Source organism: Salvia miltiorrhiza, chromosome 5, assembly GCF_028751815.1.
Source record: "Salvia miltiorrhiza cultivar Shanhuang (shh) chromosome 5, IMPLAD_Smil_shh, whole genome shotgun sequence".
Classification (NCBI taxonomy): domain Eukaryota; kingdom Viridiplantae; phylum Streptophyta; class Magnoliopsida; order Lamiales; family Lamiaceae; genus Salvia; species Salvia miltiorrhiza.
Window position 1 is genome coordinate 15,830,401 of NC_080391.1, and position 141,404 is coordinate 15,971,804.

At 36.6% G+C, this 141,404-nt stretch overlaps 14 protein-coding genes and 1 long non-coding RNA gene across 32 annotated transcripts; 5 read left to right on the top strand and 10 right to left on the bottom strand.

Annotated features, from left to right (window-relative positions):
• Positions 1 to 6,087: 6,087 nt before the first annotated feature.
• LOC130986342 (transcription factor HBP-1b(c38)-like) lies at positions 6,088 to 10,314 on the top strand. 3 transcript variants are annotated; one of them, XM_057909734.1, is made up of 12 exons: positions 6,088 to 6,337; positions 6,827 to 7,033; positions 7,166 to 7,272; positions 7,349 to 7,425; positions 7,531 to 7,746; positions 8,218 to 8,295; positions 8,387 to 8,446; positions 8,867 to 8,944; positions 9,053 to 9,104; positions 9,242 to 9,513; positions 9,619 to 9,864; positions 9,945 to 10,314. In XM_057909734.1, exons 2-12 carry the CDS (start codon positions 6,945 to 6,947, stop codon positions 10,089 to 10,091), a joined length of 1,422 nt encoding a protein of 473 aa, XP_057765717.1. In that variant the 5' UTR covers positions 6,088 to 6,337; positions 6,827 to 6,944; the 3' UTR covers positions 10,092 to 10,314. The 3 variants fall into 3 exon arrangements, with proteins under 3 accessions (XP_057765717.1, XP_057765719.1, XP_057765718.1); XM_057909736.1 differs by having other exon boundaries at positions 6,896 to 7,033; XM_057909735.1 differs by having other exon boundaries at positions 6,088 to 7,033.
• Positions 10,315 to 10,397: 83 nt separating this feature from the next.
• On the bottom strand, positions 10,398 to 11,268 carry LOC130986379 (uncharacterized). Its single transcript, XM_057909786.1, has 2 exons — positions 10,664 to 11,268; positions 10,398 to 10,569 (listed from the first exon to the last, which is right to left on the bottom strand). The coding sequence occupies exons 1-2, from the start codon at positions 10,986 to 10,988 to the stop codon at positions 10,517 to 10,519; spliced, it is 378 nt and encodes a 125-aa protein (XP_057765769.1). The 5' UTR covers positions 10,989 to 11,268; the 3' UTR covers positions 10,398 to 10,516.
• Positions 11,269 to 12,393: 1,125 nt separating this feature from the next.
• On the bottom strand, positions 12,394 to 13,265 carry LOC131025567 (uncharacterized). Its single transcript, XM_057955366.1, has 2 exons — positions 12,934 to 13,265; positions 12,394 to 12,850 (listed from the first exon to the last, which is right to left on the bottom strand). Exons 1-2 carry the CDS (start codon positions 13,263 to 13,265, stop codon positions 12,394 to 12,396), a joined length of 789 nt encoding a protein of 262 aa, XP_057811349.1.
• Positions 13,266 to 15,817: 2,552 nt separating this feature from the next.
• Positions 15,818 to 18,477, top strand: LOC130986369 (protein PLANT CADMIUM RESISTANCE 11-like). The gene is made up of 4 exons (XM_057909766.1): positions 15,818 to 17,237; positions 17,777 to 17,848; positions 17,930 to 18,142; positions 18,250 to 18,477. Exons 1-4 carry the CDS (start codon positions 17,075 to 17,077, stop codon positions 18,363 to 18,365), a joined length of 564 nt encoding a protein of 187 aa, XP_057765749.1. The 5' UTR covers positions 15,818 to 17,074; the 3' UTR covers positions 18,366 to 18,477.
• A 5,252-nt stretch (positions 18,478 to 23,729) lies between these two features.
• LOC130986354 (probable carboxylesterase 6) lies at positions 23,730 to 25,145 on the top strand. Its single transcript, XM_057909747.1, has one exon. The coding sequence runs from the start codon at positions 23,974 to 23,976 to the stop codon at positions 24,967 to 24,969; it is 996 nt and encodes a 331-aa protein (XP_057765730.1). The 5' UTR covers positions 23,730 to 23,973; the 3' UTR covers positions 24,970 to 25,145.
• Positions 25,146 to 30,141: 4,996 nt separating this feature from the next.
• Positions 30,142 to 35,084, bottom strand: LOC130986335 (serine/threonine-protein phosphatase 2A 65 kDa regulatory subunit A beta isoform). Of its 3 annotated transcripts, none has more exons than XM_057909726.1 (13): positions 34,767 to 35,084; positions 33,679 to 34,104; positions 33,293 to 33,539; positions 32,889 to 33,001; positions 32,375 to 32,454; positions 32,080 to 32,221; positions 31,908 to 31,988; positions 31,487 to 31,591; positions 31,221 to 31,403; positions 31,004 to 31,096; positions 30,748 to 30,887; positions 30,600 to 30,666; positions 30,142 to 30,519 (listed from the first exon to the last, which is right to left on the bottom strand). In XM_057909726.1, exons 2-13 carry the CDS (start codon positions 34,069 to 34,071, stop codon positions 30,400 to 30,402), a joined length of 1,764 nt encoding a protein of 587 aa, XP_057765709.1. In that variant the 5' UTR covers positions 34,072 to 34,104; positions 34,767 to 35,084; the 3' UTR covers positions 30,142 to 30,399. The 3 variants fall into 3 exon arrangements, with proteins under 3 accessions (XP_057765709.1, XP_057765710.1, XP_057765711.1); XM_057909727.1 differs by having other exon boundaries at positions 33,679 to 34,098; positions 34,767 to 35,060; XM_057909728.1 differs by having other exon boundaries at positions 33,679 to 34,098; positions 34,561 to 34,768.
• A 650-nt stretch (positions 35,085 to 35,734) lies between these two features.
• LOC130986337 (aluminum-activated malate transporter 9-like) lies at positions 35,735 to 38,632 on the bottom strand. The gene is made up of 5 exons (XM_057909730.1): positions 37,590 to 38,632; positions 37,391 to 37,528; positions 37,017 to 37,286; positions 36,809 to 36,942; positions 35,735 to 36,734 (listed from the first exon to the last, which is right to left on the bottom strand). The coding sequence occupies exons 1-5, from the start codon at positions 37,894 to 37,896 to the stop codon at positions 35,940 to 35,942; spliced, it is 1,644 nt and encodes a 547-aa protein (XP_057765713.1). The 5' UTR covers positions 37,897 to 38,632; the 3' UTR covers positions 35,735 to 35,939.
• An 11,912-nt stretch (positions 38,633 to 50,544) lies between these two features.
• Positions 50,545 to 51,539, top strand: LOC130986378 (30S ribosomal protein 3, chloroplastic). The gene is made up of 2 exons (XM_057909785.1): positions 50,545 to 51,054; positions 51,165 to 51,539. Exons 1-2 carry the CDS (start codon positions 50,821 to 50,823, stop codon positions 51,426 to 51,428), a joined length of 498 nt encoding a protein of 165 aa, XP_057765768.1. The 5' UTR covers positions 50,545 to 50,820; the 3' UTR covers positions 51,429 to 51,539.
• On the bottom strand, positions 51,513 to 54,328 carry LOC130986348 (uncharacterized). Its single transcript, XM_057909740.1, has 5 exons — positions 53,869 to 54,328; positions 52,712 to 52,805; positions 52,571 to 52,608; positions 52,337 to 52,472; positions 51,513 to 52,074 (listed from the first exon to the last, which is right to left on the bottom strand). Exons 1-5 carry the CDS (start codon positions 54,202 to 54,204, stop codon positions 51,659 to 51,661), a joined length of 1,020 nt encoding a protein of 339 aa, XP_057765723.1. The 5' UTR covers positions 54,205 to 54,328; the 3' UTR covers positions 51,513 to 51,658.
• Positions 54,329 to 54,439: 111 nt separating this feature from the next.
• Positions 54,440 to 56,510, top strand: LOC130986366 (homologous-pairing protein 2 homolog). Its single transcript, XM_057909763.1, has 6 exons — positions 54,440 to 54,607; positions 54,706 to 54,731; positions 55,158 to 55,425; positions 55,681 to 55,751; positions 55,819 to 56,007; positions 56,089 to 56,510. Exons 1-6 carry the CDS (start codon positions 54,580 to 54,582, stop codon positions 56,185 to 56,187), a joined length of 681 nt encoding a protein of 226 aa, XP_057765746.1. The 5' UTR covers positions 54,440 to 54,579; the 3' UTR covers positions 56,188 to 56,510.
• Positions 56,511 to 58,543: 2,033 nt separating this feature from the next.
• On the bottom strand, positions 58,544 to 66,862 carry LOC130986327 (uncharacterized). Of its 7 annotated transcripts, none has more exons than XM_057909710.1 (16): positions 66,132 to 66,856; positions 64,512 to 65,563; positions 64,257 to 64,420; positions 63,664 to 63,863; positions 63,383 to 63,451; positions 63,143 to 63,215; positions 62,613 to 62,769; positions 62,221 to 62,512; positions 62,002 to 62,116; positions 61,751 to 61,914; positions 61,569 to 61,643; positions 61,040 to 61,458; positions 60,548 to 60,611; positions 60,065 to 60,119; positions 59,880 to 59,904; positions 58,544 to 58,830 (listed from the first exon to the last, which is right to left on the bottom strand). In XM_057909710.1, the coding sequence occupies exons 1-12, from the start codon at positions 66,570 to 66,572 to the stop codon at positions 61,270 to 61,272; spliced, it is 2,991 nt and encodes a 996-aa protein (XP_057765693.1). In that variant the 5' UTR covers positions 66,573 to 66,856; the 3' UTR covers positions 58,544 to 58,830; positions 59,880 to 59,904; positions 60,065 to 60,119; positions 60,548 to 60,611; positions 61,040 to 61,269. The 7 variants fall into 7 exon arrangements, with proteins under 7 accessions (XP_057765693.1, XP_057765694.1, XP_057765696.1 ...); XM_057909711.1 differs by having other exon boundaries at positions 58,544 to 59,163; XM_057909712.1 differs by lacking the exon at positions 58,544 to 58,830 and adding an exon at positions 59,227 to 59,256.
• A 23,263-nt stretch (positions 66,863 to 90,125) lies between these two features.
• On the bottom strand, positions 90,126 to 93,353 carry LOC130986386 (uncharacterized). Of its 6 annotated transcripts, none has more exons than XR_009089247.1 (8): positions 92,896 to 93,336; positions 92,238 to 92,475; positions 91,903 to 91,991; positions 91,726 to 91,821; positions 91,192 to 91,313; positions 90,850 to 91,042; positions 90,676 to 90,766; positions 90,126 to 90,592 (listed from the first exon to the last, which is right to left on the bottom strand). It is a non-coding gene; the product is annotated as an uncharacterized LOC130986386 (long non-coding RNA). The 6 variants fall into 6 exon arrangements; XR_009089245.1 differs by having other exon boundaries at positions 91,913 to 91,991; positions 92,896 to 93,335; XR_009089244.1 differs by lacking the exon at positions 92,238 to 92,475 and having other exon boundaries at positions 91,913 to 91,991; positions 92,896 to 93,353.
• Positions 93,354 to 111,852: 18,499 nt separating this feature from the next.
• LOC130986383 (heavy metal-associated isoprenylated plant protein 6) lies at positions 111,853 to 112,555 on the bottom strand. The gene is made up of 3 exons (XM_057909791.1): positions 112,425 to 112,555; positions 112,239 to 112,320; positions 111,853 to 112,150 (listed from the first exon to the last, which is right to left on the bottom strand). Exons 1-3 carry the CDS (start codon positions 112,434 to 112,436, stop codon positions 111,954 to 111,956), a joined length of 291 nt encoding a protein of 96 aa, XP_057765774.1. The 5' UTR covers positions 112,437 to 112,555; the 3' UTR covers positions 111,853 to 111,953.
• Positions 112,556 to 123,648: 11,093 nt separating this feature from the next.
• On the bottom strand, positions 123,649 to 125,487 carry LOC130986382 (uncharacterized). The gene is made up of 3 exons (XM_057909789.1): positions 124,710 to 125,487; positions 124,553 to 124,634; positions 123,649 to 123,971 (listed from the first exon to the last, which is right to left on the bottom strand). The coding sequence occupies exons 1-3, from the start codon at positions 124,806 to 124,808 to the stop codon at positions 123,811 to 123,813; spliced, it is 342 nt and encodes a 113-aa protein (XP_057765772.1). The 5' UTR covers positions 124,809 to 125,487; the 3' UTR covers positions 123,649 to 123,810.
• Positions 125,488 to 130,595: 5,108 nt separating this feature from the next.
• On the bottom strand, positions 130,596 to 135,023 carry LOC130986331 (uncharacterized). 3 transcript variants are annotated; one of them, XM_057909720.1, is made up of 7 exons: positions 134,606 to 134,675; positions 133,365 to 133,427; positions 133,016 to 133,086; positions 132,794 to 132,916; positions 131,902 to 132,678; positions 131,598 to 131,814; positions 130,596 to 131,424 (listed from the first exon to the last, which is right to left on the bottom strand). In XM_057909720.1, exons 3-7 carry the CDS (start codon positions 133,046 to 133,048, stop codon positions 130,907 to 130,909), a joined length of 1,668 nt encoding a protein of 555 aa, XP_057765703.1. In that variant the 5' UTR covers positions 133,049 to 133,086; positions 133,365 to 133,427; positions 134,606 to 134,675; the 3' UTR covers positions 130,596 to 130,906. The 3 variants fall into 3 exon arrangements, with proteins under 3 accessions (XP_057765703.1, XP_057765701.1, XP_057765702.1); XM_057909718.1 differs by lacking the exon at positions 133,365 to 133,427 and having other exon boundaries at positions 134,606 to 135,023; XM_057909719.1 differs by lacking the exon at positions 134,606 to 134,675 and having other exon boundaries at positions 133,365 to 133,446.
• Between the last annotated feature and the right edge of the window lie 6,381 nt (positions 135,024 to 141,404).

Here is a 141,404-nt window from a genome sequence, read left to right on the forward strand (position 1 = left end):
AATAATAATAATAATAATAATAATAATAATAAGAATAATAATAATAAGGATACTAATAATAATAATAATAATAATAATAATAATAATAATAATAATAATAATAATAATAATAATAATAATAATAATAATAATAACAATAATAACAATAACAACAATAATAACAATAATAACAACAATAATAACAATAATAATAACAACAACAATAATAATAAGAATAATAAATTATCAGTAATGTGTCATATTTTTGTTATATGATTAACAAATATGAAATCAACTAAATAATATGATTTTTTTCTTATAATAAAAAAATATGTGTGCATAAAGAATATTTATATACCTTTTCCAATAACACACACGACATAAATATAGAATGAAAAAGTCGAATAATGGTTTTTCATTGAAATTTGTACGTATGCAACCAAATTTATTATTCTCTATATAAGATTTATAATTATTCCTCAAAAAATATAATTATTTTTCATGAAAATTAAATTATCATAAAAGATATATTGTAAATGTGACTAAATACAAATTATAAATATTAAGTTATAATAAAAATTAAATTATTTTTAAATTTATATATAAAAAATACTTCATTCGTCCCAATTTAATAGGTCACAAAGATTGAGCACGGATGCTAAGAAACTAATAGTTTATAGTAAAATATGAGTGAGAAAATATGTTTTTTTGAAGGTATTTTTGTCGAAAAAGTTGTAGAGAAAATAAAAATATTTTTTTAAGTGAAAAGAAAGATAATTATTTGTTGGGCCATAATAACATTTAATATGAATGATAAGTTGAGTAAGGATGTTTGTTATGTGATAATTTTTCATTTTTCAATTTTTTTTTATTAAAACAGAAGAAATAATATGTATGATTGGAAGAAATAATACAAATACTCATGTGTAATCGGTTGCACCGTACAACTGATTTTCAAAATGACACTACTTCATTCGAAAAATGATACCATTTTCGAATGACACTACTTTAACATACAAATGACACTTGAAGATCTCCAAGTGACATTTCTATGTTGAAATAGTGTCATTCAGAAATCAATTGCACGGTGCAACCGATTACACGAGAGAGTGCTTTAAGAAATAATATGTATGATTCCGCGCATAGTGCGGGGGCACAACTAGTTGTCCCATTATAAGTGACTCAAAATTTAAGAAAATTGTATAAATTGGCTAAAAGTGGTAGGGCCTACACTTTTTAAGGGTTAAATTTTTTCATTTATAAAAACAAACCACTTATAATAGATGATCCAAAATGAAATACATGTCATTTTTAATGGGACAGTGAAAGCATTATTCTAACAAACACTCGAACTGCTTATTAGATTAAAATGAGTATAATTCCAATTAGCATTTTAATTTTCATTAATAGGGAATTAAAACAGATATCTAAAAAAAACTTAATTTTCACTATTGTATCCTTTTTTGTGGTCCAGATAATTTATTGATGATTGTAGAAGAGTATCTAAAGCACAACAGTATTTATATTTCCATTTTGCAACTTTCAAATATTCCACGTATCATTGACTAAATCTGGTCAAAATATACAAATCCTTAAAGACTCCCACCATCTTTTCTATCTACTTTTGTTGCATGAAGTTACTGAATAAACTTCAAGATACAATATTTACAATATTTCTGTATAATAACCAATTTGTCAGCTGCACCCATAATAAAGTTTAGGGTTAGTTTTAAACATAAACATAAATTTAAACAAAAATACATTAACTTTTATTTTATTTTATTTTATTTTTACATATGAAATAAAATTATCCTAAAATCGAAATTAGTTTGATAAAATAAAAAATAGTGCAACAACAAATTAGTTTCACTCCCCTACCCCGGAACCGAGCTTTTTGTTCTCATCGACGTTGGAAGAGACGACTGTTAGGTGAAGAAATTAAGGCGGAGGAACTGTAATTGGCAGTTGTGTCGAAATCCTTGTACCTGCCGCCATTTTTATGCTGTAGAGGCAATGCAATGTATATATGGTAAATAACAATTAGGGGTGTAAATTCGGGTTGCGGGTATCGGGTATACTCTCACCCGCCCTGATACCCGCACGGATATCAGGTACTCGATACCCGCAAAATTAAGGAAAAGGGTCGGGTGCGGGTATTGCTTTTCCAAAAATTGCGAGTATCGGGTACCCTCGGGGTATCCGCAGGTACCCGCATACCCGCACGTAATTAATAATTAATTTATTATCTCTTCATCATAGGTTTTATGGATAATCGATGAAATAAAAAGGATTTTCTAAAATGGGGGACAAAATATCCGCGGGTAAAGAGGGTATTCGCCATTGCGGGATAAAATATCCTCCGGTGGGACAAAATACCCTTCAGCGGGACAAACAAAACCCGCAAAATTAAAAATAATCAAGAATTTGCGGAAAATGAGGGTGCCCTCATACCCGCAGCGGGTATCCGTTGCAGGTATTCGGATGATTTTGTCCCGCGGAGTACCCGAATTTACACTCTTAAACAACATTGTTAATAGCTTTATTAATTCAGTGTGGACTTGGGGATAGTTTTACAACATTGTTAATAACTTTACACTCAAAGTTAATTTTTTTTTGTCAATTCAGTGTGGACTTGGGGATAGTTTTATTTTATGTGTAAAACTAAATAAATTGAAAGTTAATGTAGTACTCTCCTAATTCAAATTTTTAAATTTATTTTAAAAATTAGAATTTGATATAACAATTAATCCTAAACTTTAACTTACTTTAATAGAGAGAAAGGACACATTGAAAATGCTATCTTTTAGTTAAAAAAAAATTACATGAGAAATACGAATAAATTTGGATGGTTAGATATTTAAATCTTATGAATCATATTTATTCGAATTAATAACGTGGAATGAGAATGATGAATAAATTTTTATCTTTATATATATAAAAAGCAAAGTAAATGTAAATAAGTTTAATTGCAGGGATATAATTGGAATTGGAGTGAAAAATTATAAACAACTGTTTTTTTAGGAAATTATAAAGCAACCGTGACTTGATTCCATTCTCCAAAAATTTCGCTGATTCCGTTTTCCAAAAATTTCGCATCATTACTTTATTTTGTCTTTCTTAATGGTATAACTTATTGTTTTTCTTTTTTATTGTTCTTGATGATATAACTTAATTAAAATATATAAGTTTTTTTAATTAAATTTTGTCTTCAAGGCAGCCATTTTTTTAAGTTTTAATTACAAAATTTATTATTATATCTCTAAACATACTCAACAAATTTAATATTAACAATATTAATATAATTGACTCTTTTTAAAAATAATGTTAAATAATTGAACTTTTATTTATGTATAAAAATTTAATTGACTCTTTTATTTCTGCAAAAAAAAATTATTGATAGAATAAAATAATATTTACTAGAAATTAGGTTTCATAATGACGATGGTTAGTTATTAATTTTTTTTTTTTTTGACTTGGGGAGTTGGAGAGGGGGAGCAGTGGGGTTTGAACCCGAGATCTCACTGTTCACAGACAAGAGGTCGCACCGCTTGGTGTCCCCTTGGGGACATGGTTAGTTATTAATTATTAAACTATTAGCTTATCACAATATATTAGAATATGAAGTTCAAAGCAAAATAGAAAAGATCATGTATGAATCCTATGAAAACTTCTAAAATTATACTTATTGAATAATATTTGTTAAAATTAATAATATTAATGTGTACTTTATTCTCAATATTTTTTATTTTTATATTACATTTTATAGTAATAAAACTAAAATTTAATATTTTGTTGCTAATTTTGTTATTATATTAAAATATTAGATAAGTTTGAAAATAATAAATTTGATATTAAATTTTAATTTTTTTAGGTTATATTAATAATTACTCCCTCCGCCCACAAAAACAGTCTATTTTTGTAATTTAAGGACGTCCACAAAAATTAGTCTCATTATATTTTTGAAAACTTTACACATGATGGAACTTTTTCTTCATTCACAATATAATTAATTATCATTATTTATATTACTACTTTTTAAGTGTGATCATTTCTTTACTCACAATACACTAACCACTTTTATTAAAATTTGTATCGTCTCTTTTTAGGACTATTTTTTATGGACGAAAAAATATAAAATACATACTTAATTTATAAGAGTCTAAAATCACAATCACCGTGCATAGCGCGGGAGATATACTAGTATATATAAAAAGCAAAGTAAATGTAAATAAGTTCAATTGCAAGGATATAATTGGAATTGGAAAAAAAAATATCCACTATTAAATTAAACTGCCAAAATCAGTTACTTTATTTAATTTCTTTAAAACTGCCGAAAATTTTGCATGTTTATTGTATCTATTTAGTTTTCTTTTAATTACATAATCAAGCTGTTGTTCTATTTGAAATTATAAATTGTATTTTTAAACTTTAATAATTTTCTACTTTCTTTTAATTCTATAGTATTAAAATTTATTAATTGGACAATATGTAATTATTATGAAATGATAATTCAATAATCTCATCCAACTAATAATTGGATATTAATTATTTTTAATTAGTTTCCCAAACTCTTATTTCAATTTTGTGTTGGAAAGCCCCAGTTGTATATATTTCAAAAAATTGGTATTTATTAGGAAATATTAAAATTGAGAGAGAAATTGCCAAATAATTATATAAATACATGAGTTGAAAATAAAGGTCACTCGATTCATAATTTATTTTGCAACTAATCCTTCTGATTAACCATTAAATTTCTTTAGCGTTATTGCTGGGTTTTAAATTAAACATTTTTACTTTTAAGGCGTGCTTTTTAATAAAAACCATCACAATCATTTTGATGGATATTAAAATAAATTTATATATCTTTTGATTATTAATATTTAAAAATTATCTAGATTTCACTAATTTTTTTGTCAGAGATCGATATGTTTAATACCAACTATTTTCATCTTTGTCAAGATCTTTCGTGAATCATAGCTTTTGCTGAATGAGTTTTTGGTCCAAGGTTAGAATCTCATAGGTTGCAATTTTTTTTAAGTTGTAATGTTACATCGTGAATTCAAAGTCAACTTATTTTATATTATAAATCTTATTTGAATAATTATAGCAACTCCCTATATAATTAATATATATATATATATATATATATATATATATATGGAAACATGTTATATTTTTATATAAATTACATTGGTTATATTAAAAGATTACATCACTTTGCAAATAATAAATTTTGTATCAAATTTAAATTTATAAATTTATATTAATAATTATAAGGAATATGGATAACTTAAGTGAGTCTAAAATCTCAATCGCCGCGCATCGCGCAGGAGGTACACTAGTAAATATAATGCACAAATAATTATTCTCACCTAAATTCGAATTTGAAGATGAATAAATTTTATTATATTAACTGCATACTATTATTTATGTCTTACATTAATTTATTTGTTATTCCTATTTATCACAAAGCATAGCATTCTCACGGGATTTCAGTCCCTTTAGTCTAATCTTTTTTTTTTAATTAAGAATTATAAGAGGTATCTGAAGGATTTCAGTCTCTCTAGTCTAATTTTTTTTTCTTTTTTTTTTTTATGAATTACAAGAGATATCTGAATATAAGCAATTATGCAACCAGCACGCAGGCGGGAACCTCAACACCACACAACTGTGAGACGCAGGCGAGAATACAACACCCACCTCAACACCAATCAATTATGCAACCCGCACGCAGGCGAGACCTCAACACCACACAACTGTGAGACGCATGCGAGAATACAACACCCACCTCAACACCAATCAATTATGCAACCTGCACGCAGACGAGACTTCAACACCACACAACTGTGAAAAAACTACACCGCACACAAATGAAAATACAATGCCTCCTAAAGTGAAAAAACTTGACCACACACAGGCAGAATTGAACTCAAGACCTTTCATACAAAGAATCTACGAGTTTAGTAGAGGAAATCTAATGGTATATTGCTTTGTTGAGTTGAGTTGATTGCACATCTTACTTAATTTTGTAACAGTACAACTTAAAATTAATTTTAGTTAATGAGTTTTGACTTTCTATCTCCATTAAAATTAATCTCAAAGCAATTTAATTTTAAAAATGATTTAATTCTGAGTAATCATCTGAAAAGGTGGATTAATTATAGGATTGCGATTATTATGAAGTTCCCGCACAAAAGCAGCTGAGTTTGACGGAGTAGGAGGGAATCCTAGGGCTGCTCCGCCAGCAGAGGCGGTGGCGCGGCCGTATGAAAAGCAGCGACACATACGGGCTGCGGTGGCAGAAACTGGGGCCCGTACAATATATCCAGCACCTGCAGACGTCCCTGCACCACTGCAGGTTGTTACTTCCAAGCAAAGCCCTCCATAATTAATTCTCATTTATTTCTTCTCCTAACAAAATTTAATTTTATTCCTACTTTGATCTGCTTTTTTTCAATGGTCTTATCCTCTATCTCATCACCATCCCATCATCTTAATTTCATTCACTTCCCCATGTAAAATTGTAATTGACTCTAGTTACGGCAAATCCGATGTTATTCTCGCAAATTTTGATTATGATATTAATACGTGAATCTGAATATCTCCTCTGTAAAATTTTGTAATGAAAAAAGTTGAAAAGTCTTGTATAAAGGGTAGATATGCTATTTAGAGTGAAGTTTGCATGGGTAGAGAGCTCAAAGAGAGGGAAAAAAGGGGTCAGAATGCAAATAATGGAAAAAGATAGTACTTGTACCCATGTTTTCTATTGAATAAAAAAACAACCTTATTTCTGCCAAAGATATGCTCAAGATTTTCTTTCTTTAACTTTTTCCTCTTGTTTCGGCAGCCGTTTCTCTTCTGCTCCTACCTTTCTGATTCTTGCACTCTTTTCATTGTGCATCTTGTTGTGCTTGAGAGTTGAGAGCGTAGAAGCATACTCCGTGAGTGCGTGAGGTGGAGTTGAAATGCATAGCTTCAAGTCTGCTGTAACACAGGCTATTGCTCTCACCAGCTCTGACGTGTATTGCCATTCTCAGTCACCCTTTTACCTCAGGTTCTCATAGAAGCTTGCTTTTTTAGTGTTTGCATGTATGATTTTATTCAATGTAGCTTCTTTATATTTTATTTGGTAAAGCTACTGCATGTGTGGTTTGGTGAAAGCTTTTGGATGGCTTTGCGTGTGTAGGGGTGAAGAAGGTGGTAGAAATGGGGCACGCTTTTCGGATCTTGGGGAGCTTGAGCAGTCTGCTGGAAATGGGTTTCATCATGATGATGCGGTTAACTTAAGCAGAAGTAAGCCGCTGTGTGCGTGTGTGTGTGTGTGTGACAACTTGTTGTAACTAACGTTAACCTTGTGTTTTTATAATAGGTTCCATGTACAATGATTTGAAGGCAAGCAATGTTTCTGTTGTGTCTAGTAACTTGCAGTTTGGTGGGCTCAACAACGTACGTCTTCTTCCAAAACTCCAACACTCAAGCTCCATACACGAATTCTGTGTGTGTGTGTGTGTGAGTGTGCGCAGATGAGTTGAATGCATTGTGTTTTTACAGAGTTTGGGTTCAGCAGAGATGGTTTCATCAGCAACCGGTGTTGACTCAGGCCAGTTCATGTCACACAAGGGGACAATTGTGGGGCTCTGCGGTGGTGGCGGAGGCGGTGGTGGTGCTATGGGAAATGGTCAGTTTGAAAACTGGGGTGATTCAGGGGTAGTGGCGGATCACAGCCAGCAGACTGACACTTCTACAGACACGGATGACAAAAACCAGGTCCCTCTTTCCTCTTCTCCTCACTACCTGTTTCTTGATTCCACAAAGTGTGAGAAAGTTTATTCTTTTCTAGTTAGTTTTAGATTTTTTTCCCATGTTTGGTCAATTATTTGAAGCCAAGTAAAACCGCAGATGGCTTAAACTTTGTCTTGTTTCTCGATATTTTTGAGTTTTAGTAGTAATGTAGCTCACACTGAAACAATAGCATTTTGTTGGAACTTGAGATTATTCTTTTGCAGTAAAGATCTGGAAAAACCATCCATTTTCCCAATTCTATGTTTTGTTATTATCTTTTCCAATGATATAGTTATGCTTTGCTACTTGTTTTGGAAAATAAATGTTTCATGAGTCACTAGCCCCAAGAATTAATTTTGAGGAAAATTGTTAAAATTTGGGACACTTTGTAGAAATTTGTAGGAACTGACCTTAATTTCAGCTGGCTGACTTCATGATTTGGTTGTATACTTTCAGTATCCTGGAGTGCACAATGAAAGATTGATGGGTGTGGACTCAATGGACCAATTGAATGGGAAAATCGGAGACCAAAAGGTCGTTCCTTTGCTATTTTTGCCTTGTTTTATACAGCAGGTATAATGTTTTTAGAAGTGACATTATTTGGTTTATGTTGCCTTTGATCCAGGCATTGCGTAGGCTAGCTCAGAATCGTGAAGCGGCGAGGAAGAGCCGAATGAGAAAAAAAGTAATTGCAAATTGTTTGAACCTTTGTTGATTGATATTTATGAAGAAATTTGCATGCTTATCCCCTTCCATGCTTATGAAATGGCTACACAAATAGCTTTAACAGTTAAGGTGTCTAATTATCCAGGTTGATGCCTTAGCTGTAAAACTTCTATGGAAACAATTGCTGCTTGCTTTACCTCAAGAATTCTCCAAAAAAATGACTTTGATTTTTGTCTGGAGATATCTTATTGCTTTGATTATTTGGCTTTGTTTTGTTTCTCTTTATTGACACTGTTCAAGGAGCTTAGAATCTCCTAAGCGTTTTATGAAATTTCATCTGTTCATTTGACAAAAAATGGTATTAGATGCATTAATTTGTTTCGTGGTTACAATACAAAGTTAGTATGCTTAAATAAGATGTAGTTTTGGTGTTGGTTAGGCCTACGTTCAACAGCTTGAGAATAGTCGGTTAAAGCTCACACAACTAGAGCAGGAGCTGAAAAAAGTACGGCAGCAGGTACTTTTCCTCCGTAGTATTTGAGCTAATTTTGTGTTATCTTAAACCTAAATAAAATGTGTAGTTTCACTACGTACAAATATGTTGAGCTAATACAAAATAATGCAGGGGATGTTTGCTGCATCTGGCTTTCATGCAGATAATTCTCTAGGTGGAAATGGTAAGTGAAGAAGAAACTGTCCTTCATTTCAACATCATTTTATCGAGTAAAATTCAGAGACATGCTTGACTACCTTAAATATGAAATCTGTTTCTGATCAAATGGCAATTCCTTTTGATAAAACTATGAATATATAGGGGCTTTGGCATTTGACATAGATTATGCGAGATGGCTTGATGAACATCATCGACTGATTAATGATCTCAGAACCGCTGTAAATTCTCATGTGGGTGACAGTGAACTCCGTCTTCTTGTTGAAGGCGTGATGTCTCATTATGATGAGATATTCCGGCTCAAGAGTGTTGGTGCAAAATCGGATGTCTTTCACATGCTCTCTGGCATGTGGAAGACTCCTGCTGAGAGGTGCTTCATGTGGTTGGGCGGTTTTCGCTGCTCCGAGGTTCTCAAGGTGATTTAATGTTTACTACAATCATATTTTTTCGTACTTGTGTAGTAATAATAGATTTGTCGGGGTCTCACTCTATTCCCATCATTGTTTCTTGAAAATTTTCAGATACTCGGAAATCAAATCGAGCCTTTAACAGATCAGCAGTTGGTGGCGATGTGCAACTTGCAGCAATCTTCCCAACAGGCTGAGGATGCCTTGTCTCAAGGGATGGAAGCTCTGCAACAATCGCTCGTCGAGACACTTTCCTCAAACACCCTCGCCCCTCGTAACTCTGCCAACGTGGCCGACTACATGGGGCAGATGGCCATTGCCATGAGCAAGCTTGCCACACTTGAGAATTTCCTTCATCAGGTAAGTCCTTTCCAAATATAGAAACTTTTGGTGTTCCAACTCATCATACAGTTTTAACAGCAGTGAATTTACACTGACAGGCCGACCTCCTGAGACAGCAGACATTGCAACAACTGCAACGAATACTAACAACCCGTCAAGCTGCTCGTGCTCTTCTTGCCATCAGTGATTACAGATCAAGGCTCCGGGCTCTGAGCTCTTTGTGGCTAGCACGCCCTAAGGAATGATCTCGTTTCTCATGTTTGTCGTGGCTAGCAACGCCCTAACATGCTCGAGCCCTTTGCCTACTCGTGGCTAGCAACGCCCTAACATGCTCAACCCCTTTGCCTACTCACCATGTAAGTAAAGCTTTTCCTAGTGAGACTAGCTTGTTGTTGATCAGCAGCTTAGTGAAAACCTTATTTCTGTATCTAAGAATCGTTTCCACTGCAATTTAATGATTTTTCTTAATGATCATTGTCAGAATCTGTTTACTACTCTAGAAATCGTTCTATTTTTCAGTAATTATATATTGATATAGCTTTACAAGCGCATGATCTCAAACTAGCATTTATTTTGAAGAAAATATGGGTATGTATTTCCCAATATCAGCAGACTTTGATTTTATTTACACATCCTTAAATAAAAGAATCATTTAACTGTGTTCTAATCATCAGTTTTGCTCCACGCGTTTGTATGTTCTTCCTCTTTCGTTCCTCTTCCTTCCTGCAGCCACACAAAACAGCAAATTTGGTTATTACAAGACATAAAATATGTAACGAAGTAATATTTCTCTCAAAATTCAGAGAAGGAAACATACTTGGTCTGTTCTTTTTCTTTGACTGCACAATTTGTGGGATGAAAACGCCAGTCCCGTTTCCGGTTCTCCACAAATTCATGACCCACGCAGGTGCAGCGACCTCCTCTTTATTTGGAGGCCAGTCGTAATAGCCCCCGTCGCGTGAAATGTGACGGTGGCCGTCGTCGAGGCCCTCTCTCTGTGCTGCCACCTTGTTCGAATTCTTGTTTCTGTACACTTGTTCTTCAACATCATCGTCCTCTGCTGTGAGTTGCAGGACTTGTTTCCTTAGCTCACTGTAGAAAACATCATCCTCGTATTCGTACTCCTCAAACTGAAAATCCATGGAGGAATTTTGCTACTGATTTGCTCTTTGTTTTCTTGTGGTTTCACTTGCAAATATTTTGTGATATATATATAAGTGTGTATGTGGGAAAGTTGGTTTGTTAGGGTCAATGTTGAATGGCAGCGGCGTAGGATAGTCTTTGCTGGTCGTCTCCAACTAGTTGGATGCAAATTTGCTACGAAAATTCCGAATTTTGTAATTTAGTGTTAATGATTTGATAGTTTTGATTTAAATTAAATGTTATTGCTGAATTTTGTGTTGAGTTTTCGTAGTGCCGAATTTTCACCACCGAGTCTATTTTGGGTCTGAAACGCGTTGAACTGTTTCAGTCCCACTTGGAAAATTCCATCTATACATAATTTACTGAATTCTAGAAACAAAATCATGGTAATAATGATATGATTTTTCTATATACGTCGTGTGGTGCGGGTCATGAAATTTTTGGACGATTCCTTGCATCGTATTGCTTTGCATATATTTAGGTTCGTCTATTTTGAAATGTACAAATATCCCAAAAAAATATACTCCCTTCGTCCTTGAAATAAGTTCATCTTTTTTCTTTTTGTGACGTCCCTCAAATAAGTTCCTCTTTATTTTATTTTTTTTTCATTTTTGGACAAATACCACACCACTAATAATACTTTATTTGTTCTTACTTTTCACTTTTTCACCATTCTCAATACTAATTATACTCCCTCCGTCCGTCAAGATTATGTCACAATTACTATATCGGGCGTCCACCAAAATTATGTCACTTTCCTTTTAAGGCAATGGTCCCACCATCCTCTTTAATATTTTATCCTTACTAACACTTTTTATTTACAAAAAACCACTCAAAATTCAATCTCAACCACTCATCTCATAAAGTGGTGGGACCCTTTCTCCACAACATCAAAATCATCACTAATTTTATTAAATCCCGTGTCCAAGCAAATTGCCATAATCTTGGCAGACGGAGGGAGTAACAATTTTCACCTTTTCACCACTCTCAATACTAATTATAACATTTTTTTCTCTACTATCAATACACTTTACCACTTTTCCTTAAAATCCGTGTCGTCCCCAAAGAGGAACTTATTTTGGGGACGGAGGGAGTATAACAGTAGTAAAATAAATACAACATTCAACACGAAATGAAAAATAATAAAGGAATAGTAGCCATCGTTATAAGATCTTAAGTTGGTGTTATAATGGTGATTCCCACCTTAAGCACCTTTCCCCCTCCAATGCATAGTTCTTTTTTTGGTGTTAAAATTTTCATTTCCACCAAAATTTCAATTTCAACACTTTTATGCTAAATATTTAATTTTCATTGAAAATAAATTAAACATTACAATAATAAAAATAAAAATTACAATAATTTTCCAGGGCTCAATCGAACCAAAGCGAGATCAAATATGGTCCTTCAAATCCCAAGTGAGACATGCATCTTCGCATCTCGCATAGACGCTTGTCGTGCCACATATGCACGAAACTCAACCGAAGCACCAGTGCGAGGACGAGCTGCGACAGAGCTACTCGAAGCTTCGTCATTGCCCTCTTCTGCCCATTTTGTAGCCTGCTCGCCTTCGTCTTGGACGATCATATTGTGCAAAATGATGCATGTGAACATGATATCGCTCAACTCCGCCTTGCTCCAAAGACGCGCTGGTCCTTTGATGATTGCCCACTGAGCTTGAAGAACGCCGAAAGCTCGTTCGATATCCTTGCGAGCAGCTTCTTGCATCACGTTGAATCTCTTGCTCTTCTCGTTTGTCGGATGTGTGGGACTCTTCCCGAAAACAGGCCAATTGGGGTAGATGTCGTCGATCAAGTAGTACCTCTTATAATAGTGACTTGAAACATGACCGGTGGAGCCCTTCCTTCGAGTTGATCGTTAAACAACGTCAAAGAGTTGAGCACGTTATTGTTGTTGTTTGCACCAGGAGTCCCAAAGAAAGCGTGCCAGATCCATAGATCCTGTAATGCGACGGCTTCGAGGATTATTGTCGGCTCCCCCTGATCACCTCGAGTATATGCTCCTTGCCATGCCGTTGGACAATTCTTCCATGCCCAGTGCATGCAATCAAAACTTCCTAGTATTCCCGGGAAGCCGTGTTTCTCCTCGTGCATTGCTATGAGCCTTTGGCAGTTGGCAGGGGTCGGTCTCCTCAAGTATGTTGTGCCAAAGAGTTGGATGACCACTCGACAGAATCGGCGCAAGCACTCCAACGAAGTAGACTCCGCAATCCCTTGATACTCGTTGTGCTGGTCAGCTGCCCCATCATTTGCTAGCATACGAATGACAATCGTGCATTTCTGCAACGGTGTGAAGCCGGGTCTCCTAAGTGCATTCGCACGTTGTTGGAAGTACGGATCGGACTGCACCACATTGACGATGCGTAAAAATAATGGACGCCGCAAAGTGAATCGGCGTCTGAAAATAGAGTCGGTGTAGACCGGATTTTCTGCAAAATAATCCTCGTACAACCGTTGTGCTCCGACTTCACGATCCCGACGAATGTATGCCTTTTTTGTCAGCCTTCTTCGATGGCGGAGTTGCTCCGACTCCGGTTCACCAATAGTATCAAATTGTTGAAGGAGTTGGTCGAATTGTTGAACACGTTCCTCGTCACCGCCACTTGATGGAGATGATGATTATGAAAAAGACATTTTGTGTAGAGTGAATTTGATGGAGAAGGTTTTGATAGAGATAATTTTTGAAGTGATTTGAGAGTGAATGAAAGGAAGTATATATAGATAATAGGGAAAAAAAACCTATCTATCCGTTGCAAAGGCAACGGTCATGTGCCACAAAATTTAAAATTGGCAACGGCCAAATCCATTTAAAACCAGCAATTTTCAATTTTTTTTAAGTATCGCGCGTGTGTTCGCGCGTGTAACACACGCGCAACACATATCCTTCCATCACCCCGAGACGCTCCTTCAACATGGTCGCACCGCCACGGGTCTCCAGCGCACGGTGCGACGTCTTCCCCGCGTCGACCCCCCTATCAACCGGCCACTGGAGGTGCTCGTAAAGTACAAATACTTTGTGACAGAATAGAGTATTTCTAGATTGTTTTTTAATTCATTAATTATTTCCTCATTTTTTGGGGACTGAAATTAAAATTTTTGATTAGGTGCTCATCTATGCTATTTAGGGAATGAGATAAGAATAACAGGACGTCCAGTAAAGAAAAATGAGACAAGAAAAATGAGACGAAAATACTAGCTATTTTTACTAATAAGATAATAATAAGAAAAATATATCATACTCCCTCCATCCACCAACTCAAGACCTATCTATTTTTAGTAAGTTTGTATTCATATTTTAATTGGTGGGTCTCAATAAACAATACATTTTTTCTCCACTCAATTAATAAACAATACACTTTGTGGGTCTCTTTCTCCACTCAACCAATAAACAATATATTTTGTGGGTCTCTTTTTTCACTCAACTAATAAAAATACATTTTTTTTTAAAATCCATGTTTTGCCTATTAGGTCTTGAATTATTGGACGAAGAGAGTAATATTTTAGAAAATGACCACTAATTTTACACGCTGTCTGACCGGATCTGTTGCTCGCGCCCCCGATGGCTGTAGGCCTCCGCCCACAGTACCATTTCGATGTAACATAGGATTTTAGATACCATGATTTAAAGATTTCGATTCAAACCTTGAATAGTATAATTTTCACACTAAAAATAAGTTATCATTCTTAATATTAATTGTATTTTCTTTCAAAATGTCTCACAACCGTAGCAAATAAGTTGTGAAGGTAAACTAATTTTTTAATTTCCCATAATGGTCTAGTGTCAAGCAGTCTAGGTCAACTCAACGTTTTGTGATTGAAGAATTATTTGCTACGTTGCGATTTCGTAATTAATTGTCTTGTTTGACTGTTCTTCCTTGCATGACTGATTCTCCGATTGCTCTCTCTCTCTCTCTCTCTCAATTTATAGTTGAAGATAAGAGTGACTGCCGAAATTTTTGGACGTTTACTAATGAAGAGCCACAACAATATTCAAACATGATTATTTTAATAGAATCAAGCCAAATTATTTGTTATTTTTAATATTGTAATACTTCATCCGTCTACAAAAGAACTTCCTATCTTTTCTTATTGGGACGTTCATAAAAAAATTTCCTACCTATTTTTGGACTATGCCCCACCACTTATAATTACTCTTACTTTCACTTTTTCTCAACTCTCAATATTAATTATAATACATTTTCACCACTCTCAATACATTCAACAACTTGTTCTCCACTTTCAATACACTCAATAATATTTTTCTTAAAATGTGTGTCACTTCCTCCTAAAAAGTTCTTTCGTTGACGGAGGGATTAATAAGTTGAACATAAGAATCAGGCGAAAAAGGTTTAAAAATTAGCAATATAATTTGGCTTGGTTAGAACACTCTTCTACCCAGAGCAAAAGACTAAAGAAAGCATAACATCAACAACTTATTTCTAGTTTTCCCTTTTCTTTTTTCTCCATTCTTTTAAGATACTACTCCCTTCGTCCTTATAAAAAATATCCATTTTTAAATGATACGAATTTTAATAAAATAATAATTGAATGTGTTATAAGTGGAGTAAGGGTCTCACTTTATTGTGAGTAAAAAACTTACCAAAAATAGACTGGATACATTTTATGAGAACGGAGTGAGTATTTAACTACTATTTTTTGAAATTACAAGAGGTATCTGAACACCAAACAATACAATACCGCACGCAAGCGGGAATACAATACCACCTAAAGTGGGAAAACATCACCGCACGCAGGCGGGATAGAACCCATGAGTCCACGACCTTTCACAAAGGAGAGTCTTTGGGTGCCTCAACTTTGCCACTAGAGCAAAGCCTCAGTGGCTATTTAACTACTACTTTCTTTTTTACATTTCAAATAATTCGACCAAATAGAGTATTATGATATTCGAATTATGATCTCTTGATGAGATTATCAATTACATTTATTGAATCATCAAAAACAACTTATTTATAAATTTCATAGTAAGAAATTCAAATTCAAATACTACTTGATTCTAAGGTTTCACCCCTAGTTTCAGATTAACCAAATACGAGTATAATTTTTTTTTTCTATATATCTCAAGATCCTATGAAGGCACTAAATGCAACATGAACGTTACAGAAACATTACATAGTTACGTTCACCAATTCGTGTACATCATTTGAATCCAGAGACACACATACAATTAATATTATATCAAATTCAATGTATCTCTTTTCCAAAATTCATCCCATCTATTCCACCTGTAATAAATAAGATTAAACACAACTATTCACATTCTTAATCTGCAGATTAATTTCATCGCTATTTAAACATTTTCCAACTACAAACACTCGTATTCCTACAATTTTGCACAACCACTGCAATTTAAAAAATCTAAGAAAACGAAAAAGTAGAAGAAAAAATGGAAGCCAAAGCCGACAGCAGCAGAGGTAAGTACGAGGATTATGAAGACGACACATTTTACCTAGAACTGGAACGGCAGATTGTTCGATTAATCGACGACGTCAACTCCGACGAACTCAAGCCGTGCAAATCTAATGCAGCAGCATCCAAGGATTCGAATGTGACAACTGATGAGACTAGATTATTGCACGGCAAAAGCTACTACGATTGGTCGGTGTGCCGGAACGCCGTCAAAACGCAGGCGCCGGCGTATACTCCGGCTGCCAACGTCGGAACTGGAGTTTTCATACCACAACATCACGGCGCCAAGTTTGAATTCCGCGGTTGCAAGAAATAATAATCTTTTTTCGGTTTTCTTCTTCATTTGTTATTGATGGCACCGATTTATTTATTGTAATTAATAAATATCCAAAATTATTTCATGCTTATACTCCATTTTTCATATAATCAATGTTTTTTAGACCTTTTTTTGTAGAGATGTTTTGTTAGACCTTAAAAAGAGAGGGATTTTTATCTAAAAAAAAAAAGAGGGTTAATTGAAAGAAGCGGTTAGTTAACGAACCGCCAACTGCCAATATTACGAACGGTTGCCTTTTGAAACTTCAAATCCTCTCCGATATATAGCGCCGTAATCCTTTTCCTTACCTAAGTAGAAATTGAAGATGAGTGCGTCGTATAGGCCGCCGTCAGCCCCGCCGGAGCCTTCGAGAGAGGCGGAGCCAGCCACCGGCGCTCCACCACCTCGCAGCGCTTCGAGTTTGAGCCATCACGCTCCTGTCCCGTGGTCGACTGGTCTCTGTGATTGTTGCGACGATGTTAGCATTTGTAAGCGCCCCAACAAATTCATACATAAATTCTCGCAAAAAATCCATATTTGTGTTTGAGAACTGATCTCAAAGATTTCGGCTTTCGAGTTATAATTAACTGCTCAAAAAAAATATTTGAGCATATTCATAGAGGTCATGAATTCATAATGAAATTTATCATCGCATGTAATACTATTTGTGTGTGAATGCGTGTCTGTGTTGTTCTAGGAAATTTATGATTTCCATTTATAAATTTTCTTTTGATTCTTTTTACATTCCATTTCTAACTTATAAATTCAAAAAAAATTGCTTTTGTACTCATTCTATAGTTTAGTGCTCTTAATTAGAGGCCCTTACTTTGAGTTAAGATGGATATATGGCAAAATATAAATTTATTTTGATGTATTGATAAATTTTGAACCCCTTCTTCAAATACTGATCAATTTTATATTTTAGTATCAATTTATCCTATCACTGAAAGCTTGAAAGCATAGTTATAATTAGATAAATTTTAGGTAATCGATCCTAACTTAAAATTTTGGCTTCGTGACTTTACAGGTTGTCTAACATGCTGTTGCCCGTGCGTGACATTCGGTCGGATTGCAGAAATTGTGGACAGAGGGTCAACATGTGAGCCACAAAATTGATGTACGAATTATAAACAATTAGATCAAAGTAGCTAATTATAATGTTTTGTTTTAAAATTTACAGCGTGTGGAATGAGTGGAGCATTATACTGGATGATATGTTGCGTGAGTGGTTGCTCTTGTTTACACTCGTGTTTCTATCGATCAAAATTGAGGGGCCAATATTTTCTAGAAGAGCAACCTTGTACCGATTGCTGCGTGCATTGCTGTTGTGAAACATGTTCCTTGTGCCAAGAATATAGAGAACTCCAAAATCGAGGACTCGACTTATCTATAGGTACAAATTTCGTTTCATTTCAGATATTAATTTTTTTTTAACCAATCATTTGAGATATTAATTATTATTATTTTGAAATGTTAATTTGAATAAGTGAGAGTTTACAGGATGGCATGGAAATTTGGAGAGGCAGAAACGAAAGGCGGCGGCGGCGGATATTGCTCCACCACTTCAACAAGGCATGAATAAGCCTTGGACAAGCGATCGCATCTCTACACTCTAGATTATTACAAGTATTTTTTAATTATCATTATCTTGACTATACTATATATGTGCGTGTGATCAAATTGTAAGTGTAAGACTTTGATTTTATTCCAACTTTAATTTAAATTCAATTTTTATCTCGTATTCGAATAAAATCGATCGTGATTCTTTTCGTCGGCGAACGAAAATCTTCTGGGGTTAGGAAATTTCGGTGCCGACCTCTGCTTGCTTTTATAATGTGGATAATATCACGTTGGAAAATTCAAGTCTTCGTCGAGATTCACCCGGTTTATATAATCAAAAGTAGAATAAAATAATTTAAACCCCACGTCACATAATATTCGGGTTGTCATAAGTGACGAACATATTGTGCTACATATTCTTCTCTATGATCAATTTGTCATTCATATATAGCAAGCAAAATTATGTACATAAACAATTACTCACATATAAATTAGTTGACCTACGTAATAAATATTTATAATAAATTAACATGGGGAACCCGATAAAAGGAGAGAAAAAAAGGTGGTCGGAAAGATTCCAGACTTTTCGAGAATGGGAGAGAGGAGAGGAAGAACTCACATGTCCATTTGTTGTGGCTCTTATCCTACTTTCGGAAACAATGATGGTCAAAATTCAAAAGAGAATGAAGAATAAAAATATATACTTGCCCATTTGCTTGTGTACTTGTAAGATTTTGTTCTCAATTTCATATCTATATTTTCACTTCCTTTATTCCTTTTGATTCTCTACACCACAAAATATACCAATCGTATATTACTATATATCATATGTATATATACGGTTATTATTTAGTGTAAATCACCAAGAAAAACTCTCCTATATTATTTCGTCCGACTTTAAATAACGTTATATTTTTAGAATAATTAGAAATAAAATAAAATTATCTACTTTTTAATGTACAGATTTTTATGACTGAATATAATTATATGGCAACTGTGGAAGTTTATCTACACTAGTAGAAAAAGTGTATTGGACATAAAATATAAATTACTATTATATCCCTATTGAATCTATTATATCCTTATTGCATATTTACTTTTAGGTAAATACATGAACTTTACTCAATTTTTGGTATTTAACATGAACTTTAATCCTAATTATAAATACGTGAACTTTATTTTATTTTGGTATTTAACATGAACTTTAAAATATAGTTATAAATACATGAACTTTAAACTTATTAAATTTTTGACTAGTTTTTTTTTCAAATTAAAGCTGATTTGGAATGCCCGAATTTTGACAAGGACAATTTCTCGCTATAAAAAATAATATTCACCGTTCAATTTTTGATCCATTTTTTATATTTCGAAATTCTGAATTTGGCTTTTTGAATGATAAAATTGGCTTTTTGAAATCCCCAAATCTTAAAGACGAAATTTGCTTATGAGTTTGTGAAATTTGTAGACAAATTTTTATCGTTCACTTTCATATTTTAGTTTTGAGTTATTTTCCTCTAACAAAAAACAACGACGTCATATCTCAGAGCCGAATTATCCACATTAAGATTCAAGCTTTCCAAGTTAACTTTAATTTGAGAAAAATGAAAAACGTGTAAACAATTTAATAAGTTTAAATTTCATGTATTTATTGCTATGTTTTAAAGTTTATGTTAGATATTAAAAATGAGTAAAGTTCATGTATTTATAACTAGGATTTAAAGTTCATGTTAAATACCAAAAAGTGAGTAAAGTTCATGTATTTATACACCAATTACCCTTACTTTTAAGGATAATTGTGTAAATGAGTATATTATACTACTCCCTCAGTCCACTAATTCTTGTCCTAATTTCTATTTTGGTTCATCCACTAATTCGTGTTCCACTCATTTTTAGTAACTATTTCATTAACAAATAAATCATTTTTTCTTAAAAGTCGTGCCCTTTTTCTACTCAACAAATAAACAATACTCCCTACGTCCATGAAATAAACTCCCATTTGATGGTCGACACGGAAACTAAAAAAATTGATAAAGGTGTTGTGAGTGAAATATAAGGATAGTTGACTAAAGTGATAAATGTATTGTGAGGTGGGCCCATGGGTGATAAGTGATAAAGGTATTGTGGAGTAGTAAATATAGAATATAAAAATGATAAATGTATTGTGGGGTGGGCCCATGAATGGTAAAAGATAATAAATGTGAATATAAAAATGATAAAGATGTTGTGAGGTGGGTCCATGAGTGGTAAATGATAAATATAGGAAATAAAGGAGGACATAATTGTCCAAAAAGCAGAATAAGAGTTTATTTGGTGGACAAAAATTTAAGGACAAATGAGAGTTTATTTCGTGGACGGAGGGAGTACATTTTTTCTTAAAACTCGTGCCTCCCCCTAGGACACAAATTGGTGGACGGAGGGAGTATTATTTAAAAGAATATATTAATTCATTAGATATTAAAATATACACTATAAAAATAAATTAATTAATTACATTACCTTATCCAAAATCTATTTGATATATATTTGAAGCTCTTTTCTTTAGAATCTTAAAAAGATATATATCCTATAAAATCTAACTACTTAACTAGATAAATGAAAATAAATAGGTACATATCATGTATACACTAAGTTGTATATAAATGTTATCATACATTGATATGTAAGTGTTAGAAAATTTAGTATGACTGCTAGATTTTAAAAAAAAATTTAATAAAACCACTACAAATTAATAATTTTGGGACATAAAATTTTTATAGATAAATTAATAATTTATTAATATATCGATAAATTAATTATTTATTAATTTATCAATAATTAGTAACTTTTTAATTTATCGAGTATTTTCTTAATTTAAAAAATTATCAAGTTATAATTTTTATAAAGAGAGATAATATTTAAATTAAATAAATGCATGTATCTATCAATTCATTGTTATTGATATTACTGGAGATCTTAATGCTAATCAAGCTCAAAATGATTCAACATTAGGTTCATATTTTAACAAGTTACCATGCATAGTATTCATAATTGTAATATCTTAACAATTATTAACTTATAATATTAATGAGACCTATATATTTATAAAGGGGTCCTCTAAAAGTTGACTATTTTATTAAAATTGATGATTTTTTGAATTGACCCAAGTTGGGATATATGAAATTTATTAGTTTATAAAGTTTATTAATTTACTAGTTTATTTTAAAGAGGTTTTACCATAGTTGTATAATTAATTAAGCCAAATTGTAAATTAATAAGTATAATATCTATAATTTTTTGTTTTTATCAAATAAAACAATCTCTCTTTTTGCTAGCTCCCTAAAATATTTCTTTCTATTTTTGGCACATTGGAATAGAATATTGTCAAATTAAATGACAAAACTAAGGATCTTCTTGAAAACTTTTAGGGAAATGCAAATGTCAGCTATTGGCGATGGACCATGAAAGTTCTAGCTATAACACAATTTTGACTGAAAAATATTTAGTGGCATACAATTTATTTTGTGGGAGACAACCTGAAGTTAGGTCGGCTCTTTTTTGACTTGGGATTGCACATACAGTACATATTTCTTAGAATAATGTTGGCCTATCTACATTTGTCATGGCACAACCAATAAACAGTTTTGGCCCCCCACCCTATATCGCATATAATGTCTACATACATCCGGCCAATTATATTCTTAATATAATTGTCATTAATTTGATAATTGCACACATACAGACGTCTTTGACCTCGTCTTACCCACCTCTGTGCCCACCTATTTGGGTTCATTTTTACGAAAAAAATAATGTGGCACGAATATCATGGAATTAAAAAAATTATTTTTAATTTTTTTAGCTCGCATGATCCAATATATATATACTCCATTTGTCTCATAAAAGTTTGCATGATTGTTGATTGCACGAGTTTTAATAAATACTCATTTTGTCCCGCCGAGCTTGAGGCGTTTCTTTTGGGCACGGGAATTAAGAAGTTGTAGATTAATGTTTTAAGTGTATAGTATAAAAGTGATAAAATAGGAGAGAGAATGTAATAAAGTGATAAAGTAGTGATAAAGTAGGAGAGAGAATGTACTAAGGGGTGCAATTAGTTTTGTAAATTAGTGCTTTAAATTGCCTAATTTTTGTCAAAAAATGAAATGACTCAAGCTCGGTGGAACAGCGAAAAGGAATACGACTCAAACTCAGTAGGACTGAGGGAGTATGTTTTTTGAAACGGAAGAAGCGAAATTATATTACTTCAAATCATCAGCAACATTGTCCCTCAACCATCTAGGGAAATCACTAGTCCAACATTCGAACTCCACACAATCTCTCGAATACTTATGTAAGTGTATTCACAGTGAAGAAAGATGTCCACTTTATTGTAAAGTAAAAGTATAAAATAAGAGTTGGTTTAAAAAAAAGTATAAAATAAGAGTTGGTGGTGAAGTAGTGTCCAAAAATAGTAAATACATATTCTTGTGGAAAGTCCAAAATAGAAAATTATACTCACTTATGAGCGCGGAGGAATAATTAATTTTGAGAATTCAACTGAGCTAGATTTGATAAGTAATTTGTGATGAATACGTCTTGCATCTTTTCTCTTTTTAGGTAGTGCACATTGAAGTTGGTATTCCAAAATAAGAAAGAAGTTAAACCATTAATAAACTACGATTGGTGGTTTTATCTAATTGACTTTGTTATCCTTATGGTAGTTACATAAGTGCACAACATTAAACAAAAATTAAGAAATATTAATGTAAATTAGTTAAATTTTAACGTTTTTAGTTTAAATATTTTGTACGATCGAGTCGAATAGCAGCATATATAAGAAATTAAATAATATTATAACGTGTCGATCTTAGTTGTTTGAATAATTAAATATTATAAGTGCATGGAAAACAGAAGGACAATAGTAAAACATAAGTAAATAAGTAATAAACCCCACGTTGTCAAAAGGAGGAAGGCTAACTTCTTCAAATTTGAATAAAGTTTCAACCTTGTTCACACGAAGCTAGGCCGGCCACTTCCACACTTATATATGTACCTTATCTTTCACGTAATATCATACTATCATTTATATACGATTCATATTATTTATCTACATTAAATGACGATTTGATAATACTTTCAATTTTGATGTCAAGTCTCATTTTATTAATATATGCCTCCCCATATAATAATAATAATAAAATAATGGGTTAATAGCCAGAAAATACACGAACTTTCATCGAAATTGCATATTGCACACGACCTTCAAAAATAGCCCCATAATACACCACCTTTTAATTTAGTCGCAAATTGCACCTTTGAAGTACCCAATCGTGATGCAATTTGCGACTAAATTAAAAGGTGGTGTATTATGGGGCTATTTTCGAAGGTCGTGTGCAATATGCAATTCCGATGAAAGTTCGTGTATTTTCTGACTATTAACCGTAAAATAATATAGAACACCATAAGAGAGAGAGAGATGAAGATCAATAATTCTTTCACATGTATGTCCCACTTCCAATCTTATCTTTTCCTCCATCTCCATTGACTTGCCCTCTCTATAGACTATAAATACAACCTACTCGAACCCCAATTTTACCCCCAACAAACAACGCTCTAATTCCACACCTGTTTCTCGCTCTTTAATTTTGATCTTTTTATGTAAAACACACGCATAGATATATATCTATTTGAATGGCTGCGATGACAATGGACCCAAATCTGAGCCTCCAAATGAGAAGAAAAGCTTCGCAACACCAACTTCAAGTAGTCGACGAAATTGAGGGGCTCATTAAGGTATACAACGACGGCCACGTGGAGAGGCCCGACATCGTGCCAAATGTCGGCTGCTCATTGGCCCCAGACCTCGGGGTCACGTGCCGCGACACGATCGTCGACAAGTACACCAACATCTGGGCACGTATCTACGTCCCAACCGCTGCCAACAAACTGCCCTTGCTCCTCTACTTCCACGGCGGCGGATTCTGCGTCGGCGCCGCATCCTGGAGCTGCTACCACGACTACCTCGCCAAGCTCGCCGCCATAGCCGGCTGCGCCGTCGTCTCGGTCAACTACAGGCTTGCGCCGGAGCACCCCCTCCCCGCGGCCTACGACGATGGCGTCAAGGCCGCCGTCTGGGCCAAGCAGCAGGAGTTCACCGGCGCCAGCGAGTGGTGGGCCGGGAAATGCGACTTCTCCAGAATCTTCCTCGCCGGCGACAGCGCCGGCGCGAACATCGCGTATAATGTGGGGTTGAGAGTGAAATCACTGGGCGTCGGCATCAAGGGTTTGGTATTAATACAGCCGTTTTTCGGCGGCGAGGCGCGGACGCGGTCGGAGATGTGCATGGCGCAGCCACCACGGTCGGCGCTGACGCTGGCGGCGTCTGACGCGTACTGGAGGATGGCGCTGCCGGTGGGGGCCGGGCGCGACCACCCGTGGTGCAACGCGGGATCTGCGGCGGAGCTGCGGCGGGCGGGGGCGGCGGTGATGGTGTGCGTGGCGGAGGCGGACATATTGAGGGATCGGAATTTGGAGTTTTGCGGCGGTTTGGCGAGGGAAGGGGTGAGGGTGGAGCAAGTGGTGAGTAAAGGCGTTGGCCATGCATTTCAGATTCTGAATAAGTCGCAGTTGGCGCAAACGCGACTTCAAGAGTTGTTGTGTCATGTCAAGAATTTTGTGGGTAGATGATAGTGGCCACGTCACCCTTCCTCGTTTGTAATCGGTATTCAAGAAGATATGATGAAGTACTTAGAATTTATGCCTAACTTTTAGTGTTCGAGAAGCTTTGTGTTTATGCACATTCAATTTGGGGTATAGTGGAAGAAGCCTTTACAAAATGACAAATAACACTCAACTTTCTTTCACTGTGTTGATCATGTAATTCACGTGGCCCACAATCATACTTCTTTATTCTTTTCTTCTCACTACTAGGATTATATTTGGACTTCCCTATTAGATTTATAATCATTTTTCTTTTTGTACATATTTTTCTATCATTATATATGAAATTAACAACATCTCAAACGAGGTATATGTAATTATACATTCTTAATAATGTAGATAATATTAATAGTAGTACTCTCTTTATTGGATTTGGCCAGAAGGACCAAGATCAAATATCACGAGGATTTCACTAACTTATACTACAGATACATTGCTAAAGCTGATAATTAGCGAAGCTGATACTCCCTCCGTCCATGAAAGAACTTCCTAGGAGGGAGTGACACACGTTTTAAGAAAAATATTATTGAGTGTATTAAAAATGGAGAAAAAGTTGTTGAGTGTATTGGGAGTGGTGAAAATGTAGTATAATTAATATTGGAGTTGTGAAAAAATGAAAGTAAGAGTAATTATAAGTGATGGGGTATAGTCCAAAAATAGGTAGGAAGTTTTTTTGTGAACGTCCCAAAAAGAAAAGATATGAAGTTCTTTCGTAGACGAATGAAGTATTAATTAAACAATGCTAACAAGTGGTCTTGAGGGTAGGGATGTCAATCCAGCCCGAAACCCGTGGGCCGACCCGAATAACCCGCTAAAATTACAGGGTTAGGGCTGAAAAATTGTAGCCCGATAACGAATCGGGCTAATCGGGCTAGCCCGTTCGGGTTGGCGGGTTAAGGTGGGCTAGCCCGTCATAAAAAATTAAAAATTTAGGGTTTGAATTAAAGTTTCACTCTCCACTCCAGCATTGCGCCTGCGCCTGCGCCTCCATCTCCACTCCAGCCTTTTCAGTTTTCACCCCATTCTTCACTGCACCACCGTCGAGGTGCCGACGGAGAGCCCATCTGCCACCACCGCCGGTTGCCTCGCCTCCACTCGCATCAGCCATCAGGCCGATCACCATCGACGGTCTGCTCAGCGAGTCAGCGGCCGCCTGGAACAGACGAAGCTCGAGTCGCCGCCTGGAACTCCGGCGGCCGTCGCCGCCGCTTCTCCAGCCGGCCACCACCTCTCCTTCCTACCCTGACTCTCCACGCCTAAAATCCCTAAAATTCCCTTCTTCCTAAATCCCTAATTTTCTCCTCTTCCTCTTTTCTCACCCACGACAACAGCTCCGCGGCCGTTGCCGTCGGCTCTCGTCAATCCACGGCGAGAATCGCCGCCCACTCACGCCCGACAACAACAGCATTAGCCCCCCAGGCCTACTGTCGCCGCTGCCCTGCACCGCCACCATTTCCCTCGTTCTCTTATCAGAACGGGCAGTAGCAGCCGCCGCCGCCGCCCCTCCCCTGGCTTCAATCAACTCACGCCACACACACACAACAAGATCAAGCACGACAATATTGAATTATCATCCCGATTTGAAGGTTCTGTCATTCTCATTGAATTACAAACTCCATCATGAGTCTACAGTTTAAAGAGTGTTATGTCTCAGGTTCAATTTGTATTGATTCAAGGTCTCATCCACTATTATTATAAAATTATTGTATGTGCCTGATTTTATATACAAAATCTGGTCTTGGTTTTCTGTTTTGTTTATGATAACAGATTGTGGTATGTTGATGTGATCGTATAATTGAGCATAAGGTCTAAAGAGTAGGTGTTGAGTAATTTGGTTATGGAAAGGTATAAAATGGTATCTGTATATTTTATACACTATACATTATACATTAGATCATTAAGAATAATAATAAAATACAAATGATAATTTTATTTTTACACTTTTAAAACCTCCAACCCGATGGGCTAGCCCGAAACCCGAACGTTTAGGGTTAGGGTTGAAGATTTACAACCCGAAAAAACCTCCAACCCGATTAGCCCGCACCCGATTAACCCGGAACCCGATAGGGCTAGCCCGAAAACCCGATGGGCTGGCCCGATTGACATCCCTACTTGAGGGTTAAAGGCGCAGGATCAACCTTGAGTTGACTTGGAAAGAGGATGACTCTCAACGCTATAGCTACTTAATCTTCAACCTCTCCACATATATATGTTTGTGTGTTTGCTCAACATTGAAATGGAGTGACATGAAGGATAAATAATTGGGTAAAAATGGTGTCTTATCCCTTGTATCATATCTATGGTATGCTTCATAGCCTACAACGTGGAACTTAAAGGTTTGAGCCAGGGCTAAGTATTCGAATTTTCAGTTAATTCGATCCTATTCAAAAATTTAAAATTTCTCTAATTAAATCAAATTCAAAAATCCAAAAAAAAAAAACTTAGATAGAATCATATCCGAACCAAAAATCCGAAAGGTGATTTTTTTTTTTACAGATTCAAAAAATTCGAAAAAATCTAAAATGCCAACCTTACAAGTAAATAATTATGATCGGATTAAATTCTAATTTAACATATCATTCATTACAATTTAGAAATATTTAAGAATTATTAATCAAATTTAGAATGTATCGTCACAATATAGAATTATTATAATTCAAATTTTGATTTTTTTTTCAAATTTAAAAAGTACAAAATTTGCTTAATATTCAATCAAATCGATCGATTTGTTTAAAACATTCGAAAAAATTCGATCAAATTTTAAATTTCGAGTGTATTCAAATCGAATATTTGAATTTTAAATATTTGTTGGTCACCCCTAATTTAAGCTACAAATATATTGCTTTACATGCAGGGCTACTTTAAGCATTTGAAAACGACGTGAGCGATAGATATTGCAAGAGGCTGTTAAATTAGTCAAAATATATCATGATTGGCCGCAAATTGTCATCATTGATATTGAATGTTTGATAAGTAATTAATGTCTTCTTTGTCATGTTAATTTGTATGCACACAGAAAAACTAGATTCTAATGAACATGATAATATACATCACATGAATGCCCCCAACTTCCGTTCCATTATTATTAAATTAGATTATTAACATGCATGGCAATATTATAAATATATTTAGCTCTTAGTTACTACCTTCTCATAATAATATTGTCCTTAGCATTTTCTTACCAATGCTTCAGAGAGTGTATTGTTGATTTAGAGCGTTCATATTGATTGAGTCAATACTTAATTCAATCATATTTTAAGTATATTTATGTGTCAAAAATTGTATTGAATTAGCTCATTATATTGACTCATTATAGATTAACTGGATGAGTCACTCGTATGTAGCTTAATCGATTTATTGGCCAAGTTAATTATGAGTCGCGCCTCAGGTCACCCCACCCTGCATCAGCTGACTCATTGCTAAGGCTGACTCGAAACAGTGGATGAATCACCCGAAGTGGATGCTCTTCTAACTATAATGCTTCAAATAGTATATTATAATTATTTTTTGCTTCTAGTTACTACTTTCTCATAATAATATTGTCCTTAGCAATTTGTCAATGGTGCTTCAAATCGTGTATCATTGATTTATAGTTATGATGCATGCATATTATTATTAGATTATCCACATCTGTTGAGTCGGTTGAAGGCTCAGTCACGGATGAATCGGTTATGAGTCAATGCCTTGCATTGGGGAGGCTTATCCAACTGACTCATATCCATTAGAGCATCCGCATTGGGGGTTCCTTGATAGCCTACTTGATAGTGTTTGTGTTATTGAGTAGGTAGTGCTGCATTGGGGTTCCTTGATAGCCTACTTGATTTTTTTAGTTTTTAAAGATGAGAGAAATTTTTAAAGAGGAGAAGAGAATTAAAAAAAAGAAAAAAAAATTATCGAGCATACTCGATAACTCGAGTAGCACTCACTTGCAACGCCTACTCGAGTGGCTACTCGAGTTCGAGTAAGGCATCGAGGATGTCCGTTGCCAATGCTCTTAGGATTTTATTATTTTTTTTAAAAAAAAAAGTGGTGCGTGCATTGCACGCGTGTGTACAAAATAACGAATGAGCCTGACTCATTCATATGAGTCGAACTCGAGTCGCCCCCACCCTGCATTGGTCGACTCATTCGCCAAATCGACTCGAGTCGGACTGATGAGTCTACCAATGTGGGTGCTCTTACAATGAAACGTGTTTTCTTAATATAAGAAACTCAAAAACTTATTACACCTACCTTTCTTTTTTTTTTTCTTTTTTTATGAATATACCTAAGCTATTAAAATAGTATCTTACAAAGTTGATTATATTAGGATTAATTGAGTATAAAATATTGAATTTTCATCAAATTTTGATTTGACATATAAACTTTAAAAGATAGCGTGGTAATTATTGAACTTTCGTCACATTTTGATTTTGTATACAAACTTTAAAATGTAGCATAATACTTATCGAATTATTGATTTAATCTTATTTGCTACCAATTGAGATTTAGGCCAAATTTAATATTGACATGGCTAGTTATATAATTGGGATGGCATAATCTACGAGGAAATAAAATAACGTATGTGATGGCACATCGTAACTATTATTCGAAATTATGCAAAATCAAATTATTTAGCTAGTCATATCAGTAGTAAATTTGGTCGGAATCTCGTTTGATAGCAAAATCAAAATAAATTAATAGTTCGATAATTATCACGCTACTTTTTAAAATTTGTATATAAAGTTAGAATTTGATGAAAGTTCAACAATTACCACATTACCTTTTAAAGTTTTTATGTTACTTTTTAAAATTTGCGTGCAAAACAAAATTTAATGAAAGTTTAGTAATTACAATGCTACCTTTTAAAATTTATATACAAAACCAGAATTTAATAAAAAAATCCAATATTTTACAAGCATTTAATCCATTATATTATTATTACTATTATATTGTTTTTAGCTCGGTTGATCAATATTATTAAGCTTCTACATTATAACTATTTTTAAGAAGTTATATAGTATTTTCAGTTATTAGTCTTTATATTCTATTTAATATATTAACTGAGCTCATGAGTGAAAAGTAACTAGTAAGAAGCAGACACCTTCAAAATCGAACTAGCCAGAGACGATCATAATCATAAGTTGCATTAGCGGGAAATTGATAAAACAACTTACGACATACAATTGGACACAATAGGCCAAAAAATAAGACATGAGAGTTGAGTATCTAGTTTACGACTGTTTAAGCTTAGCTTACAGACAAAGAAAATCACTATCCTATAAAACACTATGAACTGCATATCTCAATTAAAGGAAAAAACAAAATCATGAAACAAAATACAAATGATTTGTATGTTATTAGGTCCAGAAACAACAATGGCTATCAAATACGACTAGAAACGATCACCGCCGCTTTCTAGCTAGACATCATCACATGATCGATCGACTGGAGTGCTTGATTCGCGAAAAAACGAACATCGACGTCGGGGTCCTCCGAGAGCTCGACCAAACTGGGACGAATCGTCTTCTCCACCACCTAAGAAGCAAGAAAATGCTTCAGACAATTGAAGAAAACTAAAGCATAAATCCAAGTCTTGAAGGAGGGGTTTCACTCACTGATTGATCAACGATGGGGATCATCGACTGCAACACCTTGGCCACATTGAATTTGATGTTGGGCACCCTGCAAAATGATGGGAGTTTTATATTATTGAAACGAGAACCCGTCGATGATGATGGTGATGAAGATGAATGAGGGAATTACCTGTCCTTGGTCGCGTTAACAATGACGGGCAATAATTTAGAGCATGTTATGTCGGAACCCATGACTGGAGCAAGTAGTGAGATTGCCTGAAGCACGGTCATACGGTACAAATAGTGTGGGTTGGTCACCATATCCAACACCTGCATGGGAAACGACCTCGAATGTCAATACATACAAAAAAGAAAAGGTAAAAAGGGAATATGTTGAAATCCAAGAAGCATCAGCAGGAAAGAAGCAATGATAGCCATCCACAAACCTGAGGAACTATATGCTGCATTGCCCATTCTGGACCGAATTCCTCTGCCAAACGCTTCAAATTATTAGCAGCAGCATCTCGAATTGAGTAAACCTGCAGACAGTACCCAAACTCGGAATATGATTTACTTTTGAGGGAGAATTGTGTAAGAGAGCAGTTGAGGCACTGTAATCGGTGAAGGGAGAACCAAAAAAAACATTTCAAGGGAATCACAAACCTTGTCCTGCAGCCACTGCATGCAAAGGGCACCGAGCTTGTCGTCGAAAAATCCAACACCCAACTGACTAGCCAACAGAGGTATATATTCTATGATGGCAAGCCTGACTCTCCAATGTCTATCTTCTGCCAGCTCGACAATAGCTGGTAGTAAAGATTGGGAGAGTAGATCGATTCCTATAACCTGCATGGGCAGAAAGAAAAATATTTCAGTATGGCATGAATAAAGTGGAACAAGAAGAGCAACCAAATGGAGGAAGCACAGACCTGATTGACTTGATCCAACTTGCTAATGATATTGAGGCGAACATCAGGGAATTCGTCTTTCAAGAGGGAGAGAAATATGGGAAGAAGTTGTTCGATTGTTGCATCCTGCATCAACCCGAACGCCCAATGATCACAATTCGTGAAGAACTTAAATTAAAAATGGCTTATAGTACTAGACGAGATTAATCATGCTTCAGTAAGTTTATCGTGAGCAATTATAAGCAGCTGACACTGAAGTTCTAACATCAAGAATATAGTAGTTTGACTCAGCATATGTGCCAAAATCTTAACATTAACACATAAATGCTCTTCGATTAAGTGCAACAGCTCTCGATATACTAAAAAAAAGTATGCATCCATGAATCAAGATGTTAGAGCTAAATCTAATACAGTATTTGCAACTCAAGCTTGCAGATTTTACCTTTCCTAATACAGGAGCCATTCCCATAATGACAGATGCCAAAGCAGACCTTACGTGTTGCGAAGAATCTGATGACAATTCCTGCAAACAATGATATGAGAAACAATCAAATAACATGGATTAATTCTGTAACCAGTGAATAATAGAGCTAAACTTCACATCTAAAGGTTACCTTTACGCAGGGAAGAATATGCTGGATAGCAAGTTCCGGATCAAGAATCCTACAGAACTTTGTAACTTTTCCAGCAGCTGCAATTCGCACTTCTGCTTCATTATCTCGAAGCAGGCGCACATATGCAGGAACTAAATCCGTCCTTGAAACATATAAAAATGACATTTTATCATGAAAACAACCCATTCTAATAAGAAAGAAAGATATCAACCTAGCAGTGGATCAGAATCTACAGAACAGTATAAATTGCCAGGTGCAATAACATCAGAATTTAGAAGAAGATATAAACACTTACCTAGTAGGTTCAGGCCCCACGGCCTCACAAAGCTCATACAATTGATTGGCAACCATGTAACGAACACGCCAAGACTTATCCTGATGAGAAACAAACAGATGTCAAAAGGGTTTCACAGAAGGAAAAAAAAAAAAAGGAAGCAACATAATCAACTTGGACAAGAACAAGCATTTCCAGTTAAAAACTTATCATCAGATGAGCCAATATAGCAGCCTTGCATACTCGAAAGCATAAAAAGTAGTAGATTCAAGCTCACCCCAAATTCATAAGGTACAACAATATACAGTTTATCGATACAAGGAATGACGATCAGAGCAACTACATAATTAGAACTCAAGGGCAAACATCATCATCAAGGTTATATATAAATTTAAATAACTTAATAGTTAATACCAACAATACCAAGGAAATTCTTCAAGCAAGTAACTATAACAGATTTTTCTAAAAAATGGATAAAATGCAGTATAGCAGGTTCTGCGATCATAATTAAAAATAGCAATTGTTTTGACTGTACCTGTGAGAAGTTGACAATCACAGGGAGAATATGGGCAACACAATCCTGAGGCTCCAACAACTTGCCAAGAGCAGCGCAGCCCTCAACAGCTAGTAAGCGAACGGAATCTTGATCTGGAAAGAACAATTGAGATGAGTCACTTTCAGTATACCAACAGTACCATCTACAATCTTAAGTTCCCATCTTGTGTAGCTACCATCATTTAAGACACCAGTTGGCAATCTTATTTAGAAACAACGGGACACATGTTTCAATAATTAACTAACAAATTCACCAGAAGTAATTATTCAATAAGAACTTTGAGCTTTTCTTGCTTATGGAATATACCAATGGTATCTCAACAAATTCAAGTGATTTCTAAACACAGCCTCAACGAGTGCAGAAGACTCATAAATTTGATTTACCATCCTGTGTAAGGTCCTCAAACATAGACATTATATCAGTCTTGAGATGAGCAGCTTCCACCGTGGCAGCAAACTTTCCCAAATTTGTTGCAGCCGCTCTTCTCACCATAGGCATATCATCTTGACACAATTGGCTGTACATGGACCTTAATTCTGTCTTTAGCATATCTGGGGCACTTGGATATGCAATATGAAATAAGCCACAAGCAGAGACACGGGCTGTGAACCACTCGCCTGCTGCCAGTCTCTGTAATTTGAAAAAAAAAAAAAAAGTCCAGTCAAGATAAACACATAACTGACATCTTTGGTGTCTGCTAACTATCTTATAAAGATAATGTTCTTCAATAGCATAAGAAACGAAAAAACAAGAGCAAGTTAAATCCAACCTTCACAAGAGGAATAAACGAGTCAACCAAATCACTCTCCCTCATTTGTGATCCAATCCTACACAAGGACTCTACAGCTTTGTCCCTCACACAGGTCTCCTCCACAGTACAAAGTGTTTCTAGAGGAGGGAGCAGCACGTGAGCATGTTCCTCTCCTCCAACATATGGAATGAAGACACCCAATTCTTCAGCCATAGCAAGCAGCACCTCATCATCATCATCATTGTTCTCACTCAAAAATGGAATCAACTCCTTTCTAGTCCTCTCCTCCCCAAGCGCGCGTGCAATGGTGGATAGTCTACGTATGGAGTTCAACCGTAACTGAATGTCTTCATTCTTTAACTCATCTATCAGGACTGCTATTGGATACAGTGGCTCATCCACCATCGACATTGTGGCACAAAATAATGGTATGACAATCTACCACTTGACAAAAAAAAAAATAGGAACAATATTAGCACACCAAATTCACAGAGAAATTGAATCTTGATACACACAACCAAAAAGAAAGATGAAAATCAGTTCATTCGAAAATCATTCTTCAAACAAAATCAAAACCACAGGATTAAACTGCTCAAAACTCCATTTCCCAATCACCCCTATGTAACTTGACCCGAAAGAATTAGAAAACTAAGGAGCTGCAAAACAGATCAGAATTTTATAAGAACAAAGAATGTATGAGACTATAACCTAATCACGAGATCCCATAACTACGGATGCTAAAATTACGAACTGAAAGGAAAAAGGTTAAGCTCAGGTCATTAATAAGAAAGAAATGCAATTTACTCAGGCCAAAAACTAATGAAAACAATATCCTCTCCCAGTTCAGAAAGGAGAAGCGAAATAATCTGAATTAACTCAGAAAAATACAGCATGACCCACAATTTGAATTTGGCAAGCCCTAATTGCTCCTTAATTTGGGAAGTTGGCATAAAGAAAAAGCAGATCAAAATCCATGGGGTGAAATCCAAGATCTGGGCTTTTAGTCTCTAACCGAAAAGGGTAAAGAGAGAAAATCTCAGCTCGATAGATGCATACAACTATAGTGTATAAAAACACGAAAATGGAAATAAGGAGACAAGATTTACCTGGGGCAATAAGTTCCGCCGGCTCCCTCAGATTCAAAGGCGTTTTGGGGGAGAGAAACAGAGGGGGTAGAGAGAGAGGGAGATATTTATGAATTTTCTATTGGAGATTTCAGACCGATGTTTTTCATGTAAAAATACAACAAGAACAAATGCTGCCCAAATACAGAGCCCATCAAAAAGAGGGAGCGATAAAAAATGCTTCTTTTTTACTTTAATGAACAAGGAGGCAGTGAAGCGGGGTTGAATTTTTTCTCCCTAAGATAAAATAACCTCTCCTTTTGTTTATTCAATAAAAAGTCGTTAATCAGAAATTTTTATCTCTACACTCAGGGACGGATCTAAAGGCCAGGCACCCCAGGCCGTCGCCCGGTCAAATTTTTTTTTTGTTACCTATAAATGTATGATTTTAATTTTTTTTTTATCTATGTATGTTAATCTCGCCCGGTCATAATTATGTCATTTCAAATAATTATTCAAGATTCAACTCGTTTTCTTTATTAAAACTTTATTAGAATCATCCGGTGAAATCTCGCCCGGTCATTATTAAATTTCTAGATCCGTCCCTGTCTACACTATATATTCTCATTTTTAGAGAAAATTTCAAGATTGGTCTTTTTTTTTCTTTCTCGATGATGCCAAATAGTCTAAAGTTCTAAACATAGATCTTGCAGGTATGTTCCCATAAAATCGACTCATTCTCTTTTTCGCAAAAATTAAGAAACAAATATTTAATGTACTTTTTTCAGGAGGGACACATATTTAATGTACTTTTTTTTATTGGCATATTTAATGTACTTGAAAAAAAGAAATATGCACCTAAATTTTCTAATATTTCCTTGTCCTTTTTTTAGATCATTAAGTAGGTATACTAAGAAAAAAATTAATACACATTTAGTCATTAATTAGGACAGACCAAATAATATATTAAATTATATTTCTAAAAGTAAAAAATGAGATAATCACAATTCTAATATCCCAAAAGGCGTTATTATATGTTTATATTACAAGAAGTGACAAAATATACATTTTATGGCAATCCACAAACAATGAGGACAGGCAATTCTTGATACTTATTGATTCAAAAATCAAACTCCAACACAACAAGTGAGTTGACTGAAGATCAAAGTCTTGAAGCAAAAAAGTTTTGCAGCCAAAAGTATAGAATGGAATGAATCACTTCTTGAACCTCAAACTCCTGACTAGCCTTGTCCAAAGGTCTCCTCCACATTCTGTTAGAACAATGATATCAGGATCTCTGAAATCTGCCTCCTCACTCAGCTCCTCAAAGCAGTCCACCACCATCTGCAGCCTCGCCACAAACTCAATCAGAAGCGACGCAAACGTGGCAAGTGACAAGGCGCTCGCGCTCTCATAAGTCTTCACCTCATCGTCTCCGATCATCAATCCATCACCACCTTCCAAACAAAATGAGGAAGGCCATGGCACAAGCCTCCTCACATTCTGCTTAGGCTGCAAGTCCTTGTCTGCAGGCAGCCGCATTCGAGGCTTTTGTATGTAAATTGCAGTCTCACTCAAAGATTTTAGGCCAAGATGTTGTTGTGGAACATCATCAAGATCTTCTAGATCCTTCCTGAGGCTGCCAACCTCCCAGCTCTCAGAGTTCACAAGGAGGAATGATCTCTGGTCTATCTTCTTCTGCAGCTGCTCAGCTGCCTCGTGCACTTGTTCTAGAATGTTCTTGAATGCTCCTAGCTTCTCCATCTTCTCTATCTTGCTTCCCAACTCACGTAGAACCCTTGCTCCCTCTGCGCTCACCTGCTGGAGCTGGCCTCGGAACACCCTCCGTTTCTCTGGTGGCGCCTGAATTTCAGACATAATGCATCCATGGAGTGCCATCACGGTGTAAGCACAGTGCCTAACCGCGTTGCTTGCCTTCACATACGTCCTCCACGGATACTCAAACTTCCTGTAGCGCCCGTGAGGCGGCTCCCATATAGCAAAGCCTAACTGCATAGAGTGTTATGTTATCAATAGAGTAGCATCTTGATGCAGTAATTCATGAAGAAAATTTATCTTTTTACCAAGGTTTTCTCTCTGCTTTCAGATTCTATGACTGATTTGTAGCCAAGGTAGATCTGATCACTCGACGCTGGAGCCATGAACCGACTGCTTGTTCTTTCATAGTTAACACTCTTCAAGTAGCCATTCACACAACCTGTTGAAGAAAAAAAAAAGTCAAGTCTTGGGGAAAGAATGTGTGTTGTGTGTTGTTTTTAGTATGGATTAGACCTTCCAAAGATGTAGCAAGCTCTCTGAAATTATTCACCACGAGGCGGTGCAGATCGTCTCCGGACCAGATAGGGTAGACACAGATGTTGATGATGAAGCAAGTGGCAGCACCAAGAGCAATCAGCACCAATCTAGTCAGAATTGCCACTACATATCCCCCATTTCTGTTCCCTGCCACCATTAGGATGCAGAACGTCAGCACAAAAACGCGGTATCCATAGTCGTATGGCGCCATTGTTGGGTAAAGCCTCAAGTACGATGCACAATAGCCTGCAAACCACCACCACACAGAGTAGAACTAGTCTTAGAGAATCTCTTCAACTTCATTTAGCAGAAAATATGAAATCTTGATACTCTATTTCTTGGGACCAGACCAGTGATGAAGAAACTTATAACAATCACAATTTTTTCCCATGGTCCAGCTAAGATTGATAGCCCTGCAAAGAGGAAGGCAAGCATTCCAGCAAAAAACGTGCCTAATCCGCGGTTGAATCCTTTGATGAACGTCGCCCCTGCACACAAAGATTGTGTTGAGTATCAAAGCAAGAAACGGGGCGTGGTCAATGGCCGTACCTATACTGAACTCGAACATCACAATCACAGTTAGGATAGCCCAGATCGAATACTGGGACACATCTTCAATAGGCATTTCCCAGAATATCAGCAATGAAACAAGGGCCAATGCAAAGCCCATCTTGAGAGCATACACCACTTTTCTTGGATCTTTCCGCCCCATCTCCAACGCCTTGTTGGCGAAATCACAAGAATCGCGCAAGTGCTGCATCAATCTGTAGCGCGCTGAGGTGAAACACGAGCAGCTGCTGCTCTCCTCATCAATGCTTTCTGTGCTGCCTAAAAACAACAATCTGTCTTTGCTCATCTTTTTCAGCTGTGGAGATTGAATGAATGCAGATTTTTCAGTTGCTTAACTGAAACTGTGCCGCACCATTGAGATCAAACAACAATAAATAAGTAGTTAAGTGACATCACATATAACTGACTAGTTCGCTAGAGAGACTAAAACCAGAAGGCGTCGGCTATTTTAACAAATCTTAATTGTGCGTGGGATAACATGTGCTGCTTTATCATCACTGTTAGTTTCTTGCACAGTTACACAATGTAGATAAAATAATAATTGAGTCGAGATCAAACACAAATGCTGACAATTTTGCTTAGATTATCTGTGTCCATTGGTTGAACTTCACAACTTTAGCTATCATATCCTAATTTTTTTTAATACTACGCGGGAACGTGTCCAAATACTTTGATGACGATCTGTGCATTGATTTTTTTAATTACAATGGATCTCAAACATGTTTGTGATATCACAATTTGATTTCGAAAAAGCAAGAGGTGTAAACGATCTAAAACGAAACGACAAAACCCATCAATAATGATTGTAGTGAACATCATCTGATATAAATATTATTAGGAGCTTGTCGGGAAGAATCAACTTTAACCACTACAACAAAAACGCAGAGAGACCATACTTAAAGATAGTGTTTTCAATTAAAACAGACGTGTAAGAAATTCGTTGGTCTGGAAAATTTCAAAAAATCAACGCGAATCGTTTCGCTGTCTTGTAAATCTATTTTTATATATTTTTTCCCCGCCCAATTAGGAGCTTTCACGTTTGCTATTATTGAATAAATCATGCAAATGAATTATTCCCACATGGCCTTTCACATCGACAAATGAAAACGGAAAATATATACAAATGGTCGCCTGTTGCTCGTGGCTTTTCATGGATCTGGAAAGGTCAGTGCTATAATTTTCAGCACTTTTGGTGGTATCCCATGACTATGAGTGTAGATATTTCTAGTCTAGTTCTAACAATAACTAACTAGCCACGGATCATGGAATTACCGATAGTGGCTGAACTTGTTGAAGTGTAGAAATTGAAGGTATTTATCCTTGAATTAAATTTTTTTTAGACAGTTCCTACAATAATTTCTTTGGGCCTAGGTGGAATCCTAATAGATTTAGGATTAGTGCTCAGTCACTTGTTACATTAAAAGTATAAGGAGAATTGACTCAATCTCAGCATTGAAATTTAACTAATAGAGATAAACGTAACAAAACTAATAACAACAACATAAACTAATACTTTAACAATCAGTTCGAAAAGTTAATCAATTAGCGTGGATGCTAAGAATTCATAAAATGAGGGCACAAATTATCTATACCAAGAGCACTCCCAGCAGAAATCCGGTTATTATGCTCCTATATTCTTCCCTAAAGCTTCCCTATTTAATTTTAGAATCTCGATTTTATAAATACATACACCAGATCTCCTATTTTCTACATAAAGTGGGCCCTACTAATTATAAGCTTAAAATAAATTTAGGGTGAGTGTAAATTTAAGATTGAATTTAGGTAGGTGTAAAAAATTTTGTGGGCCCCATCCAATTTAGGGGATCTGCTGGATGCATTTTTTATCTCATTTTCAATTGTTTTAGCCTACATTTAGAGTTGGTGATGCATTTAGGTGATCTGCTGGGAGTGCTCTAATAGAATAAAAGCCTAAGACATCCTAAGGCACAACTTGTGGATTGCCTATTTTACCCCTATTATACATTTTATATTATATACTCCCTCCGTCCCGGCCAAGACGCTACATTTGCTTTTCGGCACGAGATTTAAGGAGTTGTAGATTAATGTTTTAAGTGTGTAATAATAAAGTGATAAAGTAAGATAGAGAAAGTAATAAAGTGATAAAGTAAGAAAGAGAAGGTAATAAAGTGATAAAGTAGGAGAGAGAAAGTAATAAAGAAATACTTAATTAGTGTTAATTAAGTGTTTAATATTCCTTATTTTTGCCAAATATAAAAATGTAGCATCTTCGTTGGGACGGCTCAAAAAGGAATATGTAGCATCTTGGGCGGGACGGAGGGAGTATTTATAATATATAAATTTATTATATATTTATACTAATATAAAAAAAGCCTTAGGCATAACATGTGAATTGCCTATTTTACCCCTATTATATATTTTATTTTAAGGTTATTTTACATATTATATATTTATAAGAATATATTAATTCATTAGATATTACACTAAATCTATGTGATAATATCTATAGCTATTGATAAGTCTTATAGATAAATCTATCCATTCAATAAATTATCTACTAAAAGTAATCAATTGATAGATTTTCTAAAATAATAGATTATCAAATAAAATAACATTAATTACACGTACAATGTACGTTCTTTCGGCTAGTTCTATAAAATAAATGCTTGTATATTAAAAAGTAGGAACTGACTTTCTTGTTAATTTCAATTATTAAAATAATGTGGTATGTTCTCCTGATTATCTTATTTCTTTTATAAAAAAATATGAGAAGGTATTGTGGTAGATTTTAATCACAATAAAATAAATATGAAAATTAGAACGGGAATCGTAAAAACCTGTTGAAAATGAAAGATTTTGCCGAAGGATAATGAGGATTCCGAGAGAATCTCTTATGCTCAAGCTTTCCACTCGAATTCATAATTAAGTATGAGAATCACCGGCAAAAACAACAACGACAATAACATAACCAAATAATGTTTAAGAGTGGATTCACAATGAGATAGAGAATAGTGAAGAACAAACGGAAGAATTATATTGTTGAAGATTGTGAGTACAAAAGTGAGTCAACTTAATAATATGTGCACAAACAATGAGAACTCCCTCAGCGGCGGTGGTGGAGAACTCCCTTGCCGGCAGCTGATGGTGCGCTCCGGCTTCCATGGAAGAATATATGCATACATACATAGAGAGAGAAAGAGTATTAGAGAGAGAGAGAGAGAGAACTATATACTCCCACCGTCTACGAAAAAGAGTCATACTTTACCTTTTTTTTGTCCACCAAAAATTGTCTCATTTAGCTTTTTCAACTATCACATCATACATTTTCTCCTATATTTTATTCTATTTTTAATTAATAATGTACTTTTATTCTACTTTTTTGTTCCAACATTATCCCTAGAAATCGTACATTTATTCTACTTACAACAAGTTTAACAATTTTATTAAAACCCATGTCCGCCCTCAAACGGGACTCTATCTCGTGGACGAGGGGAGTATAATTTAAAATGTTAAATAAAGATATAAGAAAGTTAAAGAGTGTAAATATCTCTTAATGTGACGTTAGGGGCAGAAGTAAGGAGTGATCGCCGGTGCACAAGGCACGGACAAAGAGCAACTACTATAAGTGCTTTGAAGCGGAGGGGTACATGAACGAACCAAAACACACTAGAAAGAGGATTCCAAGAATATTCATATATGAGACTGCATATTCAATGAGAGCTTAAATGATTTGATTGGTGCTACTCATACTAACAAGATTCATCTTCTTTTCTGGTGACCACGCGGAAGAAACTCCAAGGTTAAGCGTGCTTAGCTTGGAGCAATTTCAGGATGGGTGACCCCTTGAAAAGTTTCTCGGGGAGCGTGCGACTGAGGACAAAACACGCTAGAAAGACTTGTGTTGGTCTGTGGACAAAACACGTTAGAAAAGACTTGGCTTGGGCTTGGAGCAATTTCAAGATGGGTGATCCACTGGAAAGTTTCTCGGGAAGCGTGCGAGTGAGGACAAAACACACTATAAAAGACTTGTGTTGGTCCTTGGGGACAGGCGTCAAGTCTAGAGTCGGGCTGTTACAGGTGGTATCAGAGCCGAACCTCTCGCAGTACGGTGTGATTGGGGGACAAACCAAGCGGAAGTTGTTGGACATGTGATGCCCCATGCAGAAGTAAGGAGTGATTGCCAGTGCATAAGGCACGGACAAAGAGCAGCTCCTATGAGTGTTTCGAAGCAGAGGGGTACATGAACGAACCGAAACACACCAGAAATAGAGGGATTCCAAGAATATTCAAGTATGAGACTGCATATTCGATGAGAGCTTAAATGATTTGATTGGTGCTACTCATACTAACAAGATGCATTTTCTTTAAGGTTACGCATGCTTGGCTCGGAGCAATTCCAGGATGGGTGACTCATTGGAAAGTTTTTCGAGTAGCGTGCAAGTGAGGACAAAAAAAAAAGAAAGTACAAAATTACCCCTAACAAAAAAAATAAAAAATTGACCAATCTCTTCTCTCCCTCACAGCATCATCTACTTCATTCTCTCTCTCTCTTTCTTTGTGTGTGTGTGTGTACTAGCACACACATTTAATTGAGCCATGGAAATCATCCAATTTGCGTCGAGTAACAGAAGCAAAATGCTAGTGGCGACTCTATTAATTTTCTGTTTTTGGTCTGATCAAGCTGGAATTTTCTGAACTCTCTTAGTGTGTGTATTTAATCGACAAGTGGATATAGATAGTGTTTGTTGATCACGAAAAAAGTGCGAATTGAATAGTTATGCTAAACAGTTCAAAGAAAAGAGCCATTTTCCAGTTTTATTGAAAATTATCGAAATAGAATAAAATTAAGCGGCATCAGTTCAGTTCGGTGAACAAGACTCTTTCTTGTCCTTTAAAAAAGTTCTCTAGTCTTGATTTCTTATGGTCTCCATTTTTGCTTTAATTCGGGGACAAAGAATTCTACTCACTTGACTACTTCATTGAATTAACTCTTCAATTATCAGTGAAATAGATTCTATTCTTCAAAGTCAGATTCGAGCGTTTCGATTTATTTTAGCTTTTTTAGCTCAAAATTCTAAGTAGAATTTGAATTGCATTGTTTTGACTGGATGGTATTTTTTTGGCGGCGGTCGCCGGAGCTTTGGTGAGTTTTTAAATTGAGGTGAGTTTGTTTGCTAATGTTCTTGAATTCACAACCAGGTCTATGAATTCACAACTTAATGTTCTTGAATTCACAATTAAAACTAAAATACACAACCAGCTCAATGAATTCAGTTAGTGTTAGTTGTGAATTCGAGTTTTAAAATTAGAATTCGCTATCAGTTTGATGAATTCACAATTGAATTACTAGTATTAGTTGAATTCGAGTTTTAAAACTCGAATTCACAACTAGAAATAATGTTAGTCATGAATTTGAGTTTTAAACCTTGAATTCACGACTAACAATATTTCTAGTTGTGAATTCAAGTTTTAAAATTTGAATTCACGACTAACACTAATTCTAATTATGAATTCAAACTTTAAAACTTGAATTTACAATCAAGTTGGTTGTGAATTCGTCGATAATTTTTAAGTTTTTCATGTGAATGTAAGTGTGGCTAATTTTTAAATTTTTAAATTTAATGGATAATTTTTATTTTTACTATTTCAAAGTGTTTATTTTTAAAATTCACTCTATAATATATATATATATATATATATATATATCTGTGTGTGTGTGTGTGTGTTAAGTATCAAATACGCCCCTAACATAGATGCCCTTATCACGTTTAGCACTCTATGGTCGAGGTCGGGCCAACTAAACCCCCGAAGTACTTAATTTCCTCCAATTAACCCCTCTACCCTAACGTCTACTTAACACCGTCCATTTTTTTTTTAATTTGAATCAGTGGGCCCCATCCTTCCACCATTTCCCTTCGTTACCAAATTCCCATTCAGCTTTGCAACAATGTCTGAGAAAGATGACAAATCGGGCTCAATTGATGCAGCCCGCCCCAAAGAAGAAACCCTCCACCTCAAAACCCTAGCAGAGGAGAAGTACAATTCCAGCGACCTCACCTCCATTGTCGCATACGCGGAGCGCGCCCGCGACCTCTATCCCTTCATCTCCGGCCTGCGTCAGATGCTCAAGTCACCGCCTTCCAAATCCTCGCCGCCGTCGCCGCGTACCCTTTTTCTGACAGCGGTGTAGAGACGCAGAAGCCTACTCCGGACTACTATAGAATTCTTGAGCGAGGAATCTATGGGCGAATGAATCGAGGCTGAATTCGGGGGTTTGAGAATTATGTGAATTGGGTCGGTTGAAGATACCCAATCAATTGTCCATTTCTGAGGAGTAGTAGAAAAGGCATTCTTGAGCTCGCAATGGATCATGTTCCATGAGCGGGTGGAATTGGGGATTAGGGTTTCGCTGGGTGATTTGGATGAGGAGGATGGGATGGTGTAAAGGCCGATATTTTGGGGGTGGTTGACGGTGGCTGCCACTGCGTGAAGAGGGGAAGTTGTCAAAAGTCAGTTTAAAGACTGCGGCTTTCGGATTTTGTAGTATGGCGAGCTATCGACGAGTTTTCCGGCGAGCTTAGTGAAGAAGAAGGCGTGGGTCCCACCACCAACGAAATAAAAAAAATAAAAAAAAAATAAAATAGTTAACAGTGTTAAATGGCCGTTAAGTCGGAGTGTTAATTGGAGGAAATTAAGTACTTCGGGGGTTTAGTTGACCCGACCTCGACCATAAGGTGCTAGACATGATAAGGGCTTCTATGTTAGGAGCGTATTTGACACCCTATAGGGTCGCGTTCAATGGAGAACACGCACACGCCCATGTTCATCAAATTATATTGAACATATCAGACATTTCGTTGAAAGTTCATATGTTCAACATAAAAATTCGTTGAACATGGAGTGAACATATACTCAATTTTTGGGGTTCTGAGGTTCGACCCTCTATATGTTCAACATAAAAATTCATTGAACATGACGTGAATAAATGCTGACCGTTAGATTAGATAAGATCAACAGCTGATATTTACTCTATGTTCTTTGAATATTTAGTGTTCTTCATTGAACTCTCCCATATATATATATATATATATATATATATATATATGATTAAGTTCCATAGAGAATTGCAAATAAGTAAAGAATAGAGAACTATTGAACATATCAGTAATGCGGGTTGAGCAGACCAATAATTTTATTGAACGTTTGGTATTTTTTGGGTTCGAACCTTTGATACGTTCAACACAAATTATCGTTAAATGTTAAACGTTTGGTATTTTTTGGGTTCGAACCTTTGATACGTTCAACACAAATTATCGTTAAACGAACGAACGCTGACCGTTAGATTAAATAAGATCAACGCATGAGATTTGATCTCTGTTCTTTGAATATATATGGTTCTCCATTAAACTTTCTCCTATATATATATATATATATATATATATATATATATTTAGAATAAAATTTATGTTTTGATGGCTGTATAATACTACATGTCTTTCGAGGTTGTTAGAGTCATTCGTCGGTTGAGAACGCGGCTAGAATGTACGTGAAATCGGCTTCTGCTATTTATGTAGAGCTAAAGAACTATTCATATTATTGAAGTGGGCAAGATAATAAACGAATCATTTTTTTTGTTTGTTTTTCATCTATGAAGTCGTTTGATAGCTATGATTTAATTTAGTGGCGTCGTTTGATAGCTTACATATTATTATTTAATTTATAGGAGTTGTTCGCAAATTTATGATTGTGTATAATTTTTTTTCTGACTTGTTTCATACTCTATATTCGATAAAATCCAATTAGTTTATTAAGTTGTTGGCCTAACATTTGATTAGTCAATGTTTGAAATCCTTTTTATTTGGTAAAAATGTTCGAAATTTTGATAATGTTAAATAGATTGTTTACCGTGAGAACTATATATTTGTTGACATATTGTGGGAATATTTCATTAAAAATAGATCTTCTCTCTCTATATATAGAAGAGATTAATAGATAATGTTAAATGTAGAGAATATGGAGAATGAAATATCGGTTTCGAATAAGTCAATAACTTTTTCGAATACGCCAATAATTTTACTGAACAAGAATTTTCAAGCGAATTCAAATTCTGGAGGTGGCGTGTTTTAAATAAATTTATAATTTAGTAGTCAGTGGTATCAATTCTGGACCACACATTTTGTCTATGTGGTGCACCAAGAACGTGACACGTGACAGATGTCTTCCAATGCAAAATACACGTAGAGGTAAAATTGAAATAAAATTTTTGGATATTAAAAAAAATCAATTTTTTTAAAGGTGATATATTTTACATGCATAACTTTGCATACAAAAATGAATTGCATCATGTGATCGATCAAGTGCCTCACGCCGCGCCCCTCACTCCCTCGATTTTTGTTAAAGCTTAATGTTTATAAGTCGAATTTATAATTAGTCTAGTCGTGCCCTTAATTAATAAAAATTAATCCTTAAAAAATAGAGCCTATATATATATATATATTCTAATAGCTAGTTTAAAATAATTTAAGTTAAAATTTCATATTATAGATATTTAGTATATAAATATACATATATATAAGCATACGAACAAAATATACATAAAAATATAATTATCAACTTTTAAGAAATATTAAATATGTATGTATTTAAATACAGTATTTTGCATGGGAAATGTTACGTGCATACCTCCTATCATGACACTAATCATACAATGGTGGTTACGTGTAGAATTTTTAGAATTAGTAAGTAACCCTATGAAACCTAATCCTAAAGTCTATAATACGACGACTCTCCAACCTACAACAACTAAACTAACTAGTATAAATAGGTAACTTAACAGTTAACACACATCACATATACACACAGTTTCTCGCACACACTGCACACATATACAAATATATATATAGGGTTAGCTTCCATGGCAACCACCTACTTAGTATGTTCATTCATTTTTCTACGAACATAGCAACGAACATTAGTATGTTCATTAGTATTTTCTATGTGAACATTAGTATGTTCGTTTATTTTTTTACGAACATATCAACGAACATTAGTATGTTCATTAGTATTTTCTACGAATGTGTGGGAGAGAGAGAGCGTGAGTTTGGAGAGAGGGACGGATCAGTGAGGGAGAGATTTTTTATTAGTTGTAATTAGGGAAATAAATAAATATGGAAAAATTACAATAATTAATGGACGAATGATCACCGTTAGATTAAGCAAGATCGACGCACAAGATTTGGTCTTCATTCTCTATATAAGAAGTGGTCTCCATAGAACTCCATCCTATATATATATATATATATATATATATATAATATAATATAATATAATTATAAGGTTTCTTTATTTTTTTTTATAAATTATTATCCTATGTTATGTAATTAGGTGCGGCGCGACTAGAATGTGGACTTTAAATTATCACAATTAAATTTCAAGTTTAAGTTTCAGGTGTAGGATTTATTTAAATACATGATGTGGTTAATTGTTGTCCATTTTTATATTATGTGTTTACTATATATGAGTTAAATTATATTGCTAGGGGCCAGCATAATTGGTCCACGACGTCACAGTCTTTGGTATGCCACAAAGCGATTTACATGTTAAAGTTATGGTTGCATGCAACCATAGTCGCTAGGGGCCAGCATAATTGGTCCAGGACTGAATGGTCCTTGGTATGTGTTAGGAAATTATTGAAAGATCCTAATCCTTGTTTTGATGATACCAAAATTCATAGGCCTTACTGTTCGAACTCAAGTGTTAGAGTTATTTTCTAGTTTAGTTTGTTGTTCTGAAGACTGAAGACTGAAGGACGAAGGACTGAAGACTGAAGACTGGAGTTACCAACTGAAGTATCAGTTGAAGAATCAGTTCGGAACTGATTACTTAATGCGTGTCACGTGGATTCAGTGGACTGATACTAAAGTCAAGTATCAGTTAAACATTCTTCCTCGGACTGAACCTCCAACGTTCAAAGGAAGCCACGTACTCCAAAAGTACAGTCGCATTAAATGCAGAGATCTCAGGATCATCCATCTCTGCAGAGGTCATTCCTATTTGGTGGCTACTTTATCAGAGATGTCAAATCTCCTGCTCTTCAATAAAGCCGTTCTCACCAAACAAGGAACCTCGAAGATTGAAGTCTCAGCCCAAATTCGAAAGCTCTCCAACGGAAGAAATCTTGAAGACGTTCTCCGCCAACGGATCTATTCAAGACTTCTCCTATAAAAAGCGCTCGAGGATCACTTTAATCTTCACCGATTCAACGACAAAAGCTGAAACTCTGCCAAAATTGTTTCTCAGCCAAAGCTTAATCTCTCCAAAGCTTGAATCGAAGAAGAGAATACCAAAGGCAAAAATCAGTCACTGCTGATTACACACATTCTCTTAGACCTTAGGCAAACCTCTGTTTACCCAAAGCCTAGGTCAAAACTAACTCCAAAGAACTTGTTCTTTGAAGTTTAGTTGGCAAGATTTCAAACCTCCCTTCAAGTTACAGAATCGAGTGTTTAAGTTGAAAAAGAGTTCAGGAAGGTACTCTGACTCCGTGAGATCCTAGTGCAGGTTCGTGCTAGAAGTGGAAAATCCAACATGAGTGAAGTGTTGGTACTGAAGATTGGATCTTCAGTTGATTCGATTGTGTGCACCCGGTTAAGCATACGGATAGGTTTGCAGTGCACCAGTTAAGCACTTGCGGAGTAAAGTTGTTGGTCTGATCAACCGATCGTGGATGTAGGAAGTGTTTTCCAAACCACGTAAAAATCTCTGTGTTATTTATAGCTTTCAGTTTTACATTCTTACTTGTGCTCTTTCCATTGATAAACTGAACACCGACTAAATGCAAAGAGAAACCTAAGACTAACAACGTGCTCAACAAAGGCTATTACGAAACAAAGTTATTTCAGTTGCGTATGTTATCAGTCTGACTGATCTATCCTCTGATAGTCAGGAAGACTTGTAACATCTCTGTTTTAGCAAACTCGACTGAAGCCTTAACGTGCATCAGTTAAGTTCCAGTGACTTAACTGATAACTCTTTACTGAAGAGTATTTCAGTATCAGTCGTCAACCCTGTTTGGTCAAAACTCCTTAACAGGCGTCTAAGTTTGCGTGTAAAGTTTCGTCTTGATCTCTATCTTGAGATCCCTCTATTTTTGAGGAAAAATAGCCTATAGGTGTATTTCCCCCCCCCCCCCATACACCTATTCGAGACCCTCCGGACCTAACAGTATGCACGGTGCGACTTTTCAGTTATGTATGTTACAGTACATAACATATGCGTTACCATTTTATTAACGTGGACAATGATTGCATGATATCCTACACTAAGTGTACTCTGTATGCTCATCCTACATTTAACATTTTCAGGTTTCTAAGGTCGGAGGCGCGTGAAGGGTCGAATGGCGAAACAAATATTTTGAATTTAAATTTTACTTGAAGATATTATGTCGAGTAAAGTATTTTAAATAAAGATTTCTTTTACGATGTTCACATTAAATATTTATCTATATTCATGATTTTTCTGCCCAAATATTCATTTAAATTCTAATTAGATTTGGGTGTCACAGTTCGTGTAAAGAATGGAGAAAATTAAATAAAAAAACCGAACTTTGTATAAATCATTGTTGCATGGTATGATATTTGTAGTTGTACTAAAGTTGTGAAATCTATATTGTTGCATGATATGATATTTTGTAGTTGCATAAAAAACACACCAAGATATTGAAAGATACTCTTAACCGCAGGATTTGAAAAATAAGTGGCCAAAATTAGTTCTCATTCCTCACATTAAAATAGGTTTTTATTAGAACCTCTCCCTATCATATTAGAACCTCTCCCTTAACCGCGTGTATATTAAATCTTGGCTGTTTAATATTCTCTCTGTCCCCCAAATAACTTCTTATCTTTCTTTTTTGGGTCATCCCCCAAATAACTTACTATCCATTTTAAGACACTACCCCACCACTAATAATATTTAATTTATTCTTATTTTTCACTTTTTCATCACTCCTAATACTAATTATAACATATTTCCATCACTTTCAATATTAATTACTCCATATGTTCCTCAAACATCTTCCTCTCTTCCTAACTTATTTTTGGAAAATAATTTCACTAACTATTACACTTACAATCTTCACTTTTTGTAGAATCCATCCTCCACTCATCAAATACACAACTAATTTTCATTAAAATCTGTGTCACTCTTCCTTATGAAGATGTTTGAGGGACGAAGGGAGTATAACATTTTTTCACCATTTTCAACACACTCAATAACTTTGTCTTAAAACTAGTGCCCCTCCCTCCTAGGAAGTTATTTGGGAACGGAGGCGGTATAATACTAGCATTTGCACCGCGTGCAATATACGAGAGATATTTTTGTATTTCAATTTTTATAGAAATTGATACCAATTCAATTATCATATTTATAAATATAAATATAAATAATAATTTTAACTGTTTAAACTAAATATTGAAAAAATAAAAAATTAATGAAGAAATCAAAATAATAAAAGTTGATTTTATGAAAAGGCAAAATAAAATTAAAAAATAGAAAAACAAATTTATACAAAAAGATGAGAGACGAGAGATTTTTTTAAAAAAATTTCATGTTCAAATAAATATAACTTTTATGTTTTAAATAAAATATTTACATATAATATATAACAAATTAAAACTCTAAGGACTATGGTAGGATGGTGTGCACAAATAGAAATGTTCATGTTTTGTGAGATGACCCAAAATAACAAAAAAATCATATTTTTGTGAGACAGAGAAAGTATAATTTACAAATAAATATTTAATTTTGTTATAATTAAAAAATTATCATTTAATTTTAAAATTAATTTGAAATATTGAATTTTTAATAGCGTAGATATATATCATCAAAAAATCGAAGAAAGAGTGCCTTAATATTATATTCGGGTTTTGTAGATTAACAGCGCGGGGTAAAATTGTCTATTAACAATGGTGTCATTTTCTATGAACAAAGAAACAAAGTCCAGTTTTTTAAGTACTATGGGCTTATATTATCAAACCAAAAAAAAAAAGTATTATGGGCTTATATCGATGCCAAATCTAATTTGAAGCCCAATAGAAATAAACAATGGATATCTCATTTTGTAGAGGCCCATGGCCCTCCCTTCTCTTCTAGATTTGTTACCTTATCCCATCAAGACTCAGGTATTCGACTCTCTCTCTCTCTCTCTCTCTCTCGATTCAGAGAATAGCAGAAGATGTTATCCATGTCAGTTCAACCAAGCATAACAAGCAGGCCTTCCTCTGTTTTCAAGAACATCTCCTCCGCACCCTCAAAAACCTCATTTTCTGTGAACCCAAGAGCTTCCCACTTGCGCTCTTCTTACCTGAAATCCAAGTCCACTAGTTTTGTCGCCGCCGCCGCCGCTGCCGCCACAGAAGTAGCTCCGGCAGAAACACCCGCCGACGCCGAACTCGTTCCACAACCGCAGGTTCAATTAGTTTTCAGTATCTCAATTATTTCTGGCATCCACAAATGGGTGCATTTATAATTATAGATTACCAAGAATGAAATGCACATAGTTTTGGATATATATTACAGACAGGTGCAGTGGGTGCGCGTCTGGTGTTGAAGTTCATATGGATGGAGAAGAACATCGGTCTGGGACTGGATCAGAGCATACCGGGGCACGGCACAGTGCCCCTCAGCCCTTACTTCTTCTGGCCCAGGAAAGATGCATGGGAAGAGCTCAAGGCAACTCTAGAGAACAAGCCATGGATCTCTCAGAAGAAGATGATCATTCTCCTCAATCAGGCCACAGACATCATCAATCTCTGGCAACAGAGCGGTGGCAATCTCTCTTGAATTCCACACTCCTCTAGGATCATCCTTCTTTGCCTTTATCTTGTACTATTTTGACTCTATGCTCTATTTTTTGCTGCTTCACTCTCAATACAAATGCCCCTTTTCATTACACACCTTCAAGAATGAAGTTTCACAATCTGTTCAATAATTGAAGCATTAGTAACAAATGCAGTATGGCCAAGAAAAAATAAAAGAGAGTCCACTACACTACATTATATAGTAGCTATAGGCTATGTCTCTTTGCCGCTGTCTAAACAGAGACAGTACGCGACTAGGCCAACCACTGGGACGAATCTGAGAAGATTAACTGAATCAATTTTGTCTTGTCGTATGTTTTGGAGGTTGTCACCTATCAACCATGGCTGGAAAACTAGGTACAAGCAGATATCCCAGATGAAGGCATAGGCGAGTCTTTCGGATCCAAGATAACTTAGTAGAAACTCCCATCTTTCTCCCAAATCACCAAAATTACCATCTCCTCGACCATAAAAGGCCCAAACTATCGACAGCAAACTTACAAGCCCACCAATGAGTCCAACGATGGATGCTCCATTTGTCATGAGTGAACCAAGTTGAGAGGTCTCTCTTGGAGTGTATTCTTCCTCAGCCTCATTCAGACGTAGAGCCATATAAGGAATTAAGAACGCTGCAGCCAATAGAAAGTAGCAATTGAAGACCAATCCCAATCATTAAAACTATAGAATTTGCAATAAGATGAGCACATAAAGGGTAAATAGCATGTAAGTATAGTTGGCAAAGCAATATTAAATGACTGCATCTTGCAATGCCTAGGTTTAAGTAAGCATTCTCCCTTGCTCAAAATCGAGGGCAGGAAGAATAGGAGCTGAAATGAGCATTTCCAGAATTGAGATGCTATATGGCAAGCACAAACAAGTTGAGAAGCATACTGTTTGTGAGAAACATCTGAAAGCCCCATAATACATCAATTGATCCCTTGAATCTGTCTCTCAGCTTATCAGTGTACAGCAGAGGAGCAAACATCAACGTCCACGCAACAACAAAGTTGAATAATCCTTCAGACATCTAAGTAAACCAGGATAAGAGTATATGGAATCAGTCTAAAACAGAAGTTTGATACAGAAGGAAGTCCTAAAAGTAAGCTATAGGCCAGTAAAACTTACTGGATGGAGAACTGGTGCCTCCATGAGATGAATACCGACTGTTCTGCCAAAGTACAATCTCACACATGATCAAGATACTTGCAATAAGACATAAAATAGCAACAAATTGATATCATGTAGCATCAACTGAAAAAATAATACCAAAGTTTGTCAAAGGCAGAATGAAGAAGAAGTTAAGAGAAAGTCCTATCACAGAATTGATTGTGTCTGAACTGATGGCCCAAACAGGATCCCCCTACATGGTGTGCAAGATAGTAAGAAACAAATAAGTGAGCAGTAAATTTCCAATTCATTTCGAAGTGGCATTATGCCCGAAGAGCAACAGCAGCAATCACATTCTTTTTAGGGTAAATATCAATCAAAGGCCTAGGTCACAAAAATGTCCTCAATATTGATAATATCAATCAAAGACTCAAACTATAAAGGTTGTAACAAAAATATATGAACTATCGGTAATATCAATTAAAGGCTCAAACTATAAAGGTTGTAACAAAAATCATCATTAATGATTTTCATCGACAAAATGTATCTTCCGTATTTTATAATAAATAATGACTTGACAAAAAGATGACATTGTATTGCACTAGATTTAAAAAACTTGATGCAAGCTAATTTCTTTTAATTTATAAACTTTATTGCCAATTTCATTCAAGAAGTTGTTGTTGATTCATCTAGGGTAGTGGATGGCTTGAAGTTGTTGTAAATTTATGGAGATTCCGTCGTTTTTTATTTGGAATTCTTTCGTTCTTGATTAGGGTTCTCCACTCATTCCCATTTCTGATTTTCTTGGACTTATATTTATCAAATTCTCATTTTTAATTTACGACTTTAGCTTTCTGTCAGCATAAATCATTATCCATGACATTTTTGTTACATCTTCAATAGTTTGGATATTTTATTGATATTATCAATAGTTTATGACCTTTTTGCTACAACCTATATTACTATATAGTTCGGCTTTATTGATATCATCAATAGTTGAAGGCATTTTTTAGACTAAAGTATATAGTTTGGGTCTTCGACTGATATTTAGCCTTCTTTATAAACCTTAATGCAATTTTACAAATACAATCAAACTGAAGTCTGTGAAATAATTGATCCATAAGCAGAGGCACAGAGCAGCAGTGGAATTAGTGGTGCAGTCAATCAAATGTAGATGAATAAAAAAGTACCTAAAAATTGCCATAGCATATACTCCATAATTCCAACAACTATAATGCATTATCGTAAACGGTAATGATACAAAGAGAAATAGAAATTAAACTAAATTATTGATTAAGAAAAAGAGCTATACTTACAGGAGCATAGGGAAGTAAGAAGAGCCACACGATGTAAACAGCCTCAGCTATCCACAGAATAACCTGCAGTAGTTTCCTGACGTCGCCGTTCAACTCTGACACTGAACCGCCGCCGCCGCCGCCAGCGGCGGCAGTTGTACTAGAAATGAAATTTTGATGCAAATGCAATCGCCGCGACCATCTTCTAGAAATAGACAGACTGCGTCGTTTCTTCTGGTTATCGCCGTTAAAAGCGACACGAGTTCTAAAATTGACAATCCTCAACGATCTGAGTAAAGCGCAATTTATTGCCGGCGGAGAAACGGGGGTGCATATTGTCGGCACGGTGGATTGCATCTGCGAAGGTCTTCACTCCGCCGCCCGCCAGCGGTGGTTTCGGGTTTCCTATTCGCCGCCGGGAATTATCGAGTCACGAGTTAAAAGTGGGCAGGAGCAGGTGGTGAGCCAGTGAGACTGTTTCAGAATAATGCCGACGTGGCACGCTACTAGTCATTTAATGTTTGTCTGCCTCCAGTCACTGTACCTCCAGTTCGTCCAATTTTAACTAAAATCGCTATCACAGATTCCGCTCTATGAGCTTATGTGCACAGGTTACCAATACGGCGTCGTTTGGAGCTGGCGGTAAAGGCATAAAAAAGTTCAATATTCTCTCGTGCGAAGCAAGTTTTTTCTCCCAGAGAAGGTTTTCCCGCTCTTCGAGCTATCAGATCCATGGCTCCCAAATCGGATAGTGCTGAAGGTAATCATATGCATACAGTTTCTATAGAAATTCCATCAAATCATATCTATTTTATGTAATAATTATTCGATTAATTTGTATCATTTTGCCAATACCAGGAATCGTCCTCAACTTCGTGAATGAGGTGAGTTTCCTTCACTTCCTCTGTATTTTCTGCCGTCATTTCGTTTTTTGCTGATTTTATACTTCTGCTTCTCTGTGTTCCGCTAAATTGCTTGTTGTTCTAGGTTTGGAGCAAGTTATTAGTTGATTTAGCTCAACTGATTTTTGGTTTGTTTGATTTACTCGGAGAATTCTGCGTGTTGTTTGCCCGGTTTATGCTTATAAAAGTTAATTTGTGCATTGGAATTTCCGAGTAAATAGTCTTTGAAGATTAAATTGTTTTGTGCCTTAAACGTGCATGAGCTAGTTGTTTCCCCTGAAGCATCACTCGCATTTTCTTCATTTTTAGTTGCTTTTCTTATAATTCCTGCTGTGTTGTGTTACCAGACATTGAGTTATTGGCTGAGTATGAAAGTCGTATGTCACGGCAATTCTGTCTTCTATGCAGCAAAATAGGCCTTTGAATTCACAAAATGTGGCCGATTCTTTGCAAAAGTTTAATCTAAAAAAGGCTGCCATACAAAAAGCGTTGGATTGTCTTGCAGACGGTGGGAAAATATCGTTCAAAGAGTATGGCAAGCAGAAAATATACCTGGCTAGGCAAGATCAGTTCAACATCCCAAACAGCGAAGAGCTCAATCAGATGAAAGAACAAAATTCGAAACTCCAAGAACAGCTTGCTGAAAGAAAGAAAGCCATCTCTGAGGTTGAGGCGGGTATGTATGACTTCCCTTTCGACAGTTCTGTTGAACTGAGGTATCTTGAGTTGGTTATATACTGCAGTAATGTAGCATGCACGCATGGCAGAATCTTGTAGGAAATCATGTAGAATCAAGGTTTACTTGCCAGAGGGAGTTCAGGATGAATTTGATTTGAAATTGTTTAATGTTGTTCCATGGAATCCCACATTTAAATTATTAACTTGAACCCAAGAACACTCTAATCTGGTCTGCATATACTAATAATGGCAGAAATCAAGGCGCTGCAATCAAATTTGACACTAGACCAGATTCAAGCCAGGAAAATCCAATTGGGAAACGAGGTAAGTCAGATGCGTTATCAAGAACATGGCACGAATGTATTGTTTATGAAACTGTTGAAATGTGCAGGTTAAGCAGATGGAGAATAAGTTGACTAAGCTGAGGCAAGGGGTTACTCTGGTGAGTCCAGAACAGAGGCAGGCTGTGGAAAAGATGTATATGGACATGATGAATCAGTGGAGACGACGCAAGAGGATGTTCAGGGATGTATGGAGTGCCATCACAGAGAACTCACCCAAGAACCTTAACGAATTCAAGGTATTTTCTTAGTTTGATTCATTTATGTTTCTGGTCGCAGCTGTGTGGACTCCTTCATCACATTTGTTCTTATTCCAAAAGGAGGAACTTGGTCTGGAATACGATGAGGATTGTGGTGTCAGCTTGCAGTCCTTCGATGACCTAATGCACGGTGTGAACAAGCGTGCGAGACGCCAATGAGCAATCTAGAAGGGAATTCAACAGCATGATTAAGAGCCATTCTTTGCAAGTCCTATGTGATGCACATGTAACAAGCAGTGGAAGATTTAGAAATATGAGAGCTGCTGTTCCCTTCTATTCACGCTGCATAGTGCTTGCTGTCTGTGGCTTGTTTTTATTATGTATACCCCTTTTCTGCTGTTTATAAACGATGAACTTTATCCATAAGAGACCCCGTTGTAACCATCTGTATATTCACATCGCGTACGTTTAAATGCTTGCAGAAAACATAGAACCAGTTGGCCTATATTTTCTTTATTGAATTGACCTTTAAGTATTTAATACTCCATCTGTCCTATAAAAATACGCATAGTATAAGATATCACGGGTTTTAAGAAATCTTGTAAAGTGTAGTTTGAGTGAAAAAAAGGGTCCCACATTAATTGTGATGTTTAGTGTGAAAATTATTACTTATTATAAATTGACTATGCATATTTTCATGGTACGGACGAAAAAGAAAAATTATGCAGCAGGGACTGATAGTGTAAAAGAAACATACACATATACATAATTCTTAATTCTATGATTTAGCATTTGCCCAGTTACTTTGTTTTGTATATTACTGCAACTTGCAGACATTTACAGTTTTTTCCGCAACAGATTTTCACGAGCTACTCACAATTGCACTTCGATCCCTTTTTTAATACAATCTATATATAATACTCCCTTCATCCCATTGATAATAACTCATTACTTTTGGACACGGCTATTAAAAAGAAAAATGAATTGATAATGGCTCATTATTTTGGCCACGATTATTAAGAAAAAGAATGATTTAAGAGTAAAAGTGATAGAAAGTGGTGAAACTTACCACTTTTTGTGAGAAGTGGCTTCCTTCTATAAAATACTTCTTCCGTCCACCAAAGATATGTCACTTTACTTTCGGCACGGGTTTTAATAAAATGTGAGTGAAGTTGGTAGTGGAGTAAGGGTCCCACTTTAAATGTGAGTGGAATGGTGTGGACCCTACTATTAAAAATGGATGTGGCATATTTTTTTGTGGACGGACGAAAAAGGAAAGTTAGTAATTATCAATTGGATGAAGAGAGTATAAAAGAGGAGTTACTTCCAATTTCTCTCCTCATAATTTTTTCCTCCAAATTTTTATATCCTATTTTCTCTTTTTATTATTTTAATTCTTTTTAAAAAATTATTAATTTTGATTCATGAAAAACATATTCAATATGGATGTTAAATAAAATATTATGAAAAGATCTTCAATTTGATAAAAAAAATATAAAAAATAAATTTAAAATAAAAAACTAATGATCGTTTGAAGTATCAACATCAAAATTAATTTTTATTCGCTCTTATTTATCTTTAATGTTGAATATCACTCTTTTTTCATTTTGTTTCTCTTCACTGGTGAAAAAAGTAAGTAGATGTCATTTTTTTCCTTTAAAAAGGTTTATATAATTTTTTAATTATAGTTATTTTAAGTTTAAATATTTTTCAATCACATTAATTTTTAATGCAATCAATCATTTTAATATGAAAGTAGAATTTAAAATATTATATAGATTTATTAACTATGTGTACAAATTATTATTTTATGTTTTTTTATATGAACATATTTGTTGCTATATTTTATTTTTTATATTATTCGTATTTTTCCTGATTTCTTAATTAATTTTGAGTTATTTGAATATAAATTTTAATAATAATACATTTTGAACTTCTAAAAGCCTAAAATTATTATAATAAATGACAACTATTAATTTTATTATATTCATGGTTTACTGTTATTTACTAATCAATAAAATCGACTTAAATTATTTGCGTTACAATTTATAAAATCTAACAATTATTATTATATGTATTTAATATGCAATACTAATGGTATAATTTAAATTTATACTCATTAAGTTGATAACATTGTTATTACACATTATTTTCATCCAAATACTAATATTTAAATTAACATAATTTTTTTACTACCAATTAATCTAATTCATAATTTATGATATTTTGACATTAATAAATAATTTAAAATTTTAAAAATAAACAGTGCATCGCACGATAAGGCTTACCAATTTTTTCATTACCGCGCTGTCATATCATATGCTTACAAACTTTACCCACAATTCTTTTTATATGACGGCACATTGCGTAAGATATTGAGAGACATCCACCTTATTTAATTGAGATTAGGAAATGAAATCCAAATAATTTGAGACCGATTGCAAGATTTCTCAAGCGTAATGATCAGCAGATACACAAAACTGAGAATTGAGAAAACAACGTTGAGAATAAAAAAAAATCAAGAAAATATCAGAAGTAGTTCTAGTTCACAACTAGTTCGAGTACAAAACAAGAAGAAAAAAAATGCTTCTTGGATTTGAAACATGGAAGACCTATACAAAGAGCGGCAGACTCATCAACTTTTCTCAAAATCAACATTCCCTTACATTTGCAGTGTGCAAACAGTATAAGATCACCACGAAAACAATCTCACCCCAAGAGAATGTTCACACAGCCAAAACCTAGAACCTATCAAATCCTAACATCTTCAAGCATCCTATAACAATCGAGTGATAGGCCAACTTCTAATTTCAGGGTTACGGCAGAAATTATGTTGCATCACCCATCACAAGTAATCGACAACTGGAAACCAATAAAACGGCCAGGAATCAAAATGAACAAAATGTAAATTGTACTTGACAACTCTGTACCAAATACCATTATTCCTCTATGACACAGCTTGCATTACTCAACAATTGCAGAACATTACCCAATAATATTAAAATGAACAGTTATAGAAAGAGAAGTTACATAGAAGGAAGAAATCTAAAAAGGTAGCACATGTTATTCGTCAAGTCAAATAAGTAACATGGAATCACTGCTTCAACAACAGATTTAGCCTCTCTCCATTAGTTGATCCACCAATGAAACAAGAGAATGCAGCCTCACCGCTTGTGAGCTCCCAGCAGGAGAATTCTGTCATCTTTGTTCTTTCATTTTTATTTTTTAATTTTTTTTTTTTTTGGGGGGGGGGGAAGGGGGGGGAGAGAGAGAAATCACATGTTTCACCTAATCTCCAGAAAATGGCGATCGAAATTGAATTTTGGGGATTAGGCGGTTTATTCAAGCACACAGCAACTTCGCAGTATTTAAGATTTACACACCCACCTTAGCATCATTGCACTTCACATGATAGACATGCAACTAATATTTTCATTGAAAACAAAACATTAAAATTTAAAAAGAATCCCCAATAAAATACCAATGATAGACGATGGTTTGCATACACTTGCAAAATGATTATAAGCTGATTCAGATTATCTTTTTCAATTGTGGAGCTGGGGGAGATAAAAGAGTTTCTAAGAAGCTGTCTATCCCATCAAATTTCCTAATGACTGTCATCAAGGTAATCTAGTCAAAATTGAGATATTATGCCAAGAGTACAAGTTTCTTACCTATCAAAAATCAAGAACTCCTGGGAAATGTATTAGTGCCCAAAACAAGAATACTATCCAAAGTTCAATGAAAGTGAAATCACAAGGATTGTCAATCAAAAAAGTCAAAACCAACTGGGCAGTCATTTGAAAGAAATCGAATAAATAGATGGGCATGATGCCAGGGACATCACAAAACTGATTATCAGCAAAAAAAAGTAGAGACCGAAAACAATAGGCAACACAGAGGTCACTCACCAGTGTCAAGGGGAGATGCTCAACCCTACAAACACAAAAGATGCAGGTCATAATTGAGTTTCAGAATCACTTAACGAATGGTACATCACCACCCTCCACCCAACCCACCACCCCCACCAACAGAAAGAAAGGTGTTGATTAAAAAGAAAAATAATAGAATAGATATATCAAACTGGATAACTTACTTGAGTTATTTCATACTTCAGAGCAGCATCCAAACATATCTCCAGGCATACAGTCCTCCAGAACAACCAAACCATGGATCAGATATATGACAACCTCAAGGTGCATAATTTTAAAATTCTAAAGCAAAAGCAACCAAAAAGCACTCCGTAATGTCAACTCAAGGAACATATGGTGCAACAAAAAAGCACAGTGGACCAAAAAATAATTTAATAGCGAGCATTCATCAGAACTTTGAGACACTAATAGACGTGTCACAGAGATGGGCATATATGGTTTTCTTGTATGCAATACCTTACGGTTCTGAGACATTTTGAACGTACAAGACCACAAGGCAGTCAAATTTACCACTCATGAACTCTACATATCTTAAACGGGGACTATCCAAACCAATGCAAATAATAAAAATCATTAAGGTAATTCATATTCAAATGGGTTAGTTCTCAAAGGCACCACATAAACTCCTAAGAGACAAACCAAGGTACCTTCTCCAGAGTGCCTTTAATCATCTAAACCACTGAACAGTTTCCTCATAGCATATGAAGGGTCCTGAATGAAAGATTAGATTAGACTCTCCAGAACCAAAAGGTCTACAGTAGAGTACAGGAATAAAATAATACAAAGAATAATCTAGAACAATAAGCAAACCACCTGTGACTATTATTTAAAAAAGTAGAAAACATATGGCATCAGGACATGATCATGAAAAGTCTATACCAACTCTCGAGATAAAATCCCGAAAAGAACCACATTTGGAAAAGCGAAAAGCACATCATATATATACATATGTATAGGTGGAGGCAATGGTATCCCAATCACTATACTGAAGAAACTAATGCCTCCAAATGTAACTGATAGTACCAGATCCACAGTAAATGTAAACCCGAATCACTGAAAAACAATGATTTGTAAAGTTTCTTAATTGTTTCATTAAGAATTAGTACAAACAAAGGAAACGCCTTCAGTGAGTTTCTTACAATAGAAACAGAAAACAATCCATGGAAAGAACTCCACGATAACTGCCTTCCCCAAGATCATCTCTAAGAACTTCAACCATGCCCCATTCACCGTCTCCTGAATTCTTGCTCCCAGACAGAAGACAAAGACAGATAAATGTCCAATTAGATAATTCAGTATTGAGACGAGACCAAAATGCATAAGTATCTAATGCAACAGCAGTTCTGTAGTCAGAAATCAGCATCATGGTTCACTTGCCCGTGATGAAAGGATGGCCCAAGGCCTGTGATACATTCAACCTCTTATCTGGATCCAAGACAAATATCTTTTCCATAAGATCTCTAAAATTAGCGACCATTTTCGGATCCTCACCAGGAGATCCTGAAATTAATGTGCCAAAGTCTTTTGGCTTGATATTCACAATCAGTCTCCTTATTGGCTGCGAAAACAGAGTAAAAGTTCAACAAAAGCACAGATCCATTATAACCAACATGTAAGTGGAGTACCATATATAAAGATAGCAAAGCTATTCAAAAGTAGCATTCCAACCTTTTTCGAGACTGGGTCCTCATCTGTTGCAAGAAAATTTAAATCCTGGTCAAAGTGCTGATCAGTAAATGCTCCCTGCAACGAAGTAGCAAGTAAGGACACATGACCATCAAATGACAACACAAAAAATATTAAAGGGCATCAGACTTGCCTCAGTACAAACAATAAAACTTCATACTTACCTTACGGAGCATCTTCTTTGGGAAAGGACCTTTCAATTCCATGTGAAGACGAAGCATGTCATTGTTAGTAGGACCAGGAAATAGGACCTTCCCAGTGTAAAGCTCAAACAGACAGCAGCCAACTGACCAAATATCCATAGGATGGTCATATGATAGTCCTAGAACTGAAGACAGAGAAATAAACAAGTTTAATGATGAAAACAATTAATCAAAAGAAAGCAATATTACATTGCAACTAGCATCACACTTACTTATCTCAGGGGCACGATAAAAACGGCTAACAAGATAGGGCGTAATTTCATTTTTACCAGCAAACATGGCATTACCGAAGTCACAAAGCTTCAACACGTTTTTTGCTTCATTCACCTAGAGAAAGAAATGTGCACTGATCACTGAAGAGATTCAAAATAGTATACAATAAAAGCTAAAACATAATTAGAAAACAAAAGAAGAGGATGCTGCCTGCATACCAGCATATTATCTGGTTTGATATCACAATGAAGAACACCACAATTTTTCAAATGTTTCAATGCAATGAATAGTTGCTTAGCATATGCCCTCACAGCTGTAAGCTTCAGACCAATATTACGACCAAATTTCTTCAGAACTTCTCGTAAATTCATATGAAGTGATTCAAAAACTAAGCATAGATGATTCCGGTACTTGAAGGTAGAAAGAAAACGAACACAATGGCGCTTGCTCTCAGGGTCCGCACCAACTAACTTCTTTAGAATGACCAACTCTTCCATACCTGCCTTGTACCTATATTTGAAGACAACAAGAATACTAAGATGGTTAGCAAAAGGCTTCCAATGATCACAACCATTTAAAGCTGAATAAAAAGAAAAAGAAAGATACTCACATTGTTTCATTATTACGTATAATTTTGATTGCTACTTCTTCAGTATCACCAGGCTTAGCCTTTAGATCCTTTGCTCGAACAACAGTTGAAAATACACCTTTTCCATGGGCAGCTATTATCTCATAACGGCCATCAAGTACTTCCCCAAAACGGTAGCCTGGTCGTCACAAATATAATGAGATTATTATTAGATAAAGTCCAACTGAAAAGTTACACTTTCATGAGCAGTGTTGATACAAATACAAATACAAATACGCATATACCCCATGGGGTTTGGCACTACTCTAAATCATTTCCAAAATGAGACATCACCAAACTTAGCTCCACCGAAAAGTCAAATTTTCCCGACATTTTTAACCTCTTTTACCAGGCAATAGGTATGTAACCAAGCCAAAAGCACCACAAACCTCTTTTACCCAGCAATAGATATGTAACCAAGCCAAAAGCACCACAAAGATGATATCATGGATCATTATAAATACATTGAAACAGACATAATGCAGTAGAGATATTAGTGGTCAGGCACATACCATAGTAACCTTCGGCATCATCCCAATTGTCATTTAGTCCACTCTTTTCAACAGCTATACCATCCCCTTTACCCTGAAGAAGTGTCTGATTCAAATAAGAGAAGCAACAAATGGCTCCTAACAGAGAAGCACTACAACATAGGAAAGATTCAACGGACTCCAGGGGCTAAATAATCAATATAACTTCAACGAAAAAATTAAAGCGTGTACGGTGTACCAACAAAAGAACCCAAGACTAACCATTTTACGAACTCCAGCAGGTGATTCTCCAAATATATCATCACGAAACATATCATTGGATCTCTCACTCTGCAACAATCACATAAAGGAACAACTCATCATTCTTTGGTGTGATATTACAATATAAAGACTACATACAACCAACAAAAAGTGCCATTCATGATACTAAGAAAATATGAACCACTTCGATGACCTTTTCTATAAGAAACAAAGCAGCAAGTACAACTTACATAATTGCTGATAGAAAACATAAAATGTATAACCAAGGGCAGCAGAAATACCTTAGGCGTACCCTCTCCTAGCCCTCCAGTTCCAGTGGGCATCTCAACAGTGGAAAGACCATTTTGCGAAGGTGATTTCCCCACAGCAAAGGACGGTTCAGGAACATAATCATCTACTCCTTCAGTCTGATTGTCAGAGTTTTCAGGTAGAACTTCAGCAGATGCCACTTGTGATGGAGACTCTCCAACTGCATCCACTACTGGCACATAAGATGCAAGAATTAGCCAAACATAACATTACCAGAAGAAAAGAGGCAAACATATAGGAGAAGTGACTATGCTGTCATAAAATGCCAAACCTGAAAGTTCAAGAATATGAAGTTAAACTTCAACATGTAACAAAAAAGGGCTTTAAGATAGTTTGATTATAATCCAGCATATCCATAATATGCTAGCAAATACTTTTATTTCAAAAATTCACCTTTAACTTGAATTTATACATACGGTGAACTAGTAAATACCAGAAGACTTATGATGATAATGCCAGGAAAGAGCACATAAAAGTGTGATAATATTGAAGAGTTGTTCCAGCGAAGCTCAAGTTCAACTTCAACTATTTGCTGAGGGTAAGCGTATAAAATCTTTGCCCATACCTTGTAAATGGGTTTCAGGTTTTTGCTGCTTGTTTTTGTACTTTTCGAGGATAGCTTGCCTTCGCCTCCTACTTTCCTCCTTGATTCTCTCAAGATCATCCTCCTCCTGCTCAGCAAGTTGCACTGCGATCTTTTCTTGATAGTCCTCTTGCCGGTCATCTTCTCTGTGACAATCCAAAGCACAAAATGAACAAGTTTAGAAGGCGATAAAAAAAAATGCTCAAATCAACTAATTTCTTTTAAAGAAGTATATACCTCTCCAACTTCTCGTTGCCCTGTTTATTGTTAGATCTCTCATTTTCAAAATCACTTCTCCTCATATTCTCTGTATGGTAATCTTCATAGTTTCTTCTGTGCCTGGTTTCATTAACCCTATCTCTATGAGCATCTTCATCCTTGTCATATTTCTGGCGTCTGCTTAATCGATCAACATCATTATCCCTATTTTTATCTCTACTTCTAGCCCTTCTGCCATCTCTAACCCCTTGTCTATCTCTCTCCCGATCCCTGATCTGGTCTTCTCTAACGCGATCTCTGTCTCTCTCCCTCTCCCTCCCACTCCCCCGATCTCTTCCCCTCTCCCTTTCCCAGTCTCTATCATTCTCCCGCATATCTTGTTCTTTCTCTCCTCGATATCTGTCTCGAAGCCTGTTTCTTTCTCTTTCCCTTCCCATCTCTTCATCCTTCCTTTCTTTGTCTCTATTTCTATCTCTATCCCAATCCCTCTCCCTGCTGCCCTCCCTGTATGTGTCCCGAGTACTGTAATGCCTTTCTACTCTCTCCGTATATCTGCTGCTAGAACTACGCTCCCGTTCTTTGTCCCTGATGTCCCTACTGCTGTGTCTGTACCCTTTGGAATCTCTCGCAGCCTGTTCATCATCAGACACACTGCGGTGTTTCCTCTCCCTAAAATAGGGGACCTCCAGGGAAGCTTCACGTACAATACTTCGGGACCGAGACCTTCCCCTAGACAAATCAGGTGACTTCAACAGGTTATTATATGATCTCTCTTTCAGGTGATTTTCATGAGAGTGAGATCCGCCCCCAGGCACTTTCTCAGAAGATGAAGATTTCCTCAAGCTTGTTCGATCAACTTCATCAACAAAGTTGCAATTCGGCTTATCAACTTTAGAGAGGTGCGTACTATTCACTTCCTGATATTTATTTTCATAACCCCCATTCGCAAGACCCACAGAATTAGATAATCTCTCCTGATCTATCTCACCACTTTCTTTGCTATCTGTTTTGTCCCTCCCCAAATTCTGTAATTTTTTATCAACTGTTTCCAGACTATCTTCATTGACTCCCTGAAAAGAAAAATAGGAAGGGATCATTACTCAACAAGCCAAAATCATACATAACTAACAACGCTTGCAAAATAAGTTTTGTACATGTAACCAAGTCTTACAATCAATTCAAAGCCATCATTTCAGTCTTCTGGAAAGTGGAAACGCCTAAGGGGAACTTTGCCTGACACCAAAATGTAATTATGGGGTGCAAGGCTCCCTTTTCATAAAATTTGCTGGGTCCATGTAATGCAGCAAGAATATTTGCATGAAAGCAGAACATCTTCCTATCACTACAAATTTGATCAGAAACTCAAACACATAAAGAAGTCACGGGAGCTCATGATATCCGGGTTCCAAAGAACTAGAAAACTTTCTTTGGGGACACTTGGCCATGTGGAAAATGTCATATACGAATTGGGAGACAACGTTATAAGAAAACACAAAAACCATGTTCATGATAGAAGTCCAGTGAAAAAAAGAATGCAACAGAAATTCAAAGAACCTATAAGACCCCATGAAGCAATGAATACCAGAATGGAGGAAAAAACAAATAGGTAGAGATAGAGCAAGGGGGATCTGAACACACCATGTTAAAATCATCACATCCGTTCGTCTTAATTTCCCCAAACTCAACATCCGATTGCGAATTCTTCTTGAACTTGTCAGAATCCTCATTAACAAAATCGACCAAACCATCATCCTCCACTATCTCGCCTTCCTCCATCTCATAATCCAAACCGGCGAAATCAGATTTATGCTTCACTGGAACTTCGCCCGAAGAACCTCCACCATCCTCGGTGGTACTTTCTAATTTCTTTTCTTCAACCTCAGCATCATCGATTCTATCACCTTCCAATTCTTCCCTCTCGGTTATTTCTTCCTTCTCTTTGCTGCTCCGGTGGCGGTGGTGATGGCGATGCCGGTGGTGATGGCGATGTTTGCGGCGTTTCGATCGCTCCTCCGCGTCGTCGGTGGAGGAGGATCGGTGGTGCTTACGACGCGTTGGTTCAATCGAATCACCGGTCATAGTCGTTGGAATTAGGGTTAACGACCGAATTAGGGTTGAGGTAAAACGATGAAATCTTGATTGCGGAAGAGATGCAGATTTAGGGTTAGGGTAGAGTTCGCCAAATCTATTGATACAATATTTCGCAAACAAATAGCCAAAGAATTTGTGATTTGAGAGAGATCTTACGATAATATAATGAGGGAGAATGTGAGATTTTCAGTTTGCCCCTCAAGTTTCAATAATTTAGTGACGAACCCAATATTTTGCACCCTCGAGAAACAACCTTCCTTTTATTTTGCATCCTTTTTTCTTGGCGTGTGTTTGGTAGGTCATATTATTAATAGTTTTGAATATCAAAATAATTTGAGTTTATATAAGGGTTAAATATATGTAAATTTACGAATTTTAGTCAAAATCTATTTTTAAAATTCATTTTTATACATTAATTTTAGAATCCTATTCAATTTTAACAATGAATTCATCTTCAACAATTTAAAAAAACACATAGCACTGACGTCTGGGCTTACTATCATTTATCTTCTAACCTATCGGTATTTTCGTGCGTTTTTGGGAGCGTAGTGAGCCTACCCAAAGTATCACGAGTGTTTTTAATCGAAAATGAATTCGTTGTTAAAATTGAACAAATCTCAAAGTTGGTGTATAAAATTGAATTTTTGAAAATTTGTGTTAAAAATGGATTTTTACTCAAATTCGTGATTTTAGATGCATTTAACCGTTTATATAATTGTTGTACCTGTTAGGTCCTGAGGGTCTCGAATAGGTGTATGGGGGGAATACACCTATGGGCTATTTTTTAAACAATCCTCAATCAGAGGGATCTCAGTCAGAGATCAAAACGAAACTTTACATGCAAACAAAGACGTCTGTTTAACAGAAATCAGTTTTGACCAAACAGGGTTAACGACTGATACTGAAAGCTCTTCAGTAAAGAGTTATCAGTTAAATTGTTGGAACTTAACTGATACAAGTAAGGGCTTCAGTCGTGTTTGCTAAAACAGAGATGATAACACTCTTCCTGACTATCAGAAGATAGATCAGTCAGACTGATATCATACGCAGCGGAAATTAAACTTAGTTTCGCAATAGCCTCGGTGGAGCACGTTGTTGGTTATTCGGTTTCTCTTTGCAGTTAATCAGTATTCAGTTTATCAATTGAAATAACACAAGTAAGAATGTAAAACTGAAAACTGTAAACAACACATAGACTTTTACGTAGTTCGGAAAAACTCTTTCCTACATCCACGGTTGGTTGATCAGACCAACAATCCACTCCGCAAGTGCTTAACAGGTGCACTGCAAACCGAACCGTGTGCTTGCCGGGTGCACACAACCGTACCACTGAAGAAAACCCTTCTTCAGTACCCACGCTTCACTCGCGTAGGATTTCTCTTGCTTAGCACAACCCGCGCTAAGACTCTCAGAGACAGAAAACCCTTCTGACCTCCGAATCACTCAAAACACTCTTATGGGGGGAGGTTTGAACGAATGCCAACTATACTTACAAAGAACAAGTTCTTTGAAACAAGTTTGACCTTTGGCTTTTGGGTAAACAGAGGTTTGCCTAAGGTCTAAGAGAATGCGTGTAATCAGCAGTGACTGATTTTGGCTTTGGAATTCTCTTCTTCGATTCAAGCTTTGGGGAGATTAAGCTTTAGGCTGAGTAGCAATTTCGGCAGAGCTTATGTCGTTGAATCGGTGAAGGTTGAAGTGATCCTCAAGTGCTATTTGTAGGAGAACTCTTGAATAGATCCGTTGGCGTAGATCGTCCTCAAGATTTCTTCCGTTGGAGAGCAATTCGAATTTGGGCTGAGGCTTCAATCTTCGAGGTTCCTTGTCTGGGTGGAAACGGCTCTCTTTGATGGACAGGAGATGTGACGTCTCTGAAAAGTAACCACCAGATAGGAATGACCTCTGTAGAGATAAGATCCTGAGATCTCTGCATTTAATGCGGCTGTACTTTGTGAGTACGTGGCTTCCTCTGAACATTGGAATATCAGTTCGAGGAGGAATATTCAACTGATACTTGACTTTAGTATCAGTCCATTGCGCGCATTAAGTAATCAGTCTTCGACTGATTCTTCAACTGATACTTCAGTTGGTATCTGCAGTCTTCAGTCTTCAGTCCTTCATTCTTCAGTCTTCAGTCTTCGACACCGCAAGCTAAACTAGAAACGAACTCTAACACTTGAGTTCAAAACAATTCTAGTCTATTACAATTAAGACCTATGAATTTTGGTATCATCAAAACAAGGGTTATGATATTCCACAAGGTTCCCAACAGTACCTAAAATTATTTAGGAGGTGATTGGTAGGATGGAATGAAATGAGGGTGAAATGGAATGGATGTAGAATTGGAATGACAACCGCCCTTAATTAGGTGATTTTTATGCTTGGTATGCACAAGAAATATCGAAGGAATGGAATTGTGATTCTTTGTTTGATTCCATTCCTATGATTGGTAACTATAAATAAAGTTTAGGAATGAATTGGAATTATTTTATTTTACTAATTTACCTTTTACATCACTTTAAAAGTATAAAAATTATAAATACAAATTATACAATTGAGAAGATAAATATTTTATTGATGTATTTCACGAAGAAAAATTGAAAATTTTAAAATGGTAATAATGTGGATGTAATATATAGTTCATTTTTTTGTAAAAAAAAAGGAGATTATCGATAGATTAATTTAAATATTTGTAATTCTTTTTTTTATTATTTCTTTAATTTTATTTTATAGAACTTAAACGCTTGAATTAATTAATACTTAATTATGTTAAGATTAAATATTATTAAGGAGTCCATAAAATTTAGCATAACTTTCACATAGTATTATTTTTATATACATAGTTAAACTGTAAGTATATTAATTCTCATTTCAAAATAATATTAATCAGCATAAAAATATATATCTAGGGGTGGTAATCGGTTCGTTTATGGAATAACCAAATCAAAATTTTGATTAACCGTAATTAAAATTGACCTAAATTAATAACTGTAATTGAAACTGATTAGGAGTTTCGGTTAACCGAAATTAAGTTATTTTAAGTTAAAAATATAAAATATGTGCTATTCCCCACCATAAACTAAACGGGTTAATATGCAAAAACACCTCTAATGTTACCGCCCCAACTACACTTAAGCCCCTAACCTAACGTTGATAGCAACTAACACCCCAAAGTTCATTAAGTACTACAATTAAATCCACAAACAAACAATTTCTTTCACAAAATTAAGAAATTCATTTTTTTTAATCTATATAATATATAAAAGAGGAGTTTTCTCCCTCGATTTTTTCCCACCATTTTTTCTCTCTTCTCCCATCAATTTTTTCATTATTTTTCATCTCATTTTTCTTTTACAATTTTAATACTTTTCTAAATAATATCAAATTTAATTTATGAAGAAATATTTAATAAGCATCTTATGTTTAAGTTTGTAACAAAATATTTAATATAGTATAAAAATTATCAAAAATAAATATAAAACAAATAAGTTATTAAAATTTTAAAATATTCTATTTTCTTTCTCTTTGTTAAAATTTTACAATTCTTTTATTTATGTCTGTGTATGAAAATATTTATTTATATGAAAAAAATTGATGGAAGAAGAGAGAGAAAAAATGGTGGGAAAAAATGGAGGGAGAAAACTTCCCTTTTATATATTACTAGTATTACCATTCGTGCGATGCACGACGAACATTGAAACTAAACAATATATTTAAATAAATAAATATAAATATTAAATAAAATTAAAATATATAAAGATAAAATATATTTTAATATAAATAAACTAAAACAATCCACGCCCGTCAATTATTTAATAAAATCCTAAATTTAAAAATATAAATTTTCAACTTTGTATAAAGCGTAATGATAATTAAAGTTATTAAATAAAAAAAATCAATAATAAAAATTAGCATTAGGCATTATTATCATCGAGTAGTATATGCGTCATAATAAATAAATAAGTATTTTCATACACAAACATATATATAAAATTGTAAAATTTTAACTAAGAGATAAAGTAAAATATTTTAACTTTTAATTTATTTCATAACTTAATCGTTTTAACTTCATTTTTCATGATTTTTATACTATATTAAATTTAAAATGAGCATATTTTTTAAAAAATAAAATAATGTGATAATGTTTAGAAAAGGATTAAAATATAAAAAAATAGTGAAAAAATGGTGGGAGAAGAGAGAAAAAAAAAGAGGGAATAAATGGAGGGAAAAAGCCATTTTTTTATATCAAATTAAAGCTATTTTCATAATCTTTAATTTGATATGCATATTAAATATTTAACATTAATCAAATTAAATTACAATTGAAACGAAAAAAGAGAAATGGAAAAAAAACATGCAGGATTGAGTGTGAATTGTGAAAAAAATAGGTATTCTGGAGTATTAAAAAAATTATTTTAAAAAAGTTACACTAAAAAGTATCCGAAAAAATTATCTAATTGTATATTATATAAATATAGATATAAATTGATGTCATATATTTGCTATGAACAAAAGAAATTAAAATTGAAAATAAAATTAAAGTAAAGCTAATTAAATAAAATCAAAAGATTAGAAAGATGTAGAAAATAAAATAAATCAAAACATAAAAGAAAAAGGTGGAGTATAAAGAAAAATGAGTGGAACGCAATTTTTGCATACTTGTTGAAAAATAGGAAGCAGTTAAAAAAAACTGATTTTTAAAATTTAGTGGGAAAAAATAGCCGTTAAACTGTCTTTTTATATATTATATAGATATAACTTAAAAAAGTGAATTTCTTAATTTTGTGAAAGAAATTTTGTTTATAGGTTTAATTGTAGTACTTAATGAACTTTGGGGTGTTAGTTGCTATCAACGTTAGGTTAGGGGCTTAAGTGTAGTTGAGATGGTAACGTTAGGGTGTTTTTGCATATTAACCCTAAACTAAACCGTAGTCCATTTTCTTTTTAAAAAGAAAGAATATGTTTATTAAAATTAATATCAACCATCTTCAACTGCTTATCATCATACATCATATGTATGTACGTATATACTATATAGAGATGTGATTTTAATATAAAAATATTTTGTTTCGCTTTATTTCTACTTCATGCAGAATGATACATTAATTAAACAACATCATGCAAAAATCTGTATATAACATAGAAGAAAAATAATCCAGTCATATTTTAAAATATTAAATATAAGTTAATTTTAAAATAAAATAAAATATTTTTTTATTTTTATTTTAAAATATCGGCTAATTGATTTTAACAGATCGGTTATCCGTTAAACCGATAACCGATTAACCGAATTCCAACCATAACTAAAACTGATAACCAAATCGAACCCTAAATTTCGGTTATCGGTTAATCAATTAAGCAAAATTTCATCTTGATTACGGTTATAACCGAAAATCAAAATTATTTTACCACCCCTATGTATATTTATAAATTTAACAAATTATATTCTTTTTTATTCTATTCGTTATACTGTAAATAATTACTTTAGTTAAACACATTTTTTAATAATTTGGACCCAATAGTTTTAGTATATATAAGTTAGAAAGAAAAAACCAATTAGTTAGTGTCATTGTTAATGTACAAATACAATAATTAAGAAAAAGATAGTATATAAAATAGAAACATAAAAGAAAAAAAGGAGAACAAATTATATAAAATAAATACGTAGAATCTTATTATATATTATATGTGATTATGTAATGTGTTGCATCAATTTCAATCCATATATTAGACTATTGCTTATCTAAAGTTGATAAGTATTTTTTTTAAAATAATTTTTTTATTCAAAAAAATACTGTTTATATTTTGATAATAATAATAATAATAATAATAATAATAATAATAATAATAATAATAATAATAATAATAATAATAATAATAATAATAATAATAATAATAATAATAATGTATGTTTTATATATACATGCTTCATATAGATGGAAGGATTAAGAATGAAATGAAATGACTAATATTGTGGTAGGTGGAATGAATGGTGATTCCCATGGATGTAGGAATGCCAATTCCTATAAAGAAAAACTAGTGTATAACCCGTCGAATTTCGACGGGATTTTAAATTATAATTTAAATTATTTATATTATTTTTGTATAATATAATTAATTTTTAATTAATTCAGTTTGATGTAATAGAATTTACATTATACTAATCTTAATTATATTCGTCAATTAAATGTTAACTTTTTGTTAGAATAGTAAAAATACTCGTTTATATAAATTTTGTACATTTTTAATATATTGATGGATAAGAATTAATTTAAGATCTTATTTTTCATCTAAGCATCATCTCATCTCATGATCATCAAGAACTCGAAAGACGATATCTGACTTTTCAGCATTATCTCGTCTAGACCCTAAAATACTATGACTGACATAATGCGTCAATCGTTTAACATCACTATCTGATGCTTTAAATATCATAATTCACTTCTAAACATCATTTTCATTATGAGCTTGAAAAACCAGGGCTGACTTGTGAAATTATATAATCTGAAGCTTGTGAGATTATAACTAACTTCTAAACATCATCTTATATAGAGTTTAAAAAATCACCATTTGTGCATCATCTTATTTCGAGCTTAAAATATCATAACTAAGTTTCAAGCATCATTTCGTTTGGAGTTTGAAAGAATAAAACTGATTCGTGAGAATCATCTTGTTTGAAGTTTGAAAGACTATAACTAAGTTTTGAGAATCATCTAGTCTAAGGCTTGAGAAAATTGATGTGATATTCAAATGATATCTGGTGTTTAACGAAACCAACACCTAAAACTACGGAATAAAAGTCGTAAACTATACCTATTAACGTTGATCGGAAGGGATGAACTAGCAAACGGAAAATCAAGCACGAGAGCAAAATGTTACTGTAGTATTCAAGAGCAAATGATAGCGTAAAAATAATACACGAGCACGAGGCCTATTTATAGATTTACAAACGGAGGGGTAGAATAGTAAAAACATCTGCGGTGCATGCGTCTTGCGTGATGGAAGGGTACGCTGGTAATTTCGGTAATATGCGGGAGACCTTCCGCGCGTTTGTTGGCTCCTCTGATGGAAATGTCTTTTCTGGCAAAGGCGTCTTCTCTGGTGATGTTGACATCTCTGGTGGAGGTGACTCTTTTGGTAAACACGTCTTCTCTGGCAAGGGCATCTCCTCTGGCGGTAGTGACTTCTCTGGCACGGATATACTTTCTCTGGTGAAGGACTTCTCTGACGATGGCGACTTCTCTGGCATGGAGGACTTCTCTGACGATGGTGACTTCTCTGATGGCATTGACTTCTCTGGCGAGTGTGTCTCTTCTGCCATATTTGACCCGCCAGTGGGATCGATTCCTCTGATTTGTATTCTGTCCCTACTCTGCACATATTACTCCTCATCAACCACCCCCCCCTCTGGTCTGGTTGAACCAGGTATTTTTCGTGTTCAACCAGTGGGGTACTGTGAAAGCCCAAACTATGCTGTTTTCCTTGATCCCTGCAAATCATGAAGACATAAGTACTCTAATTTCATAAGAAAGCAAAGATAAACCCTGTAAATTGCCCTCTGGTATTTTTATTATTCCCACCCTCCCTGGTCTGGCTAGTTCACTCTGGAGTATTGCCACTAGCCAGAGGACTCGCCCGCGTGGATGACGTCACCTGCATTAAATGCCTGCCCGATCTACAGTACTTTTCCCGTACCCCGAGGTTACTTTTTAACCTTTGCGTCCTTTCGACTCTCCGTATAAATCTTCATCCGTCGATTATTTCCCGTGTGCCACGCGTCGTTCATCCCGTGTGTTGGTGGTTACCCGCGTACAATTTTACTTAGTCGATTCGAACTCCCATTTTTCACTATTCTTCTTCTCTTGCTTTTCCGAAATCCCTTCATCTGTAAATTTTCTGCGATTCTTATTCCTGTTCCGACGTGCTTCCGGCGATCCTTCCGTTCCGGTGCCTATACTCAATCCTTATTCGACCTAGGTAATTCGCGCGCCTCTTCTTCCAGTATTTGTGATTAGTTGTAGTTTGGTGGTATAGTTGTTGGTGCTCTGATTGAGCGTGCTAGAAACCCTAGGATTGAAATTTCCAATAATGGCTTCTATGTCCGCTCCACAACCCCCGCGATCGCCTTCCCCCTCCCCCCAAGCTTCTTCATCTTCATCTCCTCAGCTCCAAGATCTCGAAAATCTTCCTTCCCCCTCTGTTTCTCATGACTCTGAAACTGCTCCCAGTCCCTCTTTACCAAAGAAGAGAACTAAGAAGACACCCCAATCCCCGAAGCGTGTTCCTGCATCCAGCCTTAGTGTTGCAGAGATAGAGAAGATGCAGCGCCAATGTCGTAATCCTGAGGGTTTAAAATTCATTGCCTTCTCCAAAGCCACAACACCCCCAGAAGAACTTCGAAATCATAAAACCGTGGTGATCTGGCAAGCTCAGATAAATGCCGGTCTCAGGCTTCCTCCTCCTGATCTTTTAGTCAGTGTCTGTAACCATTACCGTATTCCCTTTTACCAAATCGCCCCCTCCGCCATCCGGAGGTTATACGCTTTCCATGTTCTTTGCCGCGCCCATGGTGTTGGGGATACTGGCAAATTATTTTGTCAGACCCAGACTCTTCGTATGCAGGGTAGTCCTTTGTATAGTTTTGCTGGCCACCCAAGTCATCCCACCTCTTTTCTTTCCTCCTTAAATTCTTTTGATAAAGGCTTTTTATCCAAGTATTGCTATGTGCGCACCCTTATCGGTAGCTGGCGTGCTTACGGAGTTTCGGAACTAGAATGGCATGGTTCCCGCACTACCTATAGGCCAGCTTCTTCAGAGCCTCCCTCGAACTTTGACCTGGGCGTTATTGCCCAACTGAATGCTATGAATAAAGCCCAGACCTTAGACTGTAGGTACCTTGCTGAAAACCCTTCGTCTCTGGCATTCAATGGCCTATTCCCCCTATATCCAGAGAAATCGATAGGTAAAAAATATACATTAAAAAACATATTAGCTTTTGTTACCCTGATTTTAATGTTATGAAATTTTGGTTTGCAGATATGTCTTGGAGGCGCAAGTGTGGGGACAATTTGCCCGACATTCCCTCTCTTGCTGGCAGCGGGGAACATGGCACAGGTGGTTCTGCTTCCGGGACAAATCCCTCGGAGCAGCCTACTGGGGCCAAGCTGACCCCTATTCCTCCTGTAGTTGAAATCCCAGAGGGGAATGTGGCAGCCTCGCGTCCATTTGACGCGGAGGAAGTTGATGCGGGAGCCCTTGTTCATAGGGGTAGACGCTCCAGCGCTGGTGATGCCGCTGGCACCTGTGAAGAAGATATCCAAATCGTGGATATTACTGATGAGGTTCCTTCGCCCGATTCAGCTCCCGGTGCCCCCCTTGTTGAGCTTTCGAAGAAAAGGAAGAGGGGCTCCCTAATCTCTGTAGGTGAGAAGAAAAAACAGGAGGGCCTGAAAAAGGCTGGCAAATCTTCAGAGCCAGCAAGGAAGTCTGCTGGTGGTGTAAAGATTATCCCCTCTGCTGGGGACAAGGGCAAGGGGCCAGCTAAGAAGTCAGCTGGTGGTTCTAAGGTTCTCCCCTCGGCCGGTGGAAAGGGTAAGGGCAAAGCTGTAGTGCCCTCGGCTGATGAACCAGAGGATCTTGTTCCTGGGCCGATTTCAAGTTTATCGGGGCAGGAATTGATTGATGCTTTGATAGCTCGTGTCCACTCAAAGGATCAAGAGAAAATGGAGAAGATGTCCCGGCCGGCTTTAGCTACTCAGCTCTGCCGGTTGGCTCTTCAGGTATCCTGCATCTTATACTCTTTGTTAAAAAATTTTAAATTACTAACCTTTTATTGTTTTGTTGGAACCCATTTTATTTTCTTGCAGGTGGAGTCGGGGATGTGGGGGGCTGTTAAATGCATCCATGACTACGAGGTGGCAGAGAAAGAGAGAGAGAAGAAACAAGCGGACGTTGCCAAACGTGATGATGCTGTCGCTGGGGTGGTGGAACGCCTGAGTAAAGCTGAAGCGGAGATTACTGATTTGAAGGCCCGGCTAGCTCAAGCAGAAGTAGAGAAGTCCTCTCTGGTTTCTGAATTAACCAGAACAACTAAAGAAAGCCATGCGAGCCTTGCCAGGTTCAAGGCGGAGTATGAGCAGGCCTACAAAGGAGCCAGGCGCGACTGGAAAAAGACATCTGCAGAAGCTCAGAATCGCGCTTATATCCTGGGGGTACGAGATCAACGTCTGGAGTATTTCCTGTCTCCGCAGGGCCAACACTTCCTGGGGGTGATGCTGGAAGGCACTCTGGAGGCTTTCAAAAAGACTCCCGAATACCTGGAGGATTTCGGACCCCTTTTTGCTTACGTGATAGAGCGTACTGCTACAAAGGCATTGGAGATGGCGGGAGCCACCCCAGAGCAACTTGCTACCCTGAACCTGCACGCCTTGATGGACAACCTCAAGGATGAGGAGATAAATAAGCTGATGGGAATCCCTGCAAATTCTCCAGGGAAGCCAGAGTGGTGGTATCCAGTGCTGGAGAAGGCCATTCCCTATTTTACTCTTGGGATTGGATCTGACTCGTTGCCCTCTGCTCCCATGTATATGCCTGCTTTCTCCGCTTCCCTGGTGCGCTTTGTAAATCGGTTGCGGGATCCTACTGGCAAGAGCACCCGGACATTTTCTCAATTCAGCATGGAGCCTCCCCTGCCTTCTGACTTGGCACCCTCAGCTTTCTCTGACTCTGCCTCCTCCTCTGCCGCGGTGGACCAGCTGTTTGAGCTGTATCGAGATGAGAACCTATATGTGCAGGAGGCTGTGAAGCTGTTGGATTTGGGGACTCGTCTTCCCCCAGTGAGGGAAGCAGGCATGTTGCCCGTGTTCACAGAGAAAGCCGTTTCTGGCCATGCTTCTGCCAGTGGTGTTCCTCCCCCAGTTTCATCTGCCTCTGCTCCTGTCTCCTTTGCTGTTGCTCAAGCTGCTTCTGTTCCTCCCTCTTGATGTTCCCCCTTTCTCTCCTGACTTTATCAAAAGAAAATTTTGTAACTCTTTAATTTGTACCAACTGAACACTTACCGCCGGTTTTTGATGTACATCTTTGCTTCTTGGGCATGCTTTAATGAAATTTCTTTCCCGTCCTTGCTTCTTTTATCTTTGTTACTTGTGTTGTTTTCGCTGCTTGTTGAGGTGGGATTTATATTTCCGTCTTTCCCCTGTTGATTTGAGTTGACTTGTTATGCTTATTGTTGATGCTTCTCTGATCCCCTCCCTTGGAGTTTCTTTAATTTCTGCTATGAGGATTCCGTTGACTCCTCTGTCGAGGATTCGGACGACTCCTCTGACGAGGATTTCGATGACTCCTCTGGTGAGGATTCTGATGACTCCTCTGGCGAGGATTTTGATGACTCCTCTAGCGAAGATTCTGACGACTCTTCTGGCGAGGATTTTGATGACTCCTCTGGCGAGGATCTTGATGACTCCTCTGGCGAGGATTTTGATGACTCCTCTGGCGAGGATCTTGATGACTCCTCTGGCGAGGATTTTGATGATTCCTCTGGCGAGGATTTTGTTGACCTTTATGATAGGGATTTCACCGCCTCCTCTTACGAGGGTTTGGTTAATTTTTCTATCAATGATTTTGCGCTTCCCATCCAAGCTGCTTCCCATCCGAGCTTGAGCACTCTGCGCGGAGCATGGAAGACCCAGAGGGGGTGCAACCAACTTTCGCGGCTTACGATTGTCAGGAACGCCCTGCACGGAGCATGGAAAACCCAGGGGGTGTAACCAGCTTTCGTGACTTACGGTTAAAGCAACCTCTGCGCGGAGCATGGAAACCCAGGGGGTGCAACCAACTTTCGCGGCTTACGATTAAGTGCTATCTCTGCGCGGAGCATGGAAGGCCCGGATGGCACGACCAACTTTCGCGGCTTACGATTGTCAGGAACCTCTGCGCGGAGCATGGAGGGCCCGGGTGGCACAACCAACTTTCGCGGCTTACGATTGTCAGGGACATTCTCTGTTCTGGTTGGGTGTAACCCCTCTTCTCTGGTGAAGCATGATCCCTCTGTTTTTCCCTTGGCTTGCTGAGAAGCAATTTTTGAATTTAAAAATTGGGACCTACGGGTATACACCCTACTCCCCCCTCTGGTGACATGTGCAATACTCCGTTATGAACATGTTGGTTCCATTATTTCCTACTCCTTCCTCGGCCCATACACTCGCGTAGGCCCATTATCTCTTAGCCCATTTCCTAAGCCCAATATTGCTTCTATATATATCCTTCACCCTTCGCGATTTAGGTTATAATTCCCTCATTTCTTTTCCGCCGCCCCCAAACTGCTCTCTTAAACCCTAGATCTGCCAACAATTTGCCTCCCTAGATCGGTTGTAAAGCACTCAAGTAAGGGAAGTTCCCCTCTGAACACTCACATCCCTGAGGGCTCCGCCTTTTCCTCTGTACTTCTGGTGCAGATCCCTAACTTTGTGGTTGTAATGAGCGGACTTCCCTTGCTTGAGAGCGTTATTACCAGGTTTCCCAGATCTAGACGTTGGTCCTCCGGATCTGAGCGTTGATTCCTCGGATCTGGGCGTTGATTCCCCGGATCTAGTCATTGGTTTGCCCCTTTTCTGTATTCCTTCTCTGTAGCATTTTGACGTGTTATTTTTCTGGATACTCTGCAGGCGTGTGGTGGAGCTGAAGCAGATCTGAGAAATGAGCATGTCCCGGCAGCGAAAGAGAACTCGAAGTGTTGGATCATGGAAGAAGAGACGTCCATCCCTGATGCTTGCTTTCCCTTTGACCTGCTAAGAAGCAGTTTTTGTATTTGTTTCTCCCTTGTCCTGCTAAGAAGCAGTTTGCATTTTGAATTTAAAAATTGAGGATTATGGGTATACACCCTACTCCCCCCTCTGGTGACATGTGCAGTGCTCTGCACGAACATGTTAAGTAGCATATGTAATGTAAGAAAACGAGAATTGAAATAAACAAACACAACACCAGGGAATTCCCTAGAACCACATATCTGTTTTATTGATATTATGGCCCCGGACCTCGTTAAAACCCCTGTGGGGAAAAAGAGTATCCGGTCTACAAGTGATTACTCCTGCTAAGAAGCAGTTATACATAGAACTTTTTGAGTGTGTTTATATTCCATGGTCTGGGGAGAGCTCTGCCGTCTGAATCCGACAATATGTACGCACCGCCTCCCAAGACCTCTGTGACGATGTATGGCCCTTCCCAATTGGCCTCGAACTTGCCCACCGCCTTTAACGCATCAGCTCGCTTGAGAACCAAATCACCCTTTGACAATTTCCTCACTCTGACCCGTTTGTCATATCCCGCTTTGATGATGCCTTTGTACTTGGCCGCTCTGATACGGGCTTCCTCCCGCTGTGCTTCCACCAAGTCCAGCTCTGCTCGGCGGAGCTCCTCATTGTGCTCAGTGTTATACGTGGTAATCCGATATGATTCTAGTCGTGCCTCTGCTGGTATCACCGCGTTAGATCCGTACACCAGCGTGAATGGTGCCTCCCCTGTTGCCGTTTTTGGACTAGTTCGGTAAGCCCAGAGAACAGTGTCCAGTTCTTCCACCCACTTCCCTCTGCTCTGAGTTAGCCTCTTCTTGATTCCCTCACATATGGTCCTGTTAGCTAATTCCACTTGTCCATTTGCCTGTGGATGAGCCACTGAGACAAACCTCTGTGTAATATCCATTCGATCACAGAAATCCGCGATCCTCTGCCCTGTAAATTGAGTCCCATTATCAGACACAATGATTCGTGGTACTCCGAATCTGCAACAGATATTCCTCCAGATAAAGCGTTCCACTGTAACTTCATCGATCTTGCTCACAGCCTCAGCCTCGACCCATTTAGAAAAATAGTCTACTGCCACAATGAGAAAGCATTTCCCTCCAGGTGCTGTAGGCAGCTTGCCGACTATATCAATGCCCCATTTGTCGAACGGACAAGCAGCATACATGACCCCCATGGGCTCCCCTGGTATGTTGATTCTCCCGGCATGCCTCTGACAAGCTTCACACTTGCGGACGAACTCTCTGGCTTCCTGGTTGATATGAGGCCAATAGAACCCTGCCCGAATGATCTTGCGTACAAGGTCCCGAAATCCCGTGTGCCCACCGCAGCAACCTGCATGAATTTCTTCAAGAGCAAAGTTAGCTTCATCTGGTGACAAGCATTTTAACAGAGGTTGGGTGAAAGATCGTTTGAAGAGTTGATCGTTGATTAGACAGTAATTCTCATAACGGGCCCTCTGGTTGGACTCTCTGCTTAGCCGCTCCCCTATCTTTAGGAAGTGTATGATCGGAGCCCGCCAATCATCCCTGATCTCTACCGAGAACACCTGCGAAGTCTCCATCTCTCTGGTATCACAGAGTAGAATAATCTCATCACTCCAAGTTTGCTCCACCGCGCTAGCCATTCGCGCCAGTAGATCCGCTTTTGTATTCTCCTCCCGTGAAATCTGCTCGAGCCTGAATTCCATGAATTTTTCTTTTATTTCGTTGATTTTGGTATGGTACGCCTTCATCCTCTGATCCTTGATACTGTAACTTCCCGAGAACTGTTGTGCAACCAACTGGGAGTCTGTCTTTATGATGACACACTCGGCTTTAAGTTCTGACAAGATGTGAGCCCCTCTGACCACGGCTTCATACTCCGCCTCATTGTTAGATAACCGACAGGTAAATTTAATAGCGAACTGATATGTTCCATATCCTGGCGAAGTGATATATACCCCGATTCCGCACCCCTCTTTTGTCACTGATCCATCCACACAAGCCACCCAGAACTCTGGTATGGGACGACGAGTTGTTTCTTGTATAAAGTCTGCCAATGCCTGCGCCTTGATCGCCGTTCGTGGCTCGTACTCTACATCATATTCCCCTAGTTCCACCGCCCATTTAACCATTCTTCCCGACAAATCCGGGCGCCCCAACACTTGTTTAAAAGGTAAAGACGTGCGTACCACCACTCGGTGTGAAAGGAAATAAGGCCTCAGCTTTCTTGCCGTGATCATGACCGCCAGAGCAGCCTTCTCGATCTCTGTGTAGTTGAGCTCAGGGCCCTGAATAATTCTGCTGACAAAATAGATAGGTCTCTGATGACTTCCCTCCTCTCTGATTAGCACAGAGCTGATTGACTCCTCCCCCATAGCTATGTATAAATACAACGTTTCTCCCGGAACTGGCTTGGTCAGAGTTGGGAGTTTTGCCAGGTATACTTTAAGATCCTCAAACGCCGCGCGGCATTCCTCTGTCCATAGAAACTTGGTTCCCTTCCTCAACACTTTAAAAAACGGCATGCTTCGCTCTGCCGATCGCGATATAAACCTGCTCAAAGCAGTGATACGCCCATTCAGAGTCTGCACCTCCTTGATTCCTCTGGGCGGTGTCATTTCCATAATAGCTTTGACCTTTTCGGCGTTGACCTCAATTCCTGCAGGCGTGACCTTATATCCCAAGAACTTCCCTGTCGTGACCCCAAAGGTGCACTTTGCTGGATTCAACATAAGCCGATGATCTCTGACCACCGTGAAGACCTCCTCCAGGTCAGAAACATGATCCTCTGCCCTCACACTCCGAACAAGCATATCGTCCACGTATACTGAGATATTCTTAGCAAGCTAGTCTTTGAAATTTTTTTCCATCATTCGCTGATACGTGGCTCCCGCATTCTTCAGACCAAACGGCATACTCTTCCACCCATATACTCCACAACAGACGGCAAAGGCCGTTTTGGCGATGTCTCCCCTGTTCATCTTTACCTGATGGTACCCTTGGTACGCATCCATCATATGGATAATAAGGCACATCCTGAAGTAGAGTCCACCAATTGATCAATCCTCGGCAGAGGATAGTGGTCCTTCGGACAAGCAGCGTTTAAATATCTGAAATCCACGCACATCCTCCAAGTATTCGTTTTCTTGGGTACCATCACCGCGTTTGAGATCCACTCTGGGTATTGCACTTCCACAATATGCCCGGCTTTCAATAATTCATAGACCTGCTCTCTGATCGCAGCGTCCTTTTCAGCCCCAAAATTCCTTGTCCGCTGTTTTACCGGCTTAACCTTAGGGTCCACGTTGAGGCAATGCTCTGCCAGTTCTCTATCAATTCCTTTTAAGTCTGCGGTGCTGAATGCGAATACATCCGCGTTTCTCCGAAGACAGCTAATAAGCTCGTCTCTGACTTGATCACTCATGGTAGACCCCACCTTTGTCTGGAAACCCTCTTTTCCTGGAAATAATTCAATCATGTTGCAAACATCGCTGGTGGACACCAGCGCGGTTTTCTCTGTGGAGTCTCTGTCTTTTAATAAATCTGCCAACTCTTGGCGCTCCTCTGCTGGGGCATGCACCTCGCCCACTTTCCCCTTCTTCCGGGCGTTCGACCCCTCTGTCCATCTTTCCCTTTTCTGCCCCGCTGATTGTGTGAGCATTTGCACGTGGCATGCTTTTGATGTCGTTTGATCGCCACAAACTTCTCCCACTCTTCCACCCTCGATTGGAAACTTCATTTTTAGGTGAAACAAAGAGATAACTGCCCTGAACGCCGTCAAGGCGGGCCGGCCGAGTATGACATTGTACGAGGGTTTAGGCATATCCACCACTAAGAACCGTACCATCCTTGTTTTGTTGCCTGCAGCTGTATTGCCAAGAATCAACGGCAGCTCTACATACCCCAGGGGCATGACCATCTCTCCTCCAAACCCAAACAGAGGAGCATTTGTCGGCTCAATATGAGCGTTAATTCCCATATTTTGGAGACATTCCTTATACAAGATGTTTACAGCGCTGCCCGAATCCACGAAAATACGATGGATAATGCAGCCGGCAATGTCTGCCGTAATGACCAGCGCATCATCATGCAGGTACATCAATGTGCGTATGTCTTCTGCTCCAAAAGTGATCGCAGGCTCTTCTGCTGCATTTGTGATTTCCATGACCCTTTTAGGATAGTACCCTGTTTTGACTGCTCTGGCGACTTGTTTTTTGGCCCGATTTGATGTGGGCATCCCATTCTCTCCGCAGATCATGTGAACTTCCCTCCTGTATGGTGGGGGAGGAGGAGCTTGCCTGTCTGCCCCTTCTCTGCGATTATCCCGGTTATCATCAAGCCTGCGATCTCTGTTGTTCCCCTGCTCTTGTCGCTGATCCCGGTTATTTCTTTGATCCCTCTGATCTCGCGGATCCCTCTGATCCCTCTGATCTCGCTGGTCTCTCTGATCAGTCCTCCTCTGGCCCTCATTTCCTCTGTCAATGAGGTGGTCGAGATATCCCTGACGTACCAGTAACTCCAACTGGTGTTTAAGATGTCCACAATATTTCGTGTAATGCCCGAAGGAATTGTGATATTCGCACAACTTATTATTAGGCCCCTCCTGTGGCGGCCCCGTCCGATATGTTCCTGGTGCTCGAAAGAACGGCTGATCCTTTATCAACTGAAAAATTTCTTCCTGTGGTTTATTCAAGGGTGTGTACTCGGTGAACCGCGTAACCTCATTCACTGTGCGCTGCTGTTGAGACGGCATTCCTCCCTGGGGTGGTAATACCCTAGGAGGCAACCCTCTGAACGGGGCCCTTTCCTGATGTCTCTGTCTTTCGGGTGCTTCCTCAGCTTTCTTGACCTTATGCTTATCATTCTCCACTTTTCTTGCCATCTTGGCATCCTCCAACTGCAAATAACCTGGCAACCTTGCCATAATGTCATCAAAATCCCGTGCTGGACGAATTTGCAATTCGTCAAAAAAGATTCCTGGCCTGAGTCCTCTGACATAGGCGCAATTCTTGATTTGCGATTCAGCCTCTGGCACCTCCAGAGCAGCGAGATTAAATCTTGCTGTATATTCCCGCAACGTTTCACCCTGGTCTTGCTTGATATCCATTAGCGAAAGAGCTGATTTCCCTACCCTCCGCGAACTCGCGAACTGTCGTAAAAAACGCATTTGTAGATCCTCAAAGGAATGAATAGAGTTCGGGAGAAGCATCCCAAACCACAACTGAGCCGGTCCAGTGAGCGTAGTTGAAAATATGCGGCACTTGATGCCCTCCGTGTACATGTGCAGCGTAACCAACCCTTCAAACCGATTGAGGTGTACCTCCGGATCGGTAGTGCCATCGTAATCCAGTGAGATGGGCTTGTAGCTTCTTGGTAAGGTATCTGCCAAGATATCGTCCGAGAAAGGACTGCGGTTGTTAATCGGGTGGAACCTCGATGTCTTAGCTCTCTTGTACCCCTTATGCCTCCCCTGCTCCCTTCTCTCTCTGGGCGCATCACGAGCGTGGCGCTTGTGGATTCTATATTCAGGTCTACCAGAGGAATACTCCGGTTCCCGTTCCTCTGACCTCTCTATGTAGCGCGATTTTTCCGATCGATGAGATTTTTCTACCCGGTGCGACTTTCCTAACCTTTGTTCCCTGTCCTCCCTTCGGGATTTCTCCCTCAGTGATTCCTCCAAATCCTGGAGTTGATGTTTCAGCTGAGACACTTGATTTTTTAACCGAGCCTTCTCCCTTGGTCTTTCTTCCTCGAACACCAGGGAGACGGATTGACTATCAGACTCGTCAACCCTCTCCTTTCTCACAACACTGTTAAGTCTGACCCGACTCCCCTCTGGTCTTCTTTCCACTTCCCTGTCAGCAGGGTCCCCTTGCAGTTCCAGAGGCATCGCAGCCTGTTTGTTGATTGCTAGAGTGTTTACCTCCTGAGCAGCTGGAGGTGGGGCCTCAGTGCCCTGCGGGTTTACTGCTCCAACCAGGGGAGCTACAGTAGGAACCATAGACAGCATTGGTGTTCCCATTGCTTGGCGCATGTTAGCGTAACTGAGCAAGGCCATCATCTGCTCTGCTATCCCAAAGTTAATCGATCCCCCACCAGATGTGGGGGCCAAGCTCGGCACCTCTGACCCTGGCGTCATCAGAGCAGTCCTCTGGAAGTTACCATTCAATCCCATCAGCGGAGTAACCGAGACAGCGGGGAATCCCGGTGGCGTAGTGAAGGTTGTGTTGCCCTGCAAGTTGTTGAACAATGAGGTAGGCACCTCAGTGGTAAGCGCAGCGGAGTCGAACTCCTTTTCTAGGTTGCGGTGTGCATCGGAGGATCCCATGGTACCTACACATAAACAAAGTGAGAAACCATTCTAACGACGAAAGAATAAACCCCTTACTACCGATTGGAATCCCGACATAAGAAATCCAATAAGAAATCCCGGCCACCGGTGCAAAGACCGTTAGGAAATTCCCCACATAGTAACTCTATGCACTGGGAAATAAACCCAGGGCATAGATTAAGAAAACAGAGCTCGCATAATGGTGGTTTCCCCTGTGAACCCTCACCAATGTCCGACGGAGAAAACAGAGCACCCAAAGAACCGAAATAGGAAATCCAAAGACAAGCAGAAACAGGGCAACCACCAACAAAATTATTAGCGTAATACGTTAGAGATAATAGATAAACGGGAGTTATGTAAGGAAACGGACAAGATTACCACGGCAATCAACCCAAGATTATCATGATCCTGTTCTATAATAGTCACAAAGCTTATAAACGACAGGATTATCACGACCATCACCCTAATTATTAGCGTAAGGCAGCATTCAACGCATAGTACGAAAATTAGTCTAAGCAAACATGAAGGACATCCACGATTATTCTTCCAAACATAAATTATACCCATAATCCTCATTATCCTCATGATAACAACACCAAAGCACTAATCGACGTATTAATCAGCGCGAAACCCGTAAATCAACAAATAAGAGGTTCATGAGACAAGAGACAAAGTGCGAAATAATCTTTCCTCAGTTCAAAGCCCCTAATTAACAGCAAACGCTCACATCCTCCCTAAAACAGAATAATACTCCACCGCCCATAAGCACAATTCAAAGATTATTGGGGAAAACATGCAGATCACCCACAATTATCCCGTTCATACGTAAAAAAACACCCGTAAATTAGCAGCGTAAACCCAAGATACCGGCGACACGAGGTCAATCCACAGTTTATCGACGCAAAACATTAGATCCGTTAAGAGAAAAGCACCCGCCATAACCAAAACAGGGCATCACACCACAATTTTCTCATATAAAACATTAGATCAATGAAGAAAACACTAATTCTACAAGGAAACCCTTCGCGCGTAAACAATTAAACCAAACAAACGGTGAATAAACGTAGAAATCCCCAATTCATGATTTATACCCATCGCCACCTTTCCCCATGCATCCCCAACATAAAACAACGCAATTCACAACAGATTATCAGTATATTAGACCAGAAGACGCAATTGACCGATTGAAAACAGCTGGGTGTCCGAGTTATCGGCGCGATTGGTGCCAACGCCCGCAGATCCGATTGGAATTTCAGATCTGCGTACGCCGGCGACCGTGATCTCACGTCCTAGCATAGTAACTTTCCCACAGACGGCGCCACTTGGTGTTTAACGAAACCAACACCTAAAACTACGGAATAAAAGTCGTAAACTATACCTATTAACGTTGATCGGAAGGGATGAACTAGCAAACGGAAAATCAAGCACGAGAGCAAAATGTTACTGTAGTATTCAAGAGCAAATGATAGCGTAAAAATAATACACGAGCACGAGGCCTATTTATAGATTTACAAACGGAGGGGTAGAATAGTAAAAACATCTGCGGTGCATGCGTCTTGCGTGATGGAAGGGTACGCTGGTAATTTCGGTAATATGCGGGAGACCTTCCGCGCGTTTGTTGGCTCCTCTGATGGAAATGTCTTTTCTGGCAAAGGCGTCTTCTCTGGTGATGTTGACATCTCTGGTGGAGGTGACTCTTTTGGTAAACACGTCTTCTCTGGCAAGGGCATCTCCTCTGGCGGTAGTGACTTCTCTGGCACGGATATACTTTCTCTGGTGGAGGACTTCTCTGACGATGGCGACTTCTCTGGCATGGAGGACTTCTCTGACGATGGTGACTTCTCTGATGGCATTGACTTCTCTGGCGAGTGTGTCTCTTCTGCCATATTTGACCCGCCAGTGGGATCGATTCCTCTGATTTGTATTCTGTCCCTACTCTGCACATATTACTCCTCATCAATATCATATCAATTTATTTAGTATTTCAATTGGTAAATTTTCATAAAAAATCAATGTGTAATAAAAAAAATTATGCAAAATATCTTATTTCATGACCAAATTAAAATGAAGAAATAATTTATTTAATCACAAGTATTTATTTTTTAAAAAAATTAAATAATTTTTTATTCAACTAAATAAATTTGATCAACTTTTAGTGCAATTTAAATTGTATTAATCTCAATCACTTCACCAATTAAATGTGGGTTTTTGATTTGGAGAGTAAGAACATCCTTTTATATAGATTTTATTCTGGTGAAATCTCATGAAAAATCAATGTTCGACGAGAAGATTTAGATAAATAAGAATGAATAAATATGAAAATGTTTAGAGAATTAGGATGAATAAAAATGCAAAAATATGGTGATTCCACATAGGAGTATTCTATTTTCCTATTAGATATGTGATGATTTTAATACTTATTCTCGTCCTAAACCCATATAATAATATCAACTAATTTCTCGAATTTGTTTAAATTTATAAAATATGTATATAAACAAATAAAATATCAAACAATAATTAGTTAATAATCTCCATAAAATTTCAAACAATAAGAACCTATTTATTTCAAATATATTTACATATATTTTTATTATTATTTTCAAAGTTAAGTATTTTTTTATTTAGATTTTTAAATGGTAAAGTTTAATAATCATTTTATTTAAATTGTGAATTGCGAGATTTAATATAGATTCAATATATATGAGCATGTGTTAGATCAATTTGATAATGATAATTCATTTGAAATTATTTTTCATGACCAAATTTAATCGAAGAATCTATTTATTTTAAATGCATCTGAAAAGTATCCTTTTATTTATGTTTTTTTCATGGTGAAATTCAATAAAGATCAATGCGCAATGATAAAATATCATTGTGGAAACGATGATAATTGATAAGCTAATATATGAATGAAGATTAAACCTTTTATTTAGATATATCATTATGAGATTAATGTGGAAATGAATATTTATTTCAAATTGTTTTACATGAAAAATTAAATTAAAAATTTTATTTATTACACATATATCTTAGTATAAATTCAATATATATGAGAATGTGTAAGATCAATTCAGGAAGGATAATTTATGTGAAATTATTTTTCCTGAGTAAATAAAATAGAAGAATCTATTTGGTTTAAATACATCTCAAAAGTAACCTTTTATTTATGTTTTTTTTCCATGGCGAAGTTCAATAAAGATCAATGTGAGAATGATAAAATATCAATGTGGGAACGATGATAAGCTAATATATGAACAAAGATTAAACATTTTATTTAGATATATCATTATGAGAAATGAAGATTTATTTCAAATTATTTTATACGATCTAATTAAATTGAAGAATTTATTTATTTTATATATATCTTGGTATCATTTTCTTTATTTTATATTATCAAATTAAATTGAATAACTTATTTATTTAAAATACATGTAAGTATTATTTTATTTATTTTATATGATCAAATTCAATTGAAGAATATATTTATTTCAAAAACATCTATACTTTTATTTAGGTTTGCAAATATCAAAATCTAATTACAATTTTTTTAGACCTTGAAAATTATGAAATTCGACGGGAAACTACTTTACATTACATAGTCATAGCATATAAAATGATATTTATATAAATATTTTTTAATTAATTTTATTCGATCAAAATTAATTAGTGGTACAGTTAAAATTATAAAAATTTCAGCAATTTTCATTAGTTATATGTTAATTTTTTGTTGAGAGCTAAAATAGATTGTCTTTTATATAAATTTTAATTTGATAAATTTTCCTAAAAAGTTTATTTGAGATTGGAGATTTTAGAAAAATAAGAAGAACAAAAAATATTTAAATATATAGCATATGATGGAGGATTGATACATCGTATTTCTTATTAATTGTATATAAAAAAAGAATTTACTAATTTTATAGGAGTATAATTTTTTTGTATTAATAGGTAAAATATAAGACCACATTTTATATGTGGACATCATCTCATCCAAACCTTACAAGAATTTTGAGCATCATCTTGTTCATAGCTCGAAATTAATTAAAATTTTGATGAAAAAAAATATAATTTATTTATTTAGCCAACTAATTAATTAATTAGCCAAATAAAATTCAAGGTGAAAAACATAAAAAGGATGGGATAATATATTTTATAATCTTTTAATCAGATTTTAAATTCTACATCAATTTTTCTTAATTATTTTATGATCAATTTTATGTTCAACCATGGAGAATAATTATTGATTTAGTACATACCTTTAGAAAAAAAAAAGGAAACGAAAATTACTAATAAATTAATCTTTCATTATATAAATAAGAAATAAAAACATAAACTAAGAATATGTATAATGATAGCTTAAGATAAAAAAAAATAACTATGAGTAATGAGTATAATAACATGCAAGCACATGAATTAAGGTGGTGTTTTGAATACATTATAAATTCAATATACCTAAAAAATTAAAATTATATAATTTAAGAATGTATATAATAAGAATAAATGCAAATGAAGGGAGTTGAGGAATTTTGAAATGGAGAGATATGAGAATGTCATATAGGATAAGTCATTATCCTATTACATATGTAGGATAGATAATCTTTCCCTGTGAGTCCTTTGATTCCGAGAGTTAAGAAAATACAAGCTTGGCAGAGGAAGTGAATCGCAGGTCTTAAGACACCGACCAAGAATTCGCTGCAACCTAGTCGAACTTAGAAAAACATCAGGGATGCTGAAAGAAGTGACCAAGGCAAGCGCGTGCGGCCGGATCTCATTGCAAAGGTTTGCAACTTCTTCCCTCAATGTCGCAACATTCTCCGTTGTTAAGTAGCCATATCAGATAAACGCAGGATCTTCACCCAACATCACCATAACGTACATCGACCTCACGAGGCTCAATACATTCTGCATTGTTCACGAACAAATTTAGGGTCCACACAGATTTCACACGAACATGAAGTTCAATAGTCGAGTTAACTTAGACGCACCCTCAAGGACGCGTCTGTCACGCTGTTCTGAGCTTCCACGAAAGTCTGCAAGATTGCACGGTTGGTGAAGATCTTCAGCGAGCTGATTACTCTGCAGAAATAAGATACATATCATGGGTTAGAGATAGGATCGAAATTTGAGATTTAATTCGTGTTTGCTAAATCAGTCAATACCGCGATAAAAGCAGACTCTTTACTTTCTCCCTGAGCTTGGTATCTAGAGATTGATTTATGGAATACATCTACGCCTTCGACAGTGAATTGATCCAAACACTCTTCCAAAGACTCATCATCCCATGGAGCTAACTGTTAAATCCATCATGTGATCAAATCGATTTGATACATTATTGCATTTACTGCATATAACCTGAAGGGCAAAGTGAAAAATAAATAAATAAATAAAAAGATGAGAAGGAGGTATATAGCTAAATACATGATTGTGGTGGATATCCTTTATCTATGAAGAAGAAATGCAAATTACACAACTGAAAATAACAATTGAATTGTGCATGCTACCTCAGACTGAAGGCAACCTCCAAATATATGTTGGACAAAGCTCGTCTCTTCATACCTAGGATGAGCAGTCTTTTCTCCACCAAATTCATCAATGAAAAGACAGCATTTTATCAATTGCAAATCTGGCAATACAAAATCCACTTGAATCAGTAATTGTTTACCAGAGAGCTAAAATCACATTGCAAATATGTCCCCAAATTTGTATAACTGGTGAAAAGAAAAAGTCCAATAAAAGCTAATAATATAATTAAATAAATAAATAGTTTGATAATGACCATGGGATCCTCCTGCTGCCCACACTCAACATTACTATCAGTATTATTCAATCGTGAATGCTAATAGGAATGAATGCAGTATGACTCTTGCTAGCCCTTTCTACATGAGTTTGAAAATCACTCAGGAAACACCATTTATCCATCTGACCTGGCAAAGAAGGAATAGTCAATAGTACAACAATATATACTAAAGTACAAACATGAGTTATTGAATTCTGTATGATGGACTCAGACAAATTTATATGATCAAGTCAATTACATTCTAGCTTGTGGCCTCTCTCCAAGATGTAGGCAGATGTAGCCAGCATGTTGACGGGTGTATATAAGACACTGGAGAACCACATTAGCGAAGCAGCTGCAGAGAAGCAACACAGATCATGAGCTGACATATTTTAGATGAGCAAGAAATAAAGTGCATAATAAAAACTTCAGTTACTTATTTCCACCATTTATAAGTCCACAAGGAGGATAGCCTAGCTTCTCCCAATTGAAAAATTCCATGAATTCTTTATATGGGAACAAAATCTGAAAATCAAGGACAACCCAATGTCAAAATATAACTCATAATTTCTTAATATTTTGATAAAAATAACACATAAGTGTGATGCGAGGATATCACCTTTCTAGTGAAAGTTATATTTGATGATAAATTTAATACAATATGTAAAGGTTATGTACAAAGTTGTTATTAAATCATGATGATTTTATAAACCAAATCTGGAAATAAACTAAAATTAACCCAACATTTATATAACATGAATTGCAGATAACTTATCACATCAGCTAGCCATCGGTACACCCTGCAATGGAAGAGAATGGTCAGCAGCTAATGGGCATTCTAGATCAGCAAGCAATTCTGGAGTACTTCCAGAACTTCTGATTCGTCAAATCCATTCTTTCATTCAGTAAAAAGGTGGGAGCTCAACTTCAGCCAGCATAGTGGATCACTTCAAAGACAGGACATCTTCAAAAGATTTGCCTTTGTTCAAGAATCTTCTCAAGGAGAGAGCTTCATTGGAGAAAAACCCCACTGGATCATATTGGGTTATGAAGCCAGAATATCATGATCAATAATATCTTGTTCTTCTTGGAAATCTTGTTCTCTTTCACGATTCAATAGGACAATGTCATAGATTAACTAAACTCCACATTTCACATATTGACACTTGAAATTCGAAGAAAAAGTAATACACAATATTACTTAGGCATTTTATCGAATAGTTGGTATGCATTGGTACATTTGAATAAAAAATTAAAACACAGTAAAACTTCTGTCACCGAAAATCTCACGCAATAAAATACAATCAACAATTCAGCAACACAACCAACGATTCAGCAAGAATAGATTCTACCACACGTTTAGTTCAATGTTATTTCATCAAAAAATTATCAGGTAATAAATGGAATGTGTATATCATAAAGAACATACCTCAAAAATTGAATATTGATAAACCCGAAGATGACGGTGAGGGAGAATCGAACGTTGAGACAACGATGAAATCCGAAACCTCAAAGTGGGTGGTTGACGAATGTATGGCGATTGCGTCGCGTTCGATAGATTCGTATATGATTCAAAGAGAAATTAAACATATGTTTAGAAGAGCAATTAATGGGCGGCAATTGATGGGTGGGAAAGAGTGAAGAAAATTTTGAAATCAAGGCATATTTTGGAAGAGCAATTAACGGGGGCAATTGATTGATGGAAAAGAGAGAAGAAAATGTAAGGAATTATGCGATGTTGTGGCAAGAGAGAAGATAACTGCTGAATCTAAAGGCATACAATGTAGAATTCAAAGAGAAGAAAATACAGGATGGTGGGAGTGCCATGTAGGAGAGAGAATCACTATGGAGGCTGCAATATGTATTGCTTTATAGAATTGATAGATTCGTATATGATTCAAAGAGAAATTAAACATATGTTTAGAAGAGCAATTAATGGGCGGCAATTGATGGGTGGGAAAGAGTGAAGAAAATTCTGAAATCAAGGCATATTTTGGAAGAGCAATTAACGGGGGCAATTGATTGATGGAAAAGAGAGAAGAAAATGTAAGGAATTATGCGATGTTGTGGCAAGAGAGAAGATAACTGCTGAATCTAAAGGCATACAATGTAGAATTCAAAGAGAAGAAAATACAGGATGGTGGGAGTGCCATGTAGGAGAGAGAATCACTATGGAGGCTGCAATATGTATTGCTTTATAGAATTGATAGATATACCAAGCAAAGAAATGGAATGAAGGTAGGAATCATCGTTCTATTCACACCTCTATTCCATCATACCAATCACCTCTTTAGTGTTCATTTTGTTCAAGTAAAGGAATAAAAAGTGAATGGAATCAAATAAAGAGGTGGATGGTAACAATAACTATTACTTTTATTGGGTGTTTGGTTTAACAATAAAAATGAATTAGTAAGAAATTTCCTTTTTTTTTTTGTTTCCCTTCTATTTTAAGGGGTAACAAATTGAGTGATCGGATTACCTTCAACTAAGATAACGATTAACTTATTATTTAAATCAAACAACAAATAATGGATTTAATTTAATTAATGTTGGATTTGTATACTGAAAGCAAGAACGTTTTATGCTTGTATACAATGATTCCTCTTTTCACTATTTAATCTCCTATCTGATTGGGTTCATGATTGCATATGTATGTTCTTTATCTCTATATAAGTAGATTATATGGTGTGTTGTAGATCACAGAAGACCATATAATTGGATTAACCTTAAGAGATATAATATAATCACAACCGAAATAACTCTAGGACAAGTTATTGGTTTAGGTTGCGGTATAGATGGAAGTAGTTTGTCTTGACTACTTATCTATACTGGTACGTAATACGTATTGATAGGACCACAGTGAGATATATTCTTTTATCTGACTTAAGTGAAGAATTAGAGATCTCGGTGACTTATAAGATCTTAATACTAATAAGATGTTAGATATATATGTTGATTCGTCTATCACTTTGACTTACTATGAGCGAGAGTTATATAGTAACTTGAGTACTCTGTATCTTGGGTGATAGCGGTTAATATATGATACCTGATTATCTGTATTGGTACTCGTATCCGTATAGGATAATGACATCCCCTTAAGGAGCTCAATAATGTTTATTGCGCTAAACCCTGCAGGTTGATTAAGTTCAGGCGCAATAATAAAGTTTGAGTGGTACTGCTTAAGGATTACAAAAAGATTAATTAATTGAGGCTGTCAGAGCTCTAATTAATTAATGGATGTCGGATATTTTAAATACGAGGATTTAATAAGTCTAAATACAAGCCCCGACTCATCACCGGTAATAAAGGGGTAAGTCAATATTGGTTCTCTAGTGGAATGAACTGATATTTATAAATTAATTATGGTCTGGGCTGACCATAGATAAATTAATTTATTTGAGGCCCATCTTTATTCCTTGTATTTGGTCCCTGGACTGGCCCAAAGTCTCCCAGCCCAGATAGAGCCAAAAAACGCCCCACACCCTAAAACTGGCGCCTCTCCATTTTCTGTATTATATAATACAGCTGTCAGCTCTCAGGAAAAATACACTGATAATTATTAGAGTTTGAGAACTGAGAAGAGGCGCAGAAACACGTGGGGATTTCTAGCTTGGGATTTCTCACAGTTCGTTGTCCATCCAACGGTGAGACTTGAGCGGGATACAGTCGAGAAGATCAGAACTGGAGTCTTTCGACACAATCATCAACAACCTGTGCATCCGATTCACAAGTAAGTAATTCCTAACACCTATGTGCAGCTGTTAAATTCATAGGAGCATGTTAGGATTAATCGTTGTATGATAAATTAATAATAACCAAGAAACGATCATCGGGCAAACGGAACGTTAATTCAATTTAATATTCCTTCAATTGGTATCAGAGCCCAGGATTATTTTCTTGGCTCTATTATTAATTTATGTACGATTAATAATGTGCGTTGTTTTTATTGCTGTTGTTCTTCGTGGTCTGTTGATTCGTGGAATACGTCGTTTGACGTTGTAATCGTTTTTTCACCACGAGAAAATCCGTGGTTAGATTAGGATTTCAATTTGTTTTTTGTTTTTCCGTTGTAATCTGTAAAACTGATGAACGAGACGAGCACGACGACGAATCAATGACGATGAACGGTGTAAGGAGGAAGCGTACGGAACCGGGCACGAGGGGCTGCGGGCGTCGAAGGGCAGCGCGCCCAGGCCGGCGCCGCGCGGCCGCTGTTGCTTCTGATCTGCACGTGTACTATGGCGAGGCGAGGCGGGATGTGGCGAGGTGTGCGACGGGAAGCGGCGGGCAGAGGTGGTGCGGGGCAGGGGCTGCGCCTGCGCGCCCGGCGGGCGGCGCGCTGCCGCTGCTGTTGCCGCACGCTGGAGCCGCTGCCGCGCTGCTGTCGCCGTCTGTTGCTGCTGCTGGAGACGCCGAGGCCGAGCTAGGCGAGGGCTGCCGCGCCGGGCAACTGCTGCTCGCACAGGAGGCTGCCGCCGAGGGCTGCTGCTGGCTGTTGCTGCTGCTGGAAGCACTGTGCGCTGCCGGCGGGCTGCTGCAGCGCCTGGTGGTGGCTGTGCGGCGGAGGGCAGGCTGCCAAGGGAGGCGGCGGCGCCTAGGGGGTCCCAAACCCTAGGTGGCCGAGTCTTCCAAACCCTAGGGGGCCCAAACCCTAGTTCTTCCAAAGACGGGCCTATGTGTTCGGGCCTTTTTAGTTTTGGGCTTGTTTTATTTATTTTATTTTATTTTTAAAATAGAATAGATGTTGGGATTCCACGAATGGGTCACGAAGAATTTTAATTCTTTTTTTATTGTTCTTTGCATGCCGTGGTGTTAATCCCTTATGCTCTTAACTTGCTTTTGTTCGTCTTTGCTTGTTAATATGCTTTATTAATTGCGCTTAGACAAGCATGATAGTAGGTTTATCGTTTTCTTAAGCATGTTTTAGAATTCTGCGAGCATGTTTTACATGTTGCGTTCTAGAAAAGCATGATTAGGATTATGTGCTTGAGCATGAACAAACCTTTTGAAGTTAAAAAGACTAAGCAGTTTTAATAATTTTAAATCTTTAAAATTATTTCTAGACCTCCACATGCGGTCTCTAGACAAAGTGATTAGCAATATGAGTAAGCGTCCACCCTTCGTGGCTTACTTCATTTTTGTTTTTCATAAGTTTGTCAGAAGAGGTTTCTATAAAATATTTAAACCATTAAAGTAGTGGAAGTTATGCAGTAAACGTCCACCCTTCGTGGCTTACTTGTATAATTTTTCACAAGTACTTTGGAGAATGGAATTAAATAAGATAACTAAGAAAATTAAATAGAAAGCGGCATGGTCCGAGTGAGTATGCCAATTTCAAGAATTTAATTTTCAAGGTTAAAATGTGGCCATTGCTTAGATATCGTTTCAAGTACAATGTACAACTCCCCAACGGAGTCCCTTCTTGAATATGATATAGTCTAGTTAAGGTGCCAACTATTAATTTCTTTTGTCAAAATGTAAAATTGACATGGATGGAAATTAAATGACTAAGTAAATAGTCTGGTTGAGGAGTTTGTGTGTAAACGTCCACCCTTCGTGGCTTGCACATGAAACTCTTTGAGCGGTTGGAGGTTTCACTAATATTATTTTTATCAAAAGGTTACAATATTATTGTTACGAACTATATGCGTTCATGTTCTTACATGTTTAAATTGTTTACTTTCAGATATGTCTATGTCTCCGATTATTAACATTCTAGCCAATAATCCTCTCACCGGTCCTAATTATACCGAATGGAAACGCCACATAATGTATATTCTTGACGCTGATGAGCACAGTTTTGTGCTTACTACTCCACGTCCCGCGGCCTTAACTGATCAGTCGACTGATGCGGAACGTGAGGCGCATAGAAGGTGGCACAAATCGAATAATATGGCCAAGTGCTATATTATGATGACTATGTCGCAAACTTTGCAACTCCAGCATCAGGGCATGGACGATGCGACTATGATCATGTTAAATCTCTCTGAGGTTTATGGGGAGTCCGAAAGATCTGCCCGCTTTAACATGATGAGAGAAATCTTGGCATGTAAGATGAGCGACGGCAGTTCTGTGCACGATCATGTCATGCATATGATAAATTTGTTTGACAGGCTTGATCTGCTAGGAGGGGGTATCGAAGGCGAAGCCAAAGTCGATATCATCCTCAACACTCTCCCCAAATCCTATGAGAACTTCCGTCTCAACGTCGTTATGAGCAAGGCCAACTATACTCTCAATGAGTTGTTGAATGCTCTGGTTACAGCAGAGGGAGTCATGGGCACGCGAAAAGGGAAAGAGGTTCTTGTCGCTGCCAAGGGATCTACTTCTTCGTCGAAAGGCGGAAAAAAAAGTGGAAGGTGACTCATCCAAAAACACCTAACGGATGGACTCGAATTTATACGAGGTCGTCCTAGGGTGGTAAGGTGACTCAAGTCGTCTCACAAGGAAGACTTAGCAGGGCTCTAACCGTATTGCTCACAAGAAACTTAAAAGAAATCTAAACACTCTAATCGGGTAATTGGGTCTGGCACTCTCTCCGATTAACTAGCGCGTAATTAAATAAGCTTGTAATTATCTAATGCAGAATCAACAGAAAGCATATAAATCTATCTAGGCGGAATGAGAAGGAAGCAGATTAAGAACGCAGGAAACTAAGAAACCTAGGGTTTTAACTAGCAATCTAGAAAGCATTAGATAAATCAATCAATCATAAACAACGATTATCTAGGCGAGATTAAAGAACAACGATTCATCAATTGAACATGGAATAACGATTATCTAAGCAATGCAATAACGAGAAAGCTTGTAAAGATTAACTAATCAAAATGAAGAACTTACAATCGATCCAATGAAATCAACGATCTAGCGGAATCCACAAGTATCTAGAATGTTTCTATCTATCTAAACTATGGGAAAAAGCATAAAATCGCAGGTGGAGGCTGCTGGAGTCGGGGGTTTGAAATAAAACCCTCAAAATCGGATTTTATAGCAATTTCCGTAACTGCCAGATCTGCACAGGGGCGGCGGCCGCCGTGAGACGGCGGCGCCGTGGACGGCGGCCGCCGTGGGACGGCGCCGCCGTGATGCCCCTTCGCGGTTTCCTCCAAAAATTGTACGGCCCGCGCCGTGGGGCCGCGGCCGGCGTCTGGACGGCGGCCGCCGTGGTCCGTCTTCGCAGATTGCTCCCAAGGTTGCACGGCCTGCGCCGTGGGGCCGCGGCCGCCGTCTCCACGGCGGCCGCCGCCTGGCGGCGGCGGCCGTGAGCCTGACTCCAAAACATGCTCGAAACAATACCAAAACGCTCGGCAATTCGCGAATCCTGCACGCGACAATAGTACATCCAAAAAGATCATCAAGCACGTGAAATATAGAGCAAAAAGGTACGAAACGAGCTCGAATGCACAGCAGGAAAACTCATAAAATCATCACGAAATAGGGCTAAACAACCCCCCCACACTTAAATCCTTGCTTGTCCTCAAGCAACAATCACAACATTGACAGAAAATCCACAAGCGATTCTCCTCACCAAGCAAACACAACCCAATCCAAGTCCTTCAAGAAATCAATGTCCCCAATCAGATGTTCAAAGTTAAGGTTTAAAAATGCAACAACAAGGTGATACAACTCAATCCGATCAGACCCGATTCTCCGCTAGGGGTGAATTTCCTAATGCAATTTCCTTTACAATCATAACTCATTCCTTTTTCACATTCGTTCATTTTTTTTTTTTTTTTTTTTTTTTTTTTTTTTGGGTCAAGTTATTTTCGCTCTTAATAGATGGGCCATAATTCACGAGATTGAACTTTTGGAGGTGATCCAAAATATTCTCATGTGGTTTCCCATGCTCATAATGAAACCATTAGAGGAGCAGAGACCCAGAGCTATCAGAACTCAACAACCAACCAAACAATTCAGCACAGCAGAAAGATATTAGAAAATTGCACTGAAGACACTCCCCCTAGCATCTACCGGACAAATCACGTCAAGAGTTGCTCAGCAGGGTGTTGCATCAAAACCTTAAGCTAATTACACCATGTTGGGAACAAATCAATCATGACAGACAAGGACAACAAACAACACAAACACAATCCAGAATCGCCAATGAATCACTATCAACATGCGATGCACTTAAAAACAAGCAAGAAGACAAGATAAGGGGACCATTCGCCCCAACACAAGAAAGCCCAGGAATACAACAAGAAAAACACCCACAGGATTTACAAAAACCAACAAACACCCCCCCCACTTAAAATCTGGCACTGTCCTCAGTGCAAACAAAAAGAGAGGTGAAAGAGGAAACTTCCCTAAATACCGATCCAGTGGTGAGTCTGTAGTGTCCCACGATGTCTGCCTCTCTCTTATCCAAAGAACAAGCAGTCTCCAACGCAACAACCTGCACCAAACAGCAGAAGCAACAAAACACAACACAAACAAAACGAAAGAAAAACGAAACAAGAAAAAGCAAGAAAACATGGGTTGCCTCCCATGCAGCGCTAGTTTTTAAGTCGCCAGCCCGACTAAGAGAACCCCTTAACCAAAATCCGATTGAAGATCCAGCTGCCTTAGCGCCCTTGTAAACACATCTTCTTGAATTGCAGCTGCGGGTCCTCCAAATGAGTCCTCCATGCTCGTATCCTGGGATGGCCCTCTATCCACACATCCCACGAGATTGAATGACCCAACCTCATCAAGCTTCTCTTCTAGGAGCAAGGCACACAGAAAACCTTGCTCAATATCACCTTCCTCGTGCAGCTTATCCAGAGATTCCTGCTCAATGTCAGCTTCATCCTGCAAGGTAGCAAGGAATTCCTCCACAATCTCGTCCTCCTCCTGAAACTTATTAAGGAATTCCTGCACAATACAATCCTCATCCAAAGCATCAAATGTTTCAACATAAGAGCAGATTTGAATTAAGGAAGTGGGGGTAGTAGGTTTTTTATCAAAAACTGAGAATGTTACCGCTTTACCTACCCCTACCATACTTACAGTTCCCGTACCCACATCGATGCGAGTATGGGTGGTAGCCATAAAGGGTCGGCCAAGTAGCACGAGATGCCCATTCTCGCTTCTAATCCCTTTTCCCACATCTAGGACGACAAAATCAGCCAAAACTCTAATTCCCCTCACAACAACCTCAACATCCTCAACCAGGCCCCGTGGGCTACTAATAGAGCCGTCAGCTAGCTCTATCTTCATATTCGTGCATTTCAGCCTTTTATTACCCAATTTCTCAAAAATATCAAACGGCATCAAATTGACTGCCGCGCCCAAATCAAGCATCCCAAACACCTTTTCAACCCCACCTAAGCTAATATCAAAAATAAAGCTACCTGGATCTCCTTGCTTGGGTGGTGGTTGGTCTCGTGCAACAGTGATGGGTGGCAATGGCTCACTGGGGCATTGGGTAGCCTTGATTGCCTGCACAGTTTTGCTTCTCCATCTCCCCATGGTTATTTGGGCCTTGTCCTTGACTACCTCAACGGCATGAGCTTGATGCGGCTGTTTGTCCTGGTTCGGGAACTTCCCGGTCGGCTGTTCTTGCTGCAGCTGATTCAGGGCTCCTGTTAGTTGCCCAACTGTAGTCTCGAGGCGCTTGATGGTAGCACTCTGAGACTCCATGTTCTGTTTGGTCATCTCCATGAAGGACTGCATGGTGTCCTCGAGAGACGGCTTCTGCGATTGAGCTTGCTTCTGAAACTGTTGGGGGGCATTCTGGTATTGCTGCTGCTGCTGAAAATTCCCTTGTTGCATAGGGAACTGTTGATACTGCGGGGGCTGCTGCTGCTGATAAGCTTGAGTGTAGTTCTGCTGCTGAGCTCTCCAACCCGAATTGGAGCTTTGTTGCCCTTGATTAAAGATAGGCCTCTGTTCAAATTGAGGCCTCCCCGGATAGCTCTGAGCAGCATAGACCTCTGCTTCTCCTTCAGGTGTGAATCCCCCCATGCGATGGCACGCGTTGGTTCCATGACCAAAATCGCCACAAATTCCACATCCTTCTGCTGGTGGCGCGTGAACTGGTGGGGCTTCTGCCTGGTTCATCTTGAGGTGCTGAACTTGCCTCATCAATTCTGCTACTTGCTTCTGAAGCTCATTGTTGGGAGCAACTGCATTGGCTTCAACCCTCCTTCCTCTAGCTGATTTCTGTTGAGAACTCGCTGCAAGTGTGTTGAAAATCTCCTTGAGCTCATCAGCTGTCTTCCGGGCAATGTTGCCCCCTGCTGTACTGTCCACCATAAACTGTGCCGTCTGAATCAATCCGTCATAAAAGAACTGCATCAACATGACAGGTGATAACTGGTGCTGTGGGCACTGGCGGAGGAGCTCTTGGAATCTCTCCCAAGCCTCGTGGAGAGGCTCGTCAGCTCCTTGCATGAAGTTCATTATTTGGCTCCTAATCTCTTGAGTCTTGTGATTAGGGTAGTACTTGAGCATGAACTTCTCACACGCCTCTCCCCATGTAGTGATGGAGTTCGGCGGTAGGGACAGCAACCACGTTCTCGCCCGGTCTTTGAGTGCGTAGGGTAAGCACTTGAGTCTCAACTGATCCTCGGTGAGTTCCAGCAGTGGGAAGGTCTGCACTTGGGTGCAAAAATCACGGATGAACTGCAAGGCGTCCTCACTGGGCATCCCATAAAAGAGCGGCAACAGGTTTGAATCATTGGGCTTCAGATTATAATTCCGGACCGCCGTGGGAAGCACTATCGCAGAAGTGCTAGTGGTCCCAATAACTGGCCTGGAAAAATCTCCCATGTACTGGACATTCTGCTCCGCCATTGCTTCTTGGTCAGGATTAGGCCGAGCTTCTTCTTTTTCTTCTTCAGAATGCACTGAAGGCGTCTCCTCCACGGCTTCCAGGATGGGATCGGAAGCAATTCTCTCTTCACAGTTTTTCTCTTGAAACTGTGATTCCACAAAACTTCTCGAACTGGACTCGGACTCCTTCTCCAGGCTTGAAAGAACCTCCCGAGGTCGATGAATGTTGTCGTAGTAAGGTGCAAGCTTTCTCTTCAAGCTTCTACGTCCTTGCATACACAACACGAACAAACAAATCAAACGCACCGGAGGGAGAAAATAACCGAGTCAAAAGAAATAAACAAAAATAAACACGGAAAACAATGCAACACAATCAAATGCCTAAAGCCTTCCCCGGCAACGGCGCCAAAATTTGACTCATCCAAAAACACCTAACGGATGGACTCGAATTTATACGAGGTCGTCCTAGGGTGGTAAGGTGACTCAAGTCGTCTCACAAGGAAGACTTAGCAGGGCTCTAACCGTATTGCTCACAAGAAACTTAAAAGAAATCTAAACACTCTAATCGGGTAATTGGGTCTGGCACTCTCTCCGATTAACTAGCGCGTAATTAAATAAGCTTGTAATTATCTAATGCAGAATCAACAGAAAGCATATAAATCTATCTAGGCGGAATGAGAAGGAAGCAGATTAAGAACGCAGGAAACTAAGAAACCTAGGGTTTTAACTAGCAATCTAGAAAGCATTAGATAAATCAATCAATCATAAACAACGATTATCTAGGCGAGATTAAAGAACAACGATTCATCAATTGAACATGGAATAACGATTATCTAAGCAATGCAATAACGAGAAAGCTTGTAAAGATTAACTAATCAAAATGAAGAACTTACAATCGATCCAATGAAATCAACGATCTAGCGGAATCCACAAGTATCTAGAATGTTTCTATCTATCTAAACTATGGGAAAAAGCATAAAATCGCAGGTGGAGGCTGCTGGAGTCGGGGGTTTGAAATAAAACCCTCAAAATCGGATTTTATAGCAATTTCCGTAACTGCCAGATCTGCACAGGGGCGGCGGCCGCCGTGAGACGGCGGCGCCGTGGACGGCGGCCGCCGTGGGACGGCGCCGCCGTGATGCCCCTTCGCGGTTTCCTCCAAAAATTGTACGGCCCGCGCCGTGGGGCCGCGGCCGGCGTCTGGACGGCGGCCGCCGTGGTCCGTCTTCGCAGATTGCTCCCAAGGTTGCACGGCCTGCGCCGTGGGGCCGCGGCCGCCGTCTCCACGGCGGCCGCCGCCTGGCGGCGGCGGCCGTGAGCCTGACTCCAAAACATGCTCGAAACAATACCAAAACGCTCGGCAATTCGCGAATCCTGCACGCGACAATAGTACATCCAAAAAGATCATCAAGCACGTGAAATATAGAGCAAAAAGGTACGAAACGAGCTCGAATGCACAGCAGGAAAACTCATAAAATCATCACGAAATAGGGCTAAACAGAAGGGTCCAAAGGGCAAGAATGACAATGAAGCTAGTGGGAGTGGCAAAGCCAAAGGTGACGGCCCTAGTGGCGGCGTGAAGAAGCCGACGGGAAAAGGGAAGTGCTTCAAGTGCGGCAAGACTGGGCATTGGAAGAAAGATTGTCCGATGCTCAAGGCAAAGGGACAAGGTACGTCACAAGTTTTAGTAACTGAGACATGTTTAGCTTCGTTTTCTACTCATTCATGGGTAGTGGATACGGGGGCAACTGATCATGTTTGTTACACCTTGCAGGGCTTCAAGCCGACAAGGGAGCTGGAAAGTGATGAGATCACCATCTCCATGGGCAATGCGTCGAAGGTCGTAGCTGTTGCTATTGGAGATTTATCTTTATATTTTGGTGATGACATTTTAGTTTTGAGAGATATTTTATATGTGCTGGATTTTCGGCGGAACATAATTTCTGTTTCAAAATTATTTTTGGATGGATATTCTGTTACTTTTGATAGAGGCGTCTCTATCATGAAAAATAACATGACTATTTGTTCTGGAATTTTGAACAACTCTCTCTATACTATTACATGTCCAATTAAAAATTCTGTCCATGTTGCATCTACATCACAAATCTGTCCTAGTCCTAATAAGAGGAAGTATTATTCTCATGAACAATATACGCATGCGTGGCACCTAAGGTTAGGCCACATCAATCTAAATAGGATCCAAAGGCTCGTTTCAAATAGAGTCTTGAAAGACTTTCAAGCTGTTCCATTTAGAACCTGCGAATCCTGTATAGAAGGAAAGATAACGGCAAGGCCTTTTAAGGCCAAGGGGAATAGGGCCTCGCATGTGTTAGAATTGATTCACTCTGACCTGTGTGGACCGATGTCCACAAAGGCTCGTGGAGGGTATGAGTATTTCGTCACTTTCATTGACGATTATTCAAGATGTGGGTATATTTACCTACTTCAACGCAAGTCTGAATGCTTTGAGAAATTCAAAGAATTCAAGGCGGAAGTGGAGAAGGGATTGGGTAAATCTATCAAGTCATTGCGGTCTGATCGCGGTGGCGAATACCTCGGGAACGAGTTCTTGCAATACTTCTCAGATTCAGGGATTACATCCCAATTGACTGCACTGGGTACTCCCCAACAGAACGGTGTAGCGGATAGAAGAAACATAACTCTTATGGAAATGGTACGATCTATGATGAGCTATGCATCATTGCCTATTTCGTTTTGGGGATATGCATTGGAAACAATGGTTTATTTGCTGAATCAGGTACCGTCCAAATCGGTTCCTAAAACTCCTATTGAGTTATGGTCAGGGCGTCAGCCCAGCTTGAACCATATAAAGATATGGGGTTGTCCTGCATACGTGCTAGACAAGGAAGCGAAGAAATTGGAGCCTAGATGCGAGTTAATGCTGTTTGTAGGATATCCTAAAGGAACGAGAGGTGGTTATTTTTATAATCCTAAGGACCAGAAAGTGGTTGTTAGCACCAACGCACGATTCTTGGAACAGGATTATATAGATAAGCACAAGTCTAAGTCCGAGATTGTTCTTCAAGAAATCGAAGGCAATGGACGGGCGATTCCATCACCCCAGCCAAGTGTGCAAGTAAATGCACCACAAGATACTGCACAAACCATTGTCACGGCTGTACCACCACCGCTTCGTCGTAGTGGGAGGGTTGTTATTCAACCCGATCGATTTATGTTCTTGGGAGAATCTTCGGATCTTCTTCCTGTTGATGAAAAAAAGGATGTCGACCCTGATAACTATAGACAAGCGATGAAAGATCTGGATGCAGATTCTTGGTACGACGCCATGGTTTCTGAAATAGAATCCATGACTGCTATGGGTGTATACGAGAAAACTGAACTGCCTGATGGTTTTGAAGCTATAGGTAGTAGGTGGGTATACAAAAGAAAGCGAGATTCGGATGGCGAAGTCACAGCTTTTAAAGCTAGACTGGTGGCGAAAGGCTATACCCAGGAACAGGGTATAGATTATGATGAAACCTTTTCGCCGGTTGCCATGCTTAAGTCTATCCGAATACTCCTTGCCATAGTAGCCCACATGAACCTTGAGATTTGGCAAATGGATGTCAAAACCGCTTTTCTAAACGGTTTCCTTGAAGAAGGAAGGGACATCTATATGCAGCAACCCGAAGGGTTTGTGAAGAAGGGCGAAGAGCATCTTGTTTGGAAGTTGAAGAAGTCCATTTATGGACTTAAGCAAGCTTCGAGGTCATGGAACAAGCGTTTTGACGAGGTGATTAAATCCTATGGATTTACTCGCTGTGAAAACGAAAGTTGCGTGTACCGTTTGGATGTCGATGGCGACGTAGTTTTCCTTGCACTTTATGTAGATGATATCCTCCTCATTGGCAACAATGTTGAGCTATTATCGGACATAAAGAAGTGGTTATCCGAACAGTTTCAAATGAAGGACTTAGGAGATGCAGCGTACATCCTGGGGATCAAGGTTGTCCGTGATCGCCAGAAAAGGATGTTGAGCTTATCTCAAGCGACCTACATTGATACTGTGATTGCTCGTTTTAGCATGCAAAATGCCAAGAAAGGCTTGCTACCTTTTAGACATGGCATTCCTATGTCTAAGGACATGTGTCCTAAGACGCCTAGTGAGGTTGAGGAGATGAGGAAGATACCCTATGCTTCCGCCGTAGGTAGCCTCATGTATGCAATGCTTTGCACGAGACCTGATATTTGCTATGTCGTTGGCATGGTTGCAAGATATCAGTCGAACCTTGGACCAGGACACTGGACTGCGGTAAAGCATATTCTTAAGTACCTGAAGAGGACTCGAGATTATAGGCTAGTTTACCAGTCAGACAGTCTATCTCCTTTGGGTTACACCGATTCGGATTTCCAGGCTGACCGGGATGAGAAGAGATCTACCTCTGGATATGTGTTTACCTTGGGAGGTGGAGCCGTATCATGGCGGAGTGCAAAGCAGAAGTGCATTGCAGACTCCACCATGGAAGCCGAGTATGTAGCTGCTTCCGAAGCTGCTAAAGAGGCTGTATGGTTCCGGAACTACCTCTTGGATCTAGGAGTGGTACCTAATTTGCCTAAGAGTATCATAATTTATTGTGATAACTCGGGTGCAGTGGCAAATTCTAAGGAACCCAGGAGCCACAAGGCGACCAAACACATAGAGAGAAAGTACCACATCATACGAGAAATCGTAAGCAGATGAGATGTGCTAGTTGATAAAATTGATACTTTGGAGAACTTAGTTGATCCTTTCACGAAGAGCTTACCGCAAAAAGCCTACGAGAAGCATGCTCGAGGGATGGGGCTGCGGTTGATGCCACCCACTTAGAGGAAAAACTTTCAGTATAAGTGGGAGAAGAAGTAAAGAGTGAAGTGGATGTTGTAATAGCTAGTATTTAGACACATTGTATACTAAAAGTTTTGCTTTAGTATAAGTGGGAGATTGTTGGATTTGTATACTGAAAGCAAGAACGTTTTATGCTTGTATACAATGATTCCTCTTTTCACTATTTAATCTCCTATCTGATTGGGTTCATGATTGCATATGTATGTTCTTTATCTCTATATAAGTAGATTATATGGTGTGTTGTAGATCACAGAAGACCATATAATTGGATTAACCTTAAGAGATATAATATAATCACAACCGAAATAACTCTAGGACAAGTTATTGGTTTAGGTTGCGGTATAGATGGAAGTAGTTTGTCTTGACTACTTATCTATACTGGTACGTAATACGTATTGATAGGACCACAGTGAGATATATTCTTCTATCTGACTTAAGTGAAGAATTAGAGATCTCGGTGACTTATAAGATCTTAATACTAATAAGATGTTAGATATATATGTTGATTCGTCTATCACTTTGACTTACTATGAGCGAGAGTTATATAGTAACTTGAGTACTCTGTATCTTGGGTGATAGCGGTTAATATATGATACCTGATTATCTGTATTGGTACTCGTATCCGTATAGGATAATGACATCCCCTTAAGGAGCTCAATAATGTTTATTGCGCTAAACCCTGCAGGTTGATTAAGTTCAGGCGCAATAATAAAGTTTGAGTGGTACTGCTTAAGGATTACAAAAAGATTAATTAATTGAGGCTGTCAGAGCTCTAATTAATTAATGGATGTCGGATATTTTAAATACGAGGATTTAATAAGTCTAAATACAAGCCCCGACTCATCACCGGTAATAAAGGGGTAAGTCAATATTGGTTCTCTAGTGGAATGAACTGATATTTATAAATTAATTATGGTCTGGGCTGACCATAGATAAATTAATTTATTTGAGGCCCATCTTTATTCCTTGTATTTGGTCCCTGGACTGGCCCAAAGTCTCCCAGCCCAGATAGAGCCAAAAAACGCCCCACACCCTAAAACTGGCGCCTCTCCATTTTCTGTATTATATAATACAGCTGTCAGCTCTCAGGAAAAATACACTGATAATTATTAGAGTTTGAGAACTGAGAAGAGGCGCAGAAACACGTGGGGATTTCTAGCTTGGGATTTCTCACAGTTCGTTGTCCATCCAACGGTGAGACTTGAGCGGGATACAGTCGAGAAGATCAGAACTGGAGTCTTTCGACACAATCATCAACAACCTGTGCATCCGATTCACAAGTAAGTAATTCCTAACACCTATGTGCAGCTGTTAAATTCATAGGAGCATGTTAGGATTAATCGTTGTATGATAAATTAATAATAACCAAGAAACGATCATCGGGCAAACGGAACGTTAATTCAATTTAATATTCCTTCAATTAAACTCTCTCTAACCTCTAAAAATACTCAAACAAATGTGGGCTTAATTATAATATTCAAGATTAGGGCAAGACCCAAGTCAAAAATATTGTTTTTCTTTGAAAAGAAATTACGTCTCTCACCTTAAATTGCATAAATCAGTCGAAACAATTAGGGGTGAGCAGTCGGTCCGGACCGGACCGGACCGACAAAATCGAGGACCGAATTCTTAAGATTTGTAGGACCAAACCGGACCAACCTAAATATTGGGACCGAACCAGAACCGGACCTAAACCGCCGTCGGTTCTCGGTTCGGTCCGGTCCAAAACCGAAAAAATTGGGCAGTTTGCGAAATAAACTAAAAATTCACATTTTTACACATATTTTAATCTGTTTAAAAATAATAATTCAATACCACAAAAATTCCATAAAATAAAATACATAACTAACTCCAATAAAAAGCTATGAAGTCCATAATCAAGTTAAAACAACCAATTTATGAATTTGCGAGAGAATATGCATTGGGATTTCAGTTGGACTTGGCTACATTTACCCAATTTATGAATTTAATTATAATATGCATTTGGATTCTCTGCATCTAGGTTTAACTGAAATCTCACCTGAAGAAGCGATTCTGGAGAGGCGACGGGGAAGGAGTCGCGATCGGCGGCTGGAGACGATCCGCGTCTGCGAAGTGATGGCGAGTGGCGACTTCGGGGTGAGGGTTGAGCGATTGGAGAGTGGAGACACCGAGACGGAATGGGTGGTGGCCGGTGGTGGGGAGTAGGGGAGAGCAGTCGACGAAGGGCGGCGACAACGAGCGGCGACCGGTGGGCGATTGGGCGGCGGCGCAGTGCAATTTGGGAGAAAAATGAGGGAGAGCCGAGAGGGATTCAGAGTGTTTAGGGAATTAGGGTTTGAATGTATTTTTTAGAATATTAGAAATAATTAAAATATTAATAATATTAATAAAAATATTAAATATATATTTAATATATATATATATTCGGTTCGGTCCGGTTTTCATTGGTTTTGGCCTCTTCCGGACCGAAACCGAACCGACAATAATTCGGTCCACAAAATTAGGACTGGACCGGACCAACTGATGAACCAAAACCGGCCCGAACCGAAAAAACCGATTGGTTCGGTCCGGTTCGTCGGTTTTGGTCCGGTTTTGCTCACCCCTAGAAACAATAGCTAACTTCACTTTGTTTCATATATATACCAAATTTCACGTATCTAACCTCAGATTTAGCTTTTTTTTCCTTGCTAGGAATCGATCCCCCATTTTAAAGCTTCAAGTCAATTTCAATGAATTTCAAAGCTTCGAAATCGAGTTCTTGCCAGGAATCGATTCCATGTTGTGGTGATTTATGCATGTAAACAATTTTTTTTCTTTCTAAAATAAAGTGTTGTCCACGTTTAATTTTGTATGAAACTAATTTTTTTTTACGATTCTAACAATATCATTTTAATTGAATTTATTTACAAACATTTCTCTAGATATACGAGATCGAGTTTCAAATCTATAAAGAAAATGTAGATTTAGTTCAGGAATTTAGTTAGATCTGTAATATTTCTTATCATTTTGTTGATTTGATTCGAATTTTGTTCATAAATTGTAATATGAGCAAATTACGAGTTTTTTTTTGCAATCGTTCTGAGATCTAACGAGCTAAGTATTGTCATGAATGATGTTAATATGCTCATTAGCACCATCGGTTCCATGCGTTTGAAGATATGTAGTGTCAAGTGTTGGCACGAATTATGCGAATTGGCCCGTTAACATCATTCGTTCTAGCCATTTCAAGATGTGCAACATGAATGATATGAAATAACTTATCTGTACCATTGGTGTAAAGTGCACAGGCGAAAACCTATATATTGGGTGAGGAAGAAAATATATAATCATCTCAGAATACAGAGTTCTCGTCGTCGTCGGACGACGCCTACAAAAAAATTGAAGGAAACAAAATTATATTTAGTTTAGGAATTTAGTTAGATTTGTGAGATTTCGTGTTATTTTATGGTATCATGACATTTGTGAGATTTCATATTAATTTGCTCATTTGATTAGTAGTTGGATTTGTTGAAAAATGAAGAAATTATTGATGAATTGTACTTGGATTTGTTATAACAAACTGCAAAGGTTTTTTTTTTTGGTGGGGGGGGGGGGAACAAATTGTCCAATGTTCCCTTTGTCTTGTGGTGCTCTAACGAGTACTCACCACTTGTTTGATGTTTTTGGTACTCCTGGTACCGTCCCAGTTTTTAATGGATTTTTTATTGATCAAAAAAAAATTGTGCTATATATTTTTAGGGTCGACGAATGGAACGAATGCATTCTTTCGTACAATTTGTGCCAAATGTTGGTGCGACAGATATCGGCACAAATGGTATGAATAAGCCCTTTCGTACCATCATGCGTGCGACTGATTTTGGAACGAATGGTGCGAATAGGCCATTTCGTACAATTTGTGCCAACTGTTGGTGTGACAGATATTGAAACTAATGGTGTGAACACATCCTTTTGTACCATTTGTACCAAGTGTTGACGCGACAGATCTTGAAAGGAGTGATGTGAATAGGCATTTTCATACAATTTGTGTCCATATCTGTCGCACCAAATCTTAGAATGAATGGTGCGAATATGTTATTTCCTACCATTTGTACAACACTTGGTGCGATAGATCTTTGAACAATTAATGATGTGATTCAGAGTTGTCAATCGGTTCGGGTTCGGTTTGGACATCTGAACACCCATTAAAAAAAATTAAAATTCACAATAATTTGCTAATAACATGGTTCGAACCCTGGTCTCCCGAAAATACAAAGAGCAACTTATTCATTGAATCAAAGCTCATTCTTTTACTTTGAATATAACATAATTTTATTGTAGCTAAAATTTGATTTTTTTAAATATATATAATATATATTAAATATATATATATATAATTATTAATTAAATATTTTTCGGTTATTCGGTTAACTCGAATCGGTTATCGGGTTAACCGATTACCCGTAATTTTTTTAAAATGATAACTGAAGCCGATCCAATAACTGAAAATTTTCGATTATTGGATACCTGAACCCGAAAATTTCGGTTCGGTTAATGGATTATCCAAAATCCGATAACCAATTACACAGCCCTAGATGTGAATATGCTCTTTCGTACCATTCGAGTCAAGCGCAAGATCAAATGGCGTCTGAGGATGTTATATGTCACGACTGATACGAATAACCTTAGTTCGTATCAGATCTGACATGTAACTGAAAAACAAGTATTCACTTACGTTTTAGCCAATTTGCACCACTACACATTGAGAAAACTAACACATAAACATGCCACGATGTTAAATGATCTACTCCACCATTAAACACTACATCTTGAAAATGCTATCATTAATAAGAACTTCAAATTTGTTCTTCTGGTTGTAAGTAACTCAGCAATTTAATTTAATAAAAAGAAAAAGGAAAAAAGAAAAACTAATAAACTGGTTGTGCTAAGAGAGGAGGCATTTGTTGTTCTACACGGCCATTAAGGTTGGCGAGTTCTTCAATTTCCAGAACCTCAACTCTACGCTTCATCTTCTTCCTTATCTTTATGGCTACATCCGCCGGAACGAATCTTCCACACACCGTTACCTTATTCTGTTGCTTTTCTATCAAATGCGTCTCGATTTCTACAAAACAAAACACCTACCTTATATATATTTTCATGTTACATTTCGTATTCAACTATTCTTAATTGCTATAGTGAGTTAGTAATACCTTTCATCCTAAGGAGAATTCTTCTCATTTTCCGGCAACAAGCATTGCAGTCCAGATTTATCCTCATCACCATGCAGTGAACCTGTGCTTAATGAGAAAAGTGATTGAAAATTATGTAACGACTTCTCTAGGTCGAGCTACCCAAAGTGTTCTTACATAAACAATGAGAAAAGTAAAAATACTTGCCTCTGCTAACATAGAACTTTGATGAGATCCCAGTTTATTGGCTGATAGATTGCCCTAAAAAGCTGTAGAGAAAAGGAGGGGGAAAATTGGCCCTTTTTCTTTGTTGAAAAATCATGAAGCTTTACATGTCTAGTTTTTTTGAATAGAAATATATATAATATATATTTTCTTTGAACAAAGAACCTAATTCTATGTGTCCAAGTTTCAGAAACCTTAGTTAGCAAGGATTCATGATTCCTTGCCTAGTACTCTAAATAACATGATGCTAAGTATCCTTTCGTGAATTCTGATTTCTCCTCCACAATGGGGAACCTAAAAAGCAGTTTATCAACACACTACCTCCTCATCAATTATTAAGAATGTTTCTTTCTCCCCCATTATCTTAGGTGATAGGTAGGTCCGTCGATTTATCTATATCTATACTATATTAAAAAGTCAATATTTTAATTCGAAATCAATTTAAATTTCAAATTTAAATAACAATTTTGTAGTTATAATAGAATTGAATAATTATTTGAAAATTATATTTTTTCTTTTTATTTCCTTTTTTATCTTCTTATTTTTTTATTTTAATTTCTTTTGAAAATTGAAAAATTCAATTAATTATAAATATTTTATATGCATATCAAATTAAAGATCACAACAAACTTTAATTTGATATATTTTATGTAAATATTTGATTTAAAATGTAAAAGTTATATTTATTTAAAGATTAAAATCTTAAATAATTCTCTTTCCTCTTTCATCTTATTTTGAATAAATTATTTTTATTTTTTTATTCACTTTTTGACCCTTTTTTTGCATTTCATAACATCAATTTTTATTATTATTATGAATTATTCTTTATTTTTTTTATTTTTTTCAATATTTATTTAAAATATATTCAGTTAAAATTAATTTTTTACTTATATTTATAGATATAATAATTGAATAAATATTAATTTTATAAAAATATTTTCGTGCATTGCACCATATGCAAATACTAATTTAATTAACGCGGTAAGATTGTACATTTCAATCATATAACAAACTGTCCCAAATATAAAATCATTAAGTTGAGTATACATGACACTTCGGGTGATATGAGAATATGAAACGAAATACATTTTGGAAAAGAGATGTTGGTTGCAATCTTGTGAGTTGTGATTAGGGGTGTCTAAACGGGATGCGGGTATCGGGTTATCCGTCCCGACCCCGATACCCGACCGGGTATCGGGTACCCGATACCCGCAATTAACGGGAACCGGGTCGGGATCGGGATTAATGTTTTGAAATTCCGCGGGTATCGGGTATACCCGTCGGGTACCGGGTATACCCGAATACCCGCTAATATTATTAATTTAATATAAATTTATATTTTTATTAATTTTTAATAATAATAATTAGTAAAAGTAAAAATTAAGTCCCTACCCTAAATTCACTAGTGACGTGAAATTATATTGCCTCTTCATGTATAAATTATAATATATACTTGTAGTATATATAACTTATATATTAAAAGTAGGCATTAATCATTATCATCATGTTGTTAAATTGTTAATGGAGACTAAAATTGTAATATGGGGTCAATGGAATCATTGGCAGACGCAGATTGCCCCAAAAAATTGAGTGTTGATTTGTGAATTTTTTTTTGAAGCTGCTGATTATTCACTTCCCTTTCCTCCCATCAAATTATCAATCAAAGATCATGCAATGCAATCTATTTCAATTAAAATCAGATTAAATCGTAAAAACTAGAAACTATCCATTACCATTTATTAATTGTTTAATCAATGATTAAGTAGAATTGAAATTAAATAGTAGGTAAGGATTGAATTAATAGCTACACCCTATATATAATTGATCGAAAAACAAAGAAAAAAAACAAAGGAAAAAATTGCAAATCAACCGGGTATGCGGGTACCCTAATACCCGCGCTGGGTACCCGCGTCGGGTATTAGGGTACCCGACGTGCATGGCGGGGCGGGTATCGGGACTAACATTTGAGCAAAATTCGGGGTCGGGTACCCGCAAATTTCGGGTAGGGTACCCGACCCGTCCCGTTTAGACACCCCTAGTTGTGATACGGAAAAAATTAACCAAAATCGCTCAATAGTTACATTAACCACTCGTCCACTCCAGTTATTCAGTATTTTTAATATTTAACTAATTTATTTTTCTTTCACATATCAATATTTAACACAATTCAACTATATTTATCTTGAGAAATTTATATATGATCACTTCAACTACCGAATCACAACATGTATTATTTTTTAAGCATAATGTTGTGATGAGTCTTAACCATAATAAATTAAATCATCAATCTAAGTAAAAATGGAGGAAAACCTGGTTGATAAAGGGAATTTAATCGAGGAAAATATGAAATTCAGAGAAATTTAAGTCTAAGCCTCTCAATAGGTTCTATGGTTGAATTCTAATGATCTTTATCTTTATTATCTTTATCTTTATATATATAAAAAGCAAAGTAAATGTAATTTAATTCAATTATAAGGGTGTAATTGGAATTTATGGGAAAAAAATTATAAACCAAAGATATAACTGCCGATTACTCCTAGCCTACAAAACCGCAACTTTGTTTTCTTAATCTAATAATTGTGCTTTTTTTCCTAAAAAAAAAAAAATCTAATTGTGCTTTTATGGCTGTTTTCGAAAGAATGATTAATTATATCTCTAAACAAACTCAACAAATATAATATTAACAATATTAATATAATTGACTCTTTTAAAAAAATATTGTTAAATGTATAACTAAATGTCTTTTTATCTTTATTTATATTTATTTTTTCTAAAGATTGGACGCGTTTAAAGTTTTCTGTTAACTTTTTTTTTGTCTTCTTCTGATATTGTGATTATTATATTCTGCATTAATATTTACTTTAATGTATAAAATTTATTAATAGAAAAATAATATTATTATCAAGAGATATCAAATTATATATTTATAGTTTATGTTACACATGATATTAGAAAACAACCACATTATAAGGATGTTGTAAACATTTATGTTGTCTATTAGTATTATTTTAAATTCATAAATATTAAAAGGTAAATTTTAATATTATTATATTTTAAATCCATAATCCATGTGCATCGCACATGTGGTATACTATGTAGAAGAATGTGTAAATATATTTATTTTTTTAAGAAAAAAAATTCAACTAGAGGACATAATTGAAAGTTTACAATTAAATGTATAATTAGATGTTTATAAATAAATTATTTAATCCACAAATGACCAACAATTCTATATAATCTTTATATATATAAAAAGTAAAGTAAATGTAATTTAATTCAATTACAAGGGTGTAATTGGAATTTATGGGAAAAAAATTATAAATCAAAGATATAACTGCCGATTACTCCTAGCCTACAAAACCGCAACTTTGTTTTCTTAATCTAATAATTGTGCTTTTTTTCCTAAAAAAAAAAAAAAAAATCTAATTGTGCTTTTATGGCTGTTTTCGAAAGAATGATTACTTATATCTCTAAACAAACTCAACAAATATAATATTAACAATATTAATATAATTGACTCTTTTAAAAAAATATTGTTAAATGTATAACTAAATGTCTTTTTATCTTTATTTATATTTATTTTTTCTAAAGATTGGACGCGTTTAAAGTTTTCTGTTAACTTTTTTTTTGTCTTCTTCTGATATTGTGATTATTATATTCTGCATTAATATTTACTTTAATGTATAAAATTTATTAATAGAAAAAATAATATTATTATCAAGAGATATCAAATTATATATTTATAGTTTATGTTACACAGGAAATTAGAAAACAACCACATTATAAGGATGTTGTAAACATTTATGTTGTCTATTAGTATTATTTTAAATTCATAAATATTAAAAGGTAAATTTTAATATTATTATATTTTAAATCCATAATCCATGTGCATCGCACATGTGGTATACTATGTAGAAGAATGTGTAAATATATTTATTTTTTTAAGAAAAAAAATTCAACTAGAGGACATAATTGAAAGTTTACAATTAAATGTATAATTAGATGTTTATAAATAAATTATTTAATCCACAAATGACCAACAATTCTATATAATCACACACGTAATACAAATATTTCAACTATCTAATGCTCAAACTAAATTTACAATTATTTCAAATAAAAAAGGAAAAAGATTCACTCATCCAATTAAAAATTAAGGCACTCTAACATTTTCTTCTTCTTTTTATTTGCATAGACCATTTTATTCTTTGTGTGTAAATGATTTCTAAATAAAATATGCAATATGCAATATGTCTATTAAATGAAAGTTCATGAAATTAAAGAGGTCTAATATACGATACACTAATTATTTTTATTAAAATTTGTATCGTCTCTTTTTAGGACTATTTTTTATGACCGAAGAAAATATAAAATATCTACATAATTTATACGAGTCTAAAATCACAATTACCGCGCATAGCGCGGGAGATACACTAGTATATATAAAAAGCAAAGTAAATGTCAATACATTCAATTTGAAGGGTAATTTTGAAATTGAAAAAAGTAAATAATTAAAAATCAAATTTAATATATTAACTACACTTTATTTTCGAAAAGAAGAAAACTGCCGATCGGCATTAACCTAGAAAATAGCAAACTTTCAAATTGTTGAGCAATGCATTATTTAAATCTTTTATTTTTTTATTTTCTTATTTAATTGATATAGCATTTCTTTTTTTCTTTTTTAAGCAATTCCATATTATGTCAAATGGAGTATATAATATGCATCTTGAACGAAAGATTATGAAATGATATTTAATTTGATATATAATATATGTAAAAAAATATGTTTAAAATGAGTAAGTTATGATGATTTAAAATTATAATACATTAAATAATTTATACATATAAATAATGATATTTTCCTTCAAAATTATATTTTAATTGCAATTAGAAAATATATCATCTTTTAAAAAAATATGTCAAATTATGTAATTTTATGTATTTCATTCAAAATATTATTAATATGACATTATGTAATTATCATAAAATGATAACATATTATGTATAATTTTTAAAGATATATTATAACATATTAATTTATAATTTATTTTAAGAAACACTAATGCAATAATCTCATTTAATCAATTCGATATAAAATATGCAATATGTAATAATGTATCTTAAATAAAATATTATTAAAATCGTTAATTTGCTGCATGAAAGGTATAAATCAATTTAAAAAGAGCAAGTTATGGCCGTTTAAAATTTCTATATATTATACATATTTATTTATTAGTTTTTTTTTTTTTAAAGTTGAGACTATTGACACACTTAAACATCTATCAAGAAAGAAAATATAACATTGTCATGTTACAAAAATATGTTTGCGAATGTTTTTATGATAATAATACGTGGATCTATTTTTGTTGAATTGAATAATCATTTGATTAACTCAATAAATATTAAAAGAATTAGTTTAAGTTAATAAGTCAATAAAATTAATTACGAGCATTTAATTTTTAAAAATAAAGAGTAGTGATTAATTATTTATAATTTAATTTTTCAAAGTAAGTTGAAAATCAGTTAAATTTGAAGTAAAATAAAGAAGGTTGTGTAAATTATTTACATAATTTTTTTAAAAATATGTTATTAGATATTATTATTTTATTAATTTTAATTTTAAATATTTATTTAATCATTAAATGTAGTGACCCGCTCTTTTTATGTTATTTAAATCCAGTATCGCGATATTAAAATCGCATCTTTCAGTAAATGGAAATCCAGTTGACAGTTTATGACAATTCAGCTTACGATCCTGATTTATTAATAAGAGACGGAGTTATTATTTTAGCTTTATTGTTTTGTATCGTGTGAGTAAATCGCGATGAGAATTATCGAACCATTCAGTAATTATTATTTCCAAGTTATAACTGACTTAGCGAAGTCATGTTATTTACTAATTGAAAATTAGATGCTGTTATATTTTATTAGTGCCACTAGAAGTCTTGGAATCATTTCCAACTTTGCAGATTAAATCCACGGATTTAATTTAAGTTATTTTACAGTTTATCGATATTAGCAGACAAGGAAGCAGTTATTAAACGAATACAGAAACGCGATGTTTAGGAACTCGAACCAGTATTTTATTTACAATTTACAGATTACAAATTAGTTATCACCTTGGAAAATTCATAGCATATTACAAGTTGGGACTGACATGGCCCACTTCTCAAGTTTGGAACACAATAGTCAAAGAGAAAGAAAAGGTAATAGTAGAATGTTGGAGCAACAGCCGGCCACCCCTCTGCACTTCCATCTCATCCACCTTCAGCAAAAGTCTTCCAGCCGCCTTCCATGGCTGCCCGGTTCCCTCAAGCTTCTACCTCCAGCCACCCTATGCCTGCTCATCCTCCTAGCATACTCAAGTATGCAGCATCATTTTCTCTATTAGTATCAGCCCAGCCAACAAATGCAGTTTCCACTCTCAACTCATTTCACCCAAAAGAAAATCAAAGAATAACCCCAGCTCATTCAGCCGAAGCTCTCAAGTTGATATACGTTACATTCAACCTCAATAACAATCCATCAGTTTGAACGCATTCAAGGTATTTTGCTATCTCAAGCATTCAATTCAGTTCGCATCAATATTTAGCATAATCACAGTTCATCTACCTCAAATAGCCATGAGATGCTTACAACTGAAAGATTTATACTTCACTCACTGTACTCTAGAGTAGTAATCACAAGAACCCACACCCTCAGAAACTAGGACTTTGAATCGAATTGAGATGAGTTACTTAGCTTTGGGAAAAGGGGGCCGACTGCCCAAGCAACTGCCGAGCCCCAACTAACGGAACGGAGGGAGAAGGCGGCGACCTCTCGTCGTCTCGCCTGCATCAGAGTAACAACGGCGTCGGAACTGGAGAATTGATGAGGCCGTCGGAACTGGAGAATCGAGCAGGGGCTCGAGCGCAGCAGCAGCGGACGCACGACAACGGCGTTCTTCCCTTTTCTGAGGTCTAGGGCTCGACGTCGGCGAAGGCTATGAGGCCGAGAGTTTGACGGCGCCGCACCCGGACGACGACCGATCGCCGGATTCCAGACTGGCGTGATAGCAGCGGCGATGATTTCCAGAGTGGGACTCGACTGAAATCTGCGTGAGGAAGAAAGAAGGAGGAGAGGTCGCCGTGGTTCGACGCGTCGGCAGACGATGGCTGAACAGCCGGAGAAGCGAAGCCGGTCAGATTCTAGCCGACGGAGAAGAAGACCACTCGACTGGTCTGAGGAATAGGGGCGAGCGGCTCCTTCAGAGAGAGAAGGGCGAGAATTGTTTTTGGAGAGAGAGAGAGAGACCGACAGTTGAATAGAGAGAGAGTTGGGCTTGATGTTTAATTGTTGTTTGGGCTTTCACTTCTATTTCGAACTGGGCCAGTATTTATTCATTTTGGGCCTCACCTTTTGATTGTTTTGGGCCACTCCCATTATAATTAAGTTTGGGCTTTAATTGTTTTAAAAAGAATTGGGCTGAGATATATATATATTGATAGACTTTCATTTCCAAATCCCATACGTATTGTTGGGCCGATTTATTATTTCATTTGAGCCGATTTATTGTTTATTGGACTAAGATTTATTCTTACCAAAACCACATTAATTATTATATCATTTGGACACTTTCGTTATTTTATTTAGACAAGCTGCAGTAATTTAATTCAAGCCATTCTTGATTAATTAGTAGGCTACTTTATTGAGCCTCTTAATTAATGAGCTTATTACTATCTCCTTCAAGCCCAAATAATTTAAAGTGGACTGTTATCGTTTATTTCATTAAAGCCACTTGTTTTATTAATCGGCTACCTTATTTGGAGTCATTAATTAGTTGAAGTTACACTAGTAATTATATTCTACTGTCAAGCCCGATAAATTCTTACGGGGTTACTTATGGGATGAACCGAGTCAGTTCCTTCTATTTATCGAATACAAGGGCGAGATTATTTTATTTTACGAGTTAGAATGTTCCGATGGGAAAAGAAGAGTTATAGCCTTATTCGACAGCAATAAACGAGAGTTAGCTAAATCTTTTAACGAGGATTAACAGTAGAAATTCCTGACTACCGCTCAGAGGATTAGTTCATGCATACCAGATTCATGCATGGTTAATTATGCATTCTCATTCTGAGAATTTTTCCCGAGTAAGTATCTTATGTTTTTTCTCGAAATCAAGGTCAAGGTCGGGAATAACCGTCAATCAAGGAATCACCGAATCACCAAGATCTCAAATCAGGTGGGTTTATTTTCAGATATATCAAATCAGTTTAATGTTACTTTCAAGCAAGTTATTTCATTATTGAATCTATGAACGAAAAGATATTTCAGTATCTCAGTTATTGTCTTGCCATAAAATGTTTCATTTAGTATGATATCTATCTGATGAGGCAATGCCAGTTAAAGTAATCGAATTCGGGTCCTGAGCAGTTGATAGCTATCCTGCCAGGGCTAGTGTACACCTAGGGCCGTGAGTCATCTAACGGGTTGGCCGATCAGGTGTCCGTGAGAGGTGGCCACCTCTCCGACACACAAGCTTCAGATATGATGAAATACAAGAGAACTTAGACTGATCAGTCTTTAAGAATCACAAAAGAATTTAGTAAGCTTGGGCTTATTTCATGAAAACTCCCTTGCTGTACTGATAAGATGACATGACAATTTATGTTTTCTATGCAAGTTTCTATAGGCATATGTACCCACTGAGTACTTTTGTACTCAGCCCTGCATGTATTTCTAAATGTGCAGGTTGAGCAGTAACCGGTGGTGATGAAGTGGCGAGCAAGAAATCCCTTTTGTCTGAAGTATATGTATTAAAGAACTCTTGAGTACATGTCTTCATACATGTAATCAAAACCTTCTTCCGCTGTGTACTCAAAAGAAGTTCATATTATTTTTGGCTAAGTCGGGGTTACCCGAACTTACTAGTTTGACTAAATCATCACGACTCTAACTCCGTTGTAAATGTTCCCTTCGTTGTTAATATTTAAGTATGTTTCTTCGTTGTTCATTATTTATTCGTTCATCCCCTTTCTATCCCGCTTCTTATCTCCAACCCTTGGTCATGGTTTCCCGGGTTAATTATCCTTAATTAAGTCCGGTCGTGACATTAAATGAATGAAAATTCAATTCAATATTAAATAATTCAATTTTTATTGAATAAAAAGTTAGAAGAGATAAAGAAAACAATGCATAATTGAATTTGTTCAAAATTATTGTTGATTTCTAAATATTATGACAACTCTTTTATTTTCTATTAATGTGTTTTTTACCCATACAATTATATTTGATAGGTATTAAAGTATTAAAGTAAGTTCAAATATTATTATGTGTTTATTAAAATTTCAAAATATGTGTTGAGCTATGGTTTGGGATCAATCATGTAAATTCATGGCTTTGCTGAATTAATTCTTGGTCGAGGATTCAAATGTCATAGGCTGCAAAAATTTACTATTACTTTTTTGTAATTCATCATTTTTCACAATAAATTTATAATGTTACATATCGAATTCATAGTCAATTTATTTTATATTATTGTATAAATTACATTAGTTATATTAAAAAATTAGATCATTTTGCAAATAATAAATTTGATATCAAATTTTATTTTTATTAGTTTAAATTAATAATTGTAAAGCATATGCATAGCTCACGGAGTTTAAAATTACAACCGCGCATAGCGTGGGTGATACACTAGTATATATAAAAAGCAAAGTAAATGTCAATAAATTTAATTTGAAGGGTAATTTTGGAATTGGAAAAAATATTTATCAAGGAGAAAATTCTGCAACTTAAAACCGTCTACAAAACCGTGGCTGTAGATTAAAACTACAAACCACGTTTTGTACACATTTTGTCAATGTTAATGCATAATTTCATTTTTTTTAATGATTTTTTTAAAATTTAGTAACTTATAATTCTTAATTTTTAACATCTCAAATATTCTTTTCGTTTTCATTTTATACATAAAGAACATTATTCTTATTGTTTTGGATAAAATTTGTAACATGTAACTTAAATGAATTCATGAAAATATTTTTAAATTAATATATAATATGTAAAAATAAATTTAAAATAAATAAGTTATTATCATTTAGATTTTCTTATTAATATATAATATGTAAAAATGAATATAAAATAAATAAGTTTGGATATCTGTGTATATCTACTAATATTTTAAAAAATATGTGTTTAGATATGGTATGTGAGGGACCAATATGCTTAATAGAAATTGTTTCCATCGCTTGAATTCTGATGATCTTTAGTTGAGTCGTATTTATTTTCGGGTTGTGCCAACGAAGTTGAGTCGTTTCTTTTAAAAAAAAAAATTAAAGCTATTTTTTCATTCACCCTATTTTTCATTTTACTTTTTTCATTCATTTCTTCACTAAATATTAGCTCCTTAAATCTCGAGCCAAAAGAAACGTCTCACCTTCGATGAGACGGAGAAAGTATTACTCCCTCCGTCCCATCATTTTAGTCCTTTATTCCATTTTGAGATGTCCCAAAAAGATAGTCCACTTTTCTAATTAATACTATATAAAAATATTATTTTTACTAAATTAACCTTATTTAATGCTTCACTTAAATGTGAAAAGGATGTGTGAAAATAATAAATAAGGGTATAAAAGATAAAAGTATAAAAATTAAATGCATTTTCTTAATATGTGTGAAAAATGGGACGGGACTAAAATGGTGGGACGGATGGAGTATTAATAATGATAACGTATATAGATAATTTATATGAATGTAAAATCACAATCATCGCGCATCGCGCGGGAGGTACACTAATTTGATTGAATTACAAATAAATTGATTATACTTCAGACAAATAGAAAAATTATAGATTCAATTTCAACCACAAACTTTTGCCAAATATGCTCAATCAAATTTTAGAATTTGGGAAAAAAAACCCGAGATCAATTGCATAGTCGAGTAGGATGAGAATTTAATAATGAATTTTGATAATAATAATAAATAAATAAATAAATAAATAAATAAAAGTATCACGATCGGTGTATAAAAATTGTAAAAACGATGTTAAGATTTTATGTTAACATCTAAAATAAATATGTAGAACCAATGAAACTATGATAAGTAGAAATTTTTAATTGGAAGATCATATGGTCTCATTTGCGAGGGTGTGAATGTTGTTATTTGTAGTCTTAGAAATAAATTAACATCGAAATAAACAAGCACGAAGAGCTCCCAAAAAAAGTTAACGTAAAATCATCAGTGTTTCAAACATTATTGAATTGTGACAGAATATTATTTACACATCTAGAAAGTGGTAATAACATGTGTGAGTAAATGTGGCATGTACATCAAATCTCTTTATTCTTTTTTTTTTTTTTTTGGAGTCAAATGTTTCAGTTAGGAGTTAACTGCAGGAATAGCGAAAGAGGCGCAACAATAAGGATGTCTTGCTCCATGAACTGCGATGAACAAGCTGTCGGCCGGCCGGCTTGTCGCCGGTCGGATATGCACACGTCAGCGTCACCGTCTTTTCCAAGACACTTATCACAACCGATTGAGTTTCCCCTGCAAAAATAAAATAAAAAATGACCACTTATTCGATGAAATACACATGTTCACATCGACCGCAATAAAATGGAGTATATATTTACTAACAAAAATGACCGGAAAAAGAAAAAGAAAAAGAAAAAATAGCTGTCGCACAAGCTGTGATTCTTTGTCAGTATATTAAAATCTTGGAATTTAGTAGGTGATTAAACAGAGGGTGAAATTTGTTATATGGAGTATGAAGCAGATACAACTTCCCCATTATCACAACTTTATGCTAACAAACCAAATGAAAGACAATAAATGGCACATGTAATTAATTATATCAACCGATTAAATTGGGGAAGAAACCAAAAATATAATTTAGCCAAATAATTAAATAATTTAGCACCAGAAAAGGGAAAGGTGACTTTTTCCCACTTTGTGAAGAACAAATTTAGATTGACTGGCAGGGCCACCATCATTGCCAAAGGGAATCCTATGGAGAAATCCACTAACTACGGCCCAAATCAAGGTTGTCAAGAAAGACACTTGCCCTGGACCACCACCTCCGCCGCCGCAAAGTGGTGGCGCAAAGTGAGAAATAAGGCGTTACTCACCATTCATTTTGGCCATAATCTCAGCCACTCGCCGCTGGCACTTGGGGCACCGAAAATCGGCCAAAAACACCACTTCCTGCACCTGAATTCAACCAGAGTCACAAAAACAAAGTAATTGCAAAACTTATGATGAATAATATGTTTGCAAGAAACTCACAAGAGGCAGAGCTAGCGATTCCACGGCGGCGAGGGTGGTGTTGGAGGGGCGGAAAGCGGCCGTGGACGTCTCTTCCTTCCTCCATCTGCCCAGAGACATGCCTTGTAGCTCAGCAGTATTTCCGAGTCGGGAAAGGAAAGGTGAAAAAGGATCAGAAATAAAGGCGAGTGGAAAAGGCCATTTTCATGGTGGTGAAAAGATTTATGTTGATGGTCGGAAAAGGATTTCCCAACACGAACAATAACAATGCTATGTAGGCAGGGGAATATTGGAACTTTTCAGATAGTAATATATATAGATAGATAAAATGTAATAGAGTTCACAAAAGAGCTCTGAGTTCATCAAGGCAGCCCCCACAGTGGGTTGAATTCTTAACACATAATTATTGGGCAAGGTTGCTTTGAAGACTTTACAATCTTAATTACCACTCATTAGTTGTAATAAACCAATCAGGTCGAATCTAGATTAGGTAGTAATAATAATGAGGGTAAAAGCTTATATTAGGGTGCAGGGTCGTGTGGATTAAGAGCCACTAAATGGAAACTAATTATCTTATTTTGGCAAAGTTTGGAAATTAAAACTCGTTTTCCAGATTCTTGAAATTTTGTGACGATGACATTCTTGAAATAGAAATGGAGTTAAATAAACATATATGACTTGGGCAAACATTCTTTTTATAATTATTTTTTGGTATTGTGGAGATGATCAATCCTTACACGGCGACGACTTTGACACATGATTTTACGCACTTGGAAATTGGAATTGTTTGCGGAGCTGCATAATCTGAATAGAGTAAAATTTTGAAGTAGTAAAAATGAAGCATAAAACACAATTTATGGCCACACATTGAAAAAATACAAATTTTGATCATTTTTATTGATTTGGACGTTTTTACCCTTAATGAGGCGGACCGGGTAGGATCAGGCACGCGGGTCGCGGGTCGGGTCGGGTTAGGCACTTATGGCATTATTAGTGCCAAGATTTTACTTTGGTTTTATTTTGGATTTTCGTTGGCACTTATGACACTATTAGTGCCATAAGTGCCAACGGAAATCTAAAATAAAACCAAGTAAAATAATCATTTTGGGCACTTATGGCACTAATAGTGTCATACTTGCAGCACAAATAAAGAAACAACTTCATTTAAACCCTAAATGGAATATCTAAACCCTAAATGGAATATCTAAACCGTAGGGGAAGTGTGCACTTATGGCACTTATGGCACTAATAGTGCCATAAGTGCCATACGTGCAGCACACAGATCAGATCAGATTTGCCATGGCTGAAATCGAAGGAGGCGGAGATCAGATCTGCCGATGGAGGAGGCGGCGCAACGATCAGATCAGATCCACCGCCGCCGCCTCATCAGACCAGATCTGTCGCCGCCGCGCGCTGGAGAGAGAGAGAGAGAGAGAGGGAGGATCTCCTCCACCACCGCCGCGAGAGCTCCGACGAATTCTCCAAGCTCGGCGCCGCTGCAGTGCAGCCGCTGGAGAGAGAGAGAGGGGGAGATGAGAAAGAGAGAGGAGCCGCTGGAGCAGAGAGATGGAGATGAGAAAGAGAGATGAGCCGCTGGAGAGAGAGAGAGAGGGAGATGAGAAAGAGAGAGGATAGAGAGAGAATGGTAGAATAGTCATGCCATACAAAAAATGACCAAAATTTATGTTTTTTCAAATGATGGACAAAATTTGATATTGTATGTTGAATAGGGTCATTCGATAATATACTTGCAAGACATAGAATATCTTATTTATCATATTTAGCAACAATAGCATCAGCAACCAAAATTAAATCCAAAAATCAATGTCGTCTAAATTATATATATACAGAAGAAGACTTCTAATCAACACCCAATTTATCGTGAAAAATAAGAATTAAATTTTATAAATGCATAGTAATACAGTAATACTATAATTTTTATTATGTTTTATAATAATTGTATTTGTTTTTATATTAAAATTAGGCCCATTGTGTAAAATGTGACAAGTCCTCAATCCTTATATTTATTAACGTTAAATTTTGGTCAATGGATTTATGGTTAAAAAAACTACAAGTAATTAGTTTGTATAAATAAATAAATAAATAATTGTGTGGAACTAAATATTATAAGTATGACGCATTATCAAAAGAGTTGGACTTCTAAGAGAGCAGTATCATCCATGAGACCGGTTCTCTTCGGGAGGCTATAAAAAAATTGCTCACACATAAAGCCATAATTGCAGTGGCCCAATAATTAGGTACTTCGCTTATCATCTTAAAATTTTTTTTTTAGAGGATTATCACCTTAAAGTTATGAGTTCAATTCCTCCTTGGAGTTATGTTATTTTTCTCATAGGAGCACTATTCTACAAACCAATACATATGCGCTATTCTACAAATCACTCACCACTACATATGCGCTATTCTACAAACCACGCACGCTAGCCCGTGTAATCTCCTTCACTTATCATTTATTTTTCTCACGTATTAATACAAACATAGGCGCTATTATACAAACCACTCATAGAAACATGTAAATACAATACATACGCGTTATTCTACAAACCACTCACGCTAGCTCAGTGGTAATCTCCTTTACTATTTATTTTTCTCACAGAAACATATAAATACAATATATATGTGCGCTATACTATAACACGGGAACGCATATATACAATACATATGCACATTTCTACAAACAACTCAATCTAGCCCAGTCATAATCCCCTTCACTTATCATTTATTTTGCTCACGGGAGCGTATAAATACAATCATATGAGCTATTCTACAAACCACTCACACTGGCCCAATGGTAATCTTCTTTACCTATCATTCATAACGCGCAGGTTCAATGATTTTTGAAACATTAATTTTTATTTGATTTTTGAAACATTATTTTTCTTCATATCAATAGTTATTTTTTTACGATAATAATTATTTGACAAATATTACTTTTCTTCATATTGATTATTACTTTTCATCACAACAATAATTAATTTGAAGTTGTGACCCCGCTATCCTCGTCAACCCGTCCTAATCAGCGCCTAGACCCACCCCTACTCGCACTTTAGACTCACACCCCAGTCCCAACCCGATCTGTCTCATACATTTGGTCTCTCAGGATAATTCGCCTTATAAAAAATGTTAGGAATCCGATTGTATATTATTGTGTTGTTAATTGAATAATTTAATCAAATTGTTGTTCTTTGTTATTAAAATATAATTATTCTAAGTACCCTAAATTAGGGGTTAGCATTCGGTTATTCGGTCACTGAACCGAACCGAATAACAAAAATTAAATTAAAACCGAATTATATAATTAATATCCAAATCCAAACCGAACATGTTTAAAACCGAACAAAATCGAACCGAGATATTTCGATTCGGTTTCGGTTAAAACCAAATTACTGAAATAAGCACACAATATATTTTTTAAAGTTTAAATAACTATTTAGCATTCATTCGAAATCCGTAAAAAACAATAATCCAAAATTTTCAAACATCTTAAAATATTAAGAGTATAAATTAAGAGTAATTATTGAAAAGTTACTTTAATTTTTTTAAATTGACCGAGATTAAGATTATAAATTAAGAGTGATTATTGACTATTTTATAGAATAGTAATAATAATAATTTTTTTAAATAATATATAAAAATTATTATTTCGGTTCGATTTTCGGTTAACCAAATATTTTTTCTTAAAAACCATAACCGAACTGAAAAATAAAAAATTTCAAAATTCAAAATCAAAACCGAACCATTTCACCGAACCGAATTAATATTTTGATTAGATTAGGTTCGGTTCGAATTTTCGAATTTATCCGGATTTTGCACATTCCAACCCTAAATGCAATTTGACCATGATAGTGGTTTTTCGGCATTTTAGTAAGTACTCTTGAATTAATTATTTTTAAATAGCAAAAAATCATTTCGGCACTATAACAACTCAATTAATTTTCTAAAAAAAAAAAACTCAATTAATGGTTTAATTAAAGGTAAGACATAATTCCATCGTTTTGACAATGTGTTGCAATGCGTTTGCTCCACCATGCGATTAGCATATGGTATATTTTCACAATTATAAAACACAATATTTGTATAACTTGAATGAGATCCTAAATTTCATAATCATATATCATGTATTCTTCGTCTTGCCACACAAATAGGCTTCAAAAATATTTCACTTCTAACCAAATCCTTCCACGCCCTTCCATGTCTATTTACATTACTATTCACAATGCATTGTGGAGCTAAAGGTTTCCTTTTTTGAATTAGCATTGAACTTGGAGCTAAAAGTTCATTTCAATAACAAATTCAAGGAACGAAGCAATAGTTTTTCATGATCAGAGAAATGACAATATTTATGCAGGCATATCCATTTTGGAGGATGGAACTTTATTTATACCCACAAACATAAAGAAATTTTGTTTTACCAACTTTTGAAGTGAACGGATATGTACAAATTTAAATGGCTTAACTATAAAAACAGGATAACTAGTAATTGCATCAAATTTTCTGTCATGTCTACTTTATAAACATCTCTACGCATATCCAATTACATTTGGTATCTTAAACTTTTTCTTTAATTCGAGACGTAACTTGATCATTCAATCAGTAGAAAGATCGTCATGCATATCAATTGAAATGAGTGAGAATTACTTCTTATGGGTCTGTGCATCTATCTATCTATCTATCTATGTGATCAAAACAGTAGTTTATGATAGTGTAAATATTAAAGGTAAGAAGTGCATCGAAAGAGAGAGAGAGAGAGAGAGACCTTGTAATATTGTTTGAGTGCATCGAGTGATCTTTTGGAGATCTTGCTTACGAGCTAGTTTGTCGTCTGAAAATGTCTCCCAAACATTTTTTGTAGCTCCTCAGAATTGCTACCAATTATCTACACATTACGAGAGGAGAATGTCCATAAAATAAGGTAGAAAGTGAAGTTATACTTCCATCCAAATCAGATATACAATACTTTCTTCCCTTAGCAGTAGGCATTCAATCTTTAATGACTCAGCTCACTTGAACAGGTAGGTAGTGGTGGCAATTGACATTTTCATCACAACATCAGTCGATTTGAGATTTTCTTCTGTCATGAAAGCATGTTGATTCCGTCATGAAAGCTTTCAAGTATATAAGTCAAAAATTTTGAAGTGTATGAATTGATGTCTAAGTAACATGTGAAAAAAGGTGAAAATCAGGGCAGTTTTGGGCCAGTTTTCAGTATGAAATCAGTCCGGGTCGATTCATGTTTTACACGCCCTTTGATTTTCGATTCTGGTGGGTTCGGGTAGGTTTGGAGACTGGTGGGTTCGGGTAGGTTTGGAGACGTCCGAACTGAATACTCACCCCTATAAACCATCCTAAGATAGTGGCTATAGAGAATTTTAAACTCATTCTTGACTCATGATGCCTCGTCTCTTTTTTATGAACCTTTTGATTCTTCAATTGCTCACAAACCAGCAGATAACTCAGGAGAAAAGTGTATTGATGTACCAATTTGTGTGTTCCACACCAAGAATCTGTCTTATCTATGATCCAAATATCATCCCTTCAACTGAGCCTAATATCTTCATTTGTTGCTCCTCCATTTCATAATCATATATTGCATTTACTTGAGAATTAATTAACCTGAGAAATATATACAAACTTGCAAGGATCGATGGGCTTCCACAGAGCATGGACTTATTTATCAAAGAAAGTAAGTATTGGCAGACATGGAGAAAATGAAGTTTGGTGGAACTAAAAGATATTGCTATGGCTGCGAGGTTTTCCAGACCTCTAAACATACTGGAAAACAAATTGAGGCTAGTGTTTGGCTAGCGGAAATGGACCAAACCCGATAATGGATTTCAACACATACAACTTAGGGATTCGCACAAAAAACAGAGAATAATTGCAGGATTTCATTAGAAGCTCAAGAGCGGAACTTTGATTTGAAAAGAATAATTACAGTGTACAAAAGGATTTCATGTAGAAATCAAGACACATCCTAACTGAGTGGGGGATCACCTATAGCTTTCTTGCTAAATCAAAACTGCCTGGGATCTGAGGGAACATGCTACACTCAGGCCACCTAATTTATACAGGGGCGAGCTCGTTGCGCGGCGCTCTTCTCAACTTACAAACACCTTGCTACAAAAAGTTAAAACAAATCTACTCCCTAAGTCAACTTGATCACCAGCTAGAAATGCACACCAGAAATGTGAGGAACATCACCTGGACATTACCAAGTTCGTCAATGGTGGCACAACCGATGAACTGAAGCGAGAATCCCTAGAGGATTTGCAGTTGTCTGCATCTAATTTCAAGGATGAGTTTACAAAGAATCCCTTGAATGTAGGCAACCCTGCCTCAACACCAGCCTTGTGGACAGGGCTTCGACCGCGTCTTTTTTTCCCTGATGATCTCCATCGCAGCTGAGCAAGCAGATAATCTTTTGTGAGGTCTCTGACAACTTGAGGACACTCGATTACCATTTTGTCTTCACGGGCTGACACTGCCTCACCGGTCTTGATCATCTTTTGAGGCAAAGCATCATTGTTCAAGGGAGCAGCGAGAGCTGTGCTGTCGCATGAAGGCAAATCATCTTTTTTGATACAAGATATTTTGTCACTGCCATAGACTGCCAAGACAATGTCTGGCCTTTGCTTGATATTTTGCCACCCGTTGTTCAACCATTCCTTCGAATGCCTCAAATCACCAGCACTGAATGTACACTCTTGCTTTTCATCTGTTTCAAAGACCATGTTGATATCAATATTAGTGCATACAGTTATTCCAGATAAAACTGCTATTAAATAAAAATTTAAAATATTGGTGCATATCAAAGCAAGTATATAGAGTTATTTCAGATAAAGCTGCTATAAAAAAAATTAAAATAACAAACAAGCTAATTGTACGCACCTGGAAAATAAACAGTAATCCTATCTTCAAATTCATTCTTCACTACAATCCCTTCCCACCAACCATCATGCCACCAAGCATCAACAACAGTGCCGACAGTTACCACACAAGCTATGTTTTCCTTTTCAGAAGGCAGGTTCGGTCTTACAGTGGTCCTTCCAGGCAAACGAACCCCAAAGGCATCTGGTCTGGCTAGTCGAGAGGCCAAGATCCACTCCTGCAGAGTTAAACAACAGATTAGTAATTCCATAATAAAAGAATCCTTCCTTAACTACTAAAAGATAAAAACTAGCATCATCCTTACCTCTAGATTTTTTGAATCATCAACAGCATCCTTGACATCCTTGTACTGTATTTTGACCTTATCTTTGTGTTTCTTAATGATCAAAGCCCTGAACCAGCAGCCCCTGATGCCACTATCTTGAGAAAGCACCTCAACTTGGGAGCCAACAGACAAATATTGCTCAGACTTGCGTCGAGCAGCATTATCCCGACCAGACAAAGATACATATGAGCCATGTTCCTTCTTACTACCTTTTCTAACACCTACTTTACATTCAAGATAAGAGCCACTGAAATCTCGTAAACTGGTCACAACAGACTCTCCATTATCAGGGGACTTCGAATACATATCACTCTCTTTAGACCAGCGAATTCTCTTGTTGGGTCTTAATCCAACAGCCTCACCAATTCTGTTTGACTTCCTGAATATTTCCTGCTTCCAATAACCTTTAACTCGTGTTATGTCAAAAGGCTTGACGTCATCATTATCAAAGAGTTTACAGCACACAAAAGGCATCAACACTGTGTTTGTTGCTTCGCTTATGTATTTCTCATAATGCTCTGGACTGAGAACAGTTGCTAGTCCATCAATGCATTCTATGCTGAGATCTTGAAGACACAGAGAAAAGAAAATCTCTCTGTCATTATAATCATGAGGCAAAACAAAACCAACCTCATCAATTTTGTGAAACCATCGTACCACAACCATCTTGTTGCCTCTGATATCTTCATACATATCATCTAAGTAAGCAACAAGTCTTTTGCCTTGTTCAGCCAATACATACACAAACTCTTGAGCCTGCAAGTAAAAAGAAGGTTTAAATGGAAGCATTAGATGAGTTAATAATGAAGCACAAATGTGAAAACACTTGCACGTAGACAGTAAAAACAACACAGTAAGGAATTGTGCTTACAGATATCACAGCTCCATTGCGACAGAATGACTGATAATGCGCCCGCCTTTTCCGGCACGTCCAAGAAGAACCTAACCATGTAGATTCAACCTTACACTGACCTAACTTCTGCTTCATAACATCCTGAAAAGATCAAGCAAAATTAGATGATTGACCAAATTAATTACTGTCAATAAAAGATTTAACCATAAGGCACAAACAAAAACCATGTCATTAACTAACCTCGATAACGTCATCATCTAAATTCCTATCCATCCCACCTCCAAATTGTCTAGAACTATTATGCTGCTCGCCTGAAACCATAGGCACAAGAAACAATAAGCACAATAGAAAAGCACTGCCTGCTAGAAGCTTAATTAAATTAAGCAAAATCACAAGTACGTGCATGTGCATTATACACTTACTAAATAAGCAAACTAAAGGAAACAAACTGTTCAAAATACTCATACAATACAAATCTCATATGCCTCTCTTCAACATCCAAAAAATGATCACCACAAATCAAAGAAAGAAAAGAAGGCAAACACAGAACAAGACAATATTGGCCGTGAGAGAACTTTCAGATGTTAACCTAGAAAGGGAATTTGGATTTTCTGAGTCTCTCAACCAGCTCTTAGAAATTGGCTTAGTACTCCTGCACCCCAGATAATTGTCAGTCTTCGCGAGCATCAACGGAGTTGAGAGGATGTAAGTCATGATTGAAAAAGAGAGAGGTTATAACAAGGAAATCAAAAGAAGAACGATTTTTCATAAACAGTGTAAAACAACCTCCTAAATGCGATGGAGTTTTTAATCATCACAAAGAAGAGGCTCAGGATAGAATTTAGAAAAAAAGCCAGATCCCTCATCCATCTGGAAGGCAGGGTTGCACCAAATTATGGCAAAGAAAATCTAGAAACATGTTCCCTGAGGCCATTGCTCCACCCAAAATTGCAACTGCACTAGGAGAAGACACCAAATAGAGAAAAACACCCCAAAGCCCAGAAACCAAACACTGTTATCAAGAAAGCCACACCCAATCAACCCCCTAACTTATTCAACTCAGCATATTCGATTTTGCTCAACATAAAAGATGCAGCAACGCAACAATAACAAAGTTTCGATTAAATCCACCGCTAAAATAAAGAAAAAAAAAACCCTGAACTAACTGAACCTTTTCAATTAAATCGAGTGAAACGCCTGAAGTTACTATCCCCATCAATTTGGAAGAGGGGGAAATGTAGTCGATGAAAACATAGAACGGATGAAAATTGCTAGGAAAAAAACACGACATGGCCAAAAGCATTAAATTTCCCCAAAAAACATTTTTAACCCGAAAAAACGAATCACCCGGATAAAAATACCGTTCAATCCTTTAGATCCGTGAGACGGCAGTAATTGCTGACCACAAATAAAAAGACTTCATTTTTTTTCACCTTTTCTCTCCTGGATAGAAAAACCGGACTGAATCCGGCAGGAAAAAGGAGAAAAAAAATGGGGAGGAGAGATAACAGCTCAGCTCTTGCATACCGTACCCAGAAGAAAAAAGAGGAAAAATCTTAAAAGCTCACATAAGACAATCACATGCTTAAAACTGCTAAGGCACAGATCTAAAAACAAAAAACACATAACGCGAAACACAGAATAATCCAAATCCAAATCAAACCTTAAAAGTCGATTACAACAAATAGATTAACAAGGAAGAAGGAATTAAAAATAAAAACTTGGAACTAACTCCGAACCATAAAAAGAAACACTTTCAGCAAAATAACTCAAATTTCACGGAGAAAAATAAATCACCCCAAAAAATCAACAAAAAGATTATAAGAGCACCTGAAATTATTGAGTCCAGCCAGTCTACGACCTCCCGTCTCGACCTCAACTTCAGCCTCGAAGCGCCGTTCAAAATGGAGGGCGTCAATTTGTTATCTCTAATCGTGTAATGATACGACATATGCCTAGCGCTCTTCTCCTTCCCCACAACAACCAGATCTCTGCCGCCGCCGCATCGTTTGAGGTAATAGTGAACCTCCCGCCGCCCCTTCTCCGTCGACACCAACACCTCCTCCCAAGCGGCGTACGCCGTCGTTGAATTATTCGTGGCCATAGCACCCATCAATCAACTAATCTCGAAATTATTGGATAAAGTCTAAGGGGAGAGGATGGGGATAGAGAGAGGAAAAATGAGTTAGCTTCCTGTTTTTTTTTTTTCCAATTTTTCGTTTTCTTTGTATGGATTTTTAAAATTGAATTTCGGTTTAAAAGTGGTATATATAGTGGGCGGCCTAGGGTTTCGCGATTGAAATTAACGGTTGAGATTGGGCTTGAGCGCGGCGATGATACGGAGGAAACTCGCACGAAGTTACGTGCGTTATTTTTCGTTTGCGGAAAGGTCCCTCAGATATTCCTTATTTCCTAATGTGTCATGTTTCGAAAATTTTCTTGCTTTTTCCTTCTTCATTTTTTCAAATGAAAATGGATGATAGTTAGACAGCATATAAATTATTTTTCGTTTTTTATACATTAATCCAATTTCAAAATTAATACTAATCCTATTAAGGGTATGAAAGTTTCAAAGTATATATGAAGCAATCTAAAATAAAAGAGAACTCTCAAAATTATTCCGGAAAATAATCACTATTTTGGGAAGAGGTAATTGATTTGTTTGTCATTTCATGTATATGACGTGTTAGATGTATTTGTTTACTTCACAAACGCTTATTTCCAACAATTGCATTTTCGATATTTTTTGCAGAAAAAAAGGAATGCTTCAACTGAAATGTTGTCCGAACTCTCGGCAATGGTGATTACATTCATCAAAATATAGCATAAGCTAACTTAAAAGATAAACTGAAAGTTTATTTTTTTAAAAAGGATAAACTGAAAGAAAAACAAAATCAGAGTGAAAATTCTGGACAAAAACAAATTTCGGCTTTCTGTCACTTTTTTTCTCATGTTACTTTTACTTAATAAATCTATTTAGATTTTAAGAGATGTATTTTAAATGGATCGTGTGCAGCCAAATTGAGCTAATGTAATCTTCTTCTTCAGTGACAATATTTTCCAGTACTCCCTCCGTCTCACTTCAATTGGCACATTTACCTTTTTTTATTTGTCCCATTTCAATTGGCACTTTTCAAAAATAGTATATGGTCACTACCTTCTCTATACACATTAAACAAATAGTCTCCATCCATTTTACACACTCAATCATTTATTCTTAATTTCCGTGCCCAAAGTAAAAGTGTCAATTGAATTGAAGTGGGACAGAGTGAGTATGTTTTCTAACCAAAATAAGCTCGGGGGCAGGATAAGTAATTAGTACTAAATTTCTATAATTTAGTATAGGATTTAAACGCTACGTTCATAGTATATACTCGTTATATGTTAATTAAAATTAAAATTAGATATGTCTAATCCCGTACAGTGAATTGTAGTCAAATCAAAAGACTTTCTACTTTTCCTTTTTGGGACGTTCACAAAAAAATTTTCTATCTATTTTTGGATTATACCCCACCGCTTATTTTTTACCTTTTCGTCACTCTCAATACTAATTAAAATATTTTTTGATCATTACCAATACACTCAACAATATTTTCTCCACTCTCTATACACCTAACAATATTTTTTTAAAAATTTGTACCACTCTCTATACACCTAACAATATTTTTTTAATAAACACTACGTTCATAATATATATACTCGTTATACGTTAATTAAAATTACATATCTTTACTTCTTTACAGTGAATTGTAGTCGAATCAAAAGATTGATTTTGCCAGTAATACTGAATCAGTATCACTGATCCTTAAAAGAATCTTGTAATTTGAATAACAATTGATTAAGAGAAAATTAAAATAATTAACAAATGAGCATGACCAACAATATTAAAACTGCATTAGGAACTCAACTGTTACAAAAGGCTAAATTGGGGAGTTGTGGATGTGGGAGTGCGCCAAAAACTGCTGCACTTGTTTGGACATATAGGTGTTGTGTTATGCATGGTTATATTCAAATGGGTAAAGATTTTTGGACACCAGGTGTCTTAGACATCTTCATAAAAAATTGATTTTTGCTTAATATTTAATTTGATCGATTTTTTATTATTTATTGATTTGTCTAAAATTTCCTTTTCAAAAATATATTCAATCGGTTTTGTTATTATTTTCGATTTTTATATTTTTCTTTTTTTCCAAGTTCACTAATTTATTTTTTTAATATAAAAATATATAAAATCAAAAATAATAATAAAATCGGTTGAATATATTTTTAGAAATGATATTTTAGACAAATCACTAAATAGCAAAAAATCGATCAAATTAAATATCAAGCAAAAATAGATTTTTTTATGAAGGTGTTTAAGACACCTGGTGTCCAAAAATCACTCCCCTATCTTAATATATCGATGGTTTAAATTCCATATTATATGTATTGTTGTTGTTGAAGAATATGACTCTCTTCGTCTTATAAAAAAATAACCATTTATAAATGGCACGAGTTTTAATAAAATAAAAATAATTAAATATGTTATGAGTGAAGTAGTCTCACTTTATTGTAAATGAAATCTTACTAAAAATAAATTTAATACATTTTATAAGGACATACGAAAATGGTAAATCAGATATATTTTAGTCATACAAATAAAATTGTGGAAATAATAACATTTTTTACTAAAAAGGTACATTGTTACACAATTTTGGCGAAATTGTGAAAATCGTGTAATAGTTAATCGAAAACGGAGGTGTTGAAGATGTGGCGGCGGCAATTCTCATAGGAGAGCCGAGAATCGAGAGAGAATGAAACTCTAAAGATTGGAGATTTCAGATTGGGGAGAGAGAAAAATTGACGAGGAAAGATAGCATTCGAGATTGAGGATAGAGGCATTGTCGGTGGCAGCACACAATAGAAAGGGTGGTGGTTGTGCAAAAATGTAGGGGGGAGAGAAAAGGGCGGATACGACAAGGTCGAGAGGCACCGGCGCATTCAAAGTGAGAGGGGATGACGACAGGGATATTAAGATTTGGGGGTAGGGGCGCATGTGATGAGAGGGGGGGATGCGGCTTACTTTCAGGGGGAGTGGCAGTGGCGCGACCGTGGTGATTAAGGGCGGCAGGCGGCGCATCAGAGAGGGAGGATGCCCGGGAGAGGGGGGGTGAGAGGAGGAATTAGGGTTGGGGAAGAGAAGTGCAGGCGATGAGAAATGGGATGCAGTCGCACATTTAGAAAGAGTGTCTGCGGGCGGCGCATTTAAGACCTCGGCAGTTAGGAATTAAGGTTTGGGGAGGGGGCGCAGGTTTGTGCTTTTTTTAAAAAATACTCCCTCCGTCCACGAAATGAGTACCCATATTTCCTTTTTTGTCCGTCCACGAAATGAGTATCCATTTCCCTTTTTGGCAAGTGTACCCCACACAACACTTTAATCAATACACTAAAAAAGGTGGGACCCATATTCTATTCACACTACACTCAATACATTTCTTAAAACCCGTGCCATCCACAAATGGGTACTCATTTCGTGGACGGAGGGAGTAATCATTTATGGGTATATTTTTATATTCACGACAAAAAAAGGTTAGTATATATAGTTTTTTACTCCCTCCGTCCCACTGTATCTGAGACTCTTTCTATTTTGGGCGTCCCACTATAAGTGAGACTCTTTCATTTTTTGGGTAAAAGTTTTCCCATTTAAACACATTTTCACTTTTTTACCTATACACAAAATACACTTTTCTTAATTTCCGTGCAAAAAAAAAAGTCTCACTTACAGTGGGACGAAGGGAGTATTTTCATGAGTATTAGTATTTTCTTTTATTAAGTGAGAATGTATAGATTCACCTATTAACTTTTAGTATTATATATGTGGACTATGAAATTAAATAAAATAATTAGTTAATCGATTCGTTGGACATTCGGTAAAGCTTATTTGAGCGTTGTTCAACTAGCATAGCAGACAAATTTAAACGTACACTAAAGAGGTGTTTACTTTGTATCATTGATAAGATGCATAATTGAGTATTTTTATCATGAAGAGTAAGATTTCTCCAATCTCACCTTTCCAATGAGATATGAATCAAGTAAAACTAATTAATGATATAAATAATCAATGATTTTCGGATATACAAAATTTCAATCAATTACAGTAAACAAAAAATTAACTTTACTCCTTTTATTTATCAAGATTAATACTCAAAAGTAAACGCTTCTACAAAATATCAAATATTGATTCAATGATTTTTTTGAGTGGTCAAAGGCACGATATCAATATCAAAAAATGCTCATCTATTGTATTATTTCCATTCCAAAAAAAAGCACAAATCTTTCAATCATTAGGACATACACTCAATATTTTAAAATAAAGATAACTAATTAAGCCATCTTTAATTCACTGTATCAATTTATCACTATAAGATTACCCAAATTTTAGAGCGTGGACATAAATTTCCTTCAATGTAATTGATCTAGTACAATTCACCAAAAATCTCTTCGGTAGTAAAAAATAAATAAATACAATCACCGTTCCGCAAAACTTTCCGTAAAATTTGAGTATTTTCTTTATATCACAATTATTTTTTTATCTTTTTATTTATAACATTTTAAACACAAAATACCAACTCTCTAAAATTCATGTCGAAAATAAATGGGATATCTCCAATACGAGTTATCAAAAGTTATTAATATTTGGAGGTTGATAAAACGCTTGGAGCAGATTGTAAAGTACACGAGAAATGGGGGTGAGTAAAAAGAAATAAAGGCATAGAATCTAAGGGAGGATTGATATAAAGAGTAAAGAATAGAAATAGAAGGGTCGCGAATAAAGGCAAAATAGCTGTCGTAAGTCAAAAGAGATACCTCCAAATGACAGCTAAGCGGCCGGCCCACCAATATTTTCGATGAGGCGGGAACACTACTATTCAAATCTCTCATGCGCCTACCGGCTGCACCGGTCGCCTGGAAATGTTCACGGCATGACGTGGCGTGGTGCCCACATGTCACGTGCCCACGTCTAAATTTTTAAGGGCTACTGGTAATAATGTAATTAGAGTGGTTATCCATTACCCATTTTGTTATGGCCTATGGGTGGGAGGGAAGTTAATTGCTAAGATATTTCTCAAAATTCATCTTCGGTCCAACTTTTGTCAACTAAATTTATTTACTCATTATGCCGTATCTCCAGTCGGGGGTGGAAGGGAGTGTCGATTCGGGGCGCTAGGAGGCGAGCAGCGTTGGAGTGCCGGCCAGGTGCGAGGCAGTGTCGAGTGGACTACCCGGGGCGAAGGAGAGAAAGAATGATCGCGTGTGGGAGACGCGCGAAAACTAAAAAAAAAAACAAAAAATTACAAGAAGAGATGAGAAAATGGGGAAGAAGAATTAAAAAAATTTGTTTACTGTGTGGAAGGCGCCGGAAATCATATGTTCTAGGGTTCAAAATGAGGAAGACGGCGGTGGGTGGAATAAAAGAGGTTGGTGGGTGAAAAGATTTTGAGTAATTAAATGCATGAACGTTAATTAAGGGATTTGATATATCTGTTAAAAATGACTGTATATTTGTTCACGAAAATGCCCCTTAATACTATGCGATTTTCTGTTCATTTTAAAGGGGAAAATTAATTAAATGCATAATTAAATATCCATCGTTAGATCTGAAATAATCTATGGACTAGAATGGTTCCTAAGTTTCACAATTAAATTAAATTTACATTAGATACTAAGCCTATATATATATATAGGGGTAAGATTCATAGAGAATCATATTTTTCGAGAGAATGGAGAATAACGAAGAAATCTATAAATTTTATCAACATATCAGCATAACTAATGAACAGATATATTTAGTAAATATAGTGAAAATCTCGCCCCTCTCAGAATTCGAACCCAGACCAAAATCTTATTCATACGATGCATTGATTTATTCATCGGAATTATAGACTTATTCATTATTTTTTCACGCATTCTCTATTCTCAAAATATTTAGCATTTTCCATGGATCTTCTCCCTATATATATATATATATATATATATATATATATATTAATTCAAGAAAAATATTAGTCCAAACAATTCTAAAGAAAAAAAATAATACAAACTATAATTATATCTGTAAGTATAAATTAGCCAAGTATAACTATATCAATACAAATTTTTAAATTTTTTAATTATGAAGATTTGTAATGCATTGAGGATGCATCCCCGAAAGCATTCAGTGATGGGATTTAGGTAGAGGAGGGACTTAATGGTGAGAGAAAAGAGAAGAGGTGCTATTAACACCTTTGACAACGTGTATATATATATAGAGAGATAAACCATTTTTGTTTTCTTTATTTGTTTTTTGTTTTTTTTTCAACTTTTCATTAATATTTGTTTTTATTCCTTTTTCCGACATTACTCGATCTATGTCGGCTGTAATTTTTAAAAGATGGGGAGATATGTTGGACGACGAAGACTCTTTGGACGAGGACGATCCTCTAAATATTTTCTCATAGTCTTGGTTTGTTTGTTTTTCGATTACTCGTGGTTTCTTGCGGGTGTTTTCTCCTGATTTTATTTTGCCTCTAGACGATCTTTTTTCCTTTTAATAAAATTTCTATTTCAGCAGATAATTATATTATATGCTTCCTCAGTCTCAATTTTTAGT

Excerpts from the sequence above, each read along its gene's own strand:
- LOC130986342 (XM_057909735.1), top strand. The coding sequence starts at position 6,945 with ATGCATAGCTTCAAGTCTGCTGTAACACAGGCTATTGCTCTCACCAGC. Across the intron at positions 8,296-8,386 it reads GGAAAATCGGAGACCAAAAG|GCATTGCGTAGGCTAGCTCA; the intron begins GTCGTTCCTTTG and ends CCTTTGATCCAG. Across the intron at positions 8,945-9,052 it reads TGAAAAAAGTACGGCAGCAG|GGGATGTTTGCTGCATCTGG; the intron begins GTACTTTTCCTC and ends AAAATAATGCAG.
- LOC130986379 (XM_057909786.1), bottom strand. The coding sequence starts at position 10,988 with ATGGATTTTCAGTTTGAGGAGTACGAATACGAGGATGATGTTTTCTAC. Across the intron at positions 10,570-10,663 it reads AAAGAAAAAGAACAGACCAA|GAAGGAAGAGGAACGAAAGA; the intron begins GTATGTTTCCTT and ends GTGTGGCTGCAG.
- LOC131025567 (XM_057955366.1), bottom strand. The coding sequence starts at position 13,265 with ATGCTAGCAAATGATGGGGCAGCTGACCAGCACAACGAGTATCAAGGG. Across the intron at positions 12,851-12,933 it reads TTACAGGATCTATGGATCTG|GAAGGGCTCCACCGGTCATG; the intron begins GCACGCTTTCTT and ends ATCAACTCGAAG.
- LOC130986369 (XM_057909766.1), top strand. The coding sequence starts at position 17,075 with ATGAGTGCGTCGTATAGGCCGCCGTCAGCCCCGCCGGAGCCTTCGAGA. Across the intron at positions 17,238-17,776 it reads TTGCGACGATGTTAGCATTT|GTTGTCTAACATGCTGTTGC; the intron begins GTAAGCGCCCCA and ends GTGACTTTACAG. Across the intron at positions 18,143-18,249 it reads AGGACTCGACTTATCTATAG|GATGGCATGGAAATTTGGAG; the intron begins GTACAAATTTCG and ends GAGAGTTTACAG.
- LOC130986354 (XM_057909747.1), top strand. The coding sequence starts at position 23,974 with ATGGCTGCGATGACAATGGACCCAAATCTGAGCCTCCAAATGAGAAGA.
- LOC130986335 (XM_057909726.1), bottom strand. The coding sequence starts at position 34,071 with ATGTCGATGGTGGATGAGCCACTGTATCCAATAGCAGTCCTGATAGAT. Across the intron at positions 31,592-31,907 it reads TGGCTCCTGTATTAGGAAAG|GATGCAACAATCGAACAACT; the intron begins GTAAAATCTGCA and ends GGGTTGATGCAG. Across the intron at positions 30,520-30,599 it reads TCCCCATCGTTGATCAATCA|GTGGTGGAGAAGACGATTCG; the intron begins GTGAGTGAAACC and ends CTTGCTTCTTAG.
- LOC130986337 (XM_057909730.1), bottom strand. The coding sequence starts at position 37,896 with ATGAGCAAAGACAGATTGTTGTTTTTAGGCAGCACAGAAAGCATTGAT. Across the intron at positions 37,287-37,390 it reads TATAAGTTTCTTCATCACTG|GCTATTGTGCATCGTACTTG; the intron begins GTCTGGTCCCAA and ends GGTGGTTTGCAG. Across the intron at positions 36,735-36,808 it reads AAAGCAGAGAGAAAACCTTG|TTAGGCTTTGCTATATGGGA; the intron begins GTAAAAAGATAA and ends CACTCTATGCAG.
- LOC130986378 (XM_057909785.1), top strand. The coding sequence starts at position 50,821 with ATGTTATCCATGTCAGTTCAACCAAGCATAACAAGCAGGCCTTCCTCT. Across the intron at positions 51,055-51,164 it reads AACTCGTTCCACAACCGCAG|ACAGGTGCAGTGGGTGCGCG; the intron begins GTTCAATTAGTT and ends TATATATTACAG.
- LOC130986348 (XM_057909740.1), bottom strand. The coding sequence starts at position 54,204 with ATGCAATCCACCGTGCCGACAATATGCACCCCCGTTTCTCCGCCGGCA. Across the intron at positions 52,806-53,868 it reads TCTTACTTCCCTATGCTCCT|GGGGATCCTGTTTGGGCCAT; the intron begins GTAAGTATAGCT and ends CACACCATGTAG. Across the intron at positions 52,609-52,711 it reads TCTGCCTTTGACAAACTTTG|TCGGTATTCATCTCATGGAG; the intron begins GTATTATTTTTT and ends TTGGCAGAACAG.
- LOC130986366 (XM_057909763.1), top strand. The coding sequence starts at position 54,580 with ATGGCTCCCAAATCGGATAGTGCTGAAG. Across the intron at positions 54,732-55,157 it reads TCCTCAACTTCGTGAATGAG|CAAAATAGGCCTTTGAATTC; the intron begins GTGAGTTTCCTT and ends TCTTCTATGCAG. Across the intron at positions 55,752-55,818 it reads AAATCCAATTGGGAAACGAG|GTTAAGCAGATGGAGAATAA; the intron begins GTAAGTCAGATG and ends TGAAATGTGCAG.
- LOC130986327 (XM_057909710.1), bottom strand. The coding sequence starts at position 66,572 with ATGACCGGTGATTCGATTGAACCAACGCGTCGTAAGCACCACCGATCC. Across the intron at positions 63,216-63,382 it reads CTGCTGGAGTTCGTAAAATG|GGTAAAGGGGATGGTATAGC; the intron begins GTTAGTCTTGGG and ends ACACTTCTTCAG. Across the intron at positions 62,117-62,220 it reads TCAAACCAGATAATATGCTG|GTGAATGAAGCAAAAAACGT; the intron begins GTATGCAGGCAG and ends TTCTTTCTCTAG.
- LOC130986383 (XM_057909791.1), bottom strand. Across the intron at positions 112,151-112,238 it reads AATTCTCCTTAGGATGAAAG|AAATCGAGACGCATTTGATA; the intron begins GTATTACTAACT and ends TTTGTTTTGTAG.
- LOC130986382 (XM_057909789.1), bottom strand. The coding sequence starts at position 124,808 with ATGTCTCTGGGCAGATGGAGGAAGGAAGAGACGTCCACGGCCGCTTTC. Across the intron at positions 124,635-124,709 it reads AATCGCTAGCTCTGCCTCTT|GTGCAGGAAGTGGTGTTTTT; the intron begins GTGAGTTTCTTG and ends GGTTGAATTCAG. Across the intron at positions 123,972-124,552 it reads GATTATGGCCAAAATGAATG|GGGAAACTCAATCGGTTGTG; the intron begins GTGAGTAACGCC and ends TTATTTTTGCAG.
- LOC130986331 (XM_057909718.1), bottom strand. The coding sequence starts at position 134,888 with ATGGGTGCTATGGCCACGAATAATTCAACGACGGCGTACGCCGCTTGG. Across the intron at positions 132,679-132,793 it reads GCAATGGAGCTGTGATATCT|GCTCAAGAGTTTGTGTATGT; the intron begins GTAAGCACAATT and ends TTTTACTTGCAG. Across the intron at positions 131,425-131,597 it reads GATTACTGTTTATTTTCCAG|ATGAAAAGCAAGAGTGTACA; the intron begins GTGCGTACAATT and ends TCTTTGAAACAG.